General features: G+C 36.6%; 6 protein-coding genes across 7 annotated transcripts; 3 read left to right on the plus strand and 3 right to left on the minus strand.

Annotated features, from left to right (window-relative positions):
- Positions 1-6,834: 6,834 nt before the first annotated feature.
- LOC115922133 (uncharacterized protein K02A2.6-like) lies at positions 6,835-7,872 on the minus strand. The gene has a single exon (XM_030980232.1). The coding sequence runs from the start codon at positions 7,870-7,872 to the stop codon at positions 6,835-6,837; it is 1,038 nt and encodes a 345-aa protein (XP_030836092.1).
- A 9,070-nt stretch (positions 7,873-16,942) lies between these two features.
- LOC585087 (serum amyloid A-5 protein) lies at positions 16,943-18,805 on the minus strand. The gene is made up of 3 exons (XM_011681519.2): positions 18,527-18,805; positions 17,699-17,809; positions 16,943-17,240 (listed from the first exon to the last, which is right to left on the minus strand). Exons 1-3 carry the CDS (start codon positions 18,685-18,687, stop codon positions 17,099-17,101), a joined length of 414 nt encoding a protein of 137 aa, XP_011679821.1. The 5' UTR covers positions 18,688-18,805; the 3' UTR covers positions 16,943-17,098.
- Positions 18,806-40,096: 21,291 nt separating this feature from the next.
- On the plus strand, positions 40,097-50,041 carry LOC105445686 (slit homolog 3 protein-like). 2 transcript variants are annotated; one of them, XM_030981183.1, is made up of 2 exons: positions 40,097-40,154; positions 47,038-50,041. In XM_030981183.1, the coding sequence occupies exon 2, from the start codon at positions 47,093-47,095 to the stop codon at positions 48,659-48,661; it is 1,569 nt and encodes a 522-aa protein (XP_030837043.1). In that variant the 5' UTR covers positions 40,097-40,154; positions 47,038-47,092; the 3' UTR covers positions 48,662-50,041. The 2 variants fall into 2 exon arrangements, with proteins under 2 accessions (XP_030837043.1, XP_011679822.2); XM_011681520.2 differs by lacking the exon at positions 40,097-40,154 and adding an exon at positions 44,858-44,922.
- A 2,557-nt stretch (positions 50,042-52,598) lies between these two features.
- On the plus strand, positions 52,599-89,910 carry LOC581691 (DNA repair protein RAD50). Its single transcript, XM_030981184.1, has 40 exons — positions 52,599-52,808; positions 55,795-55,878; positions 56,662-56,763; positions 57,377-57,439; positions 57,868-57,909; positions 58,651-58,724; positions 59,826-59,885; positions 60,449-60,494; positions 60,913-60,981; positions 61,418-61,507; positions 61,911-61,971; positions 63,505-63,582; positions 64,006-64,082; positions 64,860-64,961; positions 65,219-65,497; positions 66,120-66,221; positions 67,462-67,574; positions 68,959-69,057; positions 69,927-70,013; positions 70,939-71,031; positions 71,656-71,781; positions 72,269-72,404; positions 73,321-73,434; positions 74,230-74,325; positions 74,674-74,821; positions 75,654-75,711; positions 76,263-76,464; positions 77,105-77,134; positions 78,067-78,147; positions 78,737-78,795; positions 80,235-80,382; positions 81,193-81,366; positions 82,459-82,584; positions 82,966-83,018; positions 83,612-83,697; positions 84,595-84,671; positions 85,176-85,238; positions 86,382-86,515; positions 87,209-87,337; positions 88,493-89,910. Exons 1-40 carry the CDS (start codon positions 52,680-52,682, stop codon positions 88,551-88,553), a joined length of 3,951 nt encoding a protein of 1,316 aa, XP_030837044.1. The 5' UTR covers positions 52,599-52,679; the 3' UTR covers positions 88,554-89,910.
- A 1,910-nt stretch (positions 89,911-91,820) lies between these two features.
- On the minus strand, positions 91,821-109,838 carry LOC100892402 (syntaxin-binding protein 4). The gene is made up of 24 exons (XM_030980233.1): positions 109,755-109,838; positions 107,180-107,225; positions 106,366-106,457; positions 105,654-105,752; positions 105,061-105,130; positions 104,532-104,606; positions 103,997-104,106; positions 103,286-103,373; positions 102,414-102,543; positions 101,628-101,734; positions 100,597-101,063; positions 100,528-100,546; positions 100,028-100,170; positions 99,255-99,463; positions 98,236-98,332; positions 97,884-98,014; positions 96,508-96,630; positions 95,875-95,940; positions 94,966-95,154; positions 94,437-94,562; positions 94,159-94,202; positions 93,370-93,518; positions 92,790-92,847; positions 91,821-92,553 (listed from the first exon to the last, which is right to left on the minus strand). Exons 2-24 carry the CDS (start codon positions 107,215-107,217, stop codon positions 92,454-92,456), a joined length of 2,730 nt encoding a protein of 909 aa, XP_030836093.1. The 5' UTR covers positions 107,218-107,225; positions 109,755-109,838; the 3' UTR covers positions 91,821-92,453.
- Positions 109,839-109,892: 54 nt separating this feature from the next.
- LOC755897 (probable bifunctional dTTP/UTP pyrophosphatase/methyltransferase protein) lies at positions 109,893-116,839 on the plus strand. The gene is made up of 6 exons (XM_030981185.1): positions 109,893-110,089; positions 111,420-111,548; positions 114,390-114,431; positions 114,749-114,866; positions 115,727-115,832; positions 116,588-116,839. Exons 1-6 carry the CDS (start codon positions 110,000-110,002, stop codon positions 116,724-116,726), a joined length of 624 nt encoding a protein of 207 aa, XP_030837045.1. The 5' UTR covers positions 109,893-109,999; the 3' UTR covers positions 116,727-116,839.
- The last annotated feature ends 3,739 nt before the right edge of the window (positions 116,840-120,578 follow it).

Here is a 120,578-nt window from a genome sequence, read left to right on the forward strand (position 1 = left end):
CGCACTGGGGGTGAATCGGTAGCCCGAACGCAGCGAAAGTTCCTCGTGCAATAAAAGTGCTACGGTGTGTCTGCGTGCTCCCAAATCCGTACGGAGGCGGTACTCACCACGTACCGATACCCAAATTTTGCCCACGTTTTTGCACGTAGACAGCACGCACTTGCAAGTACGGCGGGATGTGACCACCGCATTAGGCAGCGACAGCTGGAACTTCTGGAGAACATCGGAATGTTGTCCTATATATACCCCGACATCGGGCAGAAAAAACTCACCGAGTTCATCGCACGTGCACGCACTTACAACGTGCCGTGAGTAAGGACACCGTACGTGAGCAGCACGTGTAAGTACAGCATCCGTACGATAACGTGGCAACCGCACGGAAACCGTACGTTGTAAGTACGTACAACGCACTTACCACGTGCGCAACGTACGATGCACGCAACCGCTCACGGCCAGACGTGACGTGCGGGCCACGTACTCAGGGGCGTACGCAGGGGGGGGGGTTTGGGGGTTCAAACCCCCCCTTTGGTATTTAAATGTATGTAAACCCCCCTAAAAAAAACTAAACCCCCCCCCCTTTGGCTTTTTTATTTTTTATTTTTTATTATAAAAAAAAAAAAAAAATTATACCCACGGCTAACCTAGATAAGGTGACCTTACCCCCCCCCCCCCCCAACGAAAAAAAATGTCAAATTTTGAAATTTTGAGACAAAAAAAAAAAAAGTGTCCGCTTACCCCCCCCCCCCCCCCCCCCCCCCCCCCCCCCACTGAGCGACTTTTCGGCCGGCGCGATTTTCAAACTTTCGGGAGCAAAATATTTTAAACCCCCCCCCCCCTTGAAAAAATCCTGCGTACGCCCCTGCACGTACTTACACCGTGCGTGTGACGTGCGTTGCTGGTACTCCCTCCCTGCCTTTGCCACTCCCTCCCTACGTTTTCAGAAAAACGTGGCGGCCGTGGCCTCCCCAAAAACCGTACGGACTAAAAACACGCACGGTGGGATGTGACCAACGCTTTATGCTGAAAAGGGGGTGCTGGGAACACGCATATGCGTACCCTAAATAACACTGAGTGGGGGGCCGGGCATACAGTAAATGGTCCAAAGTGGGGACATGGGTGTGTCGACTAATGTCCCCACAATGAAGGAATTTGCGTACATGTAACTCCTTCTTTGTGGGGACATTTGTCCGTTCCACACCCACGGTCCAAACTAAAGTGGGGATGTCATACACATGTATACACTTCGTTTAACCATACACATTGATTATGGGCATGAAACAAAAATACCGATAAGTCACTAGAGGGCGCTATTGACATAAATTGTTTGCCTTTTTTAGGATAATGATCATTGGCTAGAGAGGTTTCCTTTGTCAATTACTGATGTTATGGGTCATATAACTTGAGACATTCCTCAGAGCCTGCAGTGGGTAAATTTTTTGTCTGAAGATGTTGAAACTTAACAGGTGATGGGTGCATACGCAAATACTCTTTGTTATTAATTTGACTCGTGGTTTCGCTCCTCTTTATGGCCCGAACCAAAAATGAGCCCCAAGTGTGCGAACAGACAACTTTTTATTCATTGCGTCACATGTTTCCGAACTGATAATGCAGATGATTTGAGATTGTAACAGTTTTGGTTAGCCAAAATGGACGTACAATGAATCTTACATTGGGGCAGAATTTAAGGGGAGTCTGATATTTAAACAGGTGTTCGGATTCATATAAAAAATACCCTCTAGGGGGGGGGGGCAAAACCAAAGCCATGAGATTCATATCAGTTTTGCCAAGAAACAGGCAACACTAAGCTATATTTTATACCGTGTGAGTCAAAAAAAAGTTTACACCTTAAAAATTGCTAATTATTTTTAAAAATCATCTAAATGAAGAGTAAATTATAATACATCTAATGAAAGAGTGTTTTATCCCAAATCATTTGGTATCATTTTTGTGTGCTATGTGTTCACGCTTGGATGAACAGGAGGCATTGTTTGCGAGAATGCAAAAATCACTTGCGCCAAAGTGATGCCTACAGCATGTATTATGTTAGGATTAGCGGAGTGAGAGAATAAATTCAATGTATCAAATGAAATGCATTGCATATGCTTTTTGCAGAAGAAAAGTCACACACGCACAAATGTTCGTTGATATTCGATATTTGATATGTGTGGCATGATTAATTTTGTTAAGAAAGTTATTTGGATCTGCAAAAACCGATTTAATACCCAAATCCCAATTGTTTTATATAAACATCACATAAGCAACTTTGGCGACACCTGTTCATCCAAGCGTGAACACATACCACACCAAAATGATACCAAATGGTTTGGGATAAAACACTCTTTCATAAGATGTATAATAATTTACTGTTCATAGATGATTTTTAAAATAATTAGAAATTTTCTAGATGTAAACTTTTTTTTGACTCACACTGTATAGGATTTCCCGGCCACATTCGCGTGTTTGTCATTCGAATTCATTTACTTTGCATTTAAGTTAGCGCAGATCGGCTTTGCCATGCCAATTATCATTCAATTTTCCAGTTTTTGTATTTGATTTAGAATTTTGGTCGAAGGGTTTCATAGATCTGTCATTCAATTTAGAAACTGCTCAACTAGCATTCAAATTAATATTCACTTGTCGAAGCGTAATTTCTACCATTTAAATTAACACCTGTCATTCGTATTCGTAATATTTGTATTCAAGTTAGGAATGTTAGGATGAAGAATTGCAACAAAATTTTACAGTTGTTTAAATAATGCATTTAAAATGCATGATTTGCCATTGGGGTCTAAGCTGTTTTAAGCCATTTATTTATTTTCAGGACAATGCAGATGGATGTAGTCAGACATAAAGTAAAGAAGGGGCGAAATCAAGGGATATGGCATTTCTGCACGGACATATTCATATACCCGGGAAAGGTGGGGGTACCCTCAATCGCCCCTTTTTACTACAGACTCGGAATTTTACAAAAGTAATTCATATCGTCTCTTGTACCCAGCACACCCCTCTGTTTTTCTTAAAGAGTTTCATAGTCTACTTGCCCGCCAGCAGATCGATGGCTAAGGACATGGCTAAATAATGAATCATGTTCAAATTGTTGACTCTAGTCCCTACCCCAGTCACAATATTGTACCCTTCTTCCATAATAAAATTATGATGAAATTATGATAAATATGATGAAACATAAGACAAACAACTTCCTTACATGAACATTTACAAATATAATGAGACCATCAGGTCCGTAGATGCAAGTCGTTTTTTTCTTCTTAACAATCAAACTTAAATGCTGATGTATATCAGATAAATCTTATAAGTATAAGTGTATAAATGCAAGAAAATGAAATATGATAAAATACACATGAAAAAACAATCTTGAAAGAAAATGAATGAGCTAAAAAAAGCGTGTAATAAACGAGAAATGTATATAGTACATCGTTTTTAAAAGATATGGATTCAATTAATAGAGTTTTTCAAAAACTTTGTAAAAGTAAGTGGATTGAAAAAAATATGGATAAGACAATTTTTATTTGGTTAGGAGAGGAAAGTGATTGGCCGGGTTTACCTCTTTTTGGACATTGGGTACAACATATATAAATCCTAGGGGTATATTTTGTACGTCAATCCAAAATAAAAGATGATTTGAACTATAAGGACATTTTGAGCAAAATCAAAAGACCAATCGGTTGGTGGAAGCAACGTGATTTAAAGATGTTTGTCAAAAATTAGATTGTTGAAAATATATGTATTTTTTAAAGCTAAATTATGTTTCGTCTCGTATGCTAGTCCCACAGAACATTTTAGAAGAAATCGAAAAGATTTCTTTTGATTTTTTTAGGGGGAGAGACAGAATAGAACAGAAAATATTATATCAAGATTACTGCGCTGGGGGACTCAGGGTAACGAATTTTAAGGTATTTGTCAAGACTCGGAGAATAATGTGGATCAAACGGTTGCTCTATGGAGAAAAGTATTCAGGTTGGAAAGTAACCTTTGACCACTTTTCCAGATTACTGGGGGTCGAATTATATTTCTATGTAATTATTATATAAATAAAATGGACTTGAAGGGTATACCATCGTTTTATAAAGACATGTTGAAAGCATGGCAAGAATTAAATAAATGCAGACATTTTTGAGAAAATAACAATAATCCGATTATATTTAGTATAGGATTTCCCGCCCAAATTCGCGAGTTTGTCATTCAAATTAATTTGTCTTGCGTTCAAATTAGACGGTTTTAGTGCAGTCAGGTATATCTCGGGTTTATATTCCCTTTTCTAGTTTTCAAATCTATGGAATTTTCGTTAGAATCTACGTTTGTTTCATTCAAATTAATGAACAATGTGATTCTTTCGCTATTTGATCATTCGATTTGGCGCAACACCATTCTCTGACAACGCGACGGTGTACTTCTAGCATTCTAATTCATTTTTAGCCTTCAAATAAGCACTTTGTGCACTTAAGTTGAAGGACAATATACATTTCTCGTTTATTACACACTTTTTATAGCAAGATTGTTTTTTCATGTGTACTTCATCATACTTCATTTTATTGTATTTATACACTTATACTTATTAGATTTATCTTATATTCATCAGCATTTAAGTTTGATTGTTAAGAAGAAAAAAACGACTTGCATCTACGGACCTGAAGGTCTCATTATATTTGTAAATGTTCATGTAAGGAAGTTGTTTGTCTTATGTTTCATCATAAATTTATCATAATTTCATCGTAGTTTTATAATGGAAGAAGGGTACAATATTGTGACTGGGGTAGGGACTAGAGTCAACAATTTGAACATGATTCATTATTAATAATAATTCTCAGTTTTTATATAGCGCAAATTACAATTAAGTCTCTAAGCGCTGTGGAAATAGAAAAAATTCAAGAAGTGAGTACAGAAGAAAGGAAATGATAAGAACATAATAGCATGATGAATATCCAAACTGAAACTACATGTACATGTATAATACATTGTATTGTATAAGGAATGGTACACGCTTACATTTGAAAAAGGTAAGACTTTAACAGAGGCTTGAATTTATCAAGAGAAGAACATTCTTTGATATTAATAGGAAGTTTGTTCCATAATTGAGGGAATGCATATTGAAATGCTCTATGCCCATATGATATTGTAGACACCGTAAAGGGGACAAACAACTGTCTTGAACTAGAACGAAGCTGCCTAATTGGATGATACTCATTGAGAAGCTGTTGTAAGTAGAGAGGAGCCAATTTATGCTGACATTTGAATGTTATTACAAGAAGTTTAAATATTAATCTATCTTTAACTAGCAGCCAATGTAAATTACGAAATATGAGGGAAACTGATTCTCGTGAATGTGTTCTAGTAATGAGCCTGGCAGCAGAATTTTGTATTCGCTGCAGTCTACAAAGCAGTGTATCAGGCAGACCGTACAATAAACCATTAGCCATGTTTAGCCATGTCTTTAGTCATCGGTCTGCTGGCGGGCAAGTAGACTATGAAACTCTTTAAGAAAAACAGAGGGGTGTGCTGGGTCCTTGCAGACGGGCATCTTTCCAGCTTCCCTCAAGTCCTCGCTCGTCATTCCCACACTGAAAAAAACCCAGTTTAGAACCAGAGAGCCTCAATCACTACCGCCCCATATCTAATCTACCATTTCTTGGAAAAGTGATTGAACGTGTCGTCTGTAAGCAACTAATGTCATACCTTGATGGAAACTCTCTTCTGGCGTCTAGGCAGTCTGCCTACAGGCAGTATCACAGTGTGGAAACAGCCCTAGTAAGAGTCCAAAATGATCTTCTCCAAACTTTGGATAGCAGAAATGAAGCTGTTATGTTCTTATAAAAGACCAGTTGGAGAGCTTTGATTGAACTAATAAGTTGTATAGCTTTATTGAGGCTCTATGTCAGTCAGACATCTTTGTAGGCATCTCATGTACAAGTACTCATTGTTTCATAACATGACCTGGCATGAGTCATGGGTTGCAGGTCATTCTATATTTAGTTATACATGCTAGTCTGTATTTGCAGACTCTGTTAAACTACATGTAGCTATCACTACACCTCCCTTCTTTAAAAGAGGTTTACATATACATATATAAAACTTCTTAAACTGTACAGAGTGACAGGGTGGACTACCTGTACACTCGCGACTGTACTAGGGCATTATTCTGTCCCTTAAAGCTGGAGTACTGTCGCTTTCAAATATATAACTTATTACGCGACAGTCCATATCTTTCAAGGTTGCGATTCGCGAAACTGGAATTCTCCGTTGAGGTTGAGTGATATCTGTTGATTTTTGTAATCAAAGTGACTGATTAAATCCGGTTATATTTTTAAACTATAACATGCAAATATATGTGTCATGCTTATGCAATCCTGCAGTTATGTTATAAAGTCCAAGTTGAACTCTGTAACTATAAACTATTTACAAAACGCGAAAGTCTTTCTCTGTAGTTCGCTTTCATTTATTTACAAGTTCAAGCGATCTGGCGGTTTAATAACTCGTCCGCTTCTGGTTCTGGTTGATGACGTAGTTGAGCTTTCTTCAGATGCTGGTTGCTCTGTAGCTTCTGCAGTGTCATCTAGCTCGAAGTCATCCTGTGTTGGTAGTGGAATAGACTCGGCTTGTTGTTGACGTGGGACTGGCCTGAGGTGACGTCTGTTTCTGCGACGCATCTCTCCTGTTTCTGTCTCGATCTGGTATGATCTGTTTCGATCCTGGACAGACCTGACAATACCACGTTTCGACCAGGTGTTGGTTTTCATGTCTTGGAGTATCACATGATCTCCAGGCTTTAGCTTTGACAAGTCTCGAGCATGTTTGTCGAATCGCTCTTTTTGCTTCACCTTATGATCCTCCTTTCTTCCCCTCACCAATCGAGTATTGACCTAGCTGTTGGTTGTCGAGTAAACTGTCAAGCATGGGGAGATTCGATCGAAGTCGACGATTGTAGAGGAGTTCTGCCGGAGACTTTCCGCATGCTAGTGGTGAACTGCGATAGACTTGTAGAGCTCTGTGGATATCCTGTCCATTGTGCTGTGACTTCAATATGAGTTTTTTTACAATCTTCACAGCATTCTCTGCGAGGCCATTGGATTGCGGATAATATGGACTCGATGTAGAATGGTGAAAATCCCATTCTTTTGCAAAGCTCTGGAACTCTTGGCTTGCAAATTGAGGACCATTATCCGACATGAGTTCACATGGCGTTCCATGGCGAGCAAATACTGCTTTCATGTGGTTGATCACGGCCTTGCTACTAGTAGAAGTCATAGTACATACTTCAATGAACTGTGAATAGTAGTCGACGATGACCATGTACTCTCTATTGTTCAGCGTGAACAAATCAACAGCAACTTTTCCCCACGGGCGGTTCGGCACGTCATGAGGATGTAGACTTTCAGCTAGCTGTTTTGGTCTGTACATTAGGCATGAAGTCCAACTTTGGACCATTTCAGTGATGTCTGTGTTGATTCTGGGCCAATAGATGACTTCTCTAGCACGTTTCTTACACTTCTCGATGCCTAAGTGTCCTTCATGGATTTTGTTTAGCATGAACCTTCTCATAGTAGTGGGAACCACTATTTTGCTGCCTTTGAAGATGATGCCATCTGCTTCAAAGAGTTCACTCCTGATGTTCCAGTATTCCCTGACTCGAACTGGACATTGCTGCTTCGTTTCCGGCCAACCATCTCTGATGATGCCTAGCAGCTCTTGCAGTTGATCATCTTTCTTTGTCTCTTCGACACTCTGATTTCGTTTGTTCGATGTAACTGGCATGCTCTTGACAATAGCATCTACGTAGACTCTGATATCTTCCTCAGTTTCAGCATTCAACTCAGCCTTTGGATCTACTGCTCTGGACAATGTATCAGCAGTATACATGTACTTTCCAGGCGTGTACAAGACCTTGAGATCCTATCTCTGTACCCTGATGAGTAACCTTTGAATGCGTAGGGGACAGTCACCCAGTGACTTTACAAACAGTGGAATAAGTGGCTTGTGATCAGTCTCCACTTCTACTTGTTGTCCATAGATGTATTGATGGAATCTTTCACATGCGTATGTGATTGCCAGCAATTCTTTCTCGATCTGTGCATATCTAGTCTCTGCATCAGTCATTGATCTAGATGCATATGCGATCGGAACCCAATCTTGATCATATTGCTGTAGTAGCACTGCACCAATACCATCCTTTGATGCGTCTGCTGACAGCTTGGTTGGTTTCTTGCTGTCATAGAAATGTAGGACTGGCTCTTGTATCAGAGCTTGTTTCAACTGATTCCATGCATCCTCTTGTGCATGATCCCATGTCCATACATTCTTTTTGTCTAGTAGATGTCTCAGTGCTGCTGACTTGGTCGACAGATCTGGAATGAACTTCCCTTGGTAATTGATCATACCCAAGAACCGTTGGACATCTTTCCGACATTTCGGTCTCTCAATGTTCAAGATAGCAGACACTTTCTTTGGATCAGGTTGGACTCCTTGTATCACTGATCAAGTCACCAATGAATGTGAGCTTCTTGACATTGAACTCGCATTTGTCTTTGTTCAACTTGAGATTCATTTTTCTCACAATGCTGAGAACCTCTCTCAACCTGTCATCATGCTCCTGTTGGGTAGTTCCCCATACAATCACATCATCCATCATTGTGTTAACTCCCGGAATGTGTGCAAACAGTTGGTGCACTATCTTGTGATAGACTTCCGGAGCACTACAAATACCAAAAGGTAGTCTCAAGAACTTGTACCTTCCGTATGGCGTGATAAACGTACAAAGCTTGGAGCTTTCGTCATCTAGTTGGATCTGCCAAAAACCACTAGACGCATCTAACTTGCTGAAGTATTTGGCTCCTGCAAAATGTGCAGTTATATCAGCTCTTGATGGCAATTGATAGTGTTCTCTTTTGATTGCTTGGTTCAGGTCTCTTGGATCTAGACAGACCCTGAGCTGACCGTTCTTTTTCATCACCACCACGAGAGAAGAAACCCAATCAGTTGGCTCATCAACTCGTGTGATTACGTCTATTCGTTCCATCTTATCTAACTCGTCTTTGAGTTTATCTTTAAGTGGAAATAGAACTTTGCGACATGCATGCTGAACATGATGTTCGTCCTCTCTCAATGTGATGTGGTGTTTACCAGGAAGACAACCTAGACCTACAAACACATCTTGATAGTCTTGAACTACACTTTTACCCGTTCCGTGTTCAGTTTGTTTCTCAACATGATACACCCGTTTCACCAGATACAAGTCTTCACTCGTCCGCAATCCTAACAAAGGCTGACGATTTCCAGGAATGACTAGACACGGCACATTGCGTTTGATCCCTTTGTACTCAACTTGTACACAACAACGACCTTTGACCGGGATATCTGTCTCATAATAACCTGTCAACATCACTTTGGCTTTTTGTAGCTTTGGTTTTGGTTTCAATTTGTGAAATACTGTCTCAGGAAGAAGATTCGCCTGAGCACCAGTATCAACCTTGAAGTCAACCGGCTGGTTATTGACTAGTAGATTAACTATCCATTCATCCTTGGATTCTTTTGATTCAACAGAGCAAATCACGAAACCCTCTGAATCTACCTCCAAGTGCTGCAGTTCATTGACCTTGGCTACTGGGGTTTTACAACATTTAGCAAAATGATTCTGCTTACCGCACTTCTTGCATGTTTGACCTTGTGCGGGACATTTGTCTTTGCTATGTCGGTTTCCGCACCTGCTACATGCATTACTTTTAGTACGACCTTGAGGCTCTGACCGTTTTGACTTTGAACCAGGAAATTTCTTCTAGTCTTGCTGAAAGAATCTACCGGAATTGAGGCGTTTTCCCCTGCGGAACTCAACGCTTGCGCCTGCGTTCGAGTTTGTTCAGCCGCACGACATACTTGCAACGTTTTAACCAATGTAAGATCATCTTGCCTCAACAAACGTTCTCTTAGACCATCGTCTAAAATACCACAGATAATTCTGTCCTGGATAAGACTCTTTTTCAACATGGAAAACTCACATGACTGAGCACGACTCCGCAATTCTGTTGCGTACTGATCAACACTCTCATGCACTAACTGAGATCTTGTGAAAAATCTATGTCTCTCATACGTTAGATTACGTTTCGGCATGCAATATTCCTCATATTTGTTCAACACTTTCTCAAGCTTCATGCTCTCACCCTCAGCAAATACAAACGTATTATACAATTCCAAGGCAGCATCGCCAATCACGTGTAGAAGCATTGATGTTTGTAACTTTTCATCTTTTTCAGACATTCCTGAGGCAACATTGTATAGAGTGAATTTCTGTTTAAATCTTCTCCAGTTCTCGGAAATATTTCCCTTTAAGTCGAGTGGAGGAGGTTGACTGAGATTTGCCATTTTGTTTCTTTTTGTTTCTTAGCCTAGTGTAGTCACTCACATGAACAGCATAACAATTAGCTTTTTCTTTTTGTATCTTTGCAACAATTACTTTAAGCTCAACTATTAACTTTCACTGAGTTATTCTGTATGTTCATGTCCCCTATATGTCACGCTTACTGCCCGTTATACTGGAACTGGCCCGGCACAGAACTATGCACTCCAATCCATACAACGACAGCGCTAACTATTAAGGACATAACTACATTCACTGGACATACACTTAGACTCTAAGCCCTCTACGGCTCTAGCTCTCATCATCTCTCACATCACAAAGAATTGGATCGAACTGGCCTGATTTCAATGATTCCTCCATATATATACTGTAAGCTGGGTTGCTCAGCACAAACACTGGCTGCTAAGTTCTGACACCATATTATATTCTTATAAAAGACCAGTTGGAGAGCTTTGATTGAACTAATAAATTGTATAGCTTTATTGAGGCTCTATGTCAGTCTTTGTAGGCATCTCATGTACAAGTACTCATTGTTTCCTAACATGACCTGGCATGAGTCATGGGTTGCAGGTCATTCTATATTTAGTTATACATGCTAGTCTGTATTTGCAGACTCTACTACATGTAGCTATCACTACAGAAGCAATCCTTGTCTTATTGGACCTTACCTCCGCATTTGATACGGTCGACCATCATATTCTTCTAACTGGGCTGAAAGAAAGATTTGGAATCACAGGCATTGGTGCTGACTGGTTAGCGTCATATCTTTCCAATCGGCAACAGCGAGTGTGGGTTGATGAAGCAACATCTGATCCAATTAGTCTTCGATGGGGGGTCCCCCAAGGATCAGTAATTGGCCCGTTGCTATTTGTATGCTATTCAAATGTATTTGTATGCTATATAAATGTCTTATGACAAGCGCTGTATAAGTAAAAGTTATTATTATTATTATTACAACTCCAGTTCAACAGATAATTCATGCACATGGCCTGTCCTGCATGATGTATGCAGATAACACACAGCTGTACATCTCTATGAACTCCGATGACAGAAATTGAGCAATCAGAAAGCTTGATGTGTGTCTTAAGGAGGTTCGAACGTGGATGGGAGGTAACCATCTCTTCTTAAATGACAACAAGACGGAAGTATTACATGTATCATCTCACATGAAGAGCAACCAGGAACTGCCACCTTTCTGCTTTGGAGAAATCAAGCCCTAGGGGTAGTCATCGACAAACATCTATCTCTTCGTCGCCACATAAATTTGGTGTGTCGCAGAGCTTCGTTCGCCTTAAGAAGAATTGGTGGTATTCGCCATCTCCTTAACCAGAAGACAACAGAAATACTGATCCATGCGTTTGTCACATCACTGCTGGACAACTGTAACAGTCTTCTCTTCGGCGTTCCTGACAAAGACATTTCCAAACTCCAACGAATTCAGAACTCTGCCGCCCGTCTTGTATCTATGTCAAGTAAATACAATCACATCACTCCCATCTTAAAGGAGCTCCATTGGTTACCTATTCCCGCACGCATCCACTACAAAGTTATCCTGCTCACATTTAAAGCAATCCATGGCCTTGCTCATACTTACCTATCCGAGTTGATAGCCCAATATCTACCAACCAGATCAGTCAGATCTGCCTCGCAAAATCTGCTAGTAGTAAATAGAAGCAGAACCAAATCTTTCGGTGACAGGTCGTTTGAATGTGCTGCACCAACCCTTTAGAACTCTCTTCCTAGCACTCTACGTGCTCAATCAAACATAGACATATTCCATAAAGAACTCAAGACATATTTGTTCAACATTTCCTTTTAATTTTGTACTGGTTCCAAAGGGTTGGTGCAGCACATACCATCTTTGTGACTGACTGAATGTTGATGTTTATTTATCTATTCATATTTTATTTTATTTTATTGCCAGGAGGGTCAAATCTGACTGACATGAGCGCTATACAAGAACCCACTATTATTATTATTATTATTATTGGGCCTTCCCTACCATTATAATAATTTTCAAATATTACATGTATCACTTTTAATAGAAGCTACTTTCGATTTTTCTAATGTATAACGTTTGCCTACTTTCTTGTAAGTTTTGATTATAATTATATGTAATTATTTCTATATATGTCTTTATTTCTATTGTCTTCTACATTTGTAAAGCCCATTGGTATTACCTTTGGTAATTAAATGCGCTATATAAGAGCTAACTATTATTATTATTATATACGAAAGAGAGCTCTTTAAATTTGGTTTTGAGTCGGACCATTTTTGTTCCTTTTGTAGACAAGAAGTAGAGACATACCAACATTTATGTTTAGATTGTCTTAAAGTTAAACGATTATGGCAGGAGGTAATTAAAAAGTTACATTTACTCGAAGTTCACAGTAATGATTGGAAACCCATTTTGGGGGGAATATCCGGCAATACTGCAAAAATATTTGTAATAAATTGTATCATATTTCTAGTAAAGAATATCATTTTTATTTTCTAAAAAACAAGGAACTCTGCCATCTGTACAGAAAGTAGTACATATGCTGAAAGATTACAGAGACGAGGAATACAGAATAGCCTTCAAAAAGGGAAAACTGGGGATGCACTTACAGAAATGGGAACAAATCAATGCATTTTTACTTTAATGGATGTGTGTATGTTTTTATTTTTGTTTTAATTCTCTCTCTTGTACAGGTGGATAAACCGGAACAGGTTGCATGTAGTGTGTGTGATGGTGTGAAGTGGTGGGAGGTGGGTGGGCTAGAGGGGAGGGAGTGTCATGAGTTTGTGTGGTGCGAGTTGAGGGTGTGCCGTGTGCGAGTGTGTGATTGGATCGGACTATGTAAAATTCATAGCTTCCTTTATTCTTGTTTTGATTGTGAACTGTTACGTGAAAGAGAAAATGTATAAACATGTATGATCTGAGATTTGTCAATGTTCATTGTTCATTGATTGATGTAATTCATGAAGTGTTTTGTATCGAAGATCTTGCTTTGTATTACTTACCGTGATGATTCTTTTGTAATGTGAATTTTATGAGGAAGGAAATCTCCGGAACTGGTTGCATGCAGTGTGTGTGTTGAAAGGGGTTGTGGTGTGGGTGGGCTAGAGGGGGTTGTCATGAGTTTGTTGGTGTGAGCGTGTGTGATAGGGTGGGACTATGTAACTTTAAACCTTCCTCTATTGTTATTTTGATTATAAACTGTTATATGCAAGAAAAAAATGTAGAATCATGTACAATCTGAGATTTTTTCTATGTTGTTCATTGATTGATGTAATTCATGAAGTGTCTTGTATCAAAGATCTTGTTTTATATTACTCATTGTGATAATTTCTTGTTATTGTGAATTTCTTGTTATGTGAATTTATGAGGAAGGAAATAAAATATAATTAAAACAAAAAAATAAATTATGATTTTAGACAGTTTTTCATTGTGGGGATATCCCTACTTTGGAGTTTGGACGATATCCCCAAAGCGTGGGTGTGGAACGGACAAATGTCCCCACAAAGAAGTATTTACATGCGCGCGCGCACACACACACACACACACACACACAAAGACGGTCAATATATATATATATATATATGGGATTCATCTATCTCGTGTTAGTGTCCTTTTTCTGCTCTTGATGTCTATTTCTCTTCTTCTTTTTTCCTGTCTCCTCTTTTTCTCCTTTTCTTAATTTTAGGTATCGTTTTCACTAGTGCCACATTTTGATTCTTTCTTGTTTACTTAATCATTAACTAATGGTAGATCTAATGTTTCTTTTTCACATGGAAGTGTTTTACTTTAGTGCAGTCGTAACAAAATTTGAACTGACAGTAGAGAAAGTGGCACAAACTCAGTAACACTATGGCCATGTGGTGTGGAGGAAGGAATGGTATTAAGACATATTAACAGTGTACTAGTGTTTCACTTTCAAAGTAACAATACTACCTTCGTAGAACGCCAGTTATAGCACACCTTGTTGGTCTTTTTTTTTTTTGGCTTTCTTCTATGATAAGAAAAGCGAGACCGATGTTAAAACTAAATAAAAGACAGCCATAACTGCCCAACAAGGTGGGCTAGACGTCAGTCTTTGTTGCCCTCTATTCCTACCTCCATCCAATCCATGCACATGATGCACTGACACAATGACAGTGACACTGTAGTCACTGTATAAACCCGATATTTTCCTTGTTAAGTTCCTACAGTGCACAGCTAGTGTCACCCATGCAGTCAGTGACACAATGGAAGAATAAATTCCTTCCTTCATGCATGACCCCTTCCTCCATGTATTTCACCAAGGCCATGGTGACACTGACACTGTACTGTGGAAGTGACAAGACAGTGACATGATCAACATGATGATGCTTTTCTTACTAAATTATAAATGAGTTTATCAAACCATCATGAACTTATAAAGAATTATCTACATCAAAACAAGATAATATATAGCGACTATCAATTGTCAGTCATACCCGACAATTTCAGAAATGTTGAAGTTTTCGAAAGAGATTAACGCCCCCATATCAGCTAGACTGCTATAGAGCATCCAAAGTGGAATTCCCTGTGCGCAGAAATCGTTCGTTTGTTCTTTTGGGCGAACGAAGCGTGATCACGGTCGTGATTGGTCAACACGGGGCGAACGAAGCACAATTTTATCAGTCTATCAATATTTGCTCGTTTGTTTCAGTGAACAATAAGTAGGTGCCCCTCAAAGGGGTAAGTTTTTTTCAAGATGAAAAGGAAAACAAATTAAAATAGAATTTGCAGTCAATCAAAATCATTTTCTTTGGATGCAAGTAAAGTGTCTTTCATAAGTTCCTGGCAAAAAAATAAACTACTTTTCGTTTTACCCCAACAGAGGAACACAAATAAAACGACCAGCCATTAACATTTCACAAGTTGGTTCACAAGTTACCAAACATACTTGAATACTTAAGAACCGATACCTCTTTTGAAGCTCGGAGTCGCAGTAGGCATCCAAGGGATTGGCCCTATCCCTAAAAACCCTCTCTCTCGCCGGAGACCTCTACGAAAAGCTTCCTCCACCATGGCAGCCATTCTCCATGTAGATTTAAGCATGACTTAGTGCAGTTACGTATGACCTAAACCTTCGTGAAACAGAATATGACCTCGAATCTACGCATGACTTAGCCATTTACGTAGGACTTTGGGCTTTACGCAGGACTTTACACAGGACTTAACTCTTTGTGAAACACCCCCTGGACTAATACACATTTTGATAGAAGCAAAACTTTTCAATCATTTTATGTCTGTTGTTTCCACTGCAGATCGAGCAAGGATCAAAGTGATATAGTGGACACCCGGCCCTTCACTGAGTGTGTGGGGGGGGGGAGGGGGAGGGGGCGGGAGTGGACACTCATGTTGGAATGAGGACCAGGAGGTGAGTATACAAGCTGTATACAACTACAAGCACGGCTGGTGGCGCCCTCCGTAAATGCAGACAATCAGAACAATGTATAAAAGAGAGAGAGTAGGGACAGTGACAATCAAAACCAAATTTATTTGTTCAAATACATCATCAGCGGCGTAACAAGAGTGGGGGAGGCTGGGGCCGGACCCCCCCCCCTCCTTCCCCACCCCACCCCCATAATTTAGGACAAAATATACATTAAATAAATGGTTAGATAAATTAAATAGCACCCCCCCCCCCCCGCCCACCGGTTTGAAGGAGAAAAAAATATGTCATTGACACCCCACCCCCTGTTAGATTTCTGGTGAGATTTCACTGCAATTTATGTTGTATGTGAGGTTTTTATGGAATGTTTTGTGAAATATCGTGCTTTTTAATCCACCGTTTAATCCCGAGCTAAGAATAGCGCAGGTTATCCGAGTTATAATAAGACCTTGCCATTGTTGATAAAAAAAAGTGCGCCGGTTGGTATGGACGGCCGAAATTCAACATTTTCGGTAAAAGATGTCATGATTGACATGATTCCATGATTGGTTTATTTGTTTCCAATAAATTCAACACTATTTTTGAAAATTTGTGTAACATTGCTACAAACTATGGCTATCTGTTTTGATTTGCAGTTATGGCTTTCCATAGTTTTCCAACCTCAGTTGACAAATATGCTGGCTGTTAAATTGAAATAGAAAGGTCTTTATCGATACTGGGCCGATTTAAAAATGGCTGATTTGTGTCAATTTGATTTGTAAGCAAATTGTGATGTCACAGTAAAGTCAACTCATCTTAAAAATCTTTTAAGTGCTTTATAAAAAAAGTTCATCTGATGTTCACTGCCTCAAGCTTGCCGTAACCAAACAGCTATTTATGTCAAACGGGAGAGGGCCATGACTATGTTTATATTGCTGTAGCTTACGAATATTAAACTGAGAAGTAAACAGTGTTTTTTTAGTTAGTCTCCCATATGGCGTTACAAAAAAAGATGCTGTATTGCCCTTTGCGACCGACCCCAAAATCTTGAAATCTACGGTCGGCTTTTTATTGTACCGATTTTTAGGGGAAAAAAATGTTTAATGAATAAAAAAAATATGTATTAAAACTGAGAAATATCATCTCAAAGAGGGAGAAAGAAAAACAAAATTAAAAAGAGAGATTTCCGACCGACCGACCGACCCATGTTTTGGCACCTAAAGGGCAGTACAACATCTTTTTATTTTAAGCCTAGTGGTTAATATATTAACACAGCGAGCTTAATCAATGTTTCAGTTAACATTAAACTACGGCTGGGAAAATGTTTCCATATTTTTGTTGTGAGAAAGATTGTTTAATATCCATCTGGGAGGCCAGCTGGTCTGTAACGGTTAGGGTCACCGCCATTGCGCCCCCATCTGTTGGCTTCCTGGTCTGCTTGGGTATCCTTGGCACCACGGCCGCTCACCCCTCCCTGCCATCCTTCGCGGGCATCGCTGAAAATAACCACAAAGCAGAGAACATTGTTGGTATAAACACACTACTAATAGAGAATGTAATTATACATGTCCAATGGCGTATTTAATTATACATGTCCAATGGCGTATTTAACTATACATTCTCATTTAAGGGGAAAAGAGGGTAAAGACAAAGTCTAATTTGTATAAAAACATTCGTTTGTGCATTATTATGTTCAATCCCAATTGGGGTTGAGGTTGGAGGGGTAGCTATAGTGAGCAGGGAAGACCTTCCGCAACGGCCCTGCTTCGACCCCCTGATTACGCCAATGTGGTTGGAAAAAGAGCATTTCAAATTAATATCATGTAACGGGAACTATTGGTGTCCCTGCATTGTGCATCAAACATTAGATATTGGCAACGTTTGTCTATTTGTTACTTTTTAAAATTTAAAACAAGCCATATGCGAGATTGATTGTCTTGGTACTGATCCCTACCTGATAACTCTGGCAGCGAATCTACCTCCTGATCCTCGCTGAGAAGCTTCGTAGTTGCCCCGGGCATGGAAGTACTTATCGGCACCAATGGTGTTTGCCTCACGCATATCACTGTTGAGTTTGTAAAGAAGCAATGGACAGTTTTCATTAAGATATTTCAAACTCAATCTCTTGTTTCAACCCTGCCGATATATTCGGTAACTTAATAGGATTAATGGGATTAATGGGATATTGAGAAGAAAAAAATAAAAGACAGTGACAGTCATATAGTATGAGTTAGTATACATAGTCATAATACGACTTATAATATGACGTAGAAGACAGTGTTCTTATTAAGTTATATTGATTTGGAAGTCATAATTATGACTTGTAAGTCATGAGATGTATTGGCATATAGTTATGACTTTCATTTTCTCTTAGTTAGCCCAGTGAAAACGAATTCGTTTGTTAAAATTATGAAAATGTAAGGGCTACTTAAAACAAACAGAACTTTGTTAATCCTGGCTCATTTTTCTTGATTGAGGTATTATGAAAGAGCAGAAAATGAACTTTCTAGAAATAGGAATTTTTCTTTGAAATTCAGATACCGCCCGCCAAATTAATTTTTTGTTTCCTTCCTTCAAATTGCTTTTAATCACTCATGCGTGAAATATGCATCACGTAAGTAGCATCAACTGAAAGAGGAGACTCTAAGCTTTCCAAATATGTATCATTCATTAATTATAGTTGTGATTAAGGTATGATAAAAAAAACATCGATACTTCTCGGTTTCGTTTTTTCTGGGACGCACTCTATGGTTCGGGTTAGATTATCTTTGAATTTACGCACCTGTAGCTTCGCCACATGTCGCCTGCTCCACGAACGGCTCCACTAACGAAGTCGCCTGCTCCCCGAAAGGCGTCACTGACGGCGTCTAACCAGGATGCTTCAGACGGCACAACCAGCACCCCAGCCATCAAAAGAGCAATGATACTAACGGCAATCCTCATCTTTGCAGGCTTGAAAGAGTTTTCACTTGCATAAACAATTTTTTTCTAAAGGCAGCCTATAGTTGTCCTGCTGGTAATAGAATGAACAGATTTGACCCGAACCTCTTTTTATCTTAACTACAGGAGCTGTGTGGGAGCAAAGGGTAATGGGTAATCACAACATGATATGAAAAGTCAACAACAATAAGCTTAATCATTTAATACAATGTTAAATTTGCATTGAAGATAAAGAATATAGCAATCAGACATTTTCTTTTCTTTTCTTTTTTCATATTTGTGTTCTTCTGTGTATGTCTCTCTCTCTCTCTCTCTCTTTTGTTTTGTTTTGACCCCCCCCCCCCCTCGTTACGCCACTGATCAAAATAACAGCTGGTTATGCAAATACACTGATTCATCAAGATGACGTCAACATTATTAACTTAAGAACACGGTCCTTTTCGTGTAAAGCAGATTTATATCTTTAGCGTAGATTAATAATGTTTAATCCATCGTATTTAAGATGTTGCAGACGTTTGGTAATTGGAGCCAAGTGATTGTGTTAATCATATATAAATGTATTGTACATGCAATGAAACTAACTTGTGAAAATTTCACTTCAAAAGGTGGTCGCGTTTTTTAGATAATATATCACCGAAAATCCGGAGCGAATAATTCCACGCAGGAAGAATATTCCAAATAGGAATACACAGTATCTAACAGAAACGCTTCTCACATTCAATTTGGGGGAAATAAAAAGTGTTATATTTTTCCATATAACCGTAGTATTTCGAAGTTAAAAGTTTCTTAAAAATTCATTTTCCTACCCAAAGCTGCAGTACTTCTTACCAAGTAAGTTTTTTTTTTTGCCATTAATTTTCACAGTCATTACCAAACGTGTACTGAGCCTTTAATGGCTTGTGAAAGAAAACAAGTGGATTGTTATTGTGGTATATGTTCTGATTAACAACTTTATGTAAACTGGCCCTTCGTGACAAAACTTAATCGTTGTCAGTTTTATCCACCTAATCTTTTCAAGGAAAGATTAAACAAATAAAGATAAACAAGAAAACCAGGAAAAGATAACTGACAATTCAACAATGGACAATTAACAAAGGACTCAGTACCGTGAAAAAAAAATTAAGTATTGCGTCATCAATGGTGTATCAACGAGCCTTCCCCCTCCCCGAACCCTTGCCTCCCCCTTTTCCCCCAATGAGATATCAAACATTTCCGAAATAAATGGTTCGACATATAAATTGCCCCCTCCTCCAAAAATTAAAATATATACACTGTCTTCACCCCCCCCCCCCCCCCTCCCTTCCCTTCCTCCCTTATTTCTATACCACTAGGCAGTACAAAATAAGGGGGAAAGTGTATCTACATTACGGAGAGGTCAGAAATGATACAAGGTCTGGCCTCTTCACAAAGAACACATATAAACAAATAGCTACAATCATGAGTTTTCATATAAAATAAAGTAATAATTATTATGTTATTGATATTAAATTAATCTAACAATAAATTCATAACCTGATAGATCAATAAATACAATTTTTTGCAAAATCCAATCATCTTTAACTAAAGGTTATAAGTAATTGTGTCACATGGCAATTCAAGAAATACTTATCTAAAGCTCCTAATTATCATTAACCAAAATTGAGAAGAAGTTTTAAAACTACTTCTTACGTACTCTAATTAAAGTCAGTGGGCAGGAAGAACGAATTTGGTTTCAAAGGAGAGGTTTCTGGTATCTTACAGTGTTCCTTAAAAAAATCTCTAATATTCAAGGTTAAAGATACACTTTGTAATGGTTGAGGAGGAAATTCTGTCTTGGGTTAAGATTTCCACCAATTAAAACCGGCGGTCGTTAGCGCTGTACATTGTCGTGCTTACGGTTTCCTAGGAACCAAATAAAACAATTAAAACAATTGGGTAATAATTATAAGCATGGCCTTGACTTCATCGACCTCGCAGTTAGTTAGTTGAAATTTACGGGGACTTTCCCTTTCTCTATTGTTTGTTGGTATACCTCACAATAGTTTTTTGTTTCTACCTCCTCCTATCAGAGAATTTTATTTACAGCAATTAGAGGGGGAAAACTATTTAAAAATTGCACATGGGTAAACAACGTTAAAAAAAAATAGAAGCAGTAGGGGTGTCATATTTCAATATGGACACCAAACAATTGCGAGAATAAGCCAGTTCATAGATACAATCTGCGCTTGGGCAGATAAAGGTCATTTGTACCAAAATGGTAAAACCCACACTGAGATGAATATTGGATATGCGCTCATGAAAGTTATGTAACATTATTCATTTATGTATCAACGGTACATTCTATGATACGCAGGTGGAAGTATTCTTTTCAAGAGGTCAAACAAAAGGTATTCATGAATCACATCTAGGACTTTGGCAGTTATTATTCTAAGATGCTCAAAGTGGAACTTCTCCATGTGTAAAAGATCTGTGGATATTTGGGGTCATTTTGTACCATGTGCTATCTGTAAACTCCCTTATTGAGGGGAAAAATTAAATAAATAAACAAACAGATACAAATATTAAAACATTAAGTATACAACACAAATAATGAAAACAAATAAGTAAAGATTGTTTTCTTACAACAGCTATTCATTTTCTCGTCATGCTTATGTAAATAGGAAATTTAAAACAATTGCTACGCTAACCTCAGTCTTTTGGTCGAAGTCCAGTGATCTTTCCATCACATTTTATTGTATTGGTATGAAAATACTAGGTATCTTTGAGTCCAATCGAAATGATAATAACATTTCAATTTGACTGAGTCACGGACAGGGGAAAGATAGGAGTTGTGAAGCCGGTAACATCTTCATTGTTTATCTTTGGGTTATTTGTATTTCTTTTGGTCGTTGGCTGTTTGTTGGATAAATTAATACTCCTATAATTTCACTAATGTCTGCGTGGTCTGTTTACATACCACTAGCTTGATACAATTTATTTTCCTTTTATTGATTTCCTGCCTAGCTGTGAAGTGTGAAGAGCGTCACGCAATCGGGAATCCCCGTTATATTTACAATGATTACACTACAAGTGGAACTCCGTGTCTCGTGATATGACTTAATTGCTCTTGTGTAGAACACAACAGTGTCTCGTGGATGGAAGTAAATGCGCCATATTTACTTTCTGTAGCAGTCTCCGTTAGTAAGGTGAGTTATCAAGCTAAAAATAGTCTCTCATTTTGTGACTCTCTTTGTAGATGCTTTGCTAAAACATTGTCATGGATAGATCTAGTCAAGAATGTCCTTCTTTAAGTTTTTGTTGTTGTAATGTTTAGAATATCACTTCTGTAGCATCAACTACATTTAGTTTAGTGTCAAGCAATGTCAAACGCAACCGCACACACTTTCGTGACGACACGCATAAACAAAAACACAGCCAATATCTGCATTTACGTCTTTTAATTGAGCCCCCCCCCCCCTTCCCCACTACGGGAACGGATCGAGGGACCGCATTCATGTTCCCCAAATCTCCGGTAAAGGGGTACTTTTCACGCAACAAAGTCCGGGTCGTAATACACATAAAAAATCAGCCCGCTTTGACGTTACACACCAGACATTGGGGGTGCTTTCAAAGGGAGGGAACATGCATACACTTACCCTAAATAACACCGAGGGGGGGGGGGGCTTTGTTCCAACGATCGTCGTACATCAGTGATGGTGAAAATGGTTTAACTGTAATAAGACAAATGAACAATATAGTATAACAGTTCGTTAATTTAAAAGCTTTAATTAGTCAAGGAGTAATCGAAACAAATTGAAGTCGGCCGTTAATCATGGATCTCCAATAATGACATGGTACTACAATGCAGTGGCGTACGCAGGATTTTTTCAAGGGGAGTGTTTTAAAATTGGATTGCATCATTAATGTGACCCCTTGAAATATATTTGGCGGCGAATCAGCCAGCTGGTGAATAAGCGGGGGGGGGAGGGTATAATGTCAACTATATTTTATTTTTTGCCCAATTCGTGAGATTTAATTTGGCAGCGAATCAGCCAGCCGGTGAATAAGCGGGGGGTGGGGGATGGGGTTAAGGAGCATTTTTTTTTGGTACTCTAAACGGGGATTGGGGATAATGTATACTTCACCCTTGTGAGCAAAAACAAAAACAAACAAAAAAGCTTTTTTACCTTTTTTTTTGGGGGGGGTAAGGGGCTGTAGATCTTCTACTGACAGACACATTGAGGGGGGTTTGACCCCCAAACCCCCACTCCCCTGCGTACGCGCCTGGTACAATGTACATACATGATTTGCCAGTAATAAACCTGATCATAAGTAGTATAATAGTGCTCATATGACTTGGTAAGTAATTTAACACTGGATCATGGAATAAAATATATTTAATCACAAAGTAATCAAACGAAAAATTACTTACAAAAATAATATAATAACAATAATAGTCCTTATATGTCATTGTGATTGTAGTAATGAGATATAATCATCATTATCATTATGTTAATAAGTAGTATTCTTACTATCATTATTATTACCATTTGTACTGTTATTATTATTATAATTGACATTATCATTGATGTTTTTTATATAATATCAATGACAACAATAACGATAATAATGATAAGTATTATTATTATTATTACTATTATTATTATTATCATCATCATCATTCTTGTAGTTTTTAATCATTTCTTTTTCTAATTCTTCTTAAAACTGTCTTCTTTTTCATAATCATGGTCATCACTATTATTACTATATTGACATATATATATTGCCATATATATTATATTGACACCGCGCCCAATCGTTTCTCTCTTTACAGCTAAATCAATCATCAATCAAGCTCCATAACAATTTCGAGTCAGATTTCTACTTGAGTTTTCATTGTTTGGGAGCAGAATGGCAGGGATCGTCCGTCAACTATTCATAAGATGTGCGTCACTTGCACTCCTTCTTTTGTGCCCTCTTGATTGTTCCTCTCAGCCTGCAATAGATCAGAGACATTGCGAATGCACATCCACTTTGTTGTCAGGGGACAGTTCTGACGTATTAAGTGGAAGATGTCTCTGTCCGGAGTATGGGATATTTTCAGACGACATACTCCAGAATATCTTGCATCTTCAGCTTAATTACTCTCAACCAGTCGTTCTTAGAGCTGGGAATATCAAGAAGTTCAACCGGATTAGGTTTTTGAATATATCTGGCATGCAGTTCGTTAAGCCTGGTGGATTTCAAGGACTTGAAACCTTAGAACGGTTAGTCCTGTATGATAATTATATGCGTGTCTTAGAAAATAACATGTTTGCTTATCTAGAAAGTTTGACTAGGCTTATAGTCGAAGGCACACCTGAAAACAAGATCTATGCTCTCGAAAATGGGACGTTTTGTAACTTGACGAAATTGAAACGTCTCAATCTGAGAGTCAACGCCATTACAGACCTAATTAAAGAACATTTTCGTGATCTGGAAACCCTCGATATAATCGATCTTTCTGATAACAGATTGACTCAAATCAAAGCACATACTTTCATCAATGCAACATTGCTGACGGAAATATATCTATCAAAGAATCTGATTACAAAAATCCATCATAATGCGTTTGTTGGTTTGAAGAGATTGGTCACACTTGATTTAGAGGGCAACAGAATCAAAGGAATGCCTCAACCTATGTTCTCCCCTGGATCTCTTAGGGGGTCTTATGTTCAATACAAGAACATTCATCTTGATAACAATCCATTGCGATGCGACTGTCATCTGAATTGGATTTCATCATGGTTGGATAGTGGTAAAATATGCGAAGGGCGTTGCCTCACGCCTAGTAAGTTCTTTAACCAAACCCTTGAACACGTTTACAAAAATGGTCTTCCACAGTGCCGACTAAACAACTCAATTATGCCAGTGGGGCATGGGCTGCAGTTGGAACTTAACTGTTCCTTTGTCGGTGCTTCCTGGGTGACTCCTGATGGAAGTCGCTTACAGGAACATGGTGATCGTGAAGATCCGTTTTACTCGACCAACAGCGACTCATTGGTTATATGGAAGACCACTCCTGAGCTATCTGGTAATTACACCTGTCTTTCTTCAGATGGTACCAAAGCGTTCATCTACCATGTTGAAGTGAACGAAACAAGTTCTGGTCCCTCTTTTACCATTGCAGAATGGGCCGGCATTGCTGGTGCACCGAGTGGATTCATATTAGGCATATCGGTCATGTTAGTGATCATTCTGATAAAACAGAAATGTCCGCAGCGCAATCCTGGAACAAATCCAGGCGTGAACGAAGGTGATCGTGATCGTCTGCTGTTTGGACAACGGGAAGAAGATCAGGAGGAAGCACATCATAAGGGTACACATGGGAGAGCTACCAATTCCAATATCATAAGTAAGAATTACTCTTTGACGAAAAACATCAACGTATTTCCAAACGGTAGCATCTGAATGATGTGAGAGTAAATAATTCCTTCGTGAATTTAAGTTATAACCATCACTGTTAACATGTTTCGCAATATAATTATGTGTCGTGCTCTGGCTGCCATAAATAGGGCACCGGCATGTTTATAGTCTGGAGAACTTGACTTGAGCTTATCAACATTTTGTCATTTTAGATGTTTGTGTACTGTAAATGTACGTGTTCTTGTTTTTCGGTGTATATAAACAACCTATTCATTCTATTTATTTCTTTGTCAAGATATTAATCGATGTCTGCCACTCTCTAACTTGAAGTAGTAAATGGGTACCCGGTAGAAAGACATTTTTCGAATGCTCGTGCGCCTTGGCGGTAGCCGTGCTAAATCCAGGGGAATATGATTTCAGGGCCCTCAGGGAGTATTAATCAGTATTAAAACTGATGAGGCTACCCTGCATTGGTAAAAAAGGGCATGTTTTTATCATTTGTATTGTCATTTTGACAGGTTTATTTTTTGATACAGTAGTAGGTTAAAAGTACTAAACATAAAACATGAAACATAAAATCTTACTATTCGGTTCATTCAAGGTACTGTTTCACCCACTACAACTCAGAGTCTGATTGTATATGAATATAATTACACTGTATTTAGAAAAGAGTAATAGTGAAATGGTTTTAATTTCGTTTTGATTTCATGTAAAAAATTAAAAACATATCATCTATTTGCACACTTTTTTAACCTATATTTAATGCAAATGTAGGTAGACAAATAATGTTTTGTTCTAAAATATATTAATTATTTCCAGTGCCTGTAAATAATTCATATTTCATCGTGATTAATAAAGTAAAGGAAAGTAAAGTTTTTTCAAGTAAAAAAAGAAAGAAAAAAAAGGTGTGTACAAACAAAATCTCAGGCCAGACTCATAAAGGCATTACTATCTCGATATGCCCTAGATTCTGGTAGGTTCGTGTACATGTGACTGCACGCTAGGTATGATTTGGTAAAGCTATACGTTTCCCTATTGTTTGAAGAAAAGCAGAAAATTACCAGAATAATTTTTTTTTCCGTTTAACCCCGTGTATGTTGCTGTTTATTTGCATAATTTAAACCACAGTCATTTTACCGAGACATCCTTACATGTCGTTACTCAATTTGGCTTCCGAGAAAAGAGTAGCACTACCCATGCAATACTTTCTTTAGTTCAAACACCTGCCAAAGCTATTGATGAGTCTTCTAATACGGTTGGTTTTTTCATAGATTTTTCTAAAGCATTTGATACTGTTGATCATGATATCCTTCTTTACAAACTTTCTCACAATGGAATTCGGGGAAAACCGTTGACGTGGTTCAAGAATTATCTTTATGGGTGCTCCCAGTTTTTTTTCACTAAATGATAATTTCTCTGAAAGTAAACCTGCCTTTAACGGTGTTCCGCAGGGCAATATCATAGGCCCACTTTTGTTTATTATTTATATAAACGACATCGAGAAGTCATCAAATGATTCAAATGATTTTATTTCTCATGCAAAACATAATACAAGAATAATTATTTCACAAAAATATGCAATGAAACGACAAATATAATAGAAAAGGCACGAGAAAAGAGGAACTAACTTGAAGCAGAGCTTGTTGAAGTGTTAGTTCCTCAGATGCTGTTTTACAATATAACATGAACAAAGTATGCTTAGAAATCAATAAATAGACAAATATGTAGCTTAGAAATTCTAAATTTGAGGGGAAAAATAAAAAAAAGAGGAAAAAAATGTAGGAAAATAGTAGAAGGCAAAAAGAAAGAAAGAAACAAAAAAGGGACAATGAATGATTGCAAAAAGCTCTAGAAAAGGGAAATTAGATCAGTATAGGGAGAAAGGGGTTGAGAAAGAGATTGAGTCGAGAGTCAAACAAGCCGAGATTCGATCATGTATATGTGTTTAAAAGTTTAATCTTTAACTTTTTTTTTAAATGTGTATAGACTGGTACTTTGTTTAAGAGATGGATCTATGTTATTCCAGAATACTGGACCGGTGTAAATAATCGTTTTTTGTCACGGTGCGAAAGCTGTTCTCATTCGAGGAGTGTGGATGTGGTTCGACTGTCTTTTATGGTATGAATGTATCTCGTTATTTTTTTGGAAAATGGAGGAAATCGGGAGAGGTAACTCGTTATTAATTAGTTGGAACATAAAGATACTTAGGTACCAAGAATACGAATCATTAATTTTAAGAATTTTGTCTTGTTAAAATAAGTGGTTAGTGTGGGAACGAAAGTGGACATTATGGATTATTCTTAATGCACGCTTCTGCACAATTAATATTCGATCAATTAAAGTCTTACAAGGATTTCCCCATGCTACAATCCTGTCTGCTTCAATTTATACTTTTTGCTGACGACTCGAATATGTTGATGTCACATCGCGATCCAGAGCAATTGACGCAATTATTGAATAGCGCACTTAAAAGTGTAACAAATTGGATAAAAGCAAACAACCTGTCATTTAACTTAGACAAAACTAGTTACAAGCTATTTAGTAATAAGGTTGCGACTTTGCCAAATTATATAATTGTTGATGGTACTCATCCAAAGGGTTCGATCAACTAAATTTTTGGGGCTAGTGATTGATGAAATACTAATCGAAAAGCGCACATTGACAATATCTGCAAAATCATTGCTCGCAACACTGGTATCCTTAGCAAATTAAGACACTTCCTATCCCTTTATATTATGTTATTCTTGTATTTCACGTCTGTTCTTCCTTACTTGAATTAAGGACTTATCGCCTGGGCCAGTGCAGCAACTTCCCAAATTAATAGACTCTTTATATTACAAAAAAGAGCGATTCGTAATATTAATATTGCAGATTTCCGGGCACAAACGAATAATATTTTTCAGCTTCGCCAGTTTATGTACAAGCTCAACAAACAATTACCTTTGCCTTTTAATGATATGATTCGATTCATAGCTACTTCACTCGCCAGGCGAGCTTTGTTCATCTACCATTAAATAGAAAATCAGTTGCACATTTTTGTTTGTTGTATTTACAGGTCCAAAACTGTGGAATTCTCTTTCAAATGATATTATACAGTGTGATTCGATACAAATTTTCAAAAGGAGACTTAAAGCTTTCTTCTAAATAGTGACTAGGCTATTGCATTCCCCAATCAAATATAATTTGTATTGTGACTTTATGCCACTTTGATGTTTGTGTCACTTTGATAGTTTCTTTTTATGTATGTATTTATCATTGTCTTGCGTTTAAAAATGATTTGTGTATTACTGAACCAGTTATTGTTATTGTTGCTGTTTTTTCTCATAGATTAATAATTCATGCTAATTACTTTAACAGGGGGGCTTACACCCTACAAGCTCTGCTTTTTAGTCGGCCCTCCTTCCCTTTCAATTTCATTTTTGTCTAATGTATTGTATTGTGCAAATAGATCTGGGCCTATATGTATATTAATATGTGAATATATAAAAATGTACCATCATTGCAAATATGAAAAATAGAAAGAGGAAAAATAAATTAATTAAATTGAATTGAATTGAATTTGGATTTACCAGTTAATATGTAAATATTTTCAAAGATGCTCGTTTGAAAGAAGGAAACATCAGGAATGTCGGGGGTCACTTGTTTCTTTGAAGATCCATATTTCCGAAACACAAATTTGGGGGTTCGTTATTCAGAAAATGATATAGGATTCTATTTCATATTTATTTTTAATTTATTTATTTCTTATATTCATACAGCGTGGCACATTTCACCAATTATGGTGGTATTCCAAGTTTCAAGTTTCAAGTTTATTTATTTTACTTTATCAAAGATAACAAAATTGAACATAATGAACAATGGTAATTATTATAACTAAACATACAATATAGAAAACATAATGTACATGATAATATTTATAACAGAGAATAAAATCATATAAATCAATCAATAAAGTTGGGGATCTACTAAAAAGCAAAGCTTGTATTATGTAGGTCCCGGTTCATAGGTTTATATATAAATTAGAGTATCTGAATTAACATATTTACAAAAGCATATGATTACACGAGGGTTATCTTTAAGTGACACATTTTACTAAACATATCGTAAACAATTGAAGAAAACAAAAAAGTTCCACGATACCCTGTTTGGTAACGATGCTATTCAGTGACAATCATCAATAAAATATAAAAAAGTAGATAAACAAATTCACACATATATAAATTCATGTATGTATATAAGTATACAAATTAATTGGTATCCTCAAGAAAAGTGGATTATTTAAAAAAAAATACCGTTGCACATTTGTAATATCTTATTGTATGAACAGACACTTATCATTTTGTAAATCAAATGCTTGATATTTAGGCATTATTAAAACAACAACAACAAAATAATGATAAATAAACTGGAGAAGATAGCCTCATATTGATTTAAAAGATCGTAAGCAACGACGAAAATTGTACATGTATATTATAGATATAGCCTAGCACTAGGGGTACCGGGGTAATAATATATCTGTAAAGCGCTTAGGCACATCGTTAGATCGATGTATTTTGAGCGCTATATAAACACGGAATATTATTATTATTATTATTATTACCAAAGTTGCTATGTACATATGTACATTGGATATATTAAACCATGTATTTATACATCAAGAGAACAGGAGACACCTTAGAATTGAACCCTGAGAGACTCCCATCATAAATGTTGAGGAACTAGATGCTGCCCTTTAAAACAAACCGTCTGTTCTCGGTTAGACAGATATGATTCAAACCACTGAATACTGGTATCAGAACATCCAATGGCCTTCAATTTACGTAGCAGAATATCGTGATCTGTAGTGTCAAATGCTTTGCGTAAATCAATGAAAGCAACATCTGCTACCTTATTGTTATCAATTTTCGAAGACCACTGTTTCACAAGCTTCATTAGAGCTTTGTTTATTTTCGGGTAAATGAACCTTGAGAATTATGAGCCCTGTATTTCATTTTCTGATGAACTTTCGGATTAACCAATCTTCGAAATAAACGACATGGCAGTAAAATCTCAACTTATTATACACGTACACGTAAACATGACAAATGAAATTACAGTGCGTTAAAAACCGTGTACCCAAAACGAATGTATGAAGCTTTCGATAATTAGGATGCTTTCCAAATCTGACTACTAACATAACGCATTTACCCTATAAAGTGAGAGTCATCACTTAGAGAGACACATCTTAAGTTAGCTGATCACATCAAAATAAAACAATCATATTCACTGTGAAAGTATGAATAATGAATTTTGTTGTATTTGTTCGTTTATCAACTGATTTTAAAACTTGTTATATATATATATCTTTCAATTCGTAAAAATAAGAAAATTGAAAGAGCCTTGCTCGTATCTTATGCACGAAAACAAAAATTGCTAAATAAATGCAATGAATACAGAGAGCAATACCATTGTCTGATTGTATATGATCCAGTGAAGCAATTAGAAGCAAAGATAATTCTCTATTTGTAGATGATTTGAAAACTTAACACATTTCCTTATATCTCTTTCAAAAATGATTAACATGAATATAGTTGATTGGTTGTCTTCACATATAAAAGTCAGAAAACATGAATCAAACAAATTATTATCGAAAATAATATCGCTGGTGACATTCGTTTGTTTATTTACAACACATATTTTATTGTTAATGAAAAAAGAAAAAAATATAAACCTTTTGCCCACTTTGTTTCTTAAGATGAGAGCATTTCCAGCGATGTAAAACATTTATTAACAACAATTAATGTAAGTAAAGTTCCGATATGTTTTCAGTATGAAAGGCTGTTTCTGGTAAATAACGATCTGTGGTGATTTTACATGAAAAGAAACGATGTATATTAGGCGTCATGACTTTGCTTTATACTTTGTTTAATTGAATTTTAATCTGTTTCTACCCTAGGTTTTCAATAAATTCGTCCACACGTGCAATACAAACATCGTATACCATATGCAATGAAATGAAATGATACATTAGAAATAGAATGCACTTTCTATATGATAAAATGACTGATCGTTGAGGAACTTAACATGCTCATTGGTTCAAAGCTACCACCAACCTAACAACCTAAGAAATCCACTGGGACGAGATTGATAAAGAAAGTTTGTAATAAGGATAGATATGAAATAAATGAAATATTAATCATTCCTGGTTGACATCTCGAGTAGTTTCATGAATATCGTTATGAAAATTGCCTGGTATTTTTCATAGTCTTGCAACGGGATAATTAGGTAACCCAATCGGCTGTAAATCTGTAGGCACACCCACGACCTGTCTGACATCATGACGGCTCACAGTCAGCCGAGCATTTCCTCAAATCTTTAGCAGTAGATTGATTGTTCGAACCAGTAAAAAGAAATAACTCACCAAAAAAACTTGCTGGAAATCATCTTCAATAAAACCAACAACTCTCATTTGCACATAGTGACCTGTGTGAAGCGCATTGTGTCGGGCTTTACTACTTACCTTGATTTCCTTTTCTTTCTATGCTCATTACTCAGCTTCTATATATTTCTACCAAAATCGTTTGGCACATGTCATTTTATTCGTAATCTTGAACATTCAGTGTAAGTTTTGTTGGATTCTGTGAGAATTTATTTTCTATCATTACCAGAACTCAAGCCTATCTTGAAGTGCTATGATACAAATTAATTCATTCACCTGTTACGAATTTAGTCAGATTGCAAATTGCATACTAGTGTTGGTAGGTACGACAAACAGGAGTCGGGCTAACTCGGCTGAAAGGCAACTCATCCCAGCTGCAAAAACGGTCAGTTTCTGCAGGTTTAGGATTAAGTTTTGGATTTAGGATTAAGTTTAGGGTTAGGGTTAGGTTTAGGGTTAGGGTTAGGGTTAGAGTTAGGGTTAGGGTAAAATGACGAAAACTTACCGTTTTTGCAGCTGGGCCGAGTTGTCTTTGAGCCGAGTTAGCCCGGATTCGACAAACATTATGGCTTGTCCTACCTACACGCAATTTGTGCAATTCGCATTCTAACTATTAAAATTAAATTAGTCGTAACAGATGAGTGAAGTAATTTGTGTCACAAATGTGATTCGTATTTGCAGGAATACTCAAGTACTTCTGAAAACAGACTGATGTGCAAGCCTAATATTATATTCCACGTAACCAATACATGCATATTATCATGCCAATAAGAAACGGATTTGCCATCGTGTTTTCTATGATGTCCGTTGGACTTTGAAATTCAGGAAGTTATTAGGGAAGCGTTGCATAAACAATAAACATGCCATCATACTGAACTTTCGGTTTAATTAGCTGTATTTGGAAGGGAAACTGACATAATATATACCTACGATTTGGAATGACACAGAATATAAATTGCACGGGTATATAATTCATAGCAGCCATTTTTATCCCATTAAACATTTAACACAATACATACTTCTCTTTTTCAGCCGATGAGGCGACGTGAAAAAGTTGCAATTTCACAAAGGAAATGGAAACAAAGATTTGTTCCACCCCCCCCCCCCTCCCCCTCTCCCCCGGAAGAGAATGTAGGATCCAGAGTGATTGGTCTCGTATATACAATTATGTGCTTCATTTGATTTTTTTTTTTTTGACGCGTGAGTATTTTACTTATATCAAACATAATAACGTCAACTTCAGGAACTGCAAAATGCCCAAATATATATAAAATTCTCGCTGGATATTTTGATGAAGAAATATAACATTTGAGAGATCGTAAAGTGTTTTTTTTTTAGCTCGCGCCGCTATCTCGCCAAATTTAGAAACGGGATAGTTTCAGGCAGCGAAATCCATGAACATCCCCATGTGATGATATTTGAGCACATTGCTACCTGTTACTCCTTATGATTCGGGCAGCATGGTATTGTATGAAAATTGTATTTTATTTATAGAAATGAAATTTATACCGCAACAAAGTATGTTTTTACCCTCGTTCTCTTCACTTCTCACAAAATTGATAACTCAGGATGATTCCTGGCAACGAGATGATCGAATATATAACCTTACATTTTATCTAGTGACTAAATAACATTTTTACCCAAAATGATATAATGCAAAAATGTTCGCTGCTAGCCCGTGCCGTACGTCTATGGGTACGTTTATGCTCAACTTTTTCTGGCCAGAATGAGGCATTTGTTACGCGTTTAGTTCAAAACACGGTTGCGTCCTTTCTCATTTTTGTAGAATCACCGAATCGTAAACTCACAAAAAGGTGCGTTATGGATCGGCGATTTGGGGGAAGAATAAACGCACAATCACTTGTAAACGCGTTTAAATTGGGTCAACGTAGCATGCGCAGTGCAGGTTTGCGAATCCAGCTGCAGAGCCAGAATCATGGAGGAGCCACAGAAGTGAGCATAAACAGTACACCGTGGAACTGCGATTTCGATGAGCATTTACGATGAGCGTTTCAAATCGCTCATTCTGCCTTCAAAATTGAGCATAAACGCACTCTATGTATACGAGGGATGGGAAACAATCCTTTTTTCAGGAATTTGGTATTTTGGTGACGCGAAACTTTTCAAGTCCTAAAAGGGTGCCGTGACAAAAAACAACAACAACAGGGGGTTGCAAACCGCTTCAAGTAGACTAAAGACTGGTGCCCCCCCCCCCCCCCGATCGACTAAATCCATGCTACACCACTGACTAGTCCAGTACAAACATATTGAATTGAATGAAGATGACTGGAAGAAGTGTGTTTTCAAGAGTCTCTTGAAGATTGTCAGGGTAAGAGTATCCTAAACCGCCCTAATTGTAATCCTTCTTTGTATAGTTCCCATCCGCACCCATCCTCTTCTTTTTAGGCAGGAATTACTTAATAGATTGCTATAAATATCCAGTCGCTTTAACTTTAGTCATCATTAATTATATAATATGCATTATCTAGGGAATGGGTGAGAGCACTCAATTTATGATTTGAATCAACTTAATTACCTGATCACCAACATGACATTGGAGTAGTAAACTTTTTAGTTTCAACGAAAATCTTGCCCCGGCAACGAGGTCACTACTGAGGAAGGTGAATGAGGAAAGGAAGAAGGCTGGCTGGAAATTCCTGTGGACTGTAAATGGCACCATCCTGGTGAGGAAGAACCCCAATATGCCACCGATAGCCATCCATCGAGAAGAGGATCTCAACAAATTAAGTAGGGCCTAGTATGCTTCTGCCTTGTTGTACATTCATAATTTTATCTGTAAATAATGATTGACTTTGACACGATGACGAACATTTCCAGTGATTCTGATAATGTCACACAGGATATATTATGTGCTAATAATGATGAATTGAAATGTGGATTGGATCCAAATGATAATGCTTCGGGTCTCATTTACTCAAACTATTATACTGAGTCCTCGGCCAAAAATATTTTCAAAAGTATAACTGATTCTTGCTTGTCTATATTACATCTTAATGTTAGAAGTCTCAACAAGAATTATGAACAGTTTCGTTCGTTTCTAGATAACACAGGAGTTCCCAAAAATACAGTATTAGGCGTAACTGAGACGTGGCTTTCAGATCAAAATAATACACTGTTTTCTCTCCCTGGATATGATATACTTACAAATAATCGTACAAACAAAATAGGTGGTGGTGTTGCATTCTTTGTGCCAAGTCAATTTGAATATGTTGTAATCGAAGACATGAAAGTGATGAATGAAATTGCAGAAACTTTGTTTATTGAAATTACTGATCGCAATAGAAGAAAAACTATCTTGGGAGTTGTTTATAAGCCACCTCAGAGCAACCATGCTGATTTTCTGGACACTTTGAATAATTTATTACACTATCACTCCGTTCAAAACAAAAAGTGTATCATAATGGGAGATTTCAACTATGATCTCTTAACGAGTGATGCTAATATTCATGCACATGATTTTTTAGAGACATTCCTCTCTGCCTCTTTCTTGCCACTTATTTCTAGACCCACTAGAATAACCAATACTTCGGCAACTCTTATTGACAACTTTTTTTCAAATGTACGCTCTGAATTTAAAGCTGGCATAGTTCTGTCAGATATTTCTGATCATTTCCCGATTTTCATGTATTATTCAGAACGATTTCAGGCAAATAACTCTCCTAGTGATGCACCTAAAAGACGTGTATATAATGACGAAAACCTATGTGGATTGAAACTAAGCCTAGAAGAAGAATCTTGGGATGACGTATTTAATACAGATGATGTTAACCAGTCGTATGAAATCTTTATTGGAATTTTTATGTCTCATGTAAATCGAAATATTCCTTTTTCTAAACCCAAGTCTAAAAATTATAAGAAGTCACCCAGACTACCTTGGATAACGAATTCGATTCTACGTTCAATAAATCGAAAAAATAAATTATACTATAAATATATATCTAAATTAACTGATCAAACACGGATCCAGTATACTAATTATAAGAATAAACTTACAGGAGTGATACGTACTGCTAAAAAAAGATTATTATCATGATCAATTCAATCGTTGCAAAAATGATCTTAAAAGAACATGGAAGATCATCAATTCTACCATCAACAATGGATCAAAGCATTCTAAGATTACTAAGCTTAGACATAATGATGCAATAGTTGAAGATGAAGTTCAGTTGGCAGATATTTTCAACAATTATTTTTCTCAAGTTGGTTTTAATCTTGCTAGGCACATACCGTCCACGTACCGTTCATTTCACCACTATTTGGGGGAGAGAAATAAAAGTTCTATATTTTTCTCTCCTACGTACCCACAAGAGATAATTAAGATTATATCTGGCCTAAAAATAAATAAGAGTGCAGGATTTGATGAAATTGATAACAACCTTTTACAGAAAACTATGAATTATATTGTTGATCCTCTCGTTTATATATTTAATTTGTCATTATTACTTTTACTTTACTTTATCAGCCGTTGTCAATCCACTGCAGGATGAAGGCCTCAGCATGATGTTTCCAAATGCCTCTGTTCAGCGCCTGTTGGTGCCAATTTGTCTGTCCCCAGAACTGTTGCAGCTCGTCTCGCCATCTTTTTCTTTGACGTCCCCTGTTTCGTTTTCCCTCGTATGGTGTCCAATGAGTGATTGCTGAGCTCCAGCGATTGTCTTTCCTGCGGCTGATGTGGCCTGCCCAATTCCATTTCCTTCTTTTCACTGTTTTAAGGATGTCCTGAACTTTTGTTTGTTCCCTGATCCATTTGTTTGTTTTTCTGTCTTTGTATGTGATGCTTAGAATACTTCTTTCCATGTTGTGTTGCGAGGCTGCTAGCTTTCTTTCCATTTTTGAAGTTAGCGTCCATGTTTCTGCAGCGTATGAGATTGCTGGGATGATGCACTGGTTATATACCTTCTTTTTCAGGCATAATGGAAGTTTGCCTTTCATGATGGTGCTGTATCTGCCAAAGGCTCGCCATCCAGCTTTGATTCTTCTTCTTATTTCGTTGTCTTGATTTTTGTCTTGGAGGGAGAAACGTTGTCCTAGGTAAATATACTCCTCTACTTGCTCCATTTTGGTACCGTTCACTTGGATTTGTTTTGGATCTTTGGCTGATCCTGCCATGACTTTAGTCTTCTTCATGTTCATTTTGAGGCCTGAAAGTCGGCTTGCATCGTCCAGTTCTTGTAGCATTATTTCGAGGTCGTTTAAGTTGTGAGATATGATGACAATATCGTCTGCAAATCTTAAGTGACTCATGTTTTCCCCGTTTATGTTGATTCCCTTTGATGACCAGTCTAATGTTTTGAAGATGCTCTCTAGGCAAGCAGTGAAGAATTTTGGTGAGCCGGTGTCTCCCTGTCGAACTCCCTTTCTTATCATGATTTTGTTGCTGGCCTTGTGCATTCTGACAGTGTTGTAGCAGTCTGAATAAATGTCTTTAAGGATTTTGATGTATGTATTGTTGATTCCTTGGTCTTGAAGTGCCTTCAGTACTGCGTAGGTTTCTACGGAATCAAATGCCTTTTCATAGTCTACGAATGCTACGCATAGGGGGATGTTGAACTCTTGGCATTTTTCTTTCAGTTGATTAATGGTGTGGATGTGGTCCATAGTTGAGAAACCCCTTCTGAAGCCTGCCTGCTCCCTAGGTTGGTTGTTATCAAGGATTTTCTCTAGCCGGTTGGTGATGATTTTTGTGTACAGCTTATACAGGTTTGAGAGGAGGCTGATGGGTCTGTAGTTCTTTAGATCTCGCTTGTCCCCCTTTTTGTGCAGAATTATCATTGTGGCTTCTTTCCATTGATGTGGTATTCTCCTCGTTTGCATACATACATTATAAAGTTTGGCTAGTTCCTCAGTTATTGTGTCTCCTCCTTCTTTGATTGTGTCTATAAGTATGCTGTCTGGGCCTGGTGACTTCCCTCTCTTCATTTGATTTATTGCATGTTGAACCTCCCAATCAGTTACAACTGGGATCTTTTCTTGTGGTTCTCCTGGATCTTCTGTCTCTTTATTGCTATCGTATAGTTGTTCATAAAACTCTTCAATTCTTTGAAGTATCTGGTCCTGATCTGTGATTTCTTGTCCATTGCTGTCGAGGAGGCTTATGATTTTCTGTTTTCCATGTGCTAGTTTCTTGAAAGTTTTCTTCAGGCTTCTGTTTTCCTCAATTGTGGATTTGATCATTGTTGTGTTGTAACTACGGATGTCTTCACGTAGCTTTTTCCTTACTGTTTTGCAGGTTTCTACATATTCAACATTTTGGATGCCTATGCCTTCTGCTTTCATGTTCCTTCTTTTTTCCATGAGTTTTCTGGTAGATTCTGATATCTTGTTTTCACGGGTTTTTGGTTTTTTCCCTGCGATCTTTATGGCGGTTTCTTGGGTTTTTTCCACTAGCAGATCAGTCCATGTTTCAAGGGATCTGTTTCCTTCTTCGTCTGTGCATTTGTCCGTCAAAAGTTGAAATTGGTTTTTCAACTCCAGTTGAAATTCTGTTCTCTTCGCTTTTAGTTTCTCTAGGTTGATGCTACTTTGTTTTGGTTTTAGGAGTTTTTTGCCTCTCTAGTCGGGTGTTGATTTTCATCTTGCCCATTACCATCCTGTGGTCACTTCCCACGTTCACCTTGCTGATTGTTTTCACGTCTTGGATGATGTGAGGATGATGTGAGGTTGTCATTATTATCTGGACATATTCCAGAATCAATGAAAATTTCGAAAATAATCCCAATTTTCAAAAAGGGTGACGGTACATTAACAAGTAATTATAGACCAATCTCATTGCTTACAACCTTGTCTAAAATCCTTGAAAAGTTGGTCCACATACGGACCATGAGTTTCTTTAAAAAGCACAACATCCTCTCTGATACTCAATTTGGCTTCCGAGAAAAGAGTAGCACTACCCATGCCATACTTTCTTTAGTTCAAACGGTTGCCAAAGCTATCGATCAGTCTTCTAATACGGTTGGTTTGTTCATAGATTTTTCTAAAGCATTTGATACTGTTGATCATGATGTACTTCTTTACAAACTTTCTCACTATGGAATTAGGGGAAAACCGTTGACGTGGTTCAAGAATTATCTTAAAGGGCGCTCCCAGTTTGTTTCGCTGAATGGTAATTTCTCTGAAAGTAAACCTGTCCTTTGCGGAGTTCCGCAAGGAAGTATTCTTGGCCCACTTTTGTTTATTATTTATATAAACGACATCGAGAGGTCATCTTGTCTGCTTCAATTTATACTTTTTGCTGACGACTCAAATATTTTTTTGTCACATCGCGATCCAGAGCAACTGACGCAAATACTAAATAACGAACTTAAAAGTGTGGCAAATTGGATAAAAGCAAACAAACTGTCACTTAACTTAGACAAAACTAGTTACATGCTATTTAGTAATAAGGTTGCAACTTTGCCTAATTGTATAATTTTTGATGGTACTGTCATTCAAAGGGCCCGAACAACTAAATTTTTGGGGCTAGTTATTGATGAAAAACTATCTTGGAAAGCGCACACTGACAATATCTGCAAAATCATTGCTCGCAACACTGGTATCCTTAGTAAATTAAGACACTTCCTACCCCATTATATTATGTTATCCTTGTATTCTACGCTTATTCTTCCTTACTTGAATTACGGACTTATTGCCTGGGGCAGTGTAGCAACTTCCCAAATTAATAGACTCTTTATATTACAAAAAAGAGCGATTCGTATTATTAATAATGCAGATTTCCGGGCACACACGAATAATCTTTTTCTGAATAATAACATTTTGAAAATTAAAGACTTGTATATTTTTCAGCTTGGACAGTTAATGTACAAGCTCAACACTAAACAATTACCTTTGCCTTTTAATGATATGTTCGTAAGAAATGATTCGATTCATAGTTACCTCACTCGCCAGGCGAGCTCTTTTCATTTACCATTAAATAGAACATCTTTTGCACAAAAGACATTTGTTTTTACAGGTCCAAAACTGTGGAATTCTCTTTCAAATGATATTATACAGTGTAATTCGATACAAATTTTCAAAAGGAGACTTAAAAGCTTTCTTCTGAATAGTTACTATGCTATTGCATTCCTCAATCAAATATAATTTGTAGTGTGACTTTATGCAACTTTGATTATTTCTTTTTATAAACATGTATGTATTTATCAATGTTTTGCGTTTAAAAGTTATTTTTTTTTGTATTACTGAATCAGTTACTGTTATTATTGTGGTTTTTGTTTTGTTTTCTCATAAAATGATAATTCATGATAATTACTTTTACAGGGGGGCTTACACCCTACAAGCTCTGCTTTTTAGTCGGCCCTCCTTCCCTTTCAATTTCATGTTTATTTTTTAATGTATTGTATTGTGCAAATTGATCTATATGTATATAAATATGTGAATATGTTAAAATATACCATCATTGTAAATATGAACGATTGAAAAAGGAAAAAATAAATGAATTGAATTGAATTGAATTGAATTAGTAGGCTATATTAAACACTGTCAACGGATAGTTGCTCTCTGGATAACGGTTAGTGCCCGACACGGATATCCGGATTGGGAAAACCCACTGCCAAGTTCATGACTGTGTTGTTTCGTATATATGATTCAAAACATGCAGAGACCAATACATGTAAATTTGCATCCGCGTCTTCAGCACTCAAACAGGACTGTCGACATAAAGACATCGTGATTGGTGAGTTAATAATAATAATAATAATAATAATATTGGATATTTATATAGCGCACATTGAAACTAATTATAGTAGACTTTTGCTCAATAAGATGTTTTCTTGTAATTGTCCATGCTTATCAACTTAAGTAGAAAGAAAACACATACACATACATACTTTTATATTTAGGCCCTACATACATATATACATATATATATGATATGTGTTTAATGACACTGCTCATAACAAACCAAAACGTAAACTATGATATTAGGTATTTGTGTGGTGTGGATGAGTGTGTGTGTGTGTGTGTGCGTGCGTGTGTGTTTGTGTATAAATGTAATGAAATACCATATACGGCCTTAATTTAAGCTACGCAATCATTACTTCTATCATTTCATTTCGCATTGTATGTGCGTGTGTGTGTGTGTGTGTGTGTTTTTTTTAATGTGAATGTTGTCCCAGTGGATCGTTGTTGATAGTTCGTTTTGAGAGGGTAAGTGAGTGTGTTTGTGGGTTGTGCGTGTGGGCTTGTGCGTGTGTGTTTGTTTTATATGTGAAAGTAGTTCCAAGAAATAAGAAATAAATGTCGTTGCAGTCAGTCGCATCAGTTTACTATTTTTTATTACCAAAAAAGGATGAATAGGAACAAAGTACTTTTTTTTCTTCTTCAAATATACATTTTAATAATTGCACCACAATCATGACTAACAAGTTGGAAAGCAGTTTACATATACTTCCATGTGAAATAGGATATGATACCCTGAAACAAATATGTTTCAAACTTGAGATGAGGTCTGAAACGTTTGCCCTAACATCAAAACCTCACTACGTACTTGTATATTATTCCTGAGGAAGAATGATCATATAAATGTGAGGATGTACACAGTATAGTCCAATTAAAAACACCTGTATTTCTATATAATAAAAAAACATTTTCTATTCACGTCGACACCAGGGTGAGTTTGCTCAGTCAAATGACTACATGAATTAAATCTAATATCTATGAAATTTTCAATTTTCAATTTTCAAATCAATGGATACACACATGTAACATGCATGGACATTGTGAAACTGGATCCTACAGGTGGTCGCAGTCATTATAGACTTTTCATATTATACATGCATGTCCTGCTATTATCTTTACTATCAGATGTTGTTTTTCTACCTCCCCTTCATTTTCTTCTTTCTACTACTACTAATTACTATACTATACTACTTATTATTATTCTTCCTCCTCCTTCTCCTCCTCCTCCTCCTCCTCCTCCTCCTCCTCTTCTCCTTCTTCTTCATTTCTTTCCTTACTCGAATGTTTGTTCTCCTTTTACGTTTCTTAAATTTGGTACTACTTTACCGTTTCGCCTGTTACTGAATAATCAGACTTTATAATTACTACTCTTCAAAGGAATCTGATTTGTGTGTGTGTGTGTGCGCGCGCGTGTGTGTGTGTGTGTGTGTGTATTGGGTTTTTACAGACGTGTATCAATCAGATATGATTATTTACGTCTGGGGACCGACCTTTAAACGTCACCATCCGAAAGAAGTGACTCAGTTTCGAACCTGCGTCCTCGCCTGAATCAGTGTATAACTTCCACTGTGAGCTGGATTACAGGCGCACGCCACAGCGCCTAGTCTGATTTTGTAGAAGCTTTGCTTTTTATTTAAGCTCCTCACATTGTACCGTGCGTCCCCCCAAACAAACTATACACTTTTGAAATGGCTGCCGAATACAAAATATATGATTATGGGGGGAACATTAGGTTGCGCAGGAATTAGCCTTCCAATTTGTGAGAGGTAAATCCTTTGGAGCTTACAAAATTGAGGGGGATATGATACATTCATGATTTGCTGGTTGACATCTCGAGTAGTTTCATGAATATCATTATGAAAATTGACTGGTATTTTTCATAGTCTTGCAACGGGATAATTAAGTAACCCAATCGGCTATAAATCTGTAGGCATTCCCACGACCTGTCTGACATCATGACGGCTCACAGTCAGCCGAGCATTTCCTCAAATCTTTAGCAGTAGATTGATTGTTTGAACCAGTAAATAAAAAGAAACTCACAAAAAAACTTGCTGGAAATCATCTTCAATAAAACCCACAACTCTCATTTGCACATAGTGATCTATGTGAAGCACAAGGTGTCGGGCCTACTTACCTTGATTTCGTTTTCTTTTATGCTCATTACTCAGCCCCAAACATTTTCTACCAAAATCGTTTGGCACATGTCATTTATTCGTAATCTTGAGCGTTCAGTGTAAGTTTTGTTGGATTCTGTGAGAATTGATTTTCTATCATTACCAGAACTAAAGCTTATATTTAAGTGCCATTTTACAAATTACTTTATTCACCTGTTACGAATATAGTCAGATTGCAAATTGCATACATTACTTGTTGGTAGGTACGACAAACAGGAGTCGGGCTAACTCGGCTCCAAGGCAACTCATCCCAGCTGCAAAAACGGTCAGTTTCTGCAGGTTTAGGATTAAGTTTAGGATTAGGGTTAGGTTTAGGGTTTAGGATTACGTTTAGGGTTAGGGTTAGGTTTAGGGTTAGGGTTAGAGTTAGGGTTAGGGTAAAATGACGAAAACTGACCGTTTTTGCAGCTGGGCCGAGTTGTCTTGGAGCCGAGTTAGCCCGGATTCGACAAACATTATGGCTTGTCCTACCTTCACGCAATTTGTGCAATTCGCATTCTAACTATTAAAATTAAATTAGTCGTAACAGATGAGTGAAGTAATTTGTGTCACAAATGTGATTCGTATTTGCAGGAATACTTAAGTACTTCTGAAAACAGACTGATGTGCAGGCCTAATATTATATTCCACGTAATCAATACGTGCATACAATACCACCAGAAACAGATCTGCCATCGTGTTTTTCTATGATGTCCGTTGGACTTTGAAATTCAGGAAGTTATTAGGGAAGCGTTGCATAAACAATAAACATGCCATCATACTGAACTTTCGGTTTAATTAGCTGTATTTGGAAAGGAAAACCGACATAATTGTACCAACGATTTGGAATGACACAGAATATAGGGTACGCCAATATAAATTGCAAGGGTATATAATTCATAGCAGCCATTTTTATCCCATTAAACATCTAACACAATACATACTTCTCTTTTTCAGCCGATGAGGCGACGTGAAAAAATTGCAATTTCACAAAGGAAATGGAAACAAAGATTGGTTCCACCCCCCCCCCCCCCCACCCCTCCCCTTTCCCCCGGAAGAAAATGTAGGATCAAGAGTGATTGGTTTCGTATATACAATTATGTGCTTCATTTGATTTTGATTTTGACGCGTGAGTATTTTACTTATATCAAACATATATTTATAATAACGTCAACTTCAGAAACTGCAAAATGCCCAAATATATATAAAATTCTCGCTGGATATTTTGATGAAGAAATATAACATTTGAGCGATCGTAAAGTGTTTTTTTTTTTAGCTCGCGCCGCTATCTCGCCAAATTTAGAAACGGGATAGTTTCAGGCAGCGAAATCCATGAACATCCCTATGTTATGATATTTGAGCACATTGCTACCTGTAACTTCTTATGATTCGGGCAGCATGGTATTGTATGAAAATTGTATTTTATTTATAGAAATGAAATTTATACCGCAACAAAGTATGTGTTTACCCTCGTTCTCTTCACTTCTCACAAAATTGAAAACTCAGGATGATTCCTGGCAACGAGATGATCGAATATATAACCTTACATTTTATCTAGTGACTAAATAACATTTTTTCCCACAATGATAGTGCAAAAATATTCGCTGCTAGCCCGTGCCGTACGTCTATGGGTACGTTTATGCTCAACTTTTTCTGGCCAGAATGAGGCATTTGTTACGCGTTTAGTTCAAAACACGGTTGCGTCCTTTGCATGCGCAGTGCAGGTTTGCGAATCCAGCTGCAGAGCCAGAATCATGGAGGAGCCAGAGAAGTGAGCATAAACAGTACACCGTGGAACTGCGATTTCGATGAGCATTTACGATGAGCATTTCAAATCGCTCATTCTGCCTTCAAAATTGAGCATAAACGCACTCTATGTATACGAGGGATGGGAAACAATCTTCTTTTCAGGAATTTGGGATTTTGGTGACGCGAAACTTTTCAACTCCTAAAAGGGTGCCGTGACTAAAAAAACAACAACAACAGGGGGTTGCAAAACGCTTCAAGTAGACTAAAGACTGGTGCCCCCCCCCCCCTCGATCGACTGAACCTATGCACTACGCCATTGACTAGACCAGTACAAACATATTGAATTGAATGAAGATGACTGGAAGAAGTGTGTTTTCAAGAGTCTCTTGAAGATTGTCAGGGTAAGAGTATCCTAAACCTCCCTATTTGTAATCCTGCCTTGTATAGTACCCATTCGCACCCATCCTCTTCGTTTTAGGCAGGAATTACTTGATAGATTGCTGTCCAGTCACTTTAACTTTAGTCATCATTATAATATGCATTCTCTAGGGAATGGGTGAGAGCACGCAATTTATGATTTGAATCGACTTAATTACATGATCACCAACAACACATTGGAGTAATAAACTTTAAGTAGGCCTATATTAAACTCCGTCAACGGATAGTTTCTTTCTGGATAACGGTTAGTGCCCGACCCGGGTATCCGGAATTGGGAAAACCCACTGGCAAGTTCATGACTGTGTTTTCGCGTATATGATTCCAAACATGCAGAGACCATTACATGTAAATATGCATCCGCATCTTCAGCACCCAAACAGGACTGTTGACATGAAGACATTGGCAGACTCTCTTACGTGATTGGTGAGTTGTTGTTGTTAATAATAATAATAATAATAATAACATTGGATATTTATACAGCGCACATTGAAACTATTTATAGTAGGCTTTTGCTCAATAAGATGTTTTCTTGTAATTGTCCCTGCTCATCAACTTAAATAGAAAGAAAACACATACATATACATACTTTTATATTTAGGCCCTACATATATATATATATATATATATATATATATATATATATATATATACATAGATCTATATATGATATTTGTTTAATGACACTGCTCATAACAAACCAAAACGTAAACTATGATAAAAATTATTAGGTATTTGTGTATTGTGGATGAGTGTGCGTGTGTGTGCCTGCGTGTGTGTTCGTGTATAAATGTAATGAAATAACCTATACGGCTTTAATTTAAGCTACGCAATCATTGCTTCTCTCATTTCCTTTCGCATTGTATGTTGTGTGTATGTGTTATTTTCAATGTGAATGTTGTCCCAGTCAGTGCCGTAGCACTTCGGGGGGGGCACATACATGTAATCGATCGACGTCCTGGGGAGGGGTCTTAAAAAGTTCAACGGATCTTGGAGAAAAAAATTGGGGGCACGTGCCCCCCCCCCCCCCCCCCGTGGCTACGTGTCTGGTTCCAGTGGATCGTTTTTGAAAGTTCGTTTTGAGAGGGTGTGTGAGTGTGTTTGTGGGTTGTGCGAGTGGGCTTGTGCGTGTGTGTTTGTTTTATATTTGAAAGTAGTTCCAAGAAATAAGAAATAAACGTCGTTGCAGTCAGTCGCATAAGTTTACTCTTTTTTATTACCATAAAAAAGGATGAAAATTTTCATTATTAATAATTGCACTACAACCATAACTAACAAGTTGGAAAGCAGTTTACATATTATACTTCCATGTGAAATAGCATATGATATCCTGAAACAATTATGATTCAAACTTGAGATGACGTCTGAAACGTTTGCCCTAACATCAAAACCTCACTACGTATACTACGTATGTTATTCCTGAGGAAGAATGATCATATAAATTTGAGGATGTACACAAGTATAGTCCAATTAAAAATACCTGTATTTCTATAAAGAAAAAAAAGAAAAAAAAAAGAAGAAGTTTCTATTCACTTCGACTCCAGGGTGAGTTTGCTCAGTCAAATGACTACATGAATTAATTTTTCTTCTTTCTACTACTAATAATACTACGTACTATACTATACTACTTATTATTAGTCTTCCTCCTCCTCCTCCTCCTCCTCCCTCCTCCTCCTCCCTCCTCCTCCTCCCTCCTCCTCCTTTTCTCCTTCTTCCTCATTTCTTTCCTTACTCGGATGTTTAATTGTTCTCCTTTTACGTTTCTTAAATTTGGTACTACTTTACCGTTTAACCTGTTACTGAATATTCAGACTATATAATATTACTCTTCAAAGGAACCTGATTTTGTAGAAGCTTTGGTTTTTATTTAGGCTCCTATTTATAGCAGGCGCGTACGCAGGGAGGGGGTGTTGGGGTTGAACCCCCCCCCCCCTTAAATTGTTTATGTGTGGGTTTTGGAGGAACCCCCCCCCTTTTTTTTTGTTGTAAAAAATACAATAATAATAATAAAAAAAAATAATGATAATGGGTGACCCAAAAAGCCGACCTTACCCTCTCCCCCCCCCCCCCCCGAAGAAACGAAATATTGATCGACTAAATTTTCAAATTTTGAGACACACACAAAAAAAAAAGTCCTCTTACCCCCGCCTTCTCCTCCTCCCTCGCCCCCGGCTGAGTCGTTGCGAAATTTTCGACGTGATCTTCAAATTTTACCCCCCCCCCCCCCTTGAATAAACCCTGCGTACGTGCCTGATTTATAGTGTCTACGAAACACCTTGCTATCATCGTACAATATGTAACTCTGGTTACTCGACTCTACAGTTGTATGAATCTGAATAGATTTTCATGGATCCGCCCCTGCACCCCGTTCAACGGCATCAAAGGAATCAAGTTGTACGTATTAATATGGAGCCCAATAACTACTACTGACTCTGAAGTTATAATTCTGGATTAGAATTCAGTGATTTTTATTGATTTAGTCGAGCAGCCATACCAATATATTATTCCTCAAGTGTTTTGTTTGTCTGTTTATATTTTCAGCCCGACATTACTCACGTTCATTGAGTAGGTGTCAGTGAGAGATCTGTTTGATGAAATGATATCATTGGAGTTAAGGATGGCAGGTAACATCAACAAATATCACCCGATGGGATGTTTAGTAGGTTTATTTGTAGCCCTCCTTGTGTGCCCGTACGTTTGTACCGCTTGTACATCGTGTCCACAAAACTGCACTTGTGTACCAATGACATTGCCTGAAAGATGTACCTGTCCAGAATATGGGATAATTCCAGTCCACATACTCCAGTATATTGTGCATCTTGAGCTGAATTACTCTCAACCAGTCGTTCTTAGAGCTGCTGCGGCTATCCAGAAATTTCAACAGCTAAAACATTTGAAAATATCTGGCATGCAGTCCGTTAAAAGTGGTGGATTTAAGGGACTAGAAACGCTTCACAAATTGGTTTTGTACGATAATTTTATGCGTGTCCTGGAAACATATATGTTCTCTAGTCTACATAACTTGACAAATCTTACGCTCGAAGGCACAGCTAAAAACAAGATCCATGCACTCGAAAATGGGACATTCTCTGGTTTGAAAAATTTAAAGTATCTTTCTTTGAAAGGCAATGTCATCACAGAAATTTTTAAGGAAAGTTTCCTCGACCTGGATCACCTGTATGTCCTTGATCTTTCCAGTAACAGATTGACTCAAATCAAAGCAGATACTTTCATCCATGCACCATTGTTGACGAAAATAAATATGTCAAAAAATCTGATTACAGAAATTCATCGATATGCGTTTAATGGTTTGAAGAGCTTGGTCACACTTGATTTAGAGGGCAACAGAATCAAAGGAATGCCTCAACCTGTGTTCTCCCCTGGATCTCTTAGGGGGTCTGATGTTCAACACAAGAACATTCATCTTGATAACAATCTACTGCGATGCGACTGTCATCTGAATTGGATTTCATCATGGTTGGATCGTGGTAAAATATGCGAAGGGCGTTGCCGCACGCCTAGTAAGTTATTTAACCTAACCCTTGAACACGTTTACAAAGATGGTCTTCCACAGTGCCAACCAAACAACACAATTTGGTCAGTGGAGCAAGGACAGCAATTGAAACTTACATGTCCCTTTGCTGGTGCTTCCTGGGTGACTCCAGATGGACGTAGCCTCCAGGAACATGGTGATTGTGAAGATGCATTTTGCTTGACCAACAGCGACTCATTGGTTGTATGGAAGACCACTCCTGAGCTATCTGGTAATTACACCTGTCGTTCTTCGGATGGTACACAAGCGTTCGTATACCCTGTTCATGTAAAGGCGCTTACTGTGGCAATGATTGCTGGCATCGTAGCTGGTGGGTTCGTGCTTATGGTTATAATCATTGTAGCTGGATGTAAACTACGTAAAAATGACAACATTCGACTAAACTCGACTTCAGGAAACCCACCTCGAGGAAACTCGCATCAAGGAAACCCATCTGCAGAACATGACACCTGTGTCGATGGAGATGATCGTGATCGTCTCCTGCAAGAAGTTATGGACCGAGTTTCATCGGCAAAACTAGCTAGAGCTGTTAAGTACGAATCCATAATATTTCAAAAAGATTCGTTAAGCGACATTAAAAATATTAATATATTTAATAGCAAATCCACATAAGATGCATGGGTATAACAATCAATGCACAATTATTGTGATTGTATATTTCAAGAGTGAAGGTTGCTAAGTGCATTTCATCAACAGGATGTGATGAATATTCCTAATAGGAGATGGATTATCAAACCTGAAAAAAACTGTGTGAGACCTTTACTATTTTACCTCCCCCCTTTTAATTAAAAAAAAAACATACCTACCATTTCCCTTTCCTCCTATCCATTATTGTGTGAAGAGCGAGGCCATACAGCGACCGAGCAGAGTGATTCTTAACAAAGTATAAACTTTTTTTAACGAAAGCCTATATGATAATAATGACAATAACTTTGAAACATATCTTTAATCAAATCTGTTCCATAAAATCCATATTGTCTGCTTTATTGTTAAATTTCAAAATGGCAATTCGTGAGCGGCCGAATAAACCTGATATCGATGCAATTTATTTGTTTTATAACAACATCTTAAAGGATAAATATATGGAGATCAGGTCCCCTTATAATTGTCAATAATGATGTGCATTATGGAGTATGTAATAACATAGCTTTAAATCGAATTCATGTGAGTCATTTGGACTATGAAGTTTCGGAAGTGAAAGAAGGTCAAATTTAGATCCTATATATAATCGATTTGATTTTGATTTTGATAGCCATAGTGTAGTGTGTCAGTGCAATTATATTCATACATGTGTTATCTGATGTTTATCTAGAATGAATTACATACGATTTAATAATATATAGATAATTTTTTTAACTCGTTTTAATTTTCTCATCGTCTTTTACCAAAGTTACAAACTAATTACAACATAATCAATATGAAATATTTACATTGTAATACTAAAATAAAATAATCACAAAGGATTGCCACATAAGCTAAGCTTGAGGGCGTGGTAAGGATTACGTTTTGAATTGTCACTTCAAACAATGACATTATATTTTTAAAGATGGCAGATTTCACATGTTGATTAGTTACAAAGAGCTGAACATCCATATTGATGACATATAAATGATTTTAATTTATTATTGACATTGCATGTAGATAATCATTCATTCATCACATTTATTGCTACCTTTCGTATAGTCTGAAGACACGAACCTTATTTTGACAATTTCCACAATTTCCATACAAAGCCTCGAGCAGAGCCTATATGTCCGTTTTTGTCAGTACAAGGCCTACTGTAGTTTCATTTTGCAGACACTGTTACGTACAACGAATGACAAGGGTGTGTGCCTGCAAACTAAGGAGACCGTGTAGTCTTTTGTTTGTTTGTTTATTTATTTAAATACGGTGATTAAAAGAGATTTCAATAGCTTGGCATAGCTGTTTTCAGCATGTCCGTACTCTCTTTAAAAAAAGAGTGAATTTTCACTCTATTTTCACTTTCTTGGGAGTGACGTCCGTGATCATTTGTTTAGAAGTGAAAATCGATTGATTTTAGAGTGCTCTCTAGAAGAAAAGAGTAAATGTTCACTCTATTTTCACTACATTTTCACTCTCCAGAGGATTGACGTCCGTGATCACTCGATTTTTTTAGAGAGTAGATGGTACATTAAAATAAATATGAATAAACAGATGAAAATACAAAAATAAACAATAAAAATGAATAACGTTTCAAAAAACAAACAAAAAAGTGAACATATTCAAGTTACTTGCTAAGCGAATTGACTCTGGGGTTCATCAAACAGTTTGATACGAATATAAAGTGAGCTATTTTTGATATATTACTACATAATAGTCTTACATGTCAGCCACTGTGTTGTGTGAATGACAAGGATTTGTGCATGCAATTTATATTACTTTTATGAAAGGACAGTAGAAAAGAGTTGTATGTACCTGTATAGATTTATATATCATAGTGTCTGCATTCATATGGCGCATTAATGATTATTTATAGGCCTATGTTTTGTTTGTATAGTCATGATAGTACGATTACGAGTGGAGGTAGATTACTAAGGAAATCTTTCAGTATATATGATCATGAGTAATTGCATTGTTTTGTGGATTCGTCCACCTATGTTTCTTTTACTATAATGTTTTTTTTTTTTAACATAAATATTATATATGGCCACAATGAAATTTTGATCGACTATTGATATTGGAGATTCCTTTTCTTTTTTTATGATTGTAAAGAGTAGGTAATGTAAGTTTCTTTTGTAGAATATTGTCATATTGATGTGTGTGTATGTAAGGTTATATATAATAAATCTTTAAAAAGAGAAGACTCGTATGAATAAAATAAATGAAGCTAGGTTTAAAACAAATGCTAATGTAGCGTTATGTAATGATAAGATCATTTCCCATTTAGGCCTATGTAATTTTTGTGAGTACTTTACGAGCTTCTATACAGGAAGAAAACAGGAAGTAAACATTTTCTACAAAATATGTACTTCTACAACTTTTTAGTAAAAAATAAGGGGGTGGCTGCAATCGCATCAAGCTACAAGTGTACGCTATACCCATCTTTAATTATGCATTTTAAGCGTGTAACTAAATTTCCTCCTTTTTTATAAAATGTCATGTGTTGTGGTGGAAAAATATATATTAAATGGAAATTAGCAAATTTTAAAGTTACATTAATGCGCATAAATATGTATATAGGTTTGAAAAGATAATACAGGAATCAATAAATCAAAAATCAGATATATAAAGACACAGTGGACTGGTCCTTTCAGACAATCATTAGTTTCTTTATTCTATACGAATTTAAATTGAACTCCTTGATAAGATTCCCAGCAACTAAGTATTTTACATGGTATTAAAGGTGCAAGGATGCATGGGTTAATGTGTACATCAGTTTAATTTAGTAAATAATTGTACGTCATATTTTATATTTATGTATATGATTCCTGGACCCCATGGAAGACCAGCAGTGTCGTGCCTGGCACAGCTGAATATGGGCTATCCAGCCGTTTTATTTACACTATGTATATACTTGTATTATATGTTTGTTTTTAAAACGGAAAATAAATACTATACTACTATACTATAGTTCGAGGACAATGGCGGCCAGGACTCTCTCTCAGGACATCTAATAGACACCCTTGAAGGTTTGACACCTCCTTTTCTAGGGGTGTCCCTTGCTGATCAATTTTGTATCCATTTTCTTTTCTTTTTTCATCCTGTTGAATATACCTTGAATAAACCTTTATTTTAAGTTTGGGCTATTTTTACATTTTTCAGGGGGCCCCTTGATTTTCCTGTTAATTGTGAATCCACAATGAGATTGCCGATCCTGAATGTTTTATTGTAAAGCTTTGCAAACGCTGGCATTCTAGCCTGTCTTACATTTTCCCCATTTTAATTATTACACCAGGCTTTATAGCGATAATAGGCCTGCTGATATTAAATAGTGATTGTCGAGAACTTGCCTCAATTGATTATTACCAGGGGTGGGTGATGATCTCTGAATTGTCGGGGGACGTGCGTGTCCTGTCTAAAACGGATCGTTTTTTTTTTTTTTCGTTTTTTTTTACTATTTATTAATTCGTACTCTTCAAAAAACATAGTTTTTTTATGATATAATCTACTGATATGATCTACTGATCCATGAAAACCCCTCATCGCTACTTCCTGCCAGATCAGCGCGGTACGATCGGATCAGCTGCCTAATAAATCACGATAGTTATTTTGTACAAGAGCTGACGGGTAATCCAGAGCTACGAAGTTTTTTGGTGTTTTCTGTAGAGATCATGCTAGTGGTGGGGATTCCCCATCTATACAGTCTCTATCAAGGTGATATTGATGATAAAAAGAAATGTTGGAAGTGTAAAATCTAATTTTCTTTTGTGATATTATTTTTTATATAAGGTTTTTATATTTTCTATACTTTAATAGGAATATAAAGTCTAATATTATTGAATTTAGTTGATTAAACCTACATTTTAAGTAAAAATTAGAGCGTAAGAGTCTGAAAATAAATTAAACTTAAGTGCATAAAAAAAACTTATACCCGCGCAATGCGAAATACGTGCATGCTCCGCGGATAGGTCGTCGCGGTGTGAGCGAAGGAAGTCGATTTGTCAGAAATATGTCGTCTGTTGAGAAATTGAGCATTCAAGGAATCAGGAGTTTTGGGCAAGATGATGGTGACCGTCAAGTCATCCAGTTCTTCCATCCTCTAACACTCATCGTGGGTCAAAATGGAGCGGGGAAAACGGTAAGTTCACCCCAGCCGCGTGCCCGTATGTATATTTTGTATGGTGTGGGTCGGACGCGCCGTGGTTGTGACTGTCACTGTGTCTGTGAGTGTGAGGTCTATCTTCAGCCCATATCAGGCCAGGGGCTCAGCTCCGCCGCCGCCGTCTTCGCTTCGCTTCGGAACTGAGCTCCCTAGCCTAGGCTAAGCAAGCCTAATTAGGGCCTCATGACAATTCGACAGAAATAACCGTCTGAAATGCTGATTTCTTTAATAAAACTGTCATTTGTCCAACTTTAACTTATCTCCAAAGCTACAACAATATTAGAGATAATAGTTCTTATATCCCGCATGCTAAGAATCTTGCAATCTGATTGGTCTAGGTCTAAACGAGGTCACGTGATAAAAGATAGATAAGTACTATCTACCTGAGATAGGTCTTTTGTAAGGGAACTTTTTACTGCTGCCCCACTTGCCATTGAATACGTGTAGCAAAGTAGGTTACGCGAAATGTCAATGTCAATGTCAAATGAGCGCGCATCGACTTTGTTACATTGTATGCATGTTGCGCTCTGTAAAATCTAGCTGAAGCGAAACTGTCTGCAGTTCTTGTGTAAAATTCACTTTAAATAGACCTTATTGCCGATGTGGGATATAAAGCAAATATTAACCTCCTTTCCAGGGCTCTCACTTAACTTTTTTTTTTGGTTGCCAGCCGGGCATCCTGTACAGTTTTTTAGGTTGCCAAATGGCAGTTTAGGTGGTCACAGTGAATACGTTTAAAGAGGTTTGTGTAGGTGCATAAATCTGCCATCGGGTCCGTCGCGCGGTCCAAATTACCATTCACCATGGTAACCATGGTACCAAACAATAAAATACATTGTTTGATGACCCTATGTTTATCATTGTTTGATACCATGGTAACCATGGTAGATGGTAATTTGGACCACAAAAAATCCATGGTTACCATGGTACTTTTTTATAAGGGGCGCTACCTGAAATCTTGAATTAAAATAAACTATAAAAAAATCATAATTAACTCAGTGCCCGGTACACCAGTCAGGGAAACAATTAAGTTTTTCATTTCGGGGGCTCCATTTTAAATTTTGGGGGGCTACTTTTTCAACTTCTGGGGGCATTTTTTACATTTCGAGGGCTCTTTTTCTATGGCTACTTTTTCATTAATTCATAAAAGGATAGTTTGTTGAGATTTTTGTAGTAGGCTAAGGTTTCGGGCTTCCTGCTTCATAATTACCCATTTAGAAAGCATTTATCTAGTTAAAAAAACTAAGTTTTAATGCATAATTGATGCAAGAATAATATTCTTACATAGACCTAGATCTAGGTCTAATAATAGATTATGATTATTCTGGCCATATCTAGAAGTTCTAGATCTAGATTCTAGATCTAGATCTAGAAAGTCTACTGAATTTCGATAATCATTTTTCAAAGTAAAATTTCACAAAAAAATCAGACAGTCTTTTAAAACAAAGACATTAGAAATACTTTTACTAGTTCTAAACTCAGGGTTTCATACCTCTATTCACAAAACTATATTGAAATCGCGGCAATAATGATGCAAACAGATAGTGTGTTGTCGATTGTCAAGTCTCTTCGACTCTAGTCTAGCGCTATAGCTAGCTCAGCTCAGCTCACACACACAGCAGCTGCACTGCACTGTATGTGTGTGGACTCAATGATTTTCTCTGATTTTCTTGTGAAAACTTTACTTTGAAAGGTGATTATCAAAATCCGTTAAAATGGCGAGAATAATCACAAAATAAGCTTTGATTTCATACCTCTATTCACGAAAACTATATAAAATTGCAGCAATCATGGTGGAAATTGATTGCAGTTTCGCGATGTGTAGCAATGTTTAGCAAATGGTCTAGGTTAATTCCGCTAATATGATCTGTCAAAACAAAATCGACCACCAAAAACTTGATCCCTACGCTCCGTCTCGCAACCGCGAAACTTTACGTGTTTTCGCGTACATGTGCATGCGACTTGGTAAGCCAGGTGAATCAAGTTTTTTACGACCACATTTGTGTATACAGTTTGATACAGAGATTCAACGCGCGCATATGCGCCGACCAAGAAATGCACACAATGAATACAAAGTTTAGTAGTAGAGAGCGTCCGCTCGTAACCGTTATTTTACGGGGGCGATTTGAGATCATTTCATTTCTTGATGTCGCCCCATCCCAGTAATCGGAATTTGGGCTTAATTTTTTGGTTGCCAGCCGGGCAGCCAAGACGGGAGTTTTAGGTTGCCCGGTGCCGTTTTAGGTGGTCAATGGCACCCGGGCAACCGCTAATTTCGAGCCCTGTTTACTCGGGCAATGGATACAAACTATCATCGCCTCGGTGATCTTGGGGCTACCATCATCCCTCGCCTTGCGGCTGGGGATGATAGTAGGCCCCCGAGATCACCTCGGCAATGATAGTTTGTACCATTACCCTCGTAGTCGTTTAATATTTGCTTAATACAGGGTTCAGAATATGGCCCCTGGTCACTTCTTGTTTATGCTGAATCAGCAACAACAACAACAAATGCTTTTTTAGAATGCATACGCTCCCATAGGAGTTGGTCAACACTGTGTGGCATGTGCAGACTTGAAGAATACTTGAAGGGGAAGTCCAACCTAATAATTAGCTGGTACACCTATTAAGAAAATAAAAAAAACAAGAGAAAGAAATACGTGAAAGTTTGAGTCATATCCGATTTAAAATAGGAAAGTCATGAATTTTTGAAGTTGTCATCAGTGAAACACAAATTGGCAATTCATACCTTTTATATTTGTCATCGGATTTTGCTCACTCTCACTGACCAGTTCCTCTCTTTGTTCTGCATCTATAAAAACCAACGTAATATCAGAGTGGTCTTCCCCTTTAATTAACACTACAGGTGATAATGATTATTATACTGAGCTTGGGTCTGTTATAATAATTTGATGATGTACTTACAAGTAATGATGAAATAAACTATTCTTATCAATCTTGACAGACGATTATTGAATGCCTGAAATACATCTGTTCAGGTGAATTCCCTCCAGGGAGCAAGGGAGCAGCTTTCATACATGACCCTAAGGTAAAGTATTACACTTCTAATAGCATTTAAGGTTCATGTACTGGTGTTTAAAAATATTCTTGGTTATTAAATGTCTAGAATTCTGGGGTGCTTGATTACAGGGATCTGTCAATGAGGGACTATGTGTTACAGGATAAATATATTTCTATTTTCTTCAAAATGTACAGTGCTTAGGAAAAACATTGTCAAGAGAAAATAATTTATTTAGATTTTTTTTTCTTCAGCCATTCAATACCTGGTATATTGCTGATAACCAGTCTGAAAATGTATAACCTACATGTATATGTAGTAGCATAGTATTCCATAATATGAAGTATTAGCCCTGCTTTTTCTCTTTTCTACTTTAAAAAAAAAATAGTATATGTACAACTGCAGATACTATTACATGTTCTTCCTTTGTTGATAATAATGATTGTTAATAAAAATGATATTGAAACAAAGGTCAATGTACTCATGTACTGTAACTGCACATACATCATTTTAATACATGTAGATGCAGCCTGCAGGTATTCAAGTTGAACATATTCAACAAAGAGCTCCTTCAGCCAGACATGAGTGTACTATTAATCTTGAAACCTGACATTGTCTATAACTTTAGAGGCCATATTATATGTACATGTATGTAGGCCAATTTTATTTTAACGTGTTATTTTTCTAGAAATATTAAGATTAACTAACAAGTTTTATCCCCCCCCCCCTCCATAATTAGATGTAAGATTCCGGCGATAACCTGCTTGCTATAGCTTTTTATGATTTCTCTGTCATTCTTTATCACATGATCAGGTGGCTCATGAGACGGAGGTCAAAGCTCAGGTCAAGTTGCGTTTCAAGGACAAGGCGGGGAAGGATGTCGTTGTTACCAGAAGTTTGGTAGCTACTCAAAAGGTGAATGCCATATCACTATGTAACAGACCAGTTTGGAGATGGGATATGATTCAAAGGACCCTAAATATCCACAGATCTGTTAAACGTTGAGAACTCCCACTTCATGCATTTTAGAATAATCACTGCCAAAGTGATAGAGGTGCTTCGTAAATACCTTTTGTTTGACTTCTTGAAAAGAATACTTCCATCTTTGTATCACAGAATGTACCATCGGTGCAGAAAGTAGTTATGATTACATAACTTTCATGAACACGTATCCAGCACTTGTCTTGATGGGTTTTACAGTTTTATACAAATCACCTTTATCTTCCAATGCGAAGACAGTATTAACAATTTGGCAAATTCATTAAAAACTTATGACATTTGTAGGATATTGATGAGTTCATTCATCGCACTTGATGTTTTGCTGAAACAACTTTTTGATTAAGCCTATGCTGACAGTTTTAAGGGTTGATATCAAGTAGTGATTGCTTTATAACTGAAGTAGACTGAAAATGATGTGTTTCTTCTCAATGTATTTGGAATCTACATGTCATGAACGTTTATGTCATTCCCAGAAAGGCATTCATTGTAGGCCTTATACCGTTATGCCATTCTTCTTCTTTGATTGTAGATAAAGAAAATTGAATTCAAATCTTTGGAAGGAACTATTCTGAGAGTGGACAACTTTGGAGAGGTAAGATATTTAATAATATATATGTATAGAAACATATTGAAGAATTGCCTAACAAAGCAATATCTATTTGGATGATAGTAGATTTCTTGAGATTTGTTTCAATACGTGAGGCAAATGCTTAACCTGTCATTTTTCTGTGAAGATTTATTGAAAGTACATCTATGTTGCAATGAAAATATATCTTGTGTAATTTCTCTTTTAATGCCATTCCATTCTTTATTTTCATGTATAGGATTACCAGTCATTTCATGAAAATAGTTGAAGGGTACAGATAGGTGAGATGGTACTGTCCAGTAATTGGTTATCTGTTACCCAAGGAATATAATCATTGTAAGAGCTACTTATTTGCATCAAATCATACAAATCAAAATATATCAACAAATTCAGCATTAATTGTTTCTCCTTGTATACTCAATTTTCATTTCCAGAAACACAGCATCAGTTCAAGATGTGCAGAAATAGATCGAGAGGTAATAATATTTCATATTTTTCTGCCCATTTTTATGATACTGTCGTTGTTCATGATGATACATGTATATACTACCATACTTTTGTCTTTATGTCTTTCCATGTAAGTTGATACACACTGGGTTTTTTCTTTGTCACCGTCCTCCTCCTCCTCCTCCTCCTCCTCCTCCTCCTCCTCCTCCTCTTCCTCCTCTTGCTCCTCCTCTTGCTCATCCTGCTCCTCCTCTTTCTCCTCCTCCTGCTCCTTTGCCTCCTCCTCCTCATCCTTCTCTTCCTTCTCCTCCTCCTGCTCCTCCTGCTCCTCCTCCTACTCTTCCTCCTCCTCCTCAGTCCCCTTCTTCTTCTTCTTCTTTGCCTTCCATTCATTCCTCTTTCTTCCTCTTTTTCTTCCTCATTTTCTTCCTCATCTTATTTCTTCTTCTTCTTCTCCTCCTCATCCTCCTCCTCCTCCTCCTCCTCCTCCTCCTCCTCCTCCTCCTCCTCCTCCTCCTCCTCCTCCTCCTCCCCTCCTCCCCTCCCCCTCCTCCTCCTCTTCCTCCTCCTCCTCCTCCTCCTTCCTCTTCCTCTTCCTTTTCTTCTGCTTTTTCTTTTTCTTCTTCTTTCTCTTCATTCCTCTTTGGTTTGGGGAGTTTATTTTTGTTGCTTAGCAGTGAAGGATTTGATTGTTTTGTTATAATATCTATTGATTTCATTCATGTAAAAGACATCATTATGACACCATCTTTTTGATGATATTTGTCTAGATGGTGGAGAGTCTTGGTGTGTCCAAACCAGTTCTTAGCAATGTCATCTTCTGCCATCAGGAAGACGCTAACTGGTAAGATTATCTTTCTTCCACTATGTGTTGTGGTCCCTTGGATTAGTCACAAATTATATGGTCAAATCCCGACCATGACACTTTCCTCATTTAAGGGGACATATCTCTCTATTTTGCCAATGATCCTGCATCATTTGCTCCATGGCAATTTCCTACACTAACTAACTTCAAGCTGGGATCCAACACTATAACCAATACTAATCCTAACCCTAACCCTAAACCTTGTCGTAAGCGCAATTGTAATCCAAACCCTAACCCTATAGGTTTGCTTGTAGTAAGTTGCAGAAACAAATGTCTCATCACGGATTGGGAGCTTCCGAATGATTAAAAATATAAGTTGGTTGCCAGTTTGCTGTTGTGTTGCATTCATGCATGCATGTCAACGGTGGAAATATGGTAGGAATCTTTTGCGGGAAATATTGTTCACAGGTGTTTTGTGGCTGGAAATCCACTGACTTGAATAACTTTGTTGCTTAGAAACATTATTACATGCTATTTTAATGTAACTACCAGTATGTTATTATAAATCAGACAAGCATAGATTTGTGTGAATTTTAACAGAAGCTGATGCAAGGTGATGATACAGACAATTCACACCATTTACCGTATATGGCACCATATATCTGTTTTGAAAAGATTCAACAGCTTGTACATTGGTAAAGAAGATGCTATGCTCATCAGAACTTTTGTTATAGCACCTCACAGAGAAACACCATTACTGCAAAGGAACTGTGATTGATTACTTCAATGTGATGATTTTTTGTTTGTATACATTTAAGTTGCAAAATGTGAGCTAGAGCATCACCAAACATAGTCCAAAATATGCTGATAAAACAGACTCTCAGTGAGAGCTCCGGTGGGCCAATCAAGTGGTTCACTGCATCTCAGAATGACTAAATGATTACAGAACAGGTAATACAAAGGAACAAACTGATACCAACACAAAATAAAAGAAAAATAAAATCTTGTCACATGAAGGAGGTATCCATATGTTCTACATTTAAAAACTTTAAGTATTTTATCTGAAATAAGTATAAGACATGATTTCTGACTTCCGACAATTTTTGTTTTCCTTTAAATTTCTCACTTCTTCTTGTTTAGGCCTCTCAGTGATGGGAAGACACTCAAAGGAAAGTTTGATGAGATATTTGCTGCCACCAGGTAACAATTTTTTTTTTAAATGTTACTTCAATTGAGTAACTTCAATTTTAGGCATTACTGCTCTTCAATTTACATTATTTTGTATTATGGCATGGTGGTAAGTGGATTGTATTGTTAACTCAATCAAAATGTTGTCAATGCAGTCCTATCAAGATGCTTAGTCTTTGACACAAGGCCTTTTGTCTAAAATAAATTGGCTAAAATATATTTACTAGTGTTTGTTCCTGAAAGAGTATACTGGATAATTAATTTGTTTCTTGACATGTACATGTAGTTCACCACCAGAATCCTTAGGGGGATTTTCTGCCCACAGCATGGAGACAATTTAGAAATAGAAAAATTTAACAAAATGTATTTGTGCTCCGACCACAGTTTAGTGGTTTATATTTTTGATATCACATTTTGATATGTATGGTTAAACCCCTTTTCAAAAAATGTAATTTTCATAGTACACTGTATTATGTTTGTGTTGGTTATCTGACAAGAAATCTGCATTTTATTGAGAGTTTTTTGTCTTTGGTTGAGGGAAACTAATTGTGTTTCTGTTAAATTTGTATCCATAGGTACATCAAGGCTCTCGAAACAATCAGAAAGTTAAGGACAGAGCAGGTAATAAGCATTTCTAAATCTTCATCTGATCCTTTCTCTTTACCTCTTGCCCCCTCCACCCTTCTCTCTCCCCCTCTCTTTCTGTCTGTCTGTCTCTCTCTCTCTCTCTCTTTCTCTCACGCTCTCTCTCTCTCTCTCACTCTCTCTCACTCTCTCTCTCTCTTCATCTTCTCTCTTTTTTGTCAGTCTCTCCCTATATTGCTCTTTTATTCCTCTCTTAATGATTGCTTACTTTTCTCCCATTTTTTCCATCTTCTGTTAATTTTAGGGTCACAAGTGAATGTAATTTCAACCCTCTTCCAAAGTGCCTCTTATTAAGCCATTAGATTGTTTTGTTCAAGATGATATATACTTGATTGAGTTCAGACTTGACGATATGCTCTTGATAACTTTGTCATTGCCCCCTTGTTTCATTCAGAGCGGTCAAATCCGGGAGTACATACTAGAGACGAGACATCTGAAAGACTGGAGAGAAAAGGCTAAGCAGGTGATTCATTTGATTTTCTATTTTATATGTAAGATGGATTTTGTTTATTCATTTCACCAAGTTTCATCTCATGTCATCTCCATTGAGTTAATCATTAGTTATTGGACTTAGATTTGTTTTGAAATAATTTCATTTCATTTATTTTCCATTAAAATTCAGAATAAAATACATAACAAATTAAGGAAAATTAAACAAAATAATGTGAAAGTTGAGCTGCGATTTACATACTGAAGCATTATATTCCATGGGTTTTTACCAAACAATTTAAAGTCATAAAAGAAATGAAATGATGAAAGCATGTAATGACAGATATAAAGATTGTTCAGTTGTTACTGTTTTGTGTGAGTATATTGATTAGGTATGGATGTCTGTAGGGGTGTATTTTACAGTCTTTTGTAAAATTTATGATTTTTTTTTTCTTTCTTCTGTTTTGAAGCTATCCAGAGAATTAGATGACAAGAAGGCAAGATTGGAAGCAGCCGAAGGATCAGTCACAAAAATCAATGATCAGCTAAAACCAGTCGAGGTACTATAATCTTATCCATCCTTTTAATGGTACTAATGTCCTTTGGCAAGACTTTAATCTACACTTGCCACTCTCCACCCAGGTGATGTAAATGGGTACCTGGTAGGAAGAAGTTCTTTGAATGCCAAAGAGCCTCATCAGTCGGTGTAGCTCGGCTAAGGCTGGATAATTATGGTACAGAGCTTAGAAACATTTGTAGTCAGCGTTTTATGAATGTTACTATTATGAATATTATTTATTATTATAACTTATACAGCCGTACTCTGTTTACTATGGTTCATATTCACAAAGGCGGACAAAATGAAACCTGGGGATCTTAGTCTTTGTGAAACACTTCCCTGGAGTGTCAAATTTGAAAGCTGTACAAGAACCTACTACTATTATCTCTTTTCACTCCTTCTAGGAACAATATGATGACCTTGTAAGGAAATCCTATCAGATTACAAAGCTGGCAAACGAAGTCGGTAAGAGTGTCAACAAAGTGTTAATCTTATGTTCGTAATCAATCTAACGTATCAGGTAATATGGTAGCTCTGCTAATATTGGGGTAATAAAAGTACAGCTTAGTTCAGTTCAGTTCTTGTAATTAACACATTTGCAATATGCAAGGATGTCAAAACATACAGAAACATATCCAATTACAATAGCAACTAGGAAATAAACATCAACAGCAACAACTTAATATGAAGTGTTGGGAGATTAGCAAGAAGACAGAAGTTGTTGTTAATAGCTCATTCTCCTATACAGCAATAGACACATTAGTATAGAGTAGGCTTTTGCGGGTGCACCATGTGAGAGAGAGAGAGAGGATTGAGGAGTCCTGAAAAGGACTCTGACTTGGTAATATTTCTTGGGGGTGTGTAGTCCTGAAAAGGACTGTTTGTTATTTTTCTTAGCTTATAAGTTCTAAGGAGAACTATAGCGCTTGAAGAGGATGAGTAGCTCAATGTTTCAAACAGGTTGACTATCCGTCGTCAGGAGTGGAGAATAGCTGGCGTGCGTGAGCTTAAGTCACCGGGGTGCGGACGTCAGAGAAAAATAGGTGACCGTGTGGGCTTGAGTCATCGGGAAGTGGACATGGATGGTCGGCTTGTTCATTGATTACCGAGTCAGACTCTTTTTCAGGACTCCTCAATCTTCTCTCTCTCTCTCACATGGTGCACCCGCAAGCCTACTCTATATCTACATCACCATCAGGCCTGATAAAAATCTGATTTAAATCGGTTCCCAATTTTTTTAAATTTTTCCCGGTTTTCTTTTTTCTTCATCCCGATTAGAACATTTTAAAAAAAAACAATCCAGATTGTTGTTTTTTTTTCCAAGATTTTTTTTCCTTCCCTATTTTATCCTGATTTTCCCAATTCCCCCCTTATTTTCTCTATTCTGCCCTATTATGCCCTATTTTTTTCCAAATTTTCTTACTCGAAAGGGAGGAATGTTGTTAGATGCCATTTTTCCCCGCGAATCCTCTTCTTTTTTTTTACTTAAGGGGGACGTGGTTGAGGGGAAAACAAAAAACCTTTTTTTTTTTTTTAGTGCTCACTATCACCCCTGCACCATGCAAGCCGACACTTACAAGCAGCATCAGACACATTAGTATTAAACACTGTATAAATGTTACTATTATATTGTTATCGTGATGCATTCTGCTGTCAAGATGATATAATACACAGAAAGACAATATCAGAGGGATTGGAAATTAAAGTTTAGTCTTTCAGCGGAGCAATGGTATGGAGATGATATGCAGAAGGAAAATGTCCTCTGACCAGTTGTCGAATTTGAGAAGAGTAGGTCAAATTATATTTTTTTAAACAGCCTCTGATTCCAACAAGTTGCTCTGTCCTGATCAATTTTCTTTTTTGTTTCTATTCCAACATTTAGGCTTTCACTGTAAGAAGATGATTGTATTAGTAAGAAGCTTGACTATCAGGCAAAATTAAAATCTGAAAGAGATAGTTCTGAGTGTTTGTTTCCCTTTGTGATCTCTTTCTCACCAGCTAAAAACGAAGGAGAGAAGGACCAGCTGATAAAGGGCATGAAGAGTGTGGAAGACCAGCTGGAAATCATCTTCCAAGGTAACCATGGAAACAGTCATCATTCTTGTAATAATAATAATAATAATAATAATAATAATAATAATGATAGCCTAATAGTCCACTCCAAATTTTATTAAACCGAAACGGAAATTCTTTTTGCCCAATTGACCGTGAGCCCTCCCATCACCTCAACAGTTTTAAAATATCATTCAATAATGAAGGATATTATAATCAGTTTGGAGCGTATATTTGTTGTGCTCATGTTTTTGTTTGTCAATACAAAAATATTTACTCAGGAACTGTGTGAGATACTTGAATAGATCATCGGAACTTTTAGAAATAGTTCTAATTTGACAACCAGTAAATAGAAGTTTTGTACGGCTCTTGTTGACATTTTGCATTTTTATTGCAATGAAATGAATACTTCTGGATCATTGATATATGTGTGTATTTTATTGATAGGGTCTGTTGATGAATTAAGAAGGATCTACAGCGCTCATCAGAGTAAGATTACTGAGAAAGAACATCAACTTCAAGAGGTAAGGCTCAAATCTTACATATAATGAATAGAGCATACTGTATACATTTACAAAGTAATAATTGAAATGTTCCTTTCTAAAGGCTGGCTCTGGTATGACGCAGTGAAACCATGGCATTTTTTTTATGATGACGTAAAGTGTATGATACGCTTCACGTTTCCTTTCTTACAACACGGAGCTGAGTGAATAGATGCAGGAACTTTGTTGCCCGCAGTTGTGCCATTCAATAACATGAAAAGAAAAAAGACCTTAGCTATTTTGTTTTGTTTTGTTTTTGCGATAGTTTACCACGTTGCATCTGAACAAGTGAACAACGAATAGTGTTTAATTCCCTATGCGTCTTTGACCACATACATGTAGGTTCCAACAGATTTTGGATATATGTCATAAATGATCTTTCTAGAGTGACATTTTGACTTACAATGCTTTGTTTCCATGATAATTTTAAAATTCAGTGTCTTGTCATGGATATAAACTGCACAATTGAAGCGACCTGATTGTGATTGAGGAATAAAAATGTTGACAATTTATTAAAGTCCAGACATACTCATCAACAACAACAACAAATGAATTAGGGCAGGATTAGCTGCCAGTGGCACGGAAGAGATTAACAGAATTCTCTAAGATATAAAAGCATAGAAGATCTTTTTTGATAGCATGATGCTTCTCTTCGTCTAAGTGCATAGCTTATGATTATGTACAGACTTGAACATACAGACGGAAAAGGAAAATTTAGAATGGAAGATGATTAAAGAGATCTCTCTCCTCTTTCCACAGAATGAGGGTAAGAAGAGGATACTTCAGGAGTCAGCGCAGAGGACATCAAGTGAGAAATCCAAGCTACTCGTCATTCAAGGAGTCCTTCAACAAGAAGCTCAGGTAATTCATATATTTAGAAATGTTCATTTGTTTGTTTTTTGTTTGTTTGTTTTTTTGTTTTTTGTTTTTTGTTTTTTTGTTTTTTTGTTTTTTGTTAATTATATATTCTGATCTGTATTCAATTGTACAGGTGCGGCTATCTTCTGAACATATGTTCAGAAGAAGAACTTCTTGCGGACATGTCAGGCAAAGTCTTTATAGACTTGTTATTTAATATCACTTGGAATTACAAGTTTCTTTTCATTCCTGCTTTGCAGCAACAACAAGAGACGATCCGTCGACGAGACCATAGGATGCGTGGCCTAGCGACCCAGCTTCATCTCCTTGGTTACAGTGAGACGGGAGAGTTTACCTCCAGCAGGGCGGGTGATTTCATGGAGGAGGTGAAGGAATGGACGGAGGCTCAGAGGGGAGAAGCAGAGAGAATCAAGATTCAGCATGAAGAGAAGGAGAAGGGGGTTGACAAACAGTCACAGGATCTCAGAGCTACCTACACAGGTCTAGAGACAACCATTAAGATGAAGATGGCTACCATTGTGAGTTCTTTCTCTCTCTCTCTACTCCATCTACTCCTCCCTCCTATCTCTCTCTCTTTCTCTACTCGATCTGTCCCTCCCTCCTCCTTTCTCTATTTCTCTCTCTCTCTCTCTTTCTCTACTCAATCTATCCTTCCCTCCTTCTTTCTTTCTTTCTCTCTCTCTCTCTCTCTCTTTCTCTACTCCATCTGCCCATCTCTCTTTTTCTTTTTCTCTGGTTAATGTCCATATTGGTTACTATCCAAATGCAGTAGCTAGCTAAGTACCCTTTGTTTATTTTGTATGCTCAGTTGTGTATGAAATTACTGTTACCCATCAACTGTACTTCATTTCTTATGATACAGGAAAGTTCTACAAAGACATTTGGTATGCAACAAACCATCCCTAAGAAGAACTGCAAGCTTTTAGTTCAACTTTCATGACAACAGTCGAAAAGTATTTCATTACATCACAAGCCTATGTCAGGGGTCAGTCACAAGCATAGCTTTTGGGGGTCTCAATTTGGATGATGTTTGTTCTTCATGATTGCTATGCCTGGTGTTTTTTAATAAACTAAACTGAACTGAACTGATAATGGTTGAACTATTTTCCATTACACCTTTTGTTCTTTCCATGACGGCAGAATGATAATACCTCTAAGCTGCGAGAGATCAAGGGAGAGCTAAGCACGATGGGAGAGAGTTCACAGAGACTCAAGGAGCTAGAGAATGAGAAGAAAACAGCTGTAAGTCCACTTGCTCATTTATGATTGTCAAGTACCTGTTTAAGTCTTTACCTGTTTTTTTTTTTTTTTTTTGGGGGGGGGGGGGGGGTATTTTTTTTAATACATAGATTAAAGATTATTATGTGTTTGTGGTTTGTACTTTATATACCAATAGTTAGGGGAAAATGCAAATAAAGATGGAGACTTTATTAAATTAATTTTTGTTTTGTCCAACTTATAACTAGCATATTTTTCTGAGTTTATTATTTTCACTTGTAATTTTCAGTATATTCTACATGATACAGTATAGTATTAATGACTGCTTTGAGAGAAATAGTTGTTTTATTACGCTCAAGGGAAGGTTAGAATTGTGCTATTCCCCGAGGCTTGCCGAGGGGAATAGCCCAATTGTAACCTTCCCGAGAGCGTATGAAAACAACTATTTCTCGAATATTAAAGCAGTCATTAATACTTTTATATGCCGAAAAAAAATAGACTAAAAAATAAAAAATAAAAAATACTTTTTTTTTTGGTCCAAGATGAGATTCGAACTCTTGCGTACAAAAGGTGATGTTTATAAAGTCAGCGCCTCAGACCTCTCGGCCATCGCGCGTTATTAACGTGTTAGGCAGTTTTGTATTATATATACATTAAAATGGATTGAAACCGGCTTTGCGTGTGATGAATGCTTCGCAAAAGCTCCATGAAACGGACCCTTCTTTTACTTTTGCAATGCATATTGGCACGAACTTAGATCAAGATCTATCGGCAGATGTTGTTTTTTTGTTTTTGAGAGTTAATTTCGTCTTCATGTCAACAATGCAAGATAAAATTGTCGGTAAGATCGATCGAGATTCAATTGTATTGAAATTGCCGACCAATTATTCGCACACGTATGGTATCCTCCATCGCTCAAACCATTTTTTAACATGTAAACCTATGGGGTAACCATGGAGACTGACCTATTTTTTTAATAACCATGGTTATTAAAAATATTGAAATGTTTTATGCATGGTTACCGGGAATTTTACAGGAACAGTTGAAGTTTATGAATGCAATTCGACCAATCAGATGGCTGGATTTCTTAAGTGAGGTATATAATACTTCATACTTAAAACATTTTGATTATTGTTCAGTTGTGAATAACGCTCTAAAAAAAAAATTGTTTTATTATTAATCACCGTCATCTATTTATGTATTGAGCTACAGGTGATAGCATCAAAGATTGAGAAGTATGCATCTTGTGATGTTTATCTTTCAGGAGAGTGAGCTCACTCAGTTAGAGGGCAGTCTCAATGTTGATGACATCAAACAAGAGATTGATTCTTTACAGAGAGAAGCAAAGCAGTATGATAAGAGGATGTCTCAGCTCACGTAAGTCGCCTTATGACAAGCCAATATCTCCTTAAACCAAGCGAATATCACCTTAGACCAAGCCAATATCACCTTAGACCATGCCAATATCTCCTTAGACCATGCCAATATCACCTTAGACCAAGCCAATATCTCCTTAGACCAAGCCAATATCTCCTTAGGCCAAGCCAATATCTCCTTAGACCAAGCCAATATCACCTTAGAACAAGCCAATATCACCTTAAACAAGCCAATATCACCTTAGAACAAGCCAATATCACCTTAGAACAAACCAATATCACCTTAGAACAAGCCAATATCTCCTTAGACCAAGCCAATATCTCCTTAGACCAAGCCAATATCTCCTTAGGCCAAGCCAATATCTCCTTAGACCAAGACAATATCACCTTAGAACAAGCCAATATCACCTTAGACCAAGCCAATATCTCCTTAGAACAAGCCAATATCTCCTTAGGCCAAGCCAATATCTCCTGAGAACTAGCCAATATCACCTTAGAACAAGCCAATATCACCTTAGACCAAGCCAATATCTCCTTAGACCAAGCCAATATCTCCTTAGAACAAACCAATATCACCTTAGAACAAGCCAATATCACCTTAGAACAAGCCAATATCACCTTAGACCAAGCCAATATCTCCTTAGACCAAGCCAATATCTCCTTAGAACAAACCAATATCACCTTAGAACAAGCCAATATCTCCTTAGAACAAGCCAATATATCCTTAGACCAAGCCAATATCTCCTTAGACCAAGCCAATATCTCCTTAGACCAAGCCAATATCTCCAACTGTCATTGATTGAATCCACATATGTCTTCAAAACGGAGCATAGATAAAATAGATTGACCAGTTAAATCTAGAAAGATATTAGATAAGGCTCACAATAATTGAGACATCTTTGACCACAAAAATTTATTGTGCTCTTATAGTAAATGCACATTTTTGAAAGCATTTCATCTATAGCCTCCAAAATACTTCATCCCATTGCAATACATCATACCTACACATGTAAGTCGGTTTGATACCCGCCCCTCAATCACAGAATCACCTGCCAGTGACCACGCAGGGAGGTCTAATTCCTCCTGGCCAAACTAGTGCATATAGGCTTTAAGTTACACATTTGCCATAATAATGATATTCTGGATTTATATCGTGCTACTTGAATTCAGAATAATATTGTTATAGACATTGCTGATGTATTAAAAAAACATGAACAATGTATCAGTGTAACGTTGCCGAGTAAACTACAATGACTTTGCATCCTTCACGGTACCCATTTAATACCTGGGTGTTGCAATTAAGCGAAATACCCTGTGATAGTTTTTATATAACCAGCTATATGTCTTCCTAGATGATGCTAATGCTATGATTAATTTCCCCACAGGAATGAGTTGACAACCATCTCATCTCAGTCACAGGCTAGAGCTAAACTTGAGATGATGCAGAAAGAGAAAACTATCAAAGAGAATCAGATAAGAAGCCTGTAAGTTGTAAGCTTATTATTTTTATTACAACCAAGAGAATTACGAGCTATATAAGATATTTTACCAATTAAGTTTTCTGACATATTTTGCTTCTGTAAATATCGTTTTTAAATATCGGCTTCCAGCCCCATAGTTTCCCTAGACCTATTATTACTTTTGCTATTAAAAACTTTTAATTTTTTTCTTTTTCCCTCTCTCTTCTAAATTTAATTAAAGGAAAAATGCATTGATTCATAGATCCTTGTTATGTAAATATATCATGTGTGAAATCAATCAAAATGTATTTGATAAATCCTTTAATACTGTGTGGCTCTTCCTCTTTCTTTCCTCACCACCGCCCCTCCCCCCTTTCTCCCTCTCCCTCTCTCTCCCTCTCCCTCTCCCCTCTCCCCTCTCCCCTCTCCCCTCTCCCCTCTCCCCTCTCCCCTCTCCCCCTCTCCCCCTCTCCCCCTCTCCCCCTCTCCCCCTCTCCCCCTCTCCCCCTCTCCCCCTCTCCCCCTCTCCCCCTCTCCCCCTCTCCCCCTCTCCCCCTCTCCCCCTCTCCCCCTCTCCCCCTCTCCCCCTCTCCCCCTCTCCCCCTCTCCCCCTCTCCCCCTCTCCCCCTCTCCCCCTCTCCCCCTCTCCCCCTCTCCCCCTCTCCCCCTCTCCCCCACCATCCCTTCCCCTCCCATTACTTCTCCCTCTCTTCTTTACAGTATTCTCTCTCTCCTTCTTTAATTCTCTGACTAATGTAATTTCAAATTCTTATCAGTGACACTTTCAACAATTCAGTCATTTAACTGCTTATATAGCAATGTTTTAAAGCTGTTGTTGTTATTCTTTATTAAAATACACCATTTAATTCATGTCTTTTTTTGTAACCCGATAGGAGAGGAAAGCGTGATGAAGAAATGTTGCATCTTCTTGGTCACTTCCCATCAGAGAACATTAGAACCAAGCTCTCCAATTACCTTGTGTAAGATATTTAGTTTAGTTTTCTTTATAATTATGTGCTTGACTACTGACTTAATAAAGCACTCAGAACTAAATGTGGATTTTTTTTTAATATACTGCTTCTGATGTATTTTCATTTTACAATATGTTCATGCTATGGTTTATGAAATCATGTGAAAAAGATCGTTTAGCAATGTTAAATCTGAGATGCATGGCCCTACGTGTTGTCGGTGTCTGTGATATGGTGTTACGTTGAAGCCTTAAAAAAATTGTGCTTCAAAATGATCAAGAAGTGCCTCAAAAAAAGTAAAAACCTTTAAGTGATCGGTTTTACCATACTCGTTTTTCCCGATAGACTGTAGTGTTATGAAAACCGTTTGGCAAACGCAAAATTTGATTTCGATTTTCAATCATAAATATCTTGATAATCAGACAGGCGATTGGCTTGTAAAGGTCATGGGGTTCCTGACTGACCTAAAGGTTTATAATTATCATTGCAGCATGAGCTACATCAAGGGTTTTTTTAAAGGATCGAAGACAAAGTTACCGGATCCCTTTAAGCATTGATTGTCCAACAACAAAAAGTATTCATAATTTGTACAATCCTTTTATCTACTGGAGGAAGTAAAGATTACATGTAGTTGATTACTTTATCTATTGGACCAATAAAAATTAATCTGAATCTGAAATCTGAATTATTTTTGTGCATCCCATTTATCAAGCCACCATTGTGCTCTTTAAAGTTGTCTCCAATATAGATTATACAGAAAGGAGAGAAGTCCAATGACTTGTTTCAAAGATCAAAAGCATGCTGCTTAATACTTATTACAGTTGTATGAAAGTTACGGATGATGGCCAAACTTTGATTTTACTAGTAATTATCTTTCAAAAGTCTGCAAAGTTTAGCTAGTGAAATGATGGTTTGAATTGAATTTGATTAACTCTAGTGAGAAGACAGAAGAGGTGAAGAGATGTAATAATAAACTTCAGCATGCCAGGATGGATCTCTCAGCTAAGCAGGCCAACAAGAAAACAATCATGTGAGTATTTCATCTTTCTCTTGAATATCTAAGGGTACATTTGATACCTTTTATTTTAGTAAGGGATGTTGTCAAAGATGTCGAAGGCATACATATGCCAATGAATAAAATGAAAACAAAATATTTATTTGAGAGTTTAGAACTATCATTGTGGCTCTTCAAATACTGAAGAGGTTTGATTATTGCTATTAGTAGTAGTAGTATTTATTTTCCATTTGATTAAAAATAGCATACAATACAAGTATGTACATAAGTATCAACGAAACAGCTGGATAACCCACATTCAGCTGTGCCAGGCACGACACTACTGCTCTTCCATGGGGTCCAGAAAGCATATACGTAAATATCAAACATGACATATCATTAGTTACTTAACTAAAGGATATCAAGAAGGTGCAACACACAGTTATGAATGCTTAGACTCTAAAAAATGGTAGTTGTATAAAAGGACTGCGAAAGTCCCCCCACCACCCCCCCCCCCCCCCCCCCCAGACAGAGCAATCGAAATCCTGAGTCTGCTACAGTGTTTTGCTGCTATTCTGTTGTTTTATGTGCTTTTATATTTGCTTTGTTAACAATTTCTTTTTATAAGTTATCCAATTTGTTAACTCTTCTGTCTTTCAGGGACCAATTGAAGAAGAAAGAAGATGAACTGAGAAGCAACACAGATCAGCTGATGTCGGCTTGTGGAAGTGAAGATATCGATGAATCTATTCAACAAATCACACAATCTATCAACAGTCTTCAGAAGTGAGTAATGATAACAATAATATAATATGCCGCTTTTTATATAGCGCTTAATACATCTACGATGTCTCTGAGTGCTTTACAGATATGTCTCATTGCTACCATCTTCATCATCCACTAGAACACCTGGAATTGAATGATTTTGGTGCTGCTGCTGATATTTAGTGATGACCGCCATTATGATTGGATAAAACTTTGCCAATAAAGAGCAGATTCAAATTTTAATGATGAGTTTATACTATCATGATAATGGCATGATATCGAATCTTGTTAATCTATCTTTGATTTGATAGATCTTGGTATCTGATGACATAAACGGAGATTTATCCTAGTCCTTCGAGAGTGTACCGATGTGTGAAAAGAAGAAAACAAAATATACCTCGTCAGGAAACAATCCAGAAATCAATTTTGTAATTTGTAATTTGTTTGGCTCGTCACGCTTGTACATACTTTCAACATTACATTTCTGCTGTTTTTGTGTTGATTGCAGTGAGCGTGGAGCGTTGACAGGTAGCAAGCATCTGTTTGATCGATACATCCAATCTTTGCAACGAACTGATGCACTCTGTCCTCTCTGTCATCGTGGCTTTGATTCAGGAGTAGAGGTCCAGGAACTCGTTCAAGAGGTACGGTCTAAACCTTAATGTTTAACCTCATGTTGTGTAAATTCATGAATTTTTTTCTCTTTAACTCTCCTGCTTAAATCAACTTGTAAACTCTTGCACTCCAGAAATAAACCGCTTAGTCTAATTAAAAAGAGATGTAAATAAGATGATGTCTCGACTAGATCAGATCCAGAGTTGCACTGTTTTTACAAGAAGAAACTCAAGTTTAACAGATCAGAACATAAGTGACTTTATAAATAAAGAACAAATCAGAAACATAAAATGGAATAGAACAAGATAATGGAAGAACCCAGGGAGAAGGAATAACCAATTGACAGTATGGAAGGAGGATCATGAGGTGTCCTGAATATAAATTAGAACTAAACAATAGAACCATGTGAAGTGGAAATGGAATGAAAATGGTAACATTAGAGGTGGAAATGGAACAGAAGTAATAAGGTGTAGCAATGGCAATGAGAGTGATGTGTGAAGGTGGAGAGGGGAATGGAGGTCATGAGTTGAAATAGATGCAAAAGAGATGTAAATCATAGAGTATGGAAGGCAAGATGTAAAACCATTAAATGTAAATTAAATATCAAATGTTACAGTTGTATCAAGTTTTACAGAGCAACATTTCAGGGCTCTGTCAGTATTGTTTTGTTTTTTGGTCATGTTTATTTGTTTTTTTTTATTTATTATTTTGCTATTAGTTTAGACCCAGTTTGATCCTAGTGTCAGTGACAAATTTTTGCACAAACAGAGGCATGTACATACACATTCAAGGAAATTCTTTTTACATGTATTTTTATACTAATTCCATCTTGGGAATAAATGATGTATTTGTTTTGTTTTCCACCTTGCTCTCTCTCCACTCTACTAAATTTGTTTGTAATTTGTTGAAAAGTAAAAGTTTTTTATATTTGTTTTACACCTCCAGCTTCAAGACAAACTTCGCCTGGCTCCAAGCAAGCTAGCAGAAAAGGAACGTACCATTACGAAGCAGAGGGAAAAATCTGATCGTCTGTTGGTACTCAGACCAATTAAGGATGCTGTAAGTTGTTCCCCTTAAAAACTACAAGTAGCTCTCAACCCATTGGCTACAGGAACCGGGTGGTTCCTATGTTAAGTCCTTGGGAATGAGAGAATTTAATAGTCAACAGGTTAATAGCTCAGATGGTGATCAACATATGAGGATAAAAAGCAAATAATTACCGTTGGTGAAGGTGATGGGTCAAACTATCACTTCAGAGGCAAGCGTATACATTCAGATCGCCGAGGAAGTGATAGTTTGCCATCGCCTGAAACCAAAAGGTGATTATTTGCTTTATATTCCACATCGGAAACATTTCACTTCTTCCGTCATTTAAGAGCAACGAGTCATCATTTAACAGCTAGCAAACTGTGTACGAAACTTACAGTGTATGCAGTATGGTGGTGTGGCCACAGTTCACCCGTCACAAAAGTTTGGGTACTTACACTAAAAGCGCTTAAAGAGGAGAGCAATACGCAACGTATACAATTAAAGTGCGTTGCACTGTGTAGATAGTACTGCTATCTACATAGTGCAACAAACTTTTCTTCTCCCATCAAAGATAGGCGAACTATCTTTCATCACGTGATTTACTTTTGACCAATCGTAGAGCAAGATTCTTAGTATGTGGTATATAATACAAAATACTTATTGACAAAATTCTTCATTTTCATAGTAATTGTTTTGATATAGAATTCTGATTGGGTCATTGAGCCTGTCATAAACTGACAGATCACTATTGATGATGAAAAGAAACCATTAGCTGAATCCACTTTGCTACTCTCTCTCTCTCTCTCTCTCTCTCTCTCTCTCCAGGCAAAGAAGCTGTCAGAGCGAGAGATCCCAGACCTCAAACTGAAGTTATCTGCTGTCAATGCTGATATTGAAAAACTCAATGCAACCGTTATGGAGGTAAGTTCTATGATGATGTAAGGAGTAGTACGCATCACGTTTCTGTATCTTATAACACAGAGCTTAGTGAATATGCGCAGGAGCTTTGTTGCAAGCAGTTGGTATTCCTTTACACTCAAAAGTGTTTGTTTTGTGTTTTGAGGGCGATGTACATGAACAAGCCTTACTGATTCATATCAGATGATGTAGCCTTTATACCATGACATGTTTTCATATTGGTAGTGGTGATAGTGATCCTGTGCCTCTCAACTGCAATTGATTTCGTCATAGATGAAGCGATGGCGAGGGATATGAACCAGAGCTCTAATTCTGTCTGTCTTTTTATCCCTTGATCTTTCTTTCCCGTAGGCTGAAGATAACGTCAGTATGTTGCAGGTTGATGAAGCGATGGCGAGGGATATGAAACCAGATATCCAGATACTAGAGAAGACCCTCACAGAGCTCCGAGACCTAGAACGCAAGATTGGAGAACAGTCCAAGTACTTCTCAGGATCAGGTAAAAACAATTCTGTATAGGCAATTCGTACAAGAATGTAATTCCAGTTAAAAAGAAATTATTTGTACTCTTACCAAGTTTTGAATTTGTTTAATTATGTGAAAAATGTATCTGTCTTATATTTAGATATGTCTTGTATTTATGTTTCTCGAGAATGTGACATCTATTTTAAAGCTTACATCTAAATGTATTAAACAAAGGCCCTAATTCAACCAGTCCACCTTTCATTATTGAGTTATGAAAAGCACAAGAGACATCAAATTTACAAGAGGTATGAATAATTATGTTGTTAGCTGTCTTTCTTTTGCCTGGTGAATGTATTGGACATTTTGAAAGAAGGCAGTGATTATTATCACTGGTACGATGAGATAGATAGATTAGCATTCATGTGATTAGGAAATTCCTTTTCCTACTGTGCTGTTAGTGTACATGTTGGTTAGTGTGAGAATTTGATCATGATTATAAGATGGACATAATGTCTCTGTAACTATAATGTACAGTATTCCTTGTCTAAGATTTTGCATTTTGTCACAATTTTCTAAAACTATCTATGGTTCATTTTTCTGTGTTATGTAACTAATTTGTGTACATGTATCTTTTTGTATTACATTGAAATAGGCATAAGAAAATATTCAGAAAATAATATTTATTTAACCAAGTAACTAAATTTTTATTACATTGTAGTAACTTTTGGAATCTTGGAAAAAATATGTCAGGTATTTTTTTGAAGGATGACTGCCAAAGATTTTTTACTGATTTGTTGCGAGAGACATTAGTTTAATCTGTCCTTTGTTATTCATGTGTGTGTGTATGTGTGTTTCTCTCTTCTCAGATATAAGCAGAACTCTTCAACAAGTCAACACCGAGACAGCAGAAGTCAAGATCAAGTTGTGAGTCACATTTTTTTTGTTCTGATAATAGCACCGGTATCTGCCAAGCCCCAGCCCCCCCCCCCCCCCCCCCCCCCCCCTCCGGGGTTGGAGGGACTGCATTCGCGTTCCAAAATCGCTGGTAAAGGGGTACTTTTCACGCAACAAAGTCCGGATCGCAGTACACAAAAATCTGACTTTACGCATCAGAGATAGAGGGTGCTTTTAAAGGGAAGGAACATGCATTCACATACCCTAAATTACACTGAGTTGGGGGGGGGGGCGGGCTGCCAGGTAGGCGCTCATTCATTTTAAAATGATCTGCATCAAACTCTTCTGAACCTTTTTGTCTACATTACACCAACAAGTCCTTAGCATTGCTATGTGCCTTCTCATTAATGCACAGGCATGTAATAAATTGTTTCATGATGTACAAAGGAGATTGGTTATTTTTACTTAAATGTTGGTTGCATTGAAGGTCATTCTTAAATTTCATAAGTTACATTAATGAATGAATACCGGTAGATGAATAGAGAGTCATTTTCTTCTTTTTTTATTTTTATTTTTTTAAGGAATACAGTGAGGAGTACCCTAGAGTTGAAGCAACGTCAGAGACAGGAACATGTTGACAATGTAAACATGATGAGAATCAGCATCAATAGCATCACCAGTGAGACACTTCGTCTATCTGCTAAGCTTCAGAAGAGAGAGAAACTAGAGAGTGAGCAAGCAGAACTGAGTACAAACACTAGAACATTCCAAAGAGAAATAGAGGTAGGAGGATATGAAATATGGAGTGGTGGTAGTGGTGATGACGATGATGATGTTGTTGGTGGTGGTGGTGGTTGTAGTGGTGATGCTGGGGTTGGTGATGAGGATGGTGGTGGTGGTGGTGGTTGTAGTGGTGGGGGTGGTCATGGTGGTGATGATGATAAGGAGGAGGGGGATGATGTTGTTGGTGCTGCTAGTGGTGATGATGGTGGGGAGGAGGGGGACGATGATGATGATGGTGGTAGTGGTGGTGGTGATGTTGGCTGAGGTGATGATGATGGGGAGGAAGAGGAGGATGATGATGATGGTAAAGTGGTAATTGTGATGGTGGTTGTAGTAGTTGCGATAAGGATGATGAGGATAGTGATTAAATTGATTGTGATGATGGAGGTAGTGTAAGAGTATTGGTATTGATACCCTATGAAGATGATGGTGGTGATTAACTATATACCTTCAGCTACGTTCTATTTATATTTCTTAACAAACTTAGAAGTCACAATTGAGCATTATTTGAATAATAATTCATTACTTTGCAGACAGTAGAGAATTAGATGTACCAGTAACCACGTTTATAGCCTTTTATTATTACATGTTTTTGTTTACCCTTCCGTTTTCTTTCTTGCCCTTTTCCCTCTCATAACAGGATTCCAGACAAGAACAGAGACCGATCAAGGTAATTACATACTGGTAGTGTGTCTAGGCACATTACGCACTGTGTATAACTCTGTATAATTAGTTTGTATTAAAGCTGGATATCTGGTCAAACTGTTGTGTGTAATGAATGATAGTAATAATAATAATTTAAGATTTGTAAAGCACACATATCTGACTATAATGGCACCCAAGAATGAAATTACAGGAATACAAAAGTTAAAAACCACCAGAATGATGGTAATGGCAATGCGATGATCAGATATACTAGTAGGCAAAGAGGAAAATTGCATATATTTATGTGTGAAGCAAACCCAACCCAGCAATAGTTGAAATGTTGAATAGAATGACGTTGGTCAGAAGGATGATTAAACTGGTTTGATTTACTTGGGTATCTTGATTATCACATCCTAAGTTTCTGATTGGATAGAAGCAAGATGTGATAAGCTCTTTGTAGTGTTTCTAGCGACAGGTGTATCACCTATGTGGAGATATCATGGTATAGTGGTTCATTCACTTGACTCTTAAACACCAAAGGCCAAGGGTTTGAACCCCAGTCTGGCACTAACGTCCTTTGGCAAGACATTAATCTACATTTGCTACTCTCCACCCAGGTGTAAATATGTATCTAGCAATTGCTGGGGTAATAATAATTGTAGAGCCCTCGGGAAGAACATTATTGATGCTGATGAGGCTTCCCAGGATACACAAAATTATTGTTATTTTTAACTGACCCAGTTCTCTGGACGTTGTAATAAAAAAAAGTTTAAGCAGATTCTCTTGTTTATCTTCACTACACCAGGAGATATACATATGTCATCAGAAAGTCAATAATCTCTGATGTTTTGAAATGTTTAGAAAATCTTTTTTGTTTTCATTGTTTATAGTTGTTGTTTAGATTTTTCTTGACAATGTTCCATACTTGACGCTTGTTTATTTTTCTTCTTCTGGTAGGACAAGCTTCAGAAGTTAGCTCAAGATAAAGTTGCTATCACTCAGAAGAAAGAGAGTGAAATCAAAGAAATCAGAGAGAAGGTATGTATTATAAAGGGGAGGACATACATCAAAATAGGATCATACATTTCATTTAATTTGATTATCAAGTCTGGAGCACTTTTCTTACGCCTTGTTCAGATATGATGCAGTTAACCACAGCGGTTTTTATTTTAGGATGATGTGAGTGTAATATGCTTCACAATTCAGTTTCTTATAACAAAGAGCTCAATAAATATACATAGGACCTTTGTTGGTCCGATCAACCATAACAAAGTGCTCAAATTGAGTTTAGCATAGAAATCATTGCCAATTATGTTTAGAAGTAACGGTACTCAAGCTTCTTGGTGAATCAATTTTATAAACCCAAAGTTTATGTGATGTTATATAAATGTGAAGCTGTGTAACACTGTTTTTTTTTTAAAGTGCATATTAAGCAAAGATTTTGAAGAGAAGCAACTGAAACAGGAATGATTCTGGCAAGACACTACTATATAAATTCATTGCATTAAAATCTTCAACAGATGATTTCATCTTCCGTATGTACTAGAAGATCTCATACCAATGTTTATGTGGACATCATCATAGTTTTTGCCCCAACCTCATGGAATGACCTATATGTTTCTTTCAGATTGATGAGGTCCAGCAGCAGCTGAGAGATATCCGTGCAGGGACATCAAACATTGCAAAGTAAGTCCATCTTCTACTTACCTCTCTTTAGGGGCCTTTCATTTCTAATGTCATGTTTGTTTTTAGAGAGACTTTCTGAAAACTTTCTACACTTCTAGCACAGTCTTCCTTCATTGATTGTTGGTGAAATTAGATTTAGAATTTGGTCATCAAAGGCACCTCGAAATAGATGTTATTGTCTAGATTTTGGCATGATCATTATACCCACCTCATAACGTATATATTGGGCGTATCATTTCCTTGGAAAATGTATGTTATCTTTGATCATTCCGCCAGGGATATTAATCACTTCCAGTAGTACTCTATCTATTCCTTGGAGTTCTTTTAACCCTTACTGTACTGGGCTATTTTGAGCTCACATGAGCTGAACACGAAAATGTGCATGTTTGTAGATATTTACGTAAGGAACAAGATGGTATAATTAGTGTTTTCCTAATATGCAAATTTTTGTCGTTACAGCCTAATTAATTATGCAAAATGCGAAGTTTATGCATTTTACAGAAAACTCTACATATTTGGCTGTAGACTTGTGAAGAATCTTGAAAATGTATTGAATAAATGTTTCCTTCATCTCAAATTCATGAGGTTTCATTATTTTTATGATTTATTGAAAATGCATAGGTTAATTTGTATAAATTATGAATACGCAAATTAAGCATTCATGAATATCAAATCTGGAACTATACAGGGAACTAGAATCATTACAAAAATTGTCAGACTCCACTTTTTGAATGTTGAAACTCATTATTCATATGAAACTTCTTTTCTAACACAAAATAGTTATTTTTATGTATTTAATAATGATATTTATGCAAATTTTATGCAATTTTCGAATATTCATTTTCTTATGTATTTTATTGTTTTTTATTTCTTATTATATATATTGTTTTATTTCTAATATATTCTTTTGTTCTGGAATACATCAAGTTACTTTGAGAAACATATAAAAGCAATTTGATATCAATTCATATCTCCCTCTTAGGAAGAAATACATTTAAACCTGTATTCACATTTCTGCTTGAACATGAATACAAATGTAAATGCAATTATAGCATTTTTTGATGACATGCGCATACTAATTGTTATGTAACACCTTACAGGTATATCTGATTTAGACGAAAATGGTATCAAAATGTGCGTAAGACTTGAGGGGAAAAAGTCATGAAACAACAATTCAAAATTCCAAGCGGTTACGGCACAATCTCTGAAAATGTCGAGGGGGGGGGCCTGGAAGGTCCAGTACAGTAAGGGTTAAGATATGTTGTATAATCACACTTTTTCTCACAGAGATATCCTTTTTCAATGTTTCTTTTACTAGAGCTCTGTTAAATTTACCAGAACACTTTTGGAGCTTTTAAGAGCTAAATCACACACCACTCCTGTGTTTTTCTTCTTTTTTTGCTGTTCATAATCTCTCTGTATTTGTGTTGTATTATCAGGTATGTGACGGATGGGAAGGAGTCTAAATTGGATGATGTAGAGGTGAAGATCATGGACCTTAATGAGAAGCTTACTAAATTGGGTGAGGATCTAAGTCTAATGACAGCTACTATTGAACAACTCAAAGATGACATCAGTAATCAGAAGGTATGCTACTTTATTCATTTTCAATTCATGTAGATTAATTTAATTTCTTCAGCCTCAATCTAATCTGAGCCAATCCCCAGAATACTACTTGGTTTAGCTTCTTTTATTTGCAGTTAATCATCTCTATATGAATGATGTATGGACCAAAATAAGATTTGTAATCCATGAGTGTTTTTATTCATTTCAACACATGGGGCAGATGAGCCCCTTCAACAGAAGTTGGTTTTCAAAGGGGTCCACAAAATAAAAACAATTAAAAAAAAACTGTTACGAAAATGAAAACAAAGACGAAAAACAAACAAACAATACATACCGGTATACCGTTTTTGTTAAAGTGTGCAGACAAAATCATGTAAAGATTTCCTGTGACCTGTGTTTACCATATTATGTAGGGTGATGGTCTCTACACTTTGGGTTTGTGGGTTGGTTTGTTAGTACCTCTTTAGATAACAGTATACTACTTAATTCAAGATCTTGTGCATATTGTTATAGTGGTAACCATTTACCTCAGTTATTGCTTTAATTTCTTCATCAAGATATGTCATATGGGGATGTTTGGCAACTTTTGTTTTTGTTTCCCATAATACGAGCTTTTATCAATGGGTAGGATTTTTGAACAAGGGCCCATATTCATGAAACCTTAGTAAGCCAAGTACGTACTATAGCCTATGTAATTAATTGACAACTAGCGCAGTAAGGTTTTATGATTATGGGACCTGTTAATTTGGGAGTCTTCAAGACACTTCAAGACACTGATCTTATGGAATGTGGGGTAAGTGCATATCATGACCATGTCTTGTCTCCCTGCAGGTGAAAGAGATGGAGTTAGGGAACAACATGCGCCTGAAAAAGTACCAGCAAGAGGTTGAGAAGAAGAGCGGTGAGATAGAGAAGCTTCAGGAGAAACTAGGTGGTTATAATCTGATCACTATCGAGAGAGAGAAGACAGAGATGGAGAAGAAGAAAGCTTCTCTTAATAGAGAGGTAAATAATAATAATATCCCGTTTTTATATAGCACTTAATACATCTACGATGTCTCAAAGCGCTTTGTAGATATACTATTACCCTGGTCAATGGATTCAATACTTGCCTGCACATGCTGTGTGCACAATCTCCACTCCCTGGGGAGCATTCCACCCAGGTGTTAATTGATGCTCAAAAACTGTTTGACCAACAATGACGGTCGCATCGTACCAGGTACCCATTTAACACCTGGGTGGAGAGCAGCAAGTGCAGGTTAATATCTTGCCAAAGGATATTAGCGCCGTGTCTGGATTTTAACCCTTGACCTTCGCATCTCCAGTCAAGCGCCTTAAACCACTCGGCCACAACACTCCTGCATTCTTGTCCCTCAAACCTTTTTTTGCCTCTGTCTCGGACCAATAGGAGTATGGCCATGATGACTCAAAGGTCACTCACATGACAAGGCGTATCAAATTTCTTCTTGGCAAAAAACACTGCATTATCAATCCCTCTCTTTTTGTTGTTGACATTATTGCTCATTACCGTTCATTAAAAACAAGTTGAATTTTGTTTTCAATCACGTTTAAAAACATGCAGCTTTGTGCAGTTGCAAAAAGGGGAAAGTTGCGCTCTGAGGTAAATACTATAAGGTTAAGTTACAAACCAATAAGTAAGACCATTTTGGTGTGAGGTCACATGGGTGACTGACCTAAAATGAATCTCAGATAGCAAACCGTCTATGCCCTGTTAATGCCCATTTTCAAAAATCTCTCTGATGAGTAACAGTATCAAGTACAAATATTCATTGATATTGTCTTAGATACTTCTCTTCACACAGTCCTTTTGTTTATTTTTTCTATGTTTTTTTTTTCTCCCCTTTTTTTAATTTCCTAATTTGAAAGGGAATTGCCTTTCTTTATTTTCATTTTTCACACTGACATGTTCATTTTTAACCTCAGGAAACAATCTATGATTATTTTAAAAAACATCTCTTCGCTATCACGTAGAAATCTTCATTGGTATTGATCCCAGGGAACTGTACAAGCTCTCTTCACAGACTCCATTGTGTTTCTTCTTTTATTTAATTTTCTTTCTTTCTTCTGTTTTACTAGAAAAATCAGCTTGATGGGAGATCTACGGAGTTGAGGAAGGAGGTCACGAGACAAGAGAGGGAGCTAGAGAGCGACTCGTACAAGAATGCCGAGAAAAACTACAATGATATGATGATCAAATGTAGGGTGAGTGGATTATCATGTGCTGTTAGTTTGGAGTAGTTTAGGATAGCTATAATGAATGTTTACTGCATTTGAGATTATTGCTGTCACAATACACATTGTAGGGGTCTTTAAATTGTTTTTTTAAATTTTTTATTACAATTTAAATCAAGTTAGTCACTAATTTAATGAAACCTGATTTAGACGAGAAGAAATAATACATTTTTGGGGTGTGTTTGTGAACCCTGTTAAAAAATCTTTACCATTACAAACAAGTTTGTGATTGTAATATTGACTAAGAAGTTTGTAATGTTAAGCATTTATTTTCTTTATGTACAAACAAGTGTCACTGTATTTTCAATTTAATTAATTTCAATGAATGATTTTGTTTTTTGATTCTTACAGACAACAGAGATTGCCAACAAGGATTTGGACAAATACTACAATGCTCTAAATAGGTAATAAGAACTTAGAAGAAAATGAGATGGAAATGAAGTAAATTAAAGACTTTATTTAGGATAAAGGATAGATTGAGGATTAGATCACTGCTCTGTAATATAAAAATCAACTTACAATCAGTCAAACAAACAAAAATATATCTCCAATATTGCTGCGATTTATTATATCTTAAAGTGCATTGTATCTATAAGATCAAATTAATCTTATGTTACTGTTTTTATTGTAATGTTACATTTGATTGAAGGAGATGCATGAATAATTAATCATCATTTTTTATGTGACATGGCCCTGTATGTATTACAAATATCTAGCAAAGTAAAGAAGTAAATGTAAATTATTCTTATATCAGATGGAAACACAATTGACCAATCCTTTGAGTACCTGTCCATCTCTGAGCTTTTAAGCCGTTGCTAGTGTGTGGATTCTGTATTAAGCCCGGCTATGGAAACAAGAGAATGCATTGGAAGGAATGACTCTATTGTGGTCTGTCCAATGTGAAACTTAAATGTGAACAATTTATGGAAAATAAGAGTAATAGTTGTGCCATTTTCACATGGTGTAGTTATGTTATGTTTGTTTGTTTTTCGTGCAGTGCTATCAACACTTATCACAGTCAGAAGATGTCAGAGATCAACAAGATTGTACGAGATCTGTGGCGCATGACATACAAGGGAAGCGGTAAGAACTTGAGGGCTTCTTGGAGTTTGTTTGTAAAGTGAAGATATAGGCTTTCAGATATGAATCATTAAGCTATGGCTTTTTTTTAAAGCATGTAAATAAAAGGCAACTACATGTACACCTGTACATGCAGCAAAGTTCCTATGCATATTCATCTGAGCTCTCTGTTATAAGATACAGAAATGTGTAGCTTATTACACTTCACGTCATCTGATCATTAAAAAAACAGCAGTTTACCGCATCAGATCTTAATGAGGCTTAATTGGTACGACATTGCATTACAGCATTTCACCAGCAAAACTAAGTTCAGCCAACAAAATTTGATTTCTACTTCTTATGAATTCATTGTTTAGTTAATAGTGCACCTACATTAGATTAAAATGTTTGAAAATACTAACCTGACTACATTTCTACAATGAAAAGTCATTTAATCTACAGTTAAACTATTCGTAAAAATATTACATCTTGCTGCAAAATAGTTTTCAATTTGTATGGAAAAAATATTCGTTTTTTGCAAGTGCAAGCATCAATGACTTAAACCTTTTTCATATAACATTACAATGTACAATCTCATTCTTTGATGCACCTGCTTGTTTGCATGATGCTTGAACTAAATGTATGGCAGGCCATTCATGCCACTGGTTACTCTCACCATTGGTCTCCCGATTATGATCTTTAGATAATATTTTTTCCTTCAATAATGAACTATCAAAAAAGGTAAATTCTGTAGATTTGTGACCATGATTTGTACGTCCATTGAGAAACCAATGCCAGGAATGTTTAGAGGAACTTGTGGCATGAACGGCCTGCCATAGTTCAAGTCCAACTTAGGTGGATCTGTAATAGTCTTGATGAAACACCCCACTGGTTACCATTCTCTGTTCCTTTCTCTGCTAGATATTGACTTCATTGAGATATGCGCTGATGATGAGACGGGAGCTTCTACCACTCAACGGAGGCAGTACAATTACAGGGTTAGTATATCTACAAGGTCACGTCGCCTTGTCCCTATATATGTAGCGCATGAATTTGATAACAGTCATCGTAGTATGTTCACATGTTCATAACTTACTTTGCCATTTTACCGGTGCGTGGCAGACTATCTGCTTTGTGCTCTATCTATAGCAACAATTTTTTATACAATTTTAGCCTGATTTAAGTATGATTTTCATGTTTCACTTTGAATGGCTGACACCTATTCCCCATCCTACTGTAACAACTTGAAGTACACTACTTGAATAGTGTACATGTAGATAGGAATCCAAAGTCTTTCTTATTGATAATAATATTCTACATTTGTATAGCAATTGAAAATACCTCTTTCATGTCTCTAAGTGCTTTAAAGATATACGGTACATGCATTATTACCCTTTTTATCGACCATCTTGGGGGAAGGAGGGGATCCATAGTTTTTCTTTTTGTCTACTATGTAGTAAAATTGTTAGGAATAATGATATTATTTGTTTTTATATTATTAGGTTGTCATGGTGAAAGGAGACACAGCTCTGGATATGAGAGGAAGATGCAGTGCAGGTCAAAAGGTCATTCAAATGTTTCTTCTATGCCCTGTCTAATAAACAGTTGCGATCTATTCAAATCTATCCCAAACTTGATATCAGCCCTGTCTAATAAACAGTTGCGATCTATTCAAATCTATCACAAACTTGATATCAGCCCTGTCTAATAAACAGTTGCAATCAATTCAAATCTATCACAAACTTGATATCAGCCCTGTCTAATAAACAGTTGCGATCAATTCAAATCTGTCACAAACTTGATGTCAGCCCTGTCTAATAAACAGTTGCGATCAATTCAAATCTGTCACAAACTTGATATCAGCCCTGTGTAATAAACAGTTGCAATCAAATCAAATCTGTCACAAACTTGATATCAGCCCTGTCTAATAAACAGTTGCAATCAAATCAAATCTGTCACAAACTTGATATCAGCCCTGTGTAATAAACAGTTGCGATCAATTCAAATCTGTCACAAACTTGATATCAGCCCTGTCTAATAAACAGTTTTAATCAACCCCCAATTCTATCTCAAACTTGATATCAGTTACAACTCTGTACTAAAGAGATAAGAGTTTGGAAGTTTACGATTTATTAGATAGCTCTTGCAATTAAAACAGATCAATCACAACTCTTTGTCAGACAGGGTCCTGGTCAAAATAATTGGAAGGGATGATATGAGAAACAGAGAAATTGTTCTTATTATTCTTGTTTGCAGTTTTATTACACATTCCAAAAGACAATGAGGTCATCTATGTTTCAATATATACACCTACATATATGTGTGTACTGTACCTTGTAAATAAACATGGCAATTAATCTGATGCATGATTTTCCATGCATGTAAAATTATATTTATCAATATCCCATGTTAAGTTTTACTCCTATATCTGCTGAAATTTTTGTTTTGATAATTTGTTTGATCATATTTGTTTCAGTCACTGTTTTCCAGTACAGTCAAAACTGTCTTAGTGGCTTAGGCCACCTGTCTGTAGTGGTCACATATATTTCCTCCCTCTAGTAGGACAATTTTGTTGAAGAACCTGTCTACAAAGGCCAACTGTAAAGAGTGGTCACTTTCTTTGTTTCCACTTGGTGGCCTTCATAGACAGGTTTGACTGTATTTGAAATTGGCATGAATTATAAAATTGTTTTTACCTCCTACCACAGGTGCTCGCTTCTCTCTTGATACGGCTTGCCCTAGCAGAGACGTTCTGTTTGAGTTGTGGAATCTTAGCGCTAGATGAACCCACTACAAACCTTGATAGAGACAACATTGAGAGCTTGGCACATGCACTTGTAGAGTAAGTCTTTGTCCTCTCGTTGATCTGTCTCTTTCTACAATCATTTTTACACTGTTTGACTAAATTTTACTTTTTATGCAATCTGCTTTTAACCTAATACCAGTCCTGGGTTTTAAAATGTAGGTATATGACCCGATGGAGTTCATAAGTGTGGTATTCTGTCTTAAGAAGTTTAAGATGAATAATTAAACAGTATACATGAATAAGCTTCAGTGAAATTTGAGGCCCTGCAGTTCATTTAAAAACCTTAGGGTTTGCCAAATATCAGTCTTCTAAGCCCTTGTGTGCCATATGCATATTAAACTAGTTTTCTGCCTCTTGTGTTTGTTTCATGCCTTCAAAAGTTTATCATTAGACCAGTTCACGGTTAGCATATGTCCCAAATGACCCTGAAAATCCACACATCTTTAAAACATGAAGACGTCCCACTTTGTACATTTTGAAATAATCACTCCTACAGCGATGAGAATGTTACATAAAAAGCTTTTGTTTCCCCCTTTTCAAAGAATGCTCCCACCTGTGAATCATGCATTGCACCGCTTGTGCATACTTGAATTATGATTACATAACTTTCATGAGCACATATCCAGTATTTTTTCTCTGTGTATTTCACAATTTGGACTGCAATGACCTTTATCTGCTCATCTGAATTGGCTTATTGTTCTCTATATTTCATGCCTTCTTGCCTTGCAGCATCTTGAAGAGTCGAGAGAACCAAAGGAACTTCCAGCTGCTGATCATCACTCACGATGAAGAGTTTGTTGAGCTGCTTGGTCACTCAGACTACACTGATAATTACTATCGAGTCACCAAAAATAACGAGTACGTATTCTGAACATTGAGCTAAATATACAATGACACTCAAGGATCTAGCTGAAACTATTCGCAGCGAAGGAACATCGGGAGAATAGTACTTATGATGTTCCTGAGTGTGAATAGTTTTAGCTTGTTCCGAGAATGAGTCATCGTATATTTGATTTATATCCCTTCCATCTGTATCATTCCTTGTACACTTCTGTAATACCATGTACCATACCCACATACAAATCACATTCAGAAAAGAAGTAAAAGAAAATTGCACAGCTCAAGTGAAACATTGAACGATGTAAATATGTTTAGCTGGTACTAAATAGGTACTGCAGTTACTTCAACAGTGTAAATTGCATGGCTTGAGCACTGTGACACCGCGGGAGTTGCCCATGCGGAGGCATTTGAACTCCTGTACTCTCGCTGACTTTTACCATTTTTTGGGGGGGTGGGGGCGGGGAAATGAATAGTTCACTTTTTACTGAGAAAAGGTGAACTATTCGTAACGGCAGCAATAAAAAATGAACTATTCGGCAGGAAATGTCTTTTCTAGTAAAACTATTCTTTTTCTTGTTGTGTACACTCCTAATGCAACAATCTTACGATAAGAGATATAATATCCTTTGTTGCTTCATTTGAGATGACTTGGAAGTCTGTTGGATGTATTGCCTTGCAAGATGAAAATGGGACTCAATTTTCTACAATATGATAATTTGAATGCACTTGTGTGACACTAGGATAATTTAACATAGCATCTAGATTGTTACAAAGACAAAAAGGATACATTGTAGTTCATGCAGGGGGTAATAGACCTTGGAATGAAACAAAATGAAACTGAGCCAACAAAATGAGGAAGAGGTGAAGAAAAAAAACTGCAATATTTTAAAATGCATGAAATTATGCTTGGAAGTATTGTTCTATGTGTTCTACTTCTGAAGTATTATAACTTTTGTATTTATAACATGAAGATCAGAGTAGACACTCTGTCAAGTGTCAAGCAACCAATATCTTACTTGAACACTTGCAATTTTCATCTGAATGCTGTCAGTACCCTTATTTGGTCTTTGGAGATATTTTGCAAGATAATGCAGATGACCATATTACTGTGTCTTCCTGTCAAAGTAATATGATTCTCTTAGATGAATAGCATTATTTGTTTTTTCATTTCAGTTACAAGTCAACTGTCGTGAAGTATGACATCGCCACTCTGCAAGCAACACAGCCGGTTTAGCTACTTGACCCAACAATAAAATGAAAATCTGCTTTCTGCGAGTAAATCCTTCCATAAAGTACGAAGAATTTCTTGTTATAGACTGAATGAAATAACTTTTCATTGTAACATTCCTTTTGAATGCAGAATCAACGTAGATTCTAAGATTGTGCCAAGTGTGATTGCACAAGATCTCTTCATTAGACTGTCATAGCATGTAAAAAGTGTGGGCAGTTTCAGGCAATTTAGTGTGATGACAACTAGAGAATGGTAGATTTAGAGCAGTCTGGGCTCCATAAGGGGTAAGAAGGAAATACCTTTTGAAGATAATTTGAAGATACTTTGTTAAATATCAAGTAGTGCACTTAGTGTATAGATGCCTCAAAGGGGCTGTTAGGTTTGTAACAATGTCAAAGAAGCAGTAGTAAAAATAATGAGTACAAAAGCCCATGGATTTACGTGGAAGTACGTACAATTTTTTTCCATCTTTCAACCTTCTAGGTTTGTAGGTCATGTGGACCTTGTAGAAGAGATACATTCAAACTACTTGTATGTTCTCAAATATCCACTTATTTATGGTTCATGAGAATTGAGGCCAAAATAGAGATAAAGTGCTGTAAAGATTTTTCCATTAGAAATGGTATTTTCATGTATTATGTATCTTTTCATTATGTAGAAAAAAGAGTGATGAGACTGTAGCGATGAGACCATACCTGATAGTCTTGTACCATTGGATGGTAATCTTTGATTAATCCATTGTAGAGAACCTGGTACCCGTCTTACAGATAGATGTAGATGATTGAAATTGATGGTAACTCAATATTAATCAAACCACCTATGTGCTCAAGGGATTAGAGAGTTTGAAATTGTGTGATTGCTTGGAGGACTTGCAGTCAATCCAGATTAAACACAACTCGTACTAAGACTGGGCCTAGATTTGTATATTGAGGGATGAAATTCATCTCTATGTAAACCATCCTGTTCCACATTCCTCTTTCATGTGTCTTGTCTGTTAGCCATGTCATGAAAAGCAACCCATTTAAGAGCCGGTACAACTATAACATGTACATGTATGGCTATGTAGCTGTATTTCTAAATATCCAGCCTGATGTTAGTTCACAAGTACCATTTTAAGTGATGATTTTTTGTTTTTGTTGAATAACTTGGTAGAAAGTTATGTAGGATTGTAGATTTTTTTAGTCAATTTGTATGCGTTTGTTTTTTAAAACTTTGAAAAGAAAAAAGTTAAAATAAGTGTGCTTTGTTTAGTAAGATGAAGTGTAGTTTGAGATTGTGCTAATTCATGTGCCAAATTTCGTTTCCCTGGAAGAAAATTTTGAGGGAAATTTCATTCCTTATCTGCTTCGGTCATTGAATGGAACTGATATGGGTAGTACAGTGGAACCTTATTACAACTCTGTGGGACCAAGGAAATTGCAAGTATTCTTCATAGATACAATGAAAAGTGAAAACCCTCTGTAAAGTTCATCATACCTTTCCCTTTTTTTGAAAGCAAGAGTACATGTTTAAAACAAAATAATGTGTAACACTTCTTTTTGAAATGATGAGTTTATTCGTAATAGCACTGATTTGTATTTGTATTTGTTCAAAAACATACAAAGGTATAATTTACACGACTTTTTCTTTCTAAAAATCACTACTTCCATTATGTTACATGTACATATTTATAAGTGCTTTATTAAAGCATGTGTTAAGTACTGATATATGAATGTTACTATGAGAATATATACACAGAATCTATTATGTCAAGGCACATATAAGAGTGATCATTTGATAGCATCTATCCTACTTTGTATTAAAGCTTTCCATCTTCATGCAGCTAAAATACCTGTAATGGTAAGGTATAATTATATTAAACAGAAATTAAGCTTTTAGAAAGATGCCAAGTTTTGGACAGATAAGTGAAGGAAAACTGTGCGCTTCCATGTTAATAAATAAGTTTTATTTCAATGATACATATGCCTGTCATACATCTTTCTTTTTTTATTCACGAGAGCTTTTTTTCTTCAAATTTTTGATCAAATAAAATAAATTGCCAAGCATTTTTGTGTATTATTTCCTTTTTACAAAGTATAGTTTGAAAGTTGTGTCATGAGCTTGACAAGGTACACTGTACCATTACTGCAAATTCACAAAATAGTAATCCATGGTAATAATTAATTTGTTGTGTATCATATCATACATGTATGTTTATACAGAGAATAAACAAAATACTTCATTCTGTAAACTTTGAAGTTGACATTTCTAAACTGTACACATACTATGGAATAAACAAAATATTGGCAATTCATTGAATAAAGTTGAGATATCTTACTCTGGCCAAGTTTTTTTTATAAAGGGAGATCCAATCTTAACAGAGAACTACTTTAAAAGAAAGCAGAAAGATCAGAGAAACAGACTGGTGAAAGTTTGAATGAAATCAGACCAAAAAATAAGAAAGTTATTTAATATTATCACTATACATATGATCTCATGTTTCAAATATTCATTACTCCTTTATTATCAGCCTGATTTATTTCAAACTTTCACCATTCTGTTTCTCTTATTTTTCTGCTTCCCTTATTTTCTGCTTCCATACTAATGAATTTATTTACATTAGTTGGATTGCCTTTTAACAATTAAAGATGATGTACATGGAGAATTCAAGGTGATCAAAAATATCTTTCAAGACTAAAATTTCATCTTTCAATAAACCTTTTAGTTTGAATTATAGTTTACATGTACCTTCATTTCAATGTGCTTTCAATAGTACACAGATCCAAAGGTTTACAATATAGAAATTCAAATCAGTTGTCAAGACTATCTCTTAAGAGCCAGAGGGAATACTTTGAATAACGTGATTTTAATGATTACCGGTATATTATCTTTTTTGAAGGTCGGTATAGCACCTTCCCAGCTGCAATTATCTGATCAAAAGCACTTTACAGTATATTAATACTCCTATCACAGAATCAAATTAAAATTGAATACAAGATATCCATAAATACTAGTGAAGTGGATAAACATATTTATCATTACAAACAATAATCAGGATGCTTCACAGTGATCCTTTGATCCTCTTTTTCTCTAGTTTTCCATAATTTGGACTCATTAGAGTCACATTGGTATTCATATTAGCATGTATATGATCTATAAATAGAAAAAAGTGTACATTTGTACATTAAATCCTACCAAGATGGTTAACACCAGACAGTGGGTTTAGACCATATTTGGTGTCCGGTCTTTGTCTCTGGTAGATCGTCACTTGCATGTATACCGGTACTAAAAAGATGGTTAACACCATACAATGGATGTACCGTAGATGGAGATCTGCTGATTGGTGTTAAGTCCTTGTCTCTGGTAGATCATCTCTCTCATGTATACCAGGAAGGTGGTTAACACCAGGCAATAGGTGTAGATGATGATCTGTTCATTGGTGTCAAGTCCTTGTCTCTGATAGATCATCTCTCTTGTGTATACTAGGAAGATGGTTAACACCAGGCAATAGGTGTAGATGGTGATCTGTTGATTGGTGTCAAGTCCTTGTCTCTGGTAGATCATCTCTCTCGTGTAAACTAGTAAGATTGTTAACAATAGACAATGGATGTACATGATGATCTGATGTTTGGTTTCAAGTCCTTGTCTCTGGTAGATCATCTCTCTCATGTATACTAGGAAGATGGTTAACACATAAGGCAATGGATGTAGATGGTAATCTGATGTTTGGTTTCAAGTCCTTGTCTCTGGTAGATCATCTCTCTCGTGTATACTAGGAAGATGGTTGACACCAGACAATAGGTGTAGATCGTAATCTGATGTTTGGTGTCAAGTCCTTGTCTCTTGTAGATCATCTTTCTCGTGTATACTAGGAAGATGGTTAACACCAGACAATGGATGTAGATGGTAATCTGATGTTTGGTTTCAAGTCCTTGTCTCTGGTAGATCATCTCTCTCGTGTATACTAGGAAGATGGTTGACACCAGACAATGGGTGTATCCATGTTGTGCACTGAGTAACATGACTGCAAATAAAAGGTAAGGACAAAATGTCAATCTCATATCTCCTTTGTCTACAGATATTTATATCACCATTACACAAGAAATGAGAAAGCTTGGAGTTGGTCAAACGCAACAAATTATTATTGACGTCATGCTTTTAGTCACGACAGTAAGTCAAAACTATCCAAATTACTGTTAAAACATTAATGTATGAAATTAATTAATTAATGAAGTAGTAAGCAATGGAACTTGGACTCACTTTAAGTAGTACTTTGTCCCATCTAGTGTGTAGGTCTCCTCCCATCCATGTGGTAAAGCTATAGAGCAAAACAAAGCACAGAAACAATGATTACAATCAAATTGAGCTCAAAGCAATAGCTTGTGAGGTATCAGGCTTTCTGAAGATAGCCCCCAACACCCCCAAAAAATGTTGATACCAACGAACACATCCAAACATTTGAAAAAGTTCACTATGATTTTTAAAGATATTGTTTAATTTAAGAATGAGAGCAGTAGATTAAAAGGGTTATTGACGAAAGAGAGAGAAGGCAATCTTTTGACAGATTTAGAAAAAGAGGAGAGAGAGGTGTAAAACAGACAGGAAAGAAAAGGGTTAAGATAGATGTATGAATAGAGAGATACATGTATGTAGTGAGAGTGATAGTGTGGCCGAAGGCAAGCCATAATGTTTGCTTTACCTAGCAACAACGAATTTATGTAATTCATATTCCGACTTTTAAAATGCAGCAATATATAACAGGTGAATGTAATAGACTCATATAAATTTGAACTCAATTGAAATGTGACTTATAAGAATGAGATGCATCTCCTTGACTTACGTTCAGATTCCACTAGTTGCTTGATAGCTTTTACAGTCTCCTTAGCCTCTGTAGCAAGGTCAATAGGTCCTTTATGTTTACCAAGGTAGCCAGGCGGTCTGAATCCATTGGTTCCTCGTCTTGCATTCTCTCCCTTGTTATGACGGTTACTGCAAAATCATCATCATAATAAAAGTAACATTTACATAGCGCTTTAATAATTCTAATGTTTTCAAGTGCTCCACTATCATTTAACCTCGGCATTAGTCGAGCTACCCTGATAAGGCGCTCTGGCATTTGAGGAATTTCTTCCACATCACCTGGGTAGAGTGTGGCGAATGTAGATTATTGTCTTGCCAAAGCACATTAGTGCCTTGATGGGACGCGAACCGTGATCCCCACTTAGGTGACATATCCACTAGACCATATGAATAATAGTCATTTGGTCACTTTTATAATGGCTGAAATAAAATGATTGATGGTAATACACCAGTCAATCAATGTAGAACAGAAGCTTGTAATACTTGCTTTTGAATGACACATTTTGTATATATATATTGTCTGTTTATAGCCAGAAGGGCGTGAATGCTCTAAAAGTATATGAGTTAATGCCCTTCTGGCTCCAAACAGTTAACATGTCATGAACGGACAATATGTTAGATGTTCAATAAGTGATCAAGATATACCCATGCCCTGCTGTTTTAAATGCATGTATTTCTTATCAGATATTTGTGGGGAAGGGGGATACTATAAGTCAAAGCAATGATACAGATAGGAATAGTATAATTATTGTCATATCTTCCTTCTTACCTGAGAGTTCCATTTGGCCCCTCAGTGAGATCTTCATGTACAGTCTGTAATGAGATGTGAAGAACGGAGGAATATATTTTTTATCAAAAGTCATTAGAAATTTTGATAAGGGTTTGCAGTAATCAAATGTTCACTTTGCTGTATGAATTAATAAAAGATGGCCTCCAAAATTATCAGAAGACAAATTAATAACTGCCCTTGTCTTATCTCTTATATGCACAAAGAAGAAAAGTAGATTAATACATTACTCTGTTTATAGTCAACTTAAACTGACTTACTTCAGCAAAGTGGAGGAGTTTTTCTGTTGCTACTTCATAGGTTCTCTTGCTGGCTTGTGTCTTCCTCAGCTCACAGCCCATCACAGCTAAGCGGTTCTGAAGCTCTCTCACATTGGGACCATCAGGCTAAGACACAATGTTAGATAAGAAGGATTTGAATGCACTATTTGATTGTGATTTCTGCTTTGTCTTTTCTCATTTGGAAGAACAAATCAAATCATGATCCAACATTCAAGAGTGACTGCATCTCTGTTTCAAAACCTTTTTAAGTGGAAAGCAAAGGAACTGCTTCCTTTAATTTGTGTTTATAATTAGCTACAGGACAAAACTATCATCGAGCCCCAAGTTATTCTTTCAGCCATAGTTCCCAGCGGACCATTCGGAAGTGATCAACACAAGGTACAAGGTATGTTTGACACAGATGAGATCCAGAAATTGTCAAAGTCCAGGAAAAATGAAAAAGTAGGCCTATGATGAAGTCACTAACAGTCAAGATTTGAATAAATCTTCATAAATCTTTACAATTTACCACTGGTTCTGGACGCGTGTTCCTGGGCATTTTCTTGACTTTTGACCTAAGCTTGTTGAGTTCATCTTCCAGCATGACAACGACCTCTTCATAGTCTAGCTCCATGTTCCTAGCTTCCTGCTGGGCGACCTCCGCCAGATGAACCCTAGACTTCAAGGCTTTGCTCTCATGGATAGCACCCTGAGCTTGCTGCAGAAGGATATAAGTACGAGTACCAGGTTAGTGGTAGAAGGACTCAAACTAATGTAAGAATACCTCACAGAGACATAGGTTTTGCTCTTTTTTGTTATTATTATTTATTTGACCAATCGGAAATCATACAATGAGTATAACAATCAGATAATACATAGACATTTCATAATGCATGCAAACAGTTTTATGAAAGTGGAGAGGAGAGAGAGAAGGATACAATCTGCTGGTCAGGGGTGACAAAATCAATTGTAATTGCTATTACTCGAAAGCATGAAGAGCTCTCACTGATCTCTTTTACTTTGCGAAATCATTTTCTAATTTTTAAGCTCAATTTTGTTTTAGGTTAATAGCCCTCACTAAAACTACATGGAGGTAAAGGACTGAAAAATTGCAAATTTCCTCATGAAATCATTAAAACTGCACAAAGATGAAGTGTTTATTTTTGTAACAGTAATATATTAAAGCCCAAGTATCAAAACTTAATACTTTAATACTTTAATATACTCTATAACAAAACAAAAGTAGTTACAAAAATTGCTATTATATGAGATGAAGTATATCAGAACTCTTGTACAAACAAACGGTAATAGACATCGCCATCATGATATGAAGACAGATTACGGACACACGGTGAAGGCAATGTTCAGCTAAGAGTAAATTTACTAATTAGGGACAGACGGACCTCAAGATCAGAAGACTTTTCATGATCCAACATACCTTCCTTATTCTCTGCAGTTCATCTTCTACGGCAGAAAACGATCGTTCTCTCTCCAGTACTAGAAGCTTTGAATTCGAAAGAATAAGATGATAAATATTTGACAGTTTTGTTTACACATATATACATGCACTATAAGTTCACCTAACAACAGAATCTGCTTATTTTATTTCTCATTTTCAAGTATACATAGGAGTGGATTATGCCTGTCTATAAGGTTGACATTAAAGTGAGATTTTAACTCAGTAGAAATGATTTCACTTTCACTCAACATGCACTTCCTAAAGGTTCCAGCCATAGTTATCTGATGCTTGAAACTCAACAAATTAAATACAGAAATTCTTTCAAACATCCTACTTATAATTCTTTTAATAATTGTCTAAGAGTCGACTCCTCGTGACAAGAATGAAACACACTTTATTAATATCTTGAAAATCTACTATTGACTCATTAAAATTGTATAAAATTCCAGCCTGATTCATTACTCCCTAAACAAGGATTTTTTGTTGTTGTCAAAAGCACAAACCAAATAAAGACATCAGTGACAACTAGTTTTGATGAGAATGGTTTGTGTACAAGGTACGATTAAAAACAAGTGTTCTTTATTCAAATGATAAATCCTATGTTCTACTAACCTGGAGTTTCTCTGCCTCTATTATGGCATCATCTCTCTGTTTCCTAAGATTCTCCATCTCAGCATAGTAACCAGGAGCTGGAGCTACCACTGGAGGAGGTATGGGAGGAGGGGGGCTGGGGAGCTGAAGGAAGAAAAACAGATGTAGTAGCTGTCAATCAATGTGTTTCTTACACACAAGAAATTTCATATCATTCTCCTAAATATTACGTTTTGTGTTATGAAATTGTACATCAAAGTTATCTCTTATGTGATATACAATTTATGTGCATGTTTCATATTTTGTTAACAATGATGTGCATCTGCACCTATGAAATTAAAATCTATATTCACAGCACTAGTTTTTTTTTCTTCTTTTTGATCATTAATCATTTCACATTAACATAGTAGAGGCACATATATACGTTAAAAAGCATGTATCTATTCACATAATCTTTCCACAAATATATTGGTAATGCTCCTTGGATTTAGAAATGAGAAATACATCCAAATGAAGGTAGAGATAAGAATTTTAATAACAGTATCCCCGCTTCCACTATTATCATTAAAGGTACTATTTTAGCCCCAATTGTGCACCACTCCCAGGTGCATCACAAGGGGTGTGGGTCATAATTGATGACTAAACAAGAATAGCATGTCTGCTACATCCTCCATTGTGAACATACAGAATTTGTGCCATTATAGTACCTCCAATAAATTTGTGGAATACTTGACTTGTACACCTTGGAAGGGACAGATGGATGGTAAACATAGAAGAAGAGGACTAAGAACTGGGATGGTGTCAGACTTGATAGGTGCAGATCATATAAGTAAAAGGCTAAAGATAGAGAAGAATGGAGGAAGAATTACAGAGGGCTCTGGTGTATGGAAGTACCCAGAGTCATCTATACAGATAGTTTTGCCAACTTGATTTCAGTTGGATTCAACATGGCATATATTCTTTTGTTTCATACGCGGTGAACAAAGCAATATTCGCCATTTTGTGCCCAACTAGAACCAGGTCGGCCAAACTCTCTGTATAAATGGCTCTGGACCTGGCCTTGACAGAGGACCAAAGAGTGACAGACGCCTGGGGAGTGGTTCACAAAGACTAAGATCAACTTTAAGTTGGACTTAACTATGGCAGGCCGTTCATGTCACTGTTTGCTCTCACCATTAACTGGCATTGGTCTATCAAGTGACGTACAAATCATGGTCACAAATCTACAGAATTTACATTTGTTGATAATTCATTATCAAAGGAAAAAATATCATCTAAAGATCATAGTGGTGAGAGCAACCAGTGGCATGAATCAGAATGGCCTGCCATAGTTAAGTCCAACATAAAGTCGATCTTAGTCTTTGTGAAACACTCCCCAGGGGTAGGTGAGTCCTTACCTTTCTATGTTGGAATGGAGGAGGAGCAGAAAAATCAGTGACATCATACCCTCCGGGACTCAGTGATCCTGGTCCTATGTTACTATCATCAAGCTTCATGTTAAACAGTTGCTTAGCAACAGCTACAAACTCTGTCACAAAGAGAAGTGAAAGAGATTTTTTTTTAGTCCGCTGACAACTAAGTTGTCACGTTCCACATAGGTTTAATACATGTACAGGGACAACTTGTTTTGATGAGCAAGAAATTAAAAAGGAAAAGTTGCTTACTTGGAGCATTTTTCAAGCTAAATTGCTCACCGCTTCCATGTATTTTTTTCCCGCTGATGTATACATATTGAAAGAAGATTCTTACCTCCATATGGGACCATGCCGCTCTGATCTATACTCAGTCTTCTCAATAGTTCCTGGTTCTCACTAGGACTAGGATGGATCCCAAGATATTCCAGGGCCTGGACAAAAACAATTTCATAACCGGTATTAAGATAATGTCTTGAGTATTAAAGAAAACAATGTGTGAGATTTGTAGAGACGAAATATGTACTTGTGTTCACTAGATTGAAATATATCTACCATAAGTCAGGTGGCTTCAAACTTCAAACCAGATCTTCGACTTATCTTTTTAGAAAAATTTTAACATTTGGTTAATGTAACTTTACTATTCTCATTTATATAAATGAGAATTCAAATATATATCTCCCGGATAACGAAATAAATGAGGACCTGGTTTGTGTAGCCGTGTTTCAACATGTTGACAATCTATCTGATGCACTAAAACCATGAAAAAGCAGACATTTTAAACGTAATAACAAATCAGGAGTACATTTATCTGAAGCCCTGGAAGAAGTAGAAAACTATTATTTCCTGAACATGAACATCCTAATTTTGTCTGGTATCCATAGTGGAACAATACTTGTTTTATTCAAGATCTAAAAGTGTACTTTATAATATAGTTGTAAACGCATAAGTACACACAGTCACAAGAATAGATCTAAAGTTATTGTCCGCATCAAATCTCAATCTGGAGAGAACAAATGCCATGACCTGGGGGGTGTTTCACAAAGACTAAGATTGACTTTGAGTTGGACTTACTATGGCAGGCCGTTCATGCCACTAGTTGCTCTCGTCATTGGTCTCTCAATTATGATCTTTAGATAATATTTTTTCCTATAATAATGGACTATCAAAAAATGTAAATTCTGTAGATTTGTGACCACGATTGGTACGTCCCTTGAGAAACCAATGCCAGTAAATGATGAGAGAAAATAGTGGCATGAACGGCCTGCCATAGTTAAGTCTAACTTAAAGTCGATCTTAGTCTTTGTGAAACACCCCCTGGATCTAGAGAGAAAGATATGACAAGGTATCACTTACCACCTGAAGCTTATCAATCTTGAGCCTGACTTGTGGATCAATAGATAGTCGTCTGCTATGGGGGCGGGGCACCGGACTATGGGTGGGGGATGAGGATGCAGAGAAGCTGATTGGTTGGTTGGTATAATGGCTAAGGTTGTATGGAGGAAGCACTGGGGAGGGGTCACCTCCTGGGGGTAAGGGCACCGATGATCTCCTGTCAGAGACACCTGACAAAAAAAAAGTTGAAGGTATATTCAGAGTCATGTTTTATAGGATTTCTGACTGATGAACCAAAATTTATAACATGTAGCCATGTTTATCATTCTAATAAAAACAAGTCATCATTTCATACTCGATATATATAAATTACAGTTTGTATATGTTTACACATCGAAAGTAACAGAAACTTATACACAACTATGGACATCAGGAAAAAAGGTATCATCTTCAAATAATAATGCTACAATTAACCATGTAAACAAAAACTAAAACTTAGAGATTTCATATCCATAACAAGCTGCATATCTTTGGTTCTAGAAATCTAATAACTATTTTTTAGTTTTAGGAGGGTGGAGATGAAGAACAATTTCCTTCTTTTTCTCCATTAAATCATGAAACATCTACAGGTAATAATAATAAAATGCCTTGTTTACCCAGGGTAGCCTCATCAGTATTCATACTGTTCTCCCTGAGGGCCCTGCAATCTTATCATTACCAGGCTTTAACCGAGCTACCATGAAAAGGTGCTCAAGCATTCAAGGAGTTTCAAGGTAACACTGCTGCTGTTTTACCATTTGTAGTCACTCCCTCTGGTGTAGAGGTCATCTTAGGTTCCATGTATGTACCAGGTTGAAGGTGAGGAGGGAGGGCAGATGGTAGAAACATCTGGGCTTGGTTACCTGGCAAAGAATAATAAGCAGCCACCCTTATTTTTCTTGTTCACAATGATAATCATCATGGTACTGTGAACAAGACTTTGTCTGTATGATATGTGGTCATTCAAGACCTACGGTGATTTTATCTGTGTTTCCTAAATAAAATGTCATGAGAAATTTCATTTTTAACTGCTCTCTATTTCTTTAAAACTCATTAAAAAACAAAGAGATGCACAGCATGCCTCATATCCAGGAGTATACTAATAAATACAAGTACCGGTAACATTGGGAGCTTGAGGACTAAATCATTCAGGGCTGAATGTAAAATCATTTTGAAATCATTTGGAAATATGACCATATATTTCAATACTTTTTTTTCCCAGCACAAATCCTACAGCAAGAAATAAATTACTCACAAGGCAGGGGAATTGGTTACTAAAGATACATTAATTCCAAAAATATAAACTATACATTATTTGACTAACCTTGAAAGTGTGGATTCATTTCCATGTGAGTAGGAGGAAAGCTAGGGGCCGGTTGCCCTACAGCAGGGGATCTCCTCTCAGGTAACACCCCTCCCCCCATCATGGTAGATTCTGATGAGTGACTGGTAGTATTAGACTGCTGCAGGTGATTCGATTGTGGTATAGGGGTGTTACCTTGCATGTGAGGATGAGGGACATTATTAGCAGCACCATTCCCTCTGGCATGTGGAGAGTGGTGAGAAGGAGAGTGGTGTTGAGGCAGTGACCTTTGACCTCTTGCATCACTGTGGATCATACCACTGAGTTGTGGGGATGAATGATGAGAATGGGGATGGGGTGACTGGTAAGGGGAACTGAGAGACTGGCTGATACCCGATGGGTGTGAGCTTGGGGTGTGGTCCCGGTCTTTGTTCACTGGTGTTCTACTACTGGGAATGTAGGACAAACTCACTGAATTCAAATCAGACCTGCAAAAAAACAATATAACAAAATACATAAATAGTAATAACAATAATATTCTGTGTTTATATAGCGCTCAATACATCGATCCAACGATGTACCTAAGCGCTTTATAGATATATTATTACCCCGGTCATCGGATTCAGGCTTACCCACACACGATGTATGTACTCCACTCCCTGGGGAGCATTCCAGCCAGTCGCCATTTTACAAGCGCACACTTGCTTGTCCAACCACATGAACTTTCGCATCCTACCGGGTACCCATTTAACACATGGGTGGAGAGTAGCAAGTGCAGGTAAATATCTTGCCAAAGGATATAACTTTTCAAGCTTCAACTTTACGCTGAAATGCATTAACTTCAGTTCCGAATTAAAATGCAATTTCTCTTTAAACCCCTGGAAAGCACTTAAGCTATCATAAACATTCAATGTTACTCAAATATCTCAGTGATGATCTAAATTGATATACTTTGAAAGAAATTGAACATTAATTAAAAAATTTAAGCACTACATGTAAATCTCTATTCCTACTTGAAAGCATTTCACGTCCTATCTCAGTGGCAAACTTACCTAAGACTGATTCTTGTAACAATAGCTTGGGCATCTTTCAATGTCATTCCGGTTAATGAGTGGTCGTTGATAGCTACCAATTGGTCTTGGGCTCGAACTCGACCATCCTGCACATAGAAATTGAATAAACTTCTTAGTCTTAATCATGTATCCACAGCAAATTATGAGTAAAATCGAGACATGCCTCTTTTTTTCCGGTTTACCTATACTTTCAATACTGCAATGGTAACTTAACCTGACCACCAAAGTCTACTATAATATCTAAATCAATCTTCCGCATTTCAAATATCTACTCCTACAATCACTACTACATATTTCACAAGATATCTAAGTTGACCAGAAAAACAATATTATTCTTTGCCATCCCTCTCTACGTCATATCTATTCCTATCTCCCCTACCCTAGCACCCAGCCCCCCCTCCCTTAATTGTGAACACCATCCTTACCTAAATGACATCTAGAAACCAATAAATATGAAGAATCCCAACAAAATCCACAACCTTATCTTCATATTAGTTTGCAGAACCATCTTTGGAGACTCAAAGTTTGTCAGTTCAGTGAATACGTGCAAGTTCTTTGCTGTGTGTGTAGTTGCCATTCACTTACACGTAAAAAAAATAAACATCGCGGCATCTTACGGCAGTTTACCATGCCATATCTGAACAAGCCTTAATTATAAAAAATAATATCGCTAGTGACATTCGTTTGTCTCGCAATGTATGGTCAACAAGTAATATATTTAGCATTATTAAGCCTTAAGTAGTTCAACAGATATTGTGAGCTTACCCTATAGCAGTCTCCTCCTTCCATGACCCTATCTATAAAGATACCTGGACCTTCCTGATGATCACTACCTCCATACAGGTGTAGACCTAGACCAGATACCTTACTCACGATGATATGAAGTACACCTCTCCTGAAATCAAATGAAATAACAGCTCATAACTGAAGTATGTATGAATGCTGAATGTATGATGATGATTGTAACTTGTCTATTCATTCAGGGCTCTGTCCTGTAAAGAGTTCCGACCAACTGCAACCCACTTTAAGACGGTGCCAAGAAACTTATAACATTCCTCATCGATTGCAAAGTTAAAGTAACCTATGTTCTATGCGAATGACTGATAGCAAACTCAAGATGAGTTCTGACAGGTTCTGACCAACTGCGACCCTTTATAAGACAGGGCCAAGAAACTTATGATAAGAGAAGCAAAAGAGAATGAATGAATACAACACACACATGGGAGGAAATATTAAACGGCCCCAGATGGCGGATTCATGAAATCTGCTGAAAACAAAAAAGATATTGATTTGTATCATGTTCACAATGCCTTTCTTGTTTTCAGAAAATGATACTGATGTTGAATGTGGTTTTCATAACCAAATGAAAACAAATGAGCTCAAATTAAATCAAATTAAATCATATGATATCTAATAAAATCATATGATATCAAATGAAATCATATGATATCAAATGAAATCATATATCAAATGAAATCATATGATATCAAATGAAATCATATGATATCAAATGAAATCATATGAAATCATATGAAATCATCAAATGAAATCAAATGAAATCAAATGATATAAAATGTAATCAAATGAAATCAAATGTAATCAAATGAAATTCAATCACTTTATTGAGGACAACCTACCTTCTACCATCATTGTCTGATTGGTCGGCTGATGTGAATGATTCTACACTGGAGGTTGGTGAGGAACCTTGAGATGATAAACCTGGATCTGGTCGTATAAAAAGAACATTCTTCTCCATTGATATCATACTTATTATTGTTACCACACATGTATTAAAATATCAATGTCATGTAAAGTATAGATGCACCCCCCCCCCCCCCCCTCCTTTCAAAAAAGAAACAATACAGAACATAATAGCTGATGTTTACCTGTGATTTAGACACAAGATGCACTAAATGGTACAGCTCATGGTATAGCAGCAAATAAGTAAAAAATATGCCCCCAGAATCTTCCATTGAGAGGGAGAGGACCAAGAATATGTATACACATCATGGAAAAAAACATATTACAATGGTCTTGCAAAGAGTGAATACTACAAAAGATTGAGCATCATTTTAAAACTATCACAAGAAAAATTCAAAGTACATGTAGGTTTAAATACTTAGAATGCCCCTTTCTAAAATAGAGATAAGTTACCAATAAAATATATGACAAAGGATACAGATACCGGTCAATCATTTATACTTAGTTTCATTTTTTGGAATTCCAACATTGAGTAGTTTCTATTCATAAAAAAGTATGTGAGAAAGAGGGCCTGAAGTGAAGGTTCCACACTACATTATAACAATGGATTCAAAGAATCATAAAGACAATTTAAGAAGTCAACTTACATGCTAGTCTATGAGCACTTGATGAGGTATAACTAGTAGAAGCTGAACTGGAACTGAGCCCAGATGATCGTCTTGCTAACTGATTCTCTATCAGCCTCTTAAACCTCCTCCTATGGTAGTGTTAATGATGTCAAAGAAAATAACATAAAAATTAATCAATTATATTTTTTTTAAGTTGAGCTTCACGTCATGCTAGATTTGGTTTGCTGTCTATGGCGCAGTTCTTAGGAATTATACAGATTTTAAACAAATTGATGCCGGTAATTAAAAGACCACTGCCAACTAGGGTTACAAACAGTACATCTTGCACTTTATATAAGTTCAATAATATTTTGTTTTTTTAATGTTACGTCCTAAAAAAATGTTCATTACTAGAAAATTTTCAGTCATTATTCAGTCAATTTATCTATTAGTTACACATTAATCAATTTACAAGGGCTCTCACTGACTTTTTCCTTAACATCTTTTCCCATAGTTGAGGATGTTGCAATTGGAATATAAAGTTATGACTGAAGCAGACAGGGAGAATACTTACAATGTTTGTGGACCTCTAGAGACAACAAGTGTTACACGGTTTGAAGCTGAAGCACTACGTAGCAACTGTACAGCCCTGCAAAAACACAACAAAGAGAAAGTTATCTGTATCTTCTTCAAAATAATTCAATCCTAAAATATGTCTTTCATTGGATAAACCACATTTCTAGATAGCTTTAATGAAATCAATATAACACACAATCAGCAGTAAGAAAGAAGGGAAAAAAGTTTTTAAAAAAAGAAAGAATGAAAGAAAGAAATAACAAGAGTTTTGATGTATGCCCAGCAAATGACTTGAAAAGGTAAATGCCCGATTAGAATCATATTGCACTCTTTTAAGAACTTTTGATATCTATTGACAAGGAATTTTTAATATTGATTCCTATTATTATCTCAACAAGGTAAACACATCCAATATTAGCTACCTATAGTATTCTACATGACTAATTTGACATCTACACCATACTGTAATATTCCAATTATTCCAAATCATAGAATGACTAGAGATTAGATCATTGTGAGATGCTCACCTTTCATTTGAAACCATGTTCAGACTCTCATTGTTGACACTCTTGATCTGATCTCCTTCATGAAGATGTCCTGCCAAATACAAAATCAAGATATAATACAGAAGATAAAGTAATCTTGCCTTTAAAAGAGTTTTATTAGATGTATTTTCTTGAAATCTGTCAGCTAAACATCATGAAAATGAGTTACACTGTACAGTGTCATAAGAAAAATATGCTTTCATCTACATGTACAATAAATCCTCTAGCTGAAAATTAAATGCCAAGGCTTTGGTAGCACAAGTATAGTACCGCATCAGCCTTAAACCTTGAATGTTGTTACTTAGCGAAGAGAAGACAGAAACAAAATTTATCATCTAATATTCTATATGGCTATGCAAGACTTTCGGTGATCTCTTTTCAAAGGCGCATCTTTACAATATGAACCAGCACACAAAGCTCACAGCTACAATGCAAAAGCTTACAAATGGTTAGGTAATGTTTGAGAGGATTAAATTTCTACATCCATTTAGTGTGAGATATTGACTGTGCTGAAACCAAGCAAAGTCAGATTAGCTTACGCTCTTTCAATTTTTTTTTCTTCTGAGATGACTTACCGCTTTCTGATGCTAGCCCTCCTGGAATCACTCTCTTAACAAATATCCCAAAGTCATTATCAGCAACATCCTCACCGTTACCTCCAACAATCTTGATCCCTGACAGATAGAAATAAATATGTCAAAATGATAATTTATGATCCTCACATTGACCTCTATTTACCAAAATATACATGTACTCAAACCATTTAAAGGATTTTGTATGTATCCCCCAACTTCTCATTGATAATTCATATCCTTGCAAACTTCTGACATCTATTCTTATTTTGAATCAAGTTTCAAGCAGATCCAGACTCAGATTACACAGTGAAAATCCTACAAGCACTCTTACATTAATGCAAAAATATCTTCAGAGGTCCATGTTATCATAAAACATTCTAATGATTCTATTTCTACATTTTTTACCTAGCAATATCATGGCATTGTCTAATCCATCAGGGTCTTACATACCACTGAATTCATAATAACTATTTCATCTCACAAGCATGAAAAGTACAATGATCATTTTCAATACACAATATGAATTATTTGTATAGAATGCATTCATATTCACTGATAAATGAAAATACACAGTAAATCCCTTTTTTTACGAAACACTCAATATAATAATGCCCTTTCACGAATATTCCTATAAAAATAGATTAAATATATGAACATAAAAAGATACATCCTACTCTTTTCACCAATTAAAAATTTCAATATAAGATCTTACCTAATCCTGTTTTGCAATTACTGAATACAATGGTGTCTGTCTCTTCAAAATGTTGTGGACTATGTGCTGGTGATGAACTACTCTCAAGAGCACTGAATAACATAAGCAAAAGATGATCTAAACATTTAAAAGGACCTTCCACAAATTTACTTTTGATTTGATACACATAATCCTTGTTAAACTTGCTTGTCAAAAACTAACAGTTAATTTCAGAGTTTCATAATGGAGATATAAACAAATTATCAAAATAAATCAAAAATATAAAAAATCGTTTTGCTTAAATTCCAACTACATATCATAATTCATTAAAGCAGGAAAACTGGACTTAAGTTTTGTCAAGAAAAAAAATTATGTTGGCTAAAATAATCCAAAGATGTGTGATATTCCATGTAGGGATGATTGAAGGAGAGTTTCTACTTCTATGATAGTACACAGGATGAAATGCCGAAAGATGTGAACTTAAATGCAAATTACTGCATGCTTGTAGGTACATTGAATATCATGCAAGTAAAAATTCACAGCTGCAATCAAATATGACTAACGTTTAACAATTATTATATACCATAGATACCAATAATATTAATAATAGCAACATTTCTTAAAGGCTCATATCCATTCCCAAGGAATGTTCAAGGAGCATTACAAAATATGTCTAGGTGTACCAAACAGTATTTTTAATTTTTTTTTTACAAGAGTATAACCTATAGTGGCTTATGTCTCAATTACTCAAATAATATTTATTCCTTTATTAAGCAAAATATAGAGTTTTTTCTGTTCTAAATTTGACTGTTGTTTTTCGTAATGATTTTCCTACCTGATTTCAGCATCAGTCAATGTTACAGACTCAGACATCTTGCTCCCTGCAAAACAAAATAGAGACATCAATTCAAAAATAGAGAAACCAATTCAATGGCTATAAATGTCGCCTGCCTAAGCAGCCTGCCATTAGTGACCTACAGTGCTTGAATTCATTTTATTTCCATTTTGTTCTCTCAGCAATACTGAGTTTTCTTTATTTTCTTATATTTATAATACGCGTTAGCATTGCACTATGCGTTACTGGTGTGAGATTTTCCAGGTTTTTGCACATCATAGTTGCGCAATTAGGACAGAGCTTTTAGTTTTAGTGGCTTATTTTTATTGACTCAGTTTATTACTGGAAGTGCCGACACTACCGCTGTGGAAAACAAAAAATGATCAAAACCTTGGATTATAACTGGAAATATCAGAGGTTAATCCTAATTACCTCTAAAATGTATGATAGTGATTTTTTTAGAGTAAATTTATGAATATGATTAATTTGGGTTAGTATAGTCTATAGGCAGTTCTATAGCCTACAATATTGAGGGCATGCTTCACAAGTGCATGTTGAGACCAAAAGCTGTGACCCACTTCAAAAGCTAAACAATATAAAACATAAGAATGATCAGCAATGCTGTACATGGAAAATTAAGTCTGATGATGAAGTTTAAATTTTTTTAAGAATCCAATACCTAATTTGTCAAGAAACCAGAAAAAATCAAATTAAAGGTGACAAGTATGATCCTGTGTGCTTTTATCGGATTGCAAACATTTGAAATTAGCCTTCCTGTACTGCAGTCCGATGTGTTACGATGTGCAGATGGTTCATTAGGGGTTATTTCTTAGGCCATCCACCCATGGCAGCAATTTATTTCCATACATAAAACACAACTCATAAGTTATCCTAAATACTTAATTTTTGATTCATTTGCAAACAATTTTTGTGGAAAAAATCTAACAATTTAAATTGAAACTGCAATTGTATTATCATATGGCAGCTATTCACTTGAAGTTGAATGGTCACAGTCACACTATTTTCTCCCATTGTGCTCATTTTTTCGTTCATTGTTTGTTGCATCACTTGACGTTGACCCCTCATTTTAAAGTATTTTAAAAGCACTTCCTGACTAAACAAAATTCATTAAAATTAACACAAGTCATAACCAGGGCTGTCAACCCTCCCCCAATTGGAGGGAGTCTCTCGCCACCACACTCATTCTCCCGCTCTCCCACAATCTCCTGCAATCTCCTGGTTTATGAAAAAACCTCCAACCAGACATGTAAAATGAACCAGCGTACTTGGGGGGGGGGGGAGTAGTGAGCACTTGGATTTGTTTTTTTCTTACTCAACACCCCCCCCCCCCCTTTCCCTGTTGAGCAACAAAAAAAATGCATATGATTGAAGCAGTTCCCCAAAGTTGACAGCCCTGCATAGAGTAAAGGAGCCCGTTTTTCGGCCACTTAAGACAAAATCCTATTTTTAGGACTCTTTACTTCCTATTTATTATCATTTCTTGTTCAAATCATGAAGCAAATATTATTATTATTTAAACAAAAAAAGAATCCCAGAAAAAAATCACGAATTGCCATGACAATATTCATTTCAATTTTCACTGTTTTGGAGCCAGTTATCAGCCGAGCGTTTCAGTTTACGGCCGCATGTACAAAGTCAATAGGAAGCGCTCGCGCGCGCCGTGCGTTTTCGCGCTGATGTACAGCACGAGCGGGCGGAGCAGGTATCCCACGCCGGAGCTCCCTGGTGCTCGCCTGGCCGAAGACAGGCACAGCGGTGATCGGAAGTTGGAATCTGAATTAGACAGAGATATCGTGTGTGCGTCGCGGTGTGCGGCTGCATTGATTTAATACATGCGATGAGATACTTTTGAGCTTGCGACTAGCACAAAATCGGGCTCTAAATCTGAAAAATACTTGAAATAAAGCTCATTTTATGGTACCCATATTTCTTACAGACACGCGTAAGATACTCGATTTTTCAGATTTGGGTAGCGGGACCGGCGATTACATCGCTAAAATGTGATATTTTAGGATATATTTTCCATTGCAAATGTGGTTTTTCAGTGACACTGGCATGGTATGGTATGTGTGGGATATGTGTTATGCTATTATGCGATGTATTTTAGAGTGATTTTACCTTGCATCCAACCAATCGGCCGAAAACTGGAGCTGGCCGATTACCGGCTCCTTTAGACCTAGATCTACTCTAAATCAACAATCTCATGAAACTGCCTGGAAATCTACTGTTTATTTCATATAATACACACAATTAGATTATACCATTTTCTAATGCATTGTGAGCTCCTACCTAGATATACATTTCGACCACTAGTTTAAACAGGTGTGTGGATCACTTTCTTTCTTTGGAAGTTTTTGTAAAAGAGCACAATCTAGAATTAACTAACACATAACCTGTACATTAGCACGTGGGACTACAATAATGTTTTAAAGCGCACAGCTCAAGAATATCATACAATTATGAGAATTCACATCACTCTACATTACATATCATCCAATTAAAAACAACTTAAGAACACAAAGTTTATTTCGAAAAGTCAATTAAGTGCATTTACCATTAAATAACCTTGTACTTGGAGAAAATAAACGAGCATTCCAACGGTAAACAAACCAAAATACAAATTGTGATTACGGTGTTCTCAATGCACAAAACATAGAAGAAAATGGCTCATGCATACTCGTGGGTGATGCAGTGTTTTGATTGATATACTAAGATCTAGACTCTAGTACACTGCAGCTGCACTGAATACATACATCTGAAGTGAAGACTGGATTGAGAGCTAGCTAGTACAGAATTGAGATGTTGCAGCCAATATTATCCAACTTAGGAGGGAAGAGAATTGTTTTGGCATCAGGATCGCCAAGACGAAAAGATATTCTCTCTCGTATCGTGAGTATTCCCAGTTCGCACTCGATGCAAGCGCGAAACCTACAGGCTTCGGCATAAATTAAAAATTAAAAAATTGTGCACACCCTACATATTTTATAGGCTAACTAGTACACAAAAATTGGGAGATAAATATTTTTAAAAAGTGAATAAAAAGATTATTACCGGTATGTTGAAACTAGTTGAAACTAGTTGAAACGCCAACTTTTCAATCACGCTCCATATGTTATCGACCTCGAAAATGACAATAATAAATCAGTTTTGTGTTTCCCAGGTGATTGAAAATGACAACAAAAAAACTAGCATGTACATGTAACTGAAGAAATCCCTGCTGAATTTCCTCCGTCACATCGATCCTGTTTGCGAATTGTACGTACGTCTGTCTAATGGTCAGCTAATGATCGACCAAAATAAAATTGACCAAATTTTGTATCCCTATATTTTGCTCCTGTGTATATATGTACAAAATATATGTCTAATAATATACTATGCAAAAATGGTCTTTAATTTATTGATCACTGGCTCGCTTAGACCGAATTTTCCGTCTCTTTCGTTCGTTAGCCTCTTATTGGGGTAGGGTCGGCTCTCTCTTTAGAGACGGAAGCCGTTTATACACATGTCCTTGCTAACGCCACGGCCAGTCCTGGTCGTAGCGTTTTGCCCCCAAAATCCCCCAAAATGTCATTTTACCTCGAGCATGTTATATTGTAAATTAGACCTAGGCTATAATAAATCAGTTCCACTTACCAACTTGACTGAAATAATCAGTTTAATAGTCCCTTTTTAGGAAATTATGGGTCAAAATCGAAATCCATCTTTTTCAACATGGATTCCGATTTTGACCCATAATTTCCTAAAAAGGGACTATTAAACTGATTATTTCAGTCAAGTTGGTAAGTGGAACTGATTTATTATAGCCTAGGCCTAATTTACAATATAACATGCTCGAGGTAAAATGACATTTTGGGGGATTTTGGGGGCAAAACGCTACGACCAGGACTGGCCGTGGCGTTAGCAAGGACATGTGTATAAACGGCTTCCGTCTCTAAAGAGAGAGCCGACCCTACCCCAATAAGAGGCTAACGAACGAAAGAGACGGAAAATTCGGTCTATGGCTCGCTAAGGTTTAGAAACTGTATTCTAGTTTGGGCAGCTAGAGTTGACAGACCTCATCCAGGCTCTAGCCTCTAGCTAAAAAGACTTAATATGATCGAAGAAAAAATGAAATAGGCCTACTACAAATTTATGATTTGGGGCTTTTAGTTAGCGATTTTTTTTTAAAACTGAATGAATCACATATCACTGCATCCGTTCTTTGTTTTTTCTTGTACAGGGTTTGAAGTTTGAAGTTATTTCATCTACTTTTGAAGAGAATCTTGACAAGGGTTCATTCACACCAGAAGACTATGTTCAGGAGACAGCGAGAGGGAAAGCATTGGAGGTAGCAGAGAGGTTAAAAGGGGTAAGATACATAGGTCTATTGCATTCATTCACTGTATGGTAAGGAAATGAAAGAGAATGTTGACAATTAAGGGTTCATTCACACCAGAAGACTATGTTCAGGAGACAGCGAGAGGGAAAGCCTTGGAGGTAGCGGACAGGTTAAAAGGGGTAAGATATTATTATGTAGCTAGGCCAGGTACATTGCCGTCAGCCATCTGGTTGCTTATCTGGTTACTTACAAGCATTTATGCTTTCTTAGCAGTCATGTAAAATAGAACCACCACCATTCACCATTCACTATGGTAGGGAAATGAAAGACAGGCAAGCAATCTAATATTATCCTATTTTGATGAATATTTGAAAGAGTGCATGGTATCAGTGGCGTACCTGGGGTACTCCGTCAGGGGGGGCAAGCGACCGAAACAAACAAAAAAGGCGATACTAATTTTCACTTCTGGCGAGCGAGCGAGCGAGCAAAAAAAATCTTTAAGTAACGTTTGGTATATAAACTGGTATTGTTGCAAGTTGGGGGTGGGAACATTCACTTGTTAGCGACGTTAATTTCATTTTTTTGCAAACGAGCATAGCGAGCAAGAAAAAAATCACTTCTTTTTTAATAATTGTCACTTAAATAAACTTGGTTCAATTGTCCCATGCAGGGCGTGGGAACAATATTGTGTTTAGGCTAATTTTATACCCATTTTAGCTAGCGAGCGAAAATACATCTTTCTCTCAATGAATTGCTATATAAAATTTGTTTCATTGTTGCAGGTCGGGGCGGGCACAATCGTGTTAAAGCCAATGTCAATCCCATTTTGGCGGGCAGGCAACCCCCTACATTTCTCTTTTTAATGATATTGTAGCAGGTTAGTGGTGGGCACATAATTCCACGAGCTAGCGAGCGTAGCGAGCGAGCGAAAAAAAAATAACTTCTCTTTTATAGGGAAAATATGGTAAATAAAACTTGGGTTCATTGTTCCATGTCAGGGACATGATTATTAAAAGCGGTGTTATTTCTATTTTGGCGAGCGAGCGAGGAAAAAAAAATCACTTCTCTTTTATAGGGAAAATATGGTACATAAACTTGGGTTCATTGTTCCATGTCAGGGACGTGATTATTAAAAGCGGTGTTATTTCTATTTTGGCGAGCGAGCGTAGCGAGCGAGCAAAAAAAATCACTTCTCTTTTATAGGGAAAATATGGTACATAAACTTGGGTTTATTGTTCCATGTCAGGGACATGATTATTAAAAGCGGTGTTATTTCTATTTTGGCAAGCGAGTGTAGCGAGCGAGGAAAAAAAAATCACTTCTCTTTTATAGGGAAAATATGGTACATAAACTTGGGTTCATTGTTCCATGTCAGGGACGTGATTATTAAAAGCGGTGTTATTTCTATTTTGGCGAGCGAGCGTAGCGAGCGAGCAAAATTTTTGTAATGATAGTTGGTTCATAAATTTCAGATTTTTTTGTTGCAGGGCAGGGCTTACACAATCATGTCTAAGGTGATGTTAATTCCGTTTTGGCGAGCACGAGCACACCAAAACTTCTTTGAATAACGTTTGGTACATAATTATTAACTGGTTGTTGCAGGTTGGGGCGGGCACGTTAGTGGTGTTAATTCCGTTTTGGCGAGCACGAGCACACCAAAACTTCTTTGAATAACGTTTGGTACATAATTATTAACTGGTTGTTGCAGGTTGGGGCGGGCACGTTAGCGGTGTCAATTCCATTTTGGCGAGCGAGCATAGCGGTATTAATAAATAAACTTGTTTTTATTGGTGCAGGTCAGGATGGACGCAATCGCGTTCGACGCGATTCAATTCCTTTTTGGCGAGAGGGCGAAAAAAACTCTTCCATTTTTGATTATATTGTTGCAGGTCAAGGGTGGGAACAATTGTTTTCAAAGCAATGTCTATTCATTTTATTCGCGAGCGAGTGTAGCGAGCAAGAAAAATGAATTGGTCTCTTTTAGTAACATTTGGTACATACATTGTGTGTTATTGTTGCCATGGTTGCAGGTCGGGGCCCGTCGGGGCAGGCACAATTGTATTCTAGGCAATGCTAATCCTTTTCTTTTTTCAGGGGGACGAGCAAGTGAAAACAGCAGTTCGCGCCAGCGAAGAGTTTCAAATTTGTTATATCACTTATATTTTCCTATTTTCATTTGTCTTAATTTTTCAGGGCCGTATGCGGAATATTTTTCTGGTGGGGGAGGGGGAAAGATGCGTTAAAAGTTTTCGAAGAATCTCAAAAGCAAAAGGAGTGAAGGGAGTTCGAGCGACCGAACTAGTCATGAGGGTACTTTTGCATTTTCAAAAGTAGAATTGAAGGATTTGGTATAGGCCTACACTACATTTTCAGGAAAAAAACTGTACGTTTTCAAAATATCTGGGGTCAACTGCCCCCCCCCCCCCCTCCCTGGTGCGTACGGCCATGGTCTTTTTTTTTTTAATTTCCCCATTTTTTTCCTTTTTTTTTTCTTTTCCCTTTTTCTTCCTTTTTTCTTTCCTTTTCCTTTTTTTCCTTTTTTCTCTTTCTTTCCTTTTTTCTCTTTCTTTCCTTTTTTTCTTCCCTTTTCCTTTTTTCTTTTTCTTTCCTTTCCTTTCTTTTCTTTTCTTTCCCCTTTTTCTTTTTTTCCCCTGGAGCCCGTCAGGGGGGCACTCTGCCCCCCCCTGCCCCCCCCCCCATAGGTACGCCAGTGCATGGTATACATAATTTGAACCGTGTACATGGGCAAAATGTTAAGAGCAATGATATAAAATGATGGGATATACATGCATGTAGTGTGTATACCCTTTTAAACTCTTAAAATTGATGTTGAGTAAATTTCACTTAATTTTCTTATTTAACTATTTTCAGCCTTCAATGCCAGATCTGATCATTGGTGCTGACACAGTAGTGGTAAGTGAATTCAATAAATGCTAATTAAATGGCTGTCATATATATCGTAATTAAACTACATGTTTATGTTTAGTTTAGACCCACCTTTCTTTTCACCCATGAGGGAATCATCCTAAATTATATTGCATAAATGTGTAGCCCTAATAAGCTTTCAAATAAAGAATGTTTAGGATTAAAAGTTGAAACATATATTTACACAATTAATTCTGATTTTGTGATATCAGGAATAACTTATTTTGGATGTTTTTGAGATTTAGAACACCTTTTTAATTGTAACTTGAGAAAATATATTTTATGTTTTTTATTTTAAATTTTAGGCTCTTGGAAACAAGATCCTGGAGAAGCCCCCAAGTGAGAAGGGTGCTATTGAGATGCTGACAGAGCTGAGTGGATCCACACACAAAGTTCATACGGGCATTATACTTATAACACCATGTAGGTATTCCTAAAGATCGAACGTACATGTAAAGGTTTTATGTTGTAGGTCTATATAGAAAGTCAAACACCACAACATTCTTCTTCTTTGTCTTTCTCTTCTACTTCTTCTTCTTCTTCTTCTTCTCCTCCTCCTCCTCTTCCTCCTCTGCATGTGCCTTGTTCTTTTTCTCTTTCTATTTTTCTCTTTCTCTTTCTCTTTCTTTTTCTCTTTTTTTTTTCTTTTTCTCTTTCTTTATTTTTCTTTCTCTTTCTCATTCTCTTTCTCTTTCTCTTTCTCTTTCTCTTTCCCTTTCTCTATTTTTCTTTGTCTTTGTCTTTCTCTATTTTTTTTCTCTCTCTCTCTCTCTCTCTTTCTCTTTCTCTTTCTCTTCTTTTTTTCTTTTTCTCCTCCTTTTTCTCCTTTTTTGCAAGAAGTGGCCGGCACAATCATGTGTGGCCTTTAAATTTAATGAGAAAAGTTGTACTGCTCTGAGAATATCTTATTTTCAGAATTTTGAAACTAAAATGTAAAATTGTTATGTTTTTTAAAATAAATATAATATAACTATAATTTACAATAATGTAGATTTCTTTTTAAACTCCCATTCTTGTTTGGTATAAAAATGTCTGTGTTGTTGTTATCCTATCAGAGTTATTAGGTTGTTGGGAATTAATTAGGTCTCAATGCACATCAGCCAACACATTCCAAAAAGTATTCGACATTGTATAGAAAAGTAGAAATTAAATATTTCAAGAATTACATATTTATTTCATTCCAAAATTAGCTCAGCTACTTTCTCATATCAGTGATATATTCAAAAGTGTCAATTTCAAATTTTTCTAAAGTTGTATCTAACTAGTTTGTTTTGCTCTGACAGGTAATGGGCAATTAAAAACAATCCAATTCTTTGAGACTACTGAAGTGATGTTTGCTGAGCTGACACCTGAGATTGTAAAAGGCTATGTGGCAACAGGTGAACCAATGTAAGTTTATGTGTCATATAAACAAAACAAACCATAGTCAAAGATATATTTACCACTTCAAGAGAAACATATCCTCATATTTTGTTTTAATAAATAATATGTCAATGAATAGGGCTTGTATAATCACTGTGAATATATGAGGTGTATTCTTGATCTACAGGCTTTCATGATATTTTATTTGTTGTTACCAATAAATAGTATGTTTTTTTAATGGTACATGTAATGCATGATGGACCCATATGGGTTATAGGTTTCATTCACTCATTCATTGAACTCTCACTGTCACTGCTTGGTAATTGTAAATATTTTAACTACAGCACTAACTCTTGGATGGCATCTCAAAGTGGAAAAGGCGCTATATGAATTGCAACTACTAATATAGGTTTACCGCAGCACATATGATTTAATAAATATTGTATATCATTCTGTAATATCTTAACTTGTATTACTAATCATCATAAATTGAATTTAGATTTGTGACAGACAGTAGTTATAGTCCTCTTATCACTTCATATGTGGTTTGATTGTTCTGTTTTTTCAGTGTAAATTATTGGCTAAGGAAATTGCCACATTGTGAGCTCCATATGAGATATATATCTTCTTCTTTTTTTAAATTTGTCTTTAAATTATCCCTTGTTCAAAATGACATCATGTAGCATACTGTATAAGAATTGTTTCTCCTTAGTATGTTCATGAGATTAATATTTTGCTCAAAATCAAAATGATTTTTATCTTGTTATTATAATCACTCACAGGGACAAAGCAGGAGGATATGGTATCCAAGCAATCGGAGGAACACTGGTGAAAGGCATTGTGGGGGATTATTTTAATGTGATGGGATTCCCGCTTCATCATTTCTGTTGTAAGATGCTGGAACTGTTTGGGAAAAACTGATGTTATATACATCTTGCCAGTCATGAGGCACAATCATAGGTAGAGCGTTGTGGGAGTAACTAACGTAAGGTCGCAGGTTTGAAACCATGTCAGAGCGCTATTGCCTTTGATAAGGCATTAGGCGTGTCTGCACTATCTCGAGATTGCCAAATATCCAGCTATTTGAACTATCCCGATCGCAAGCTATCCAGCTAATTTGCGTCTTCATTAGAACGAAGTAGCAAATTAGCTGGATAGTTGGTCGGGATAATATCCCAAGATATCTCAGTCTAGTTTGTGGTTTTCCGTGCTTACTCGAGGTCAGTGGTTGTACTAGCGCGCTGAGCGGTATATAGATCGCATGTGCAAACCGGAAATCGTTGTGCATGATGGGATCGGGATATTTGACTCCGGACTTCGGTCTAATGAAGACGGTCGCAAACTATCCCGCTAGTTCGGAAATAGTGGGATATTTTGCAAACTAGACCGAGATATCTTGGGATATTATCCCGACCAACTATCCAGCTAATTTGCTACTTCGTTCTAATGAAGACGCAAATAGCTGGATAGTTTGCGATCGGGATAGTTCAAATAGCTGGATATTTGGCAATCTCGAGATAGTGAAGACGGGCCTATTGATCCTCATTGTCAAGTCCCTCAGAGAAGATGACAGCTGTCAGTTCCCTGATTGCTCACAAGCATACTCGCTTTGAAAACAAACCATCAAAACCGTCTATCCTCTATCTAGAAAGTCTGAACCGCTAATCTGGACCAGTACATGTAGGTGAATTCAGGGTGATACATGCTTTGATTTTATCTAAATGTTATCTACATACATTCTTTCAGTAATTTCATATGACTTCTTTTTTAAATCAATAAATGACAAATATTTCCTATTAGTCCTGTACAATAATGTTGAAGTCCTGCATGTATGATTGTGACTTGTTTATAATGATTAATATCATAGGATCATTTTGCTTTCTTTACCATTTTAAGCAGTTTGATTTCACTTTTAACCCCCATTCAAATTTGTTTACTTCCAAGAATTGTGAAGCAGTTTCCATCAGGTTCAAATTCACTTTTACTCAAACACCAAGGGCTGTCGCCTGTGCCATTTGGTTTGTGTCATTTTACATTGTAACATTTCTGTGGTGAAATAAACAGTACTATGTATTGATTCTTGTTTGCTTTTGCTTTTGAATACTACCTACAATTTTTGTATATGGAGAAATAAATAATACTGAATATTTTTAAATAAAGAGAGTTTATGTTTTCTGAGTTTCCTCAATGTATTTAGATTAAGCACATTCCTGTTAAGAAGTGGTTAGTCTTGATGAGCATAAAGCTTATCTAAGGCTTGTAACCATAGTAACAACTCTAAACATATATGAAACCTCTATTTTGATGATTTCAATACATTGTATAACTCAGAAGCGCTATTCGGGGAAAGTAAATCACTTGTGAGCTGGCGTATTGATGTGTGATTACATTTAACTGCATGATGTTTATGCATACACCCTCTTCAAAAGAATGTGATTTTCCCCCAATTGTTCCTTTAAAGGTACTATGTCCCATTTGCAGGCCAACAAAAGGAAAAGGATAAATTCCAACGGCGTTTGAAAGATAATACTAATTTAGAACTTCCCTAAAAAAAACTGGGCTTGAAAATGTCATTAAGTGGGAAAACAACGACTATTAGTTGTCGAATCGACTTAAGAGCTATAGAGCCAGTAAGTAATAGTCTGATTTTCAGACCATTGTACCCAATGGTCGTACGTTTTATGCTGCGCAAAGATTCAATCAGTTTAATTTTGGCCATTACAAGAAGTGGGTTATTGATGTAGACAAATGCTCATGTACCCTTTATAGATCATTCTATGTATGTTATTACCCAAACCAAAGAAAAGCCTGTCAGTCACTCAATAGTGTCTGACAGTGAAGTCTAGCAAGTAAACAGGTTTCCTTGCATAATTTGAATACTAGGACACTGCTCATGTTTAAATTTCACAGATAGGACATACATAACATATTCATAATTCCTGCAAAGTTCTACAGAATTTGATGTTGGCTGCAAAAGGGATATAGTATCTTTAATACTTTAGTGGACATTTACAAATTGCCCATAACGTTGAAAATAGTTTTCTTATCTCTTCTCATGAAGTGATTGTGACAGTATGGTTTATTCTTGATAGGTAGAGGTTATATCTTTTCAGAAATTTATGTCTTTTCAGAAATTTGTGTCTCTAGAATAAACCATAATGTCACAACAATTTCATGAAAAGAGGTTATCAACAATTTATTTCAACTTTATGGGCAAGAATGTATGTTTTTAACATCCCTCTCCATGACACAGATCTTTACCGGTACTTTGACACAACCTCAGTGATATTTTTGTTATATTTCTCAATAGATATTGAATAGAAACCCCTTTAGTACCTGCTCATCTTTATCATAATTTGTGCTTTTAATTGAAAATAATAAGTTCATATGTTCAGGTCAGACTATCCATTTAGGTTTATTTCATGTTTCACCTATTGACTACTTTCTTTGATTTTACCACATTATTTGTCAACGTCGTGTACATTTTCCCATTACATTTCTTATTAATTTTGTTTCCTACAAGTACCTTCACAGGCTTTCATTCTTTCTCTTCTCACTCCCTCTCTTCTCACTCCCTCTCTCTCTCTCCTCTATCTCTCTTTCTCTTCCTCTATCTATATCTATCTTTCTCTTCTCATTCTCTCTTTCTCTTATCACTCACTCTCTCTCTCTCTCTCACTCTCCTTTCTCTTCATACTCACTCTCTCTCTCCATCTCTCTCACTTCTCACTCACTTTTTTCTCTTCTTACTCTCTCTTTCTCTTCTCACTTTCTTTCTCTTACTCTTCCTCCCCTATCTCTCTTTCACTTTTCACTCTCTCTCTTTCTCTAACTCACTTTCCCTCTCTATCACTTTCTCTTTTCACTCACTCTTTCTCTTCTCACTCACTCTCTCTCTCTATCTTTCTCTTTCTCTTCTCAATCGCTCTCTCTTCTCACTCCCCTCCCTCTCTTTCTCCCTTATTCTCTCTTTCTCTTTATCTCTATCTTACTTCTCTCTCTCTATCTATCTCTCTCTTCTCTCTCCAGTGCCACTTTTTTTTTTTCAACTGACATCACAAATGAAAATTCCCAATTCACATTCAAGCAAAATAATTTGTGCTTACCAAGAACTTAATGTACATTTATTTACAAAGGCGTCGACAGACTCCTAATACAACACATAGATGCTGGGACAATTAATAATACATGAGCAATTAAAATCATCACCAAATGATTGGGTTCAACAAAATAGAGAATACAAAAATGGATCTGGCTAAGTAAACTTTGGTTTCAGTTCAGCAAAATTATTTTAAAAATTACTCTTTCCTCCTTAATTAGTTATTTCTTGGATAAAAGTACTTTTCACTGTTTTTGAACAGTCAGAATTACGTGAATTCAATTTTGAATGATACTCAACAATTAACCAACTTGACCTGTTCATCATGCTTGTGAACATTTAACAGTGTTTCGTGCTACAGGTACATAATTCGCTTTTAAGCTACACAATATTCTCCTCTTTATCATTTTCATCAGACCAGAATCTAAAATAAGGACAACCTTATATTAAAGAACAAATTATTGCACTTTTAGATAACTCAAAAGTTGAACCAAGTGTAGTGATGAAAGTAAGGGACACACCTCAAGTCTTTCAGAAAGAATCTCTCTTTTTCCAACAAACATAATACATAGTGAATCCTGTATAAAAAGACAAATAATCTACAAACTATTCTGTTCACGGGTATTGAAAACAAGTTTTGATGTGCAAGATAATCACGTATCTGTTTATCATTA

The sequence above is a fragment of the Strongylocentrotus purpuratus genome, unplaced genomic scaffold (assembly GCF_000002235.5).
Source record: "Strongylocentrotus purpuratus isolate Spur 01 unplaced genomic scaffold, Spur_5.0 spur5_scaffold_11, whole genome shotgun sequence".
Taxonomy (NCBI): Eukaryota; Metazoa; Echinodermata; class Echinoidea; order Camarodonta; family Strongylocentrotidae; genus Strongylocentrotus; species Strongylocentrotus purpuratus.

Excerpts from the sequence above, each read along its gene's own strand:
- LOC581691 (XM_030981184.1), top strand. The coding sequence starts at position 52,680 with ATGTCGTCTGTTGAGAAATTGAGCATTCAAGGAATCAGGAGTTTTGGG. Across the intron at positions 60,982-61,417 it reads GGAGAGAAAAGGCTAAGCAG|CTATCCAGAGAATTAGATGA; the intron begins GTGATTCATTTG and ends TCTGTTTTGAAG. Across the intron at positions 61,508-61,910 it reads ATCAGCTAAAACCAGTCGAG|GAACAATATGATGACCTTGT; the intron begins GTACTATAATCT and ends CACTCCTTCTAG.
- LOC585087 (XM_011681519.2), bottom strand. The coding sequence starts at position 18,687 with ATGAGGATTGCCGTTAGTATCATTGCTCTTTTGATGGCTGGGGTGCTG. Across the intron at positions 17,810-18,526 it reads GACATGTGGCGAAGCTACAG|TGATATGCGTGAGGCAAACA; the intron begins GTGCGTAAATTC and ends CAAACTCAACAG. Across the intron at positions 17,241-17,698 it reads TTCGCTGCCAGAGTTATCAG|CGATGCCCGCGAAGGATGGC; the intron begins GTAGGGATCAGT and ends GGTTATTTTCAG.
- LOC100892402 (XM_030980233.1), bottom strand. The coding sequence starts at position 107,217 with ATGTCTGAGTCTGTAACATTGACTGATGCTGAAATCAG. Across the intron at positions 106,458-107,179 it reads TTGACTGATGCTGAAATCAG|TGCTCTTGAGAGTAGTTCAT; the intron begins GTAGGAAAATCA and ends TATGTTATTCAG. Across the intron at positions 102,544-103,285 it reads TCAGACAATGATGGTAGAAG|GAGAGGTGTACTTCATATCA; the intron begins GTAGGTTGTCCT and ends ATTTGATTTCAG.
- LOC115922133 (XM_030980232.1), bottom strand. The coding sequence starts at position 7,872 with ATGTATACTGCTGATACATTGTCCAGAGCAGTAGATCCAAAGGCTGAG.
- LOC755897 (XM_030981185.1), top strand. The coding sequence starts at position 110,000 with ATGTTGCAGCCAATATTATCCAACTTAGGAGGGAAGAGAATTGTTTTG. Across the intron at positions 114,432-114,748 it reads TTGGTGCTGACACAGTAGTG|GCTCTTGGAAACAAGATCCT; the intron begins GTAAGTGAATTC and ends TTTAAATTTTAG. Across the intron at positions 115,833-116,587 it reads GTGGCAACAGGTGAACCAAT|GGACAAAGCAGGAGGATATG; the intron begins GTAAGTTTATGT and ends AATCACTCACAG.
- LOC105445686 (XM_030981183.1), top strand. The coding sequence starts at position 47,093 with ATGATATCATTGGAGTTAAGGATGGCAGGTAACATCAACAAATATCAC.